Here is a 135402-nt window from a genome sequence, read left to right as displayed (position 1 = left end):
AGTTTCCTTTGTACAAAATCAATGGTGTTCAGCATTTTAGCCCAAAACCGTCCAAGGCATTTGCTGTTGTATTGTTTCTGCATTCAGAGCACTTAAAAAAAGTCTAACTTTTTGAGCAGCTCTTAAATGTCACTTCCCCTCACATACCAATCAAAACCAAGAAGGGGTGGGACTTCTGTTAACAACTTTAACAAAAACAATGGTAGAGGTCAGTGCAGAGGAGAGACAACCTGCACAAGTTTTTCAAGGTACAGTTTCAATGTGTTGAGCTGCTGCTAATGCTAAAACACCAATTGGTTTTACCCATAGACTTCATAAAATATGTACATAGTATCCGTGACGTCACCCATCTGTTTCTGAAGCGCTGTTTTGAGGCCAATCGTCGGCGGCAGCCATATTGCTGCTGTGGAGCCAGTGTGACGTAAAGAGACGGGCTTTGAGCCTCCTAGCCAACAGCTACAGTGTTCCCGCAGTCAGCTGTGCCTCTCATTGGAAGACTCGTAATCTCAATATCTTCAAATTTGTCGAGTGTCCCCCCCCCTCGTACAGTGTGAGCTGATCGAGGAATGAGCTATCCAGACTACACTCGTCTTTTGTGCCAGGCTGTAAACATGTTTATTTCTGCTGTAAAGATCGTCTTTTTTGAATTGGTGTGTATGTGGTTTCCGGTACTTCCGGAGCTAGCCTAAAGCGGATCCTCGATGAACTCCAGTTTTAGCACTTCCGCATTGGACTCATGTTTTTAGACTGGAGGTTGCCGCTTGGTTTTACCTATACTTTTTATAATGGCATTGAATGAAAGCAAATATGAAGCATTCAGAGCATTTTGAAACACACCTAATGGTCTCTACGAATGAAAGCTGAAGCGCTGTGAGACAACTTTTCTGATCTAGCAACACTAAGTATCAGTTAGAACTGACATTCACAGACACAGGCCCTGATTCTGATAAGACTAAAATTGGAAACTGCCTCTGGATAGGAAAAAAATTCAATTTTAGTTTAGGATTTTCGGGTTGGCCAAACCGATTTTCAGGAGAACCTGTAACACCCCTGCCTTGCTCATGATCGTCAGAACCTAATGTCAAAAATGGTGTCATCCATGACCCCGGATGGGATAAACAGTAAAGATAATGGATGGACGGATGATTCCCTTCATCACCCCATTTCTGGTTTGATTGTAGAGAAGAAATAAGACAAGTGAGTCGTCATTTAAATTTGGATTGTCAAGTGGCAGCTGCTGGTGGTAAGGAATTGCTCAAGGGGTTAAAGACTGCTGCCGTTAACACCTCAGCATGCTCGCACTGCACCCAGCACTCGCCACTGATGAGTTTTTTTTTTTCATCCTTTTTGAGATAGTGATGACTTCCCGGGGCTCCGATGAGAGCATGTGGATGCCCATCAATGCCAGAGATCACGCTGCTCCTGTAATGAGGAAAACCATAATGGCAAATCTTGGTTGGAGCATGCTTTGGTTGTGATATCTGCACTGGAGGGCGTGCAGTGGGTGCTTCAGCTGGCCAGAAGGCTTTCCTCATTATCTGGATGTGAGTGCCATGAGGGTGGGATAGAGATAGAGGGTGTGGAGTCGCATTAATCATACTGTCACACTTGTACAGGTCCACTCATGAGACAGGGGTTCACAACCTCACATGCTAATACTCTGAGTGTGGCAACTACTGTACCTACCATAAGACTATGCTAATCTATATTTTCCTACCTTGCTGGCAGATCACTTTTAATAATGTTTGGGGATATGCTGCGCTGTAATGATAGCCGTATTTTACAGCTTGGGCACAGCGGTGCTTCCCTGCACCTGCACCTGATCTCTGTGTGGGAGGAATCCTGCTATTTCTCCTCAGTGAGCCATCGCTGGTGCACAGTGCCTGCTGAGAGTCTCACTATGGTAATGTTCACATATCACTGTCTGTGTATTCATTTCCCCTTATTATGCTCACAGGGAATAAATGTAATGATTTGCATGGATATAGCTTTGAGAAAACACTGAGATGAAAGTCCCTCCCGCCCACTATGGAAAGCAAACTTTAATCAGGGGCAGGAGGGAAATAGCGCCATGCCTTCTCCATGCCTTCTGGCATTACTGGGGCAGGAGCATACAGGGGTGCATCGTTTAAAATCTCACCCACAGCTTGTTGAACAAATAGAGGGGGTTAAAGTCCTGGGGGACCTGCTTCTTCTCTACTCCCTACAGATTGTCCACCATGCAGTCTAACTCACTGTGATGGTCCCACCCACTAAAAGCAGTTTTATCACGCTTCTAAATCATCCCTTTTTCATTAAAGATGAGCAGTGGAGCAGCTGATTGACAGTCAACACAAACTAAATTGCTTCAGTTAGCATCCCAAGGTAGATTGATTTTTCGGCTGCGTTGCTTTTGCACGTAGAATAAATGAAAAATTCAGATGAAGCCGTGGCCTGGGATTGAGTACAGGAACAAATGATACATCTCTCTCAGGGTCTCTTCCTCAGAGGTAATTCAATTCACTTTTTAATTGATTGACACCGGACACTGTGGTGTTCACGGTTCATGCAAGCAGGCGGCAATAATGAAGGAATAACCTGCAGTCCGTTTCCTGAAAATAAACTGTTACTCTGTGGTTGCTTGGTAGGGACTGAGCCCCCACAAACTTGCTATTTCCTTGTTTCCATCCTATTTCCATTTTTATCTCTTTTTATCTCTGGTTCCACCAAATCTGGGAAAAAAATTTGCCCAAGCTAAAATCTGCTTCACAACTTTTTTTATCTGTTCACAAACAATGTCCATCTTCTGTCTGGGGCTGGGGTGGCAGTTTTTTGTCATATTGTACAAATAAAAAAGCTGTTTGATTAGGCTGACAACTTCTAAAAAGTTGTGAACAAAGGCCACAAGCTACATAAACCAAAACAATGATCTGATAGACACAGCTCAACGTGTCTGAGGACGTAACTTAGCACTGAACTTATCACTGCAGACTGGCCTCACAAGTTTACTCAAACCACAAATGTGTCTGTAAAAAAAAGTTTTGTTTGATTTTTTGCTAGAGAGGACAGAAGCAACCTGTCATCTTTATGCTTCGATTGTCTTTGACATTCTAACTTTTTGCTACCTTTGAGGATATTCAAGCGTTTTTAAACCCTCAAGCACATCTGTCTCTGATTTCAGAATGGAAGAAGAGTAGCTCTCTTTTGTTTTGTGTCTTATTCTGCAGAAGAAAATGTGTCTCTTTTCTGGGTTTGTTGACTGTTTCTGTTTCATGATAGTTGTGGAATCGTTTTTTTTTTTGGGACTGTCTCTTTCCTCTGACCACCTGCCTGAGCTTCAAAGTTAAAACAATTAAACTTCAGTTACGCAAAGCTTGCTGGGAACAAATGTAATACTTGTGGGTTAAATTGTACTGAAGAGGAGAATGCTTGACCTCAAAGCTGAAATAAAAAGTGATTTAAAAGAGGCACTTGACCAATTTTACATGTCAAAGTCACTCTGCTAGTTGTGTGTAGCACTCAGTGCTATTCCTAGATTAGAATGTTAATTATTGGATGGTTCAGAATAACCCTGGAGGAGTTCAATTACTTTTTTTCTTTTTATGTGCAATGCCATCCACTGTACATATTCTTTTTTGTTACTATATACACCTTTTTTAAAGGTTTAAGTTGGGCAGTTGACTGTGTAGTTTCTGGGAAATAGAAAGTTTAAACTGACTTCTTAAGCTCAAAATTTTTTTAGCCACTCAATAGGCCTCACTCAATATAATGATTTTGGTTGAAACCACAAATCTCTAACTGAAAATCACAGAAATTCTCATCCCAGGTGGTCTAACACGTGCTTTGTAACCCCGTTTAGACACACAGGGTATTCTTTCAATCTCATACAGATGCAAAAGGAGGTATTTATTATTCAAATAGATGCAATGGACATAATATTATTATTATTATTATTATTATTATTATTATTATTATTATTAATAATAATAATAATAATAATAATAACTTTATTTATATAGCACCTTTAAAAACAAATGTTTACAAAGTGCTTTGACAAACAAAGCATAGTTCAAATAGCAGACTAAACAATTTGACAGAGAGGGAGGAAAAAATTTTAACATGTTTGTCTTCCTCCGTTGCCCCCTTTAGTAATAAAACAGTCTGTTTGGTTTGGCTAAGCAAAGTAAAACATGGTTAAGGCAATGACAAAAACACAATGGGTTGGTCTTAACAATTCCAAAATTACTTTTTCATTCACATGGGACTTGAAGCAGTTTCTCATGACATTCAGGAATCCAAAGTAACATAGCAAACAATCATTTAAGTCAAACGATGTATGATACTTAGTTAGAATATATGCACGGTAAACATTTATTTTGCACAGTAGATGTTTTTTATTGCACAGAAAAAATATATATATTACACTGTACAATGTAACTTGCATAATGCATAATGCACTGTATAAATATATATTGCACAGCAGATAATGTATGTTGCAGAGTACAAAATGTATATTGCACAGTAAAAAGTATAAAGTAAAAAGACATGATATGGTACAACTAAATATTGCACAGTTCAAACTGTATATGACACAGTAGAAGATATACATTCCACAGGAAAAAAATGCATAAGTAGAAATATAATTATTGAACAAAGAGAAGCAGAGCTCCCATTTGAACACCCATTACTGCTGTTAATGGGTAGGCATTGAAATTAGCTGACAGCCTGGTGTGTCTCATACTGAGGCTGCAGTAGGCCTCATGCATCTGTGTGTTACGCCAAGTCTGTATTTAACAACTTGGGAATAAGAACAGGCTGGGAATCCTGGGCTGTTAGATAAGGCAATTGTTAGGAATGGGAGTTTAGCAGACAAGGGGGTCTGAATACAAATATGTGATGATGTATCCTGGGAGGTGTAGGATTCTGATGCACTGATATCAGACAGCTACCAGTTTGAACTGACACCACAATCAATCGTAGAAATAAGAAGAGAATGCTTGATATATACTTTGCCTCAGTTAAGTATTTTATATTTTCAAGAAACAGTTTGCATGATAGAACAGCAAGTATCAGACAGAGATGATTACAGCCAATGAAGAGAGGCAAGTATAGATTTTTTCCTCTTGAGAGTAAGCAGCTACTAACTTCCGTCAGTCATGAACATGTGGTGTGATTTCTAAACCACTAAGCAGGCAGCTTCAAGTACACCACATGTGTTTATTTTACAAAACATGAAGCAGCAGAGTGACAGTCACAGGTACTCACAGCGACCTCTATTTTATAGGTGACCACAGATATGGCAGGTGTCAGCCGGCCTGCATGACAATGACTGCAGCAGCACAGGGGGACCAAAACATGCGGCAGAAACGACAAACAAAGCCTACGAAGCTGCCATCAAATGATAGCAACTAATTAGAGAGTTTTCTCTTCTGCTGAAGGGGCTGTCTTATGATTAAGAGAGCCCGATGAATATGCATTGGATATGAGCAAAGGGATGGCTGGATCTAGGTCAGGCTGCTGGTGGATGATGAGTTGCTTGTGAAGTGAAGCGAGAAGACGTTCGGCAACACCACGCTGTTCAAAGGAACCCTCGAGAGGCACATACTGTAGATGTGAAAGTACCTAAACTTTTCCACGTTACGTCTTGAGCAAATTTACAGGCTCTTGGCCTTCAAAGAGAGGCGGCTCCTGAAGCTGAGAGGGCCTTAAATGACTTCTCTGGGGAGCATTTCTGTCTGTTACAGCCTGGCATTTAAGCAACTGGATGCATTGATTGGTTCATCCTCTCACTCTGCAAACATAATGTGAATCAGATGCTATTTCAAAGGGGGGGGATGTATGTTGCCAGAGCATGGAGTTGGTCTCCCTTTTGATGTAGCTCGTCTAGAAAATACTGTATATACACTTGGAAGTTCATAAAGAGTAATGGGTGGAGAGTGAATCAAAAATGAGCAAAAATTCAGCCACTTTGTATTCAGTATCACAGTCATCCTCCTGTGGTCTCCATGGCACAGAGAGTCCAGGGTTTGTTAATGATCACTCAAGTTCTTCTGCGACCATTTCTCTCTCCACGATGATCACAACGTAAATTACAACTCCTGACAAATTAAACAGCTCATGATTTTTGGCTTACATCACCAACATTAATAATACAAATAAGCTGACTAGCTGGATTTGGAGTTAAATTTTGCTCTGGGTATAACTTGGGGGAGAATATGACCTGTCTTGTTACATCCAGCCCACCACACAGCTGAGTCCTCCCAGCTGTCACAGATGCCTAACCAACAGATCAGTCAGAGGATATTAGAAAAGCCCCCCAATATTATTATGTCTTATTAAAATGTGCAGGCTTTGTTTCCTTACACCTTGCAAACACATTTGGGAATTTTGAAGGGTGATATGACTCCAGCGTGCATGACAGCCCTCAATAAAAGCAATGATTTTTTTCAGTTTTATTTTCTTTTAGAGGGAAAATGATTGAATGAATAACAATGTGCTACGTGTGCAGCATTTGAAAGCAGCAACACAAAGAGAAAAATTTGTGCTCCGGAGCTTTTCAAAGCACACTTACATAACTCTGACTATACCTACAACTGCATTTCTCAACCTATTATCCAAAGAAAGTTTCTGTTATTCACAACCACAGGATCTCATGTGTAAGTTGTGCAGCAGAAACATACAAGTGACAGTCTCAAATACCTCTGCTGTGCTCTGTAATAAGGAATGCCTCCTCTTTTACGGGACAGTGAATCTCTCTCTCTCAACATAATGAACTCCCAGACAGGGAAGTGGCAAAGCTTCACCACCGTAAAACACGGCTGTTTCCTATCACCGCCACTACAAACAGCCACACTACACAGTTTTAGTGATGGTGAAGGAGAGCGGCGGCTGACATCACATTTCCTGCTGCTCAATCAGTGTAACGGATGAGTCTCTGCTGCAGACAGGGATGCTGATACACACACATGCAAACTGGTTACACACACACAGACACACACACACGCACACACACACATACACACACACATACACACCAAGGAGTGTTTCCTGTGATTCCCTCGATACTCTGTCTCACAGGAGATGCATGTGCTAACATTTTAAGATTCACCTCCCTGCTCTACCCCCATGTCTTATAACTGTATAATTGCACAGTGCATTGCAGCAGCAGCAGCAGCAGCAGCAGCAGCAGCAGCAGCAGCACACAGCCGAGTTCGATTGTCAGTTTGTTCTCTGTGCTGTTGTGTAAGTATGACAGAAGATACACACACACTGATCGCCTCATCATCACCTCAAGCTTATCGCATTGGAAGGATTCAACACTCCCTTCTGCCTTCTTTCTAGAGAAACCACTGCGATGAGAAACTGATCTGATTGTCTGTATTCGAAAATGACAAATGTGTTCCCAGCCCGGCACAGGGGTATTGTTGATTTATGATATGAAAAGTGGAGAGTGGAGCTATTCTCGGGCAAAGATATTAATGTACAGATACTCAGGACTGTATTTTTTATCACCTTTTGTAACACTATTTAATTGCTGTTTAAGTGTTTTCTTCTCTATCTTGTGAATTAAGCAGAGCACAAGTTGCAATTGCAGAACAGACATGACCAATCAGTGCTGATCAGCCCTGCAACCTTTGAGTTTCTGAAACAAAATACATCTTTACCCCAAGAGCAGGGACTTATTCATATCTGATATCATGCAGAAGAACTTGAAAAGTTTGCTGATACACTGGTAAAATTCCCAAATTCCACATCAGGCTCTTGGTCTACAAGCTTTTATGGCTGAACTACAATGTCAGCAAAAAAGTTACAGCAAGCTGAGAGAGAAAAATAAACACAGAGGAAGTTTTTATCAGCTGTAAAAAGTGTCGAAAAGATGTCTGACAGAGTAGCAGATACAAGAAAAGTTGCATGACAAAGTGAGAAAAAGTAATGGCAGTGCGCTTGCAAACACAAAAATAAAAACACAGTGTAAAACAACAGTCATAAAATCTGCAAAAAGACAAAAACATTTTGCATCAGCACATTTTAGCACAACCAGAGCCTCACACACAAAATGTAAAAGGTCCCGCTAGGTCACTGTTTTCCTACTTATCTTCTACTGCTGTTTTTTTTTTTAAAGCCAATAGACTCCAAATCTGCGCCTTCACTTGAACCCTGTCAGTGTTATAGCACTATTTATTCTCAGGGGGAAAGGAGAAAATAATTTCATTCATTCAGTAACCAGCTGTTTCATGTTTGGAGCTCAACAACCATTGCCACAGATGAAATATTAGTTCTTCAAAAGTGTCTGCTTTTGAATATAGACTGAAAGCAGGAAACAGTGTAGAATAGGGCAAACAAGAGAACTAAGGTCCAGTTTTTCTTCTATAATACATCCAGAACATGATGATTCACATTTGTCCCAATAGATGTTTGATATGCTTTGAGGCTGCACAGAAAATTGAATAATTAAAACTTTTTGTTGCATGGTCTTTATTCTACACTCGTTTGAAAACAGGAAGTGGAGCAGCATGCAGATGCACATTCTGTATGTGTTCTCCCTCCCTCTCAGAAGATGCTTCTCTATGCAACATAACCTTCATAGTTAGCATTTAAATCATATTCAATTAAACGGATGATTGCCACAGCAGAAAAATACAGCATTACAAGAAGAAGCCCTGCATTTTAATGATGCTTGGGGCTGCATTTCTTGTAATGAGAGATCTCCAGTGATCACCCAAACTTGCAGCAGCAATGTGCAGCTTTAAAGTCACAAGTCTTTAGCTCATTGTTTAGGTTACAATATGTTTGAGAGCAAAAGAAGATTAAGGCCATATGTGAAAAGTTAGTGTTGAGATACAGTCAGAATCCTTAAAACATAATCTTGGGATGTAAATCAGATTAAAGGTGCAAAAAAAACTAATTGACCATAGCAAACAAAATCTAAATTTGGTGGTGTGACATAAGCTCAGAAAGTCTGACTTACTTGGATATCAAAGCTAATTTTTAAACATGGCCTCTTTAAGTCTCACTTCTCTAGATTTAAATAAAATATGTTTCATTTGCATAATACAGACATTGCCAAAGCATCTGCTGATATTCAGATTAAAAGTTAAAGGAGCAAAAGAAAAACAAACCAAATAAGCATCATCCTTAGTTCTGCTTGTGTTAATGAAACAGTGTTTTGTGTTTGTTTCTCTGTGTGTGTGTATCGACATGTTTGTGTATGAAAGCATTAAACAAAGCTCTTATCATTATCAGCTCTGTACTCTCTGAAAGTTTGTGTAGACCAGAGCTAAAATGCAATGTAAATATTAGACTTTAATTTGTCAGGTGGCCAGAAGCACGACTGCTAATGAATGTTAATGTTGCTGTGTGTCTGCTGGATGGTCAGTTCTTTGGTTAGCTAAAAAATCCCCCCTCCTCTTCAGCTCTTCCTGTGACAATTACCCCTCCTTTCTGGCTCTCCCTGGCCTGCTCACCTGCTGCCTGAGTGGGAGGAGCTCCAGGGCTCATAAAGGACAGCCAGCTCACCTGTGCAAGCCCTTTTGTGAGAACAATGGAGCTGGCTGCTTGTTGTATCTCCTACATCTCAAAAACTGAGCAACTGTGTCTTTGAGCTGAGTTTTCCTTTATTTAAAGTGTGTAGTTTCTTAGTTTGCCTTATTTACAGTTGTTAAGTTTGTTGGAATGAATAACTATCATAGCTTATGATACCTTTTGTTTGATCATTTCCAACAGACTAACCAGCTGGATCAGTTACAATAAATATGCCTTGGACTTGAAAGCTCATCTCATCGTCCTCTGTTCTTGCAGACAGCCCATTGAGTTGGTCCCCCACGTTATACCAGCACCCCTTATCCAAACTATTTTTCACTTATTGTAGCCTATGCGATATCCAGCATGGACTTGAATCTTCACAGGTATTTGCCTGTTCCTTCCTGTTTCCCGTCTGACTGTCTAACCCTAACCCATGTGACAATGCAATGCTGTGTGGTCTTTATTTAGTGTACGATTTAAATCTGATCTTTCCCAGAATACACTGAAGCTGAACACAGCCCCAGCCTGCCAAATGAACCCGACAGAAGTCCCAGAAGAAGAGCAGAGAGGAGCAACACAGTCTGTTGAATAATGGATTAAAATGTAGACTTGGCCCTAATCAACATCCTGTCAAAAACTGCATTATTCCAACTGCTGTGACATTGCTAGTTACCAGAATACAATGTGACCGGATCACTGGGGGAACAATCGGCTACAGAGTGCTGCTGAGGTCATGAATGCTGACTACCACAACACTGCAGTTAAAAACTCAGGAAAAGTCATTCAGGCATTGCATTAAAGTTTTGTTAATGAGTGAGTTTGTAAACCTCAAACCATCAGAAGCCTTAAGAAGGCATGTACACACACATTTGATTTACTTTGTCTTGCCATGATATTGATTTAATCTAAGTTACTTTCCCAAATCTCAATTTATTTTTCTCGTTGTCTCTGGGTAACAAAGCTGGTTTTCTCCATGACGGAACCTTTTTCTTGGCTTGTCACTGTGATATGGTAGACTAGACATGTCATGCTGCCATTGTCCTTAATGAGATCAGTTGAGCATATTTCCATGTTGTTTTGCGATTTCCCAACATCTGACTTTAAGGAAAGTTCGAGAAAACAACTAAAATTGACAGCAAAGTGGAGTAATTACTATGTGCGAATGCGATTTAGCTCAGAGCTTCTAAACATGTTTAAATCATAAACTGTATACAATATGGAGGTAGTATCCGTGATGTCACCCATCTGTTTCCGAAGCACTGTTTTGAGGCCAATCGTCGGCGGGAGCCATACTGCTGCTGTCGAGCGATTGTGACGTAAAGAGGCAGTCTTTGAGCCTCCTAGCCAACAGCTACAGCGTTCCCGCCTGTCAATCAAGGCAGCTGAGCCTCTCATTGGAAGACTAGTTATCTCAATATCTTCGAACTTGCCGCGTTTGAAAAAAATTCACCCCACCTACAGCGTGTGCCGATCGAGAAATGAGCTATCCAGACTACACTTGTCTTTTGTACCAGGCTGTAAACATGTTTATTTCTGCTGTAAAGATCGTCTTTTTTGAATTTGTGTGTATGTGGTTTCTGGTACTTCCGGAGCCAGCCTCAAGTGTATCCTCGATGAACTGCAGTTTTTAGCACTTCCGCATTGGACTCATATTTTTAGACCGTAAATTGCTGCTTGGCTTAAATATAAGGTGTCTTTTAAATTGCGGAACCCCCCAGATATCATTTTTCACCAGTAGCGGCAATATAATGACGGTGACTGACTCTGACAAAGTGTAGTGTGCATTTAGTAACATTAAGTTTATGAGTGGAGCTGTGCTTTTATGCTCTATAGTGTTGAACAATCAGCTAGCCCATTAAGCTAACCTCCATAGTCTGCTTTTTGTAGCTAGCACATCAGCTAGCTTCTCCGGAAGGTGCTTGTGTTGCTGTGATTACTCACCACTTCTACTTCTGTAGCTAACCAGTCATTGTTATTGGAGTTGTACTCACTAGTTACAGTATGCAGGTGTGGGGATGACAGACAGTGGGTTTAAAATGTTATTTTGAGTTGACATAGGCCCACTCTGAGGGGAAAATTGGCTGATGCTTATTGCTCATGAAGAATAGCCTATTTGAAGTGATACCTGTCTTATTTGTTGGTGAAATATGAAACCACAGAGCTTAACGTGGCACAAAGACAAGAATCAGGGTGATGTTTCTCTGTGTTCATCGCAATGACTCGAAATGATGATCTTTCCAGTTGTTGCCAGCTTGTTTTTCCTTTATTTTGCAGTTTTTTATTGTTCATACGACGATAATATAAAGTTTTTATCTGAAGTTTGGCAAAAAAGAGTTTTTCCTGAATTCTTGAATTTCTAGATGGTCTAGCTCAGGGGCATCAAACTAATTTCAGTTCAGGGGCCACATACAGCCTAAGTTGATCTAAAGTGGGCCGGACCAGTAAAATCATAGCATAATAACCTATAAGTAACAACTCTAAATGTTTCCCTTTGTTTTAGTGCAAAAGAAGGACAAGTACATTCTGAAAATGTTCACATTTAATGAACTATCTCTCTACAAAAACAGCTGTTGTATTTTTTGCCATGATGAGTCTCATAGTTATTTTACTCTTTAAGCCCTGAGACCTGCTGCAAACACACCAAACACAAAGGTTACCCATTCACCTGTCACTGAGTGTAATGTTGACATCAAAAGTAGTAGTTACTTTTGTTGAAACATTTCAGTTAATGTCTTCTCTGTAATTTCTTAACTTCACAAAGTTGTTCCGTGGGCTGGATTGGAACCTCTGGCAGGACGGTTTTGGCCCGCGGGCCACATGTTTGGCACCCCTGGTCTAGCTGGTAGGCTAAATACATTAATTCTAACAATAAGTCATATTTAAAGCAAGGTTGATGTTGCAAACATCAGTACGAATGTACTGGATTTAAATGTTTCCTCTGATTTGTTGTGGACATTATGAAAATACTGCACAGTATCTAAGTTAATGTACTTAAGTCTCTGGTTTTGCTCTTGTTGCTAAAGGCTTTTCTTCGCTGCTGAATGATCATCTGGCTTCCAACCCCCGCTGATGCTGAAACTGGCTTCTGATGCCGAGCTGGTCTGGGAGGTACGACTTCTCGCACACACCTGCAAACACATGCACACACACTCACACCCTGCAGAGAGAGTTCATACAGTCATAATTACACTTCTTCTCCAGCTATAGGAAGTGGGGAGGCTGCGGGTGGGGAACAGTGGAAAGGTTCACAGCAGGTGGTGGGGAACAGTAGCACTGAATGGAGCTAGAAATCAACCAACCAAGGGCCACCATGGGGCCTAATTACAGAGTGAACATGACTAATGATGAAGCTGCGCTCTGGTAGTGCTGTGTCCGAAGTGTACAGACCTCAACGCCTTCTCAATCCCAGGTGTAGAAATGTAGCTATACTAGTGTGTTTCAGCCCTCCCACAAGATTTACTAATCAGATATGTTGCTTCGAGCGTGATGGAAAGTCTCTTTGTGGAATATAGGAATATAATTTTGTAGAATATATTTGCTACAGTAGGATTTTCATGGGGTCATAGATTTACATTTGTTTAAACTTTAAACCATTGATTTGGAGGGGCTTTTATGCAGTGGCTGTGTGATGACAGGTAGTTTATTTCCCACTGTTAACTGGGGAATGTTTTGGGTACATGTGGAGTGATTTACAGTGATATCTTAAAGAGCATTTGCAAGAGAGAGGCAATCATTCTGTGCAGTGATCCTGTCCTCTGAGATTTCCCAGGAGCTGCCTGCTGTGACAGATGGGGGTTACCTGCCTTACACATACAAACACACACTACACACACACAAACACATGCTACATGAATGTCCATATATATCCATGGCTGTTTAGATATGAATTATCTGTTTGAGGGGTAGAATTTCTCCACATTTCACTGGGTCGCTCAATCAGGAAAATAATGAAATGGAAATGAGGCTCCCCAGAGAGAGAGCACAGGCTTCCATACTGGCTGCCCAAGTTTGAGGAGCTGTCCAGATGCTGAATGAGCATCAAGCAGTCTTTCAATTAGTAATGGGAGTCAGTGGCTCTGGAGGAACTAATATAACTAGGAGAGAATAAACCATTCATCCGTTGCGTGTGACATGAAAGTTCACCTTCCTTTTTTTGTGTTGTCAACTTTCGGCAGTAATTTTACATCTGGCTGCTTTTTCAATCCGTAACAGCAACTAACCCTCGGATGGTTCTTCTCAACCGGAGTTCACATATTTCTCCAAAAAGACAGTCATATGTAATATTCACGTCCCTTGGTGCTTATTTATTTTTCGGTTAGAGGCTCTTACAACTCATTTGGAGCAGAATAACGATCCGTCCAGCCGCAGATCAATAGCTTGAATCTGCAACGAGTGTCAGTCGCAGCCTCACATGTGGGAGAATGCAGACAGGAGGGGTGGAGTTCACAGCTTTGACTTTTCAAACGCAGCTCTGGCAGAAGAGCTCATTCTTTGCAGGGAAACAGCGGAGTTGGCGCTGATGCGTCCTGGCATGTGATTCCCACTTTGGTCAAATCAATCTCCCCCGCTGTTGCAGCCTCCCATTAAACTTTCCATGCTGTTGCCCGTCCAATGGACAGCACTTAGGAGGTTTGTGTGGACCGTATCAGCTCCTGCTTGCACGCCCGCTGCGCTCCAGCTCTCCTCCATCGTCGGCTCTCCAGGTTCAGAGGGACTCGCGCGGCCCGGGGAGCTGGCTCGGGTCTCCTTCACACATGGAGGGAGACGTTATGGACAAAGTTGAGGCCACGGCACCGGTCTGTGACTTCGACCCTATCAGTGGTAGTATCCCCGCGACCAAAGTGGAGATCACCGTGTCTTGCAGGTAAGTCCACTCCGGTGCTGATGCTGCTGTCTCTGCGTCACGGTTTGTGGAGCTTCGCGCGCTTTGATTGCGTTGAGCAACTTTAATCTGTAACGTGTAACTTCACATTTTGATAAGGGAGACATTTCCTAACAGTCGCCTATAGTGATAATGAAAGAAAGGGAGTTTAACACTTTAAATGATAAAAATTAAGAAAATGTAACAGATAAAACCAGTGCAGAGATCCCACTCTGCGATTAAAGTCCTACACCAACAAGACCTCTTTGTCAAATGTTATAATTTTTGATACTTTTTGTGAGAATTCTGAATACAAAAATACTATTTAAACAGAAATGGAAGAGGACAGCCCACAATAACGAAAGTTGTATTTATGTGCTTGTATTTGTGATTTTTTACGCTTTGATGTTTATTTCGGCAAATTCCCATCTCAGCTGGAGAGTCTCACGGGGTCCACAGTGCTGTGTTTGTGTTTTACGCTCGCTTGTCGCGTGCCACAGGCGATATCGACCGTCTTGGAGTTGGTTGGCGTGCCTGAGAGGTTTCCCCCTGAGGCAGCGTGACATGTGAAGCTGTGTTACCGCTTGACAGCTTCTGAAATGACATCACTTTGAATGAGAAACGAGAGAAAACTATCACCGTTAAATACTCCCGCACTAGTTGTCCATTATATAACAGACACTCTGTCCCCATCTCCAAAACCTCCCCAAATACAATGAAGATGGCAAGTGCCTCAGCTGGAAGGGTGGGGCTGCGCTGGATGCAGGTTGAGTCTCTGTCTGCTGTATGCAGCTGTGAAATACTGTATAGGGGGTTTATGTAGGTCGACCATTACACTTGATACACATTTAATTAACATGTCTCATGGAAATTGGTGTTAAACCTTGGTTTCAGGGCTCCCTGTGCTGTGCTTCATTTCACCATAACCCACAGTGTTTAGCTCCTTGTACCCCCTAGCTGCATCTGTGTAATATGTATGTTAATGCATAGCTATGCAAATGATGTGTTGCCGTGTGCACTGTTGTTGCAACAGTTCCCAGAGAGATTTGAAAATGAATGTAAAGTAAAGCCTCAGGTGAGAGAGATTTATTTACCAAACACTCTGCTGCCACTGTTGTCTTCACTCCTCTGTCATTATCCTTCACAAACATTGCTTTATCCATTTTAAAATTGTGAAATTGTTCAAGAAACCCATTTTCACCATTGTCATGTTGTGATTACAACAAATTAAAAATATTGATTAATTTACTAAATTTCAAAACAGATTTGTTAACCTTAGCGTGCACAGGTTGAAGGGATGGTGCAGCTTTTCAAGGAGGGTGGGCGAGGTTAGAAGATGAGCAGCATTACCCCTTAAATAGATCTATTGTCAGATCTGGTGTTATGTAACAGCAATTATTAATTTTGCTAAAATGTGCCTGGTGCCTGTGGCTGGGGTTCATGAGTAAAAGGTTGACAGATGGAGTTTCTGTTGTGTAAATTTGATAGTTGTGGGGCATTTGAAGTGAGGAGCAGATGGACTTATGTGGTTTCCCCTTTGTTCACACAGAATTATTATTTTTTTCCATCAGACCTTCAAACTTTAAGCCATGCTCTGTGTCGATGCCTCTAGCTGTGTCGATCTGCAGCTCCCTGGTCTGTCATTAATGTCTCTCCAAACAATGAATTGCTCCAGGACACAGTTTGATAGAAAAGAGAAACTCATTCCTGCTCTCAACAGACCTTGAAACACTGTCTGAAAAGATTGCTACAGTCGCCCATGTCTGACCTCTGTGAAGTGCACCAAAGATCAAAAACTGGACCGCTAAAAAGTTGTGAACATAATAGACAGAAATAAACAGCCGAGCATGTAGCAATTTCTTTCACTGATCAGCTATTGTGTATTTGGAGCATCCAACAGAAGCAAAAAAAGAAACAATTGGTGTTACATTGTGGCAGGCACAAGCTCCACAACGCTCTGTAATTGATTTGGTAAGCCTGAAAGCTCTGAGGTTGCAGCGCACATGAAGCTGAATCGCGCTGTGCCGCCCTACAGGCATTCTCATAACCCTGCGCCAATATTGCAGGGAGCTCCCTGACAAACTGGAGGGACTCAAGCAGATAACCGTGTATCAAAACAAATGCATATTGCTGTGATGGCACATTGTTCCCCATCTATGGCTCTGATTGTTTTCTGCTCACAGGTCAGCCAGTGAGCTGTGTTCAGAGTTTGTGCGTGTAAGCTGTGAGGGCTACACTCACACTCGGCACTAAGTTGTCCCTTGGAACTCAAGTGGCCTCTATATGCTGACATCTGCTCTTCAGAGCAAGCCAGTGAGTACAGTTCAGTGGGTTAGGGCCAATGGTCCCATGGTGGCCATGATTCCAGCTCTTACACTGCACTAATAAAGAGTGCACGTTAATTAATATTTTAGCAGCTCTTATGAATATTTCAGAAGTTATGTGGCTTCCTACATTGTGCTTAGATTATTGACAAAGTGTTAAATGTGAATCCTGCTGGATTATAAAATGTGCCTTTTCTATATCTCACCTTACCAGACCGTCTCAGAGTTTCCATGTTCAATGACTTCTGGGAAACCAGGGCTTCCACAGTGAAGAACACTTTTGTTATTCAGTGATTGAAAAAATGTGCACATTGACAAAAATGACCCATTCCCAACAGACATAGGGATGTACAATCATTGAATAGATTAGTTTACAGTGTTTCTCGTGGGTTCATCATAGTAGAAATCCATGAACAGGATGTAAATAATGATTTGTCAATGCAGTGTGAACTGTGTGTGCCTCAGAATGAGGGAGCATTGTTGATAAAATTGACATTCCTGACAAAAGTATACAAATCTTATCAGAACAGAGCAGAGTAAAAGACGTTATTGCTCATGAAAGATTGCATTTTGGCATCTCATTTGTTAGATAGTTACTTTCTTGAGCAAAGAAGTGAAAGAAAGTAAAAGGATATAACGATGAGCCCAGATCTTTACACTGTATCACTGTGAGAGTATGATTTACACTGTAGTCCCACAAAGGAACGTACAAGGACACAGATTGGATTTTATTTTGCTGCTACTTGATAACAGAGCAACAGAGAGCGCATTATTGAAATTTATAGATACTAAGCAAGGTGTCAAAACATGCCACATGAATGTTGTTATAAGTGAAATCAGCTGACAGAGCCACCCTCCTTTTCAGCTGCGATCAGCCTCCCACCTGGCAGCTTGAACATCGGAACTTTATCAGCCCCCATCACCCCGTTTCACCAGGATGAATTCAGTGCATCTGGTGCCCCTCCGGAGCTCGCTGTAACCATTCATCTGATGTGATAGACCGGTTAGAGTAGCACTGCATCCAATCGATGCATTCCATAGCTGGGGGTTCTGAAGCTACCAGGTCCCTCTGCTCCCGAGGGATTCGTTACCTGCTGAAAATCACAAGAGGTCACATGACTGCCAGCATCCTGTGACAAACGCTGGCTGTAGAGGATCCCTGGGTGAATGAGGGCTCTGATTGCTGTTCCCCCGGGTCACTCTGAAAACTTGAGGCATGCTTCTTGATCTGAGCTCTTCCTGTGGCAATCATTGCAACCGAGGGGGGAGGCTTAATGAAATCATCAGGACGATTAGGATGTGTGGCAGCACTGCTCGATCTGTCAAAAACAATTGCTTCAGCAGAGCAATTTGGATTCAAGCTGTGCAACAACCTATTGTTTATTTGAGGGCTTTAATCCAGCTGTTGTTGTAGTGTTAATAGCAGTTGTAGCTCTTGATGTCATTCAGTCTTTGTTACCTATTTAATCAAATCCTGTGCCCCTTTTTTTTTAGGTTTTAACATCCTTTTGTTTTGCGCTGGGAGAATTCAAACTGGGCTAGTTTTCATTGTGCAAGAGCATAAAATATTCATAAAAGATCTCTGGAGTGAGAGAGAAATTTCAATTTGCAGTGTTTCTGCCGTGAAGCTCTTTTCATATCGTGTTCTGGGTTAAGACTGACCTGGGGCGAGCTTGCAGCTTTTATCTTGCAGGATGGCTTATGTGTGTGAGTGATGTGTCGCATCTGTTTTGGGAATCCAGGCTGAGAGACACAAGGGTGCCGAGAGGAGGCAGTTTCTTTTTTTATTTCCTCCAATTTTGGGGATGTTAAGATTGCAGCAGCGGAGCCTCACAGGTCGACGAAGCAGATAATTATGCATGAACCCCTGACACAGTGAAAATGAGTTTAGATCCCAGGCACTTGGCTCATGGTGGTGTCGGTGTTATTAATATATTCTCATTTGGGATCCATGGCAGCAGAGGGGGATCCCATGGAAACACAGTTGTGCTGCCATGTAGGTGGATTATAACGCTCTGCATGTTGCCCGTGTCATCTGAAAGTGTTGATTGGAAAGACAGGAAAAGTAAGGAGTGTAGTGTAGCTATTAGAAAGTAAAGCAGTCCCCTCTGGGCTCAAAAGTATCAAGCTGCCTTTGTCACTATTTTCAGAGGACCTTGAGGGTCAGCAGAGTATGCTATCGGATTTATGTGTTGGGGGACATTTGACCCGATGTCACAGCTTGTCTCGGAAATGTGAAAGCTGGTGGCAGATTTGTAAAAAGCGTGACAGGTTGCTCTGTAAAAATCTCTTCACACTAGTTGCATACAGTATGTTGAAGGTCTCTCACTCGTTGACAGTCATAGCTGTGGGCCTTGACAAACTACTTATTGTCAGCACACTGTCTTATCTGAATTAGAAACGTTTCTGTTAGATAAATTAAATTGGATATGTGAAACTTTAGCCAAAAGGGACATTTTTTCACTGTGGGTGAGAATTTGTGTTTGCCTTTGCTACCAAGCTGTGTGTGGAGTTTAAAAATGTACAAGTATAAATAATATTAGTTCCCACTGTAAGGAAACAGATGTTAACTCTTGAAAGTAAACTCAGCTGTCCGTTAGTCTAGTTTGTTTTCAGTCCATTCTTCTTTTGTATGATAGATAACTAGTGCAGTGTAACATTGTGCATGTGACATCTATGGAGCCAACAAAAGGAGCCTAAAGAAATAAACAAGGTTAAATAACCAATACTAATCTAACTTAACTCCACTCTTATTTAAAAGCTGATTGTGAAAATAAGTTTACAGGACCTTTTAGAATTTGCCTTTAAACTCATCAAACCTCACACTTCAGATTTGGTGTCTGGTTCCAAACTTTAGCTCAATAACTGACTGCTCTCTACTCCTATAAAAGCTGGATTTACATTTGGAACACAGACCATGTTGTGTTATTACTGTACTTGTATCGATTGTGGGGTAATGCTTGTGTCCAGAATGGATTAGGGAAACCACAATGTAGAGGAAAAAGTGGAAGATATTGGAAAACAAATTCTCGACATTGACCAGGCGGTGGCTCCTTTGTAGGCCTTTGCAAACTAGTTATCCATAACATCCCTCTTTAAGGTGTGCAAAGAGGTTTACTTTCATCCTTGTGCAAGCGTTATGTTTTTAGAGAAGCATTTTACCAATCAGCTTAGAAAACAGGTCTAAAAATGCCACTGTTATCTGTCTCCATTCAAGATGTGCATGTTTAGTTGACTAATGCCTTCCACACACCAGAAGACTTTAAACAATCTTTAAAAAGACTTTTAAGAATAACACTTGATACCCTCTTACCTCTAAGAATAATGAGCCTACCAGTCACAGTTTTTAGTCACAGACTGAGATTTTGCAGATGAAGATCTTGCATGGTCACTAACCGTGAGACTGGAAGACTAATTGTTAAACCCTTAATTGTGTTATGGGTTCATCAGGCTGTGAACTGCGTAGGACATTTATTAATTATAGATGTTCCAACGACTTATTTCCAATCTGTTTCAACAGAAGAAAACACACAGAAATAGTCCAAATATGGCACATTTACCAAGAAGAAACACCACCAAGTCTGTGGGTAAACAATGTTGAGTTGGTTTCCCGAGAGTGGTTAACATCAGCAGCTACCAGGTTATGCATCACTCTGGTCGAGAATGTGTATGTATCTAGATCAAAATGCTGCAGAGCCATGTCGCCCTATGAGATGTCACCTCATCTGTGTTTGTTTACATCTGGGTAGCAGAGTATTCCATGTTTTATTGTTTAGAATAAAAGTGCACATCCCTAGTATTAAAAGTCCGGTGAAAAGTTTTCTGTGTGCTATAAGATAATCATACTTCTGAGTATTTACAGTGCAAGTTGGTCTCTGTTAGTTCTTAACAGTGTACAACCACCTACTAGCTGCTATCTGTTGTTTCCTATTGAGACTCAACATGAGGCAATCACCAATTAGAAAGCTCAATTTTTCTATTCCACCCTTAATGATACATTCCTCTAACCCCCACTAACATCAATCAGTGTGTTATTCTCTGTGCTTTGTTATGAAGTCCACCATTGAAATTTCCCCAGCTCTCTCCCCTCTGCACTTGAATGAATTTACCCTTTTCTATCTGTGCTTAATGATCAGTTATTGTCATGTCAAAGCCACAGTATGTATACGTTTAGAATTGTTCTACTGAGCCTTCCAAGTGTACAATATAAAGTGCTCTCTATCTACAGTCTGTGAAGTACATGGTTAATGTGTCCCTGCAAAGATATGTGCAGCATGGGGTTCGTCATGAATCGAGAGATGATGGGAAATTGGCGTGAATTCACAGATGGTGAAGTGCAAAGTGCTCTGCCAGGGTTATAACGGCCATACTGTATAGTATCAGTGGGTGCGTCCCCCCCAGCTTCTCATGAGAAAAAAAAACACCTTTCTCTGCACAAACCTCGAGCTGTTACATCAAGCAATTAGCACTGGAGTTATTCCCTTGTCGGATGTTAGTCACACACCAAAAGCCGATGTGAAACAAGAAGTCAAAGCCTATCTCCATTCTTATTTATTATACTGCCAGAGGAGCAGTTTTATGACTGAGATTCTGTCGGTGCCCATGAGACGGCCCCCTGGGGAGTACTCTGCTGCAGGTACTGTGGACCTGGAGAGATCCCAGGTTGAACAGAAACTGAATAATTAAACAGATGGATGTGAAGAAGACACCTGGTGCCATCAAAGTGAAGGTCAGCAGATGTGTCTTCATGTTACTAATAAAGGGACAGGATTGCATGTAGAGAGAAGCGGATGGGATCTTATAAGATTGTTATCATCTCTGAGCTCAGTCATGCAATGAGGTAACATATTTTGTCAGTTGTCTTAATTTGTTTGTTTAATGTTGCTGTAATGTTGCTTCTTGAAAGCATGTATCAGATGACCTCTCCGTAATGCATATACTTAACAGAGTTTTCATGAATTACAAAAAAATGCCTCTAGGATAAATGAATTGTTCAGTGTGAATAATGGGATTCTTCCAGTCTGCAAAGGGTCATCACTACTTTACGGCAGCATATATCCCCTGTTTGTTTCCTTCGCTCTTTGGCCCCTGAACAGCTGCTTAAGGGTATTTTAGACAAAACGTTGCCCTGCTGACCCTTTGGTGTGTGAGTGGAAAGTGAATGTCTGCCCTCTGTCAAAATACAGAGGGGCCATAGGAAGGGGGAGTAAGTAAAGTGAATCAGTAGCCTTGAAAATTCAAAACACCCTTCACTTTCTCCCCCCAGCCTCCCATTGTTTCTAATGTCATACAGAGACTTTCCTTCCTCTGACCCAGCTGAGAACTTGACTTTCAAGCTTGCATTTGTCGTGTCCTCTTAAGAACCAATGAGGTGGCAGCTCATACTGGAATTGGCCAGCATGCTCCGAGACTATTTAAAAACCCCCTTCCTACTGAATTAGATGCTATTTCTCCTAGGTGCCAATTATGATTTCAACAACTCTAAGAAAGTGCTGGAGAATTAAGGGGCTGCCTGACAATAAGGCTCTGCGGGTGCAGGAATTAATTCCCACGAATCTAAGTTTAATGATCAGCCACATGGACCGGGGAGCTGCTAAAATATCTCCAGGGAGCAGACCAAGTGGCTGCAGATACTCCTAATATGTTCCTTTAAATAAGAGTTTGGCAGCCAGCCACATTTAGAGGTCAAGGCTTGGTCACACTTGGCTTTAGTGGAAACATTTATCAATATTTTAGCCGAATGAAATGCTTTTTTGACATGCTCAGAAAGCAAGAGATATTTCCATTTAGAGCACATGCTTTGATGGGGTAATACTTACTCAGCATGTGCAGATGTTCCTGGTACTGCTTTATTTATTTAAGTGTGCAACCAATTACTGCAAGCTTAATTCACTGATGATTTAACTTCTTAGTTATTACTTTGCTTGGGATGATTACACAGAAAAAGAAAGCTGTTAAAATATTTTAATTGATTTCTCAAGTGAAATGAAATGTAACTTCTTGTTTTGTTTGTTTTAGGTTTTGTATTACACTCAAGACTTGTGCGCATCATGTGGTAGAATATGCAATGCACCAGTGACAAGAGGAGATTATTGCATTCACAGTTTTAATGAAGGTGGGAGATCAAGAGGAATAGGGAAACATACTTTTTTTGTGCCATTTTTTTTCAAGTATTTCAAATTACACGGTCATAATGACAGAGAATGAAACAGGGCCAGTGTGTGAAACTTTGGTTGGAAAGTGGCTTGCTCTAATTACTTTTTTCCTACTTTCAATAAAACTTAGTTGGCATCAGTTTCCAGGATAATGATCTTCTGTTATCCCACTGAGATTTGACATGTGAAGGAGTTAACTTTAGAAATAGGCAGCAACACTTGAGTGAAGGCAGAGGAATTATCTGGGATGTTATTAACCAACCTGTGACACTGTGGTGTGTTCACTGGCACATACACACACACTGTACACTTTTACATTCCAAAACTGGAACTTTATGCACACCTTAGGGGAAAAGGCTAAGATTGAGTGAAAAGGGATGCATATATGTTAATGTTCTATGCCTACCAATTCTTACTAAAATCACTTTTGTTTACACTAAAAAACAAAGAACAGTTCTGACTCTTCAATTGTCTTTTTTCCCCCTCCTGTGCATGCAGTAATGTATTTTTGTGTGCTCATGTTTTCATCCAGACGCTGGGCCTTCAAACTAATCATCCTTACTGGACTAATGTCACAAGTCCATATGTTCATAGTAGAACTGATGTCACTAATACTGTTCCAAATATGCTGTTTGCAGGCAGAATCCTTGGTCTTCTCACTTGAAATACAGTGTATGGGTCATCAAGTGACTTTGTCATAAATTAATTTAGCTCTTGGGTTGTTTCTGGTACATTTTACACTTCTCAAATGTTTGTTGAATCGGCATTGTGGCACTCGCTTTTTTTTTGTTCAAATGTTGGCTGTGGCAACTGCAGTTTTGTATTTCTTCAATACATCTTTGTTGCAATGAAGAACTTTCAGGTAACTTAAGAGATTCATTGTGGTAAACCTCTTGGAATACTTGCTGCACATATTTTACAATCTGCATACGTGTGTCCTGTCCTCCTCTGATACAGTGAAAACATCTACACTGGAGACGCAATCTTTGCTCTTTCGTCAGCTTGTTGCGTCTGCGCTTGTTCCTTTGTTCTGTATGTAATAGTAAATCACATATTGCCACCTTCTGTTTGAAATTGTAAGCTTGTTACCAAGTAAATGAAAGCAACATTTCAGTTGTTTTAACCTGATGAAATTCCCATCCTAATCAGCCCATATTTTATCAGACATACAGTATAATGTGCATACCTAACATCTATATCCATTCTCCTTGGAATAGAGTAAGAGTGAAAGAACCAAAGTGAGTTTCAGCAAATCAAATGAAGGCTTCTTTTTTGGAGTAACACTGAAACAAAAGAGAAACAGTGAGTCTTTTTTGTGCTGCACTCTCTCTTCTGGGCTGAGAAATGGGATTAGGTGATGGACAAGCTAATTGTCAGAGGATAATAGATGCCAAACAGTAAAAGGTGAATACAAAGAGGCAGTTAGTCATGGATGAGTTTGTTATCTCCACTGATAATCACACAGGCAATGTGTCAACTGTTGTCAGGTCAGCCTAAGGCTAACACCCAACAAAGCTACATCTATAACCCCCCCTCCCATATGTGTCTGTGACAGAGGATTTTGTGTCCAGGAATGCCATATTACGCGTACATGAATGATGCCCCGTTGCTTTGATTCAGCCCTGAAATCTCATCTATATTCATTGAAATCCTGAGGTGCCCTAAAGGGACAGGGATTGTTCTGAACTGCAAGCTGGTTATTTATCGATTCTGCTCACTATCAGGAAGCAGGATATAGACATATTTATAGGCTTTAGCACCATACTGATATGCAAATGAGATCATTGCAACCATCTGGAAAAAGTCTCTCATCTGAAATGTTGAATGGAGGGATTGATGTATGCACAAACTTTTGTTTTAAAGGTTATATCTTGTTTTTTTGTGGATCCCGTACAGCGACAGAAAGAGATACTCAAGGCATCGAGTTGTCAGAGAAATCAGAAATGTATCCATTTCCCAGGAAAAACACACCGAATCAAGCTTGGAATGGCTAAAAATAATGTTTGAATGAATATTAATGCTGATTGCGTCTAGAATGAGTCAATGGGCCAATCAGAGCGCTGTGCTGCTTGAAAAGGTGTTTGATGAAGATCAGAGAGAGAGAGAGAGAGAACTGGATAGCCCCTCCACAGTGAGCAATGCTGCGCTTATTTTAAGGTTTGGAGGATTGTAAGTCTCCTGATATGCAATAGTTGCCTGATTTCTTTGACTGGTTCAAACTGAGGGGGGCTGAATGGGACCTAGTCTAATTATCTTGACATGTGTACTCATGGGGATCTGATGTATGCACATACTGTATGTAACACCCTTTGCAGTGACACCAGGATGCTACATGAGATTTGTATCTCACCAAGCCCCTGGCTAAATATGAACCTGTTTTATGTATTGAGAAACACATTGTTGTGAGTGGTAGACTCATAGTGTATGTGCTCCGTGTTGTGGCTTGTTGCTTTTTGCCCTGAGGACAGAGTCAAACAACATGACTCCTCACCTCCTCATTCTGCAGCACTGCTAAGCTGTGATAGAGCTCGATGTGTTAAATGTCACAGTTTCCAGTGTGTTGTCATCCACATATTAAGAGAACTCTAATCTTCCATCCAGTATTACAAATGCTGATGCTGTAGTCACACATTAAAACACCAGAAAGTTCATTCAACGTAAACATTTATAATCATATGTATCAGAGTTAGAGATAAGACAACCAGTTGATTGCATTATTGGTTTTTTTGCAAATGAGTGTGGTCATTTCTAGCTTTCTAATTGAAAATGAGCCTGAGTAACATCCTCAGTAATAATCCACACTAACTTTTAACAGTTAGTCAGAGTCAGTGAGCTCGCAAACAATACAAGGGAAGTGGGAAATCCTGATCTGAGCTGCAATTCCAAAGTGTGGGACTCACAAATGACACAAAGATAGTGCACAGATTGGCATGAAGAGTCATTGTAGAAAAATGCTTAAATGGAAAATGAAAAGATTGATTCTGAATTTGTGTCAGTTTCTTCATTGTGTCTCTGTTTTTAATACTACCACTTTTCCAAAGCTGCTGCAGAGCAAAAAGCATGAAAATGAATGAGACATGAAATAACAAAATCGCCCTTGCAAACACTAACATGATAGTGTTTTTTGGCTCGCAGCTGACAGTGTGAATATTTGCCCGGTAATGGAATTATCTCTTAATGACATCAACAAAAAGATGTTCTTCTTTGTGGTTGAGCTTTTTATTTCTCCAATTTATTTTCCAGCAGTATCTATGAATCTAAAAAAAATCAACAAATGTAATTAAATTTGGTGAAAAACCAGGGTGTAGGCTGAGGTGATGAGTGTTTCATTTTGAGGGGGACGTTTTTTTGCTGTTTCAACCTGAACTGTGCTGAGACACTCATTTTGAAGATCTATCATGTGCATGTATTGAATGCCTTTTTTTTTTCTTTTACTGGTATGATAAAAATGCAACATTTACTCTTACTGAATATGATAAGGGTAAAGAAATATGCAGCCTCAGTGAGGGAAAGTTTGGGATGGTGCCTTTACTTTCATGGGTGCCTCTGCCTCGAGGTCCTCTTCGTCCTTTCATTGAACTCCACTGTGCTGACTTTACTGCACATTGGAAACAAAACTCAAGGACACTGTGGTTCATTTAAAGTTCTATGTTTGCGGATTACCATGCCATTATCTTTTAGCTCTTTGTATGGCCTATTCTGAAATGAAGCTTCTACATATGTATGAAATAGAAAGAGGCTTCCCGACCGTTACACAGCACTAATTTCAAGTGAAATGTATTCTGCCTTTAGAAAAACATTCTACTCTCTTGATACTGACGTACAACTGTTCTCTTCTGTTATAGGAACCTCTTGGACCGAGACACTTTCTCCAAATCTGATCCATGTGAGTTCTCAGTTTTTATATGATGCTAATTTAGCTTTTGTGGTTTATAATACAGTTCATGGACACCTCTTCTCCATGGTGAAGCTTTAGGGCCTATGTCCAGTATGGGCGTATTTTGCTCTCGCAGCACCCACGACTTCAATTTCAAAGTGCTTCTCAACAGCACTTACAGTTGCTAAGTTACCAAAGATGTCCGCAGCACTTCTGCTGCCCTAAGTGGAGACAGTTGAGCCTCTTTCAAAATGCTCTCTTTGGTTTTTATTCAATAGAATTTTACAAAGAAAACATTTTTTTTCATGAAAAATCGTGTTGTGGCATAAGTAGTTACAGCTGACCTCAAAATTATTCCCTTGAAAAAAGGGATGCTTTTAGTTTCTTCTTCGTACAGACCACTTCCTTTGTTGTTGACGAAGAGCACAGTGAGTTCAGCAACAAAAAATAGTATGAACTGCACTGGGTTTGTCTTGAAAATAGGTGCTGCCAATGCAGAAAACACTGTTAGTGTACACAGGCCCTTTTAACTTTTGCTGAGCTTAGCTTTGATTCAGTTTACTCTGCTTTTTTAAATTGTTCCTTCAATAACTGCATATCATTTGCACAGTAATGTGACAACATTTCCTCCCTGAGAGCTACAGAAAGTTCCTTAATGCGTGCAAGGTGTACACACCAGCCTTTGAATACCAATAGGTGTCATTTGGTGAGACACATTGGGTATCTCCATAAAGGCATTTTCTTTGATACTCCCTGAAGAATAGAGGCAGGAGGAGACTTTTAACATAATAGGGAGGAGGTTCAAGCCCTTTGTGTAAATAAGCTACTGGGAAAATATCACACTGGCACTGTTTTGTATTCCCCTGAAGATGAAGCTCAGGATATATGACAGGTCACGTCCTGCCGTTCTCCCGCCTCAGCTTCATTTAAAATCAAAAAGGAATCAGGAGAATCTCACGGTCAAGAAATTGTGTTTTGATTGCATGGCTTAAATAGTGCTCTATGAATCCTCAATCTTGCTTTAAAGCTTTGTTATTTCATGTGGACATCATGCCCAGAATTTAATGCGGCATCATGTAGCAAGACTTTCACTCTGCTGTCAAGGCAGGGAGGATAATTAATGATAAATGTCAGCAAAGAAGGAACAAAACAAACAGAATTCAGAAGCAGGATTCTTGATTGAGATGGTTCAGTAACAATGTGTTCCTCGTCTCTCTCGTCTCTTCTCAGTGGTGGTGTTGTACACGCAGGGTGTGGAGTGTAAACAATGGAGAGAGGTAAGTGATCACAGCCGTAATTCTGTCAACAAAACTCCATCAGTCTGTCTCCTCATCATGACAGCTCATACTATGTTTAAACCCCAACATCCCTAACCCCTCCTTCTCCATCTCAAGGTAAATGCTGTGAGGGCTAATCATTGACATTGATTGACCCTGTGAATATCCATACGCTGTCCAGCACTGTGTTCAGTGTGACTGATGGGCTGATTAAGGTGACAACTACTTGTATCGATAAAGATTTGCCTATGTGACACAGTCCCCTCTGGCTGTTGACAACTCGGCTTTAATTAGGCCAGAGAGCGAGGTCAAATAGAGAAAGGCGGAGATTGTGGCAAGCCAAAGAGGTCCTCTGGGATTACTATTGTACCCCTGTACTCTCAATAGATGGACATACAGAAAAATGTTACATTAAATATTTAAGATGAGTCCTTAACTGAAAAATTAATTCCCCTTTTGATAGAGCTTCTTCTTAAGCGCGGAGTCAAAGATTGAAGCGAGAAGAGTCAGAAATAAACAACACGATCAATACTTTTCATACATGCTGCCTAACAAGAAGACTGATAGTTTTTCACTCTCAAATCCTGTGGGGTTTAATAGGAATGCTCTGTTTATTGACTCCTCAGAGACCTGGGTGTCATGCTGGCACTCCGTGGTGTGACACATCAGATTAAGAAATTGAAAAACACTCTCCACTCTCCGCCTCCACGATGCAAAGGCTACGATCATAATCTTAGAAGAGAGGACAGTTTAACGTGAAGGTTTCAGCCTCACAACACAGGTAGATTACATGAATTTAAAAAATGAATGAGGAAAGATAAATCTTACTTTTAAATGGTAAAGCAACACACATACACACAGTGACCTGCTGTACTTTTGAGGACCGTCACTGGTATATTGTGTTTCCTCACCACAGCCTGCTCAAAACTCAAACCTAAAAACAAGTCCAAAGTTAAAGTACCATCATTTTTGTAAGACAAATGTATGCTTTTTCTTGACACTCAAAGAGTAAAACAATACTACTTACGTGTATAATGCATTCAAAGCCAGACGATGCTTAGCTTAGCATAAAACCTGAAACAGATAGCCGTCAGTATTAACAGATCAAGTGTTAGCCCATCAGCTAGGGATGGGTCATGGTTTTCAAATATTCAAATGTTAATGTATTAAAACAATCAAATAGTTAATGTTACTTTTTTTCTAGTCTTAAAATATTTCTCTCATTAAAAGAATGTACTAATATCATTCAATAAGTTATATTGAGTGGTATGGCTCTGGTCTTGGAGCTCCCTGTCTTTCCACATACCTACTAGGAATGGCAAAGCCTGAGGTAGGGAGAGCACACCTCCCCTCTTTGTCATTTGCAGGGAGAGCAGCAGCAGCAAAGACAGCCAAGGGTACCAAACAGAGCAGGCATCAGTGACAATACCTATGTCTTTGGTAAAATCAGGCACAGCAAGGAGGAGGAGGTGCTGGGTTGGAAGTGGGTTGCAAAGCAGTTTGCAGGGTAAGCAGCAAGAAAAGGCATGCTAAGGCAGCTTAAATAGAATGCCTAATTTATCATTTGCCAATTAGATGTGTGTAATGCTGGCTGACTTTGTGGACTGCCTGAACTAACACTAAGGTAAATGTTTTCAATTGTTTTTACTGGTCCCTGGTTGTAATCCAGTCAAACCACAAGACAGTGGCTGTAGCACATCTGAAAGTCATTTGCTAAGTGCCATTAAATGTCACTTGAAGAAAAAAGCATTAGTACATGTTGCTGGTAAAGTGGGCGCAGCGCATTAATATTTAAAACTGAGAAAAGCCGTCAAAGAGTTCTGTGTGGCCCTTCTTTGAAAAGATAAAACAAAGAGGTAATCAAGTGCAAACTTTGTTGGGTAAAACTAGCATATCAAGACAATATCCATACATATGACAAGGCAGAAACTTTTGTGTCACAGTTCTCTCTCTCTTTATGTCTGCTTGTAGGCGCACTGTGGGGCGTGCCCTTCCTAACCGCCTAAAGCTCCTCTGCTGATGCAACATGTTTCATATTTTTTTCCTCAATTAAACCAAAGAGTAAAATCAAGAAGTCAGAGCTTTATTGGGGTTATTTGTCAGACTAATTCTTGGCCCAGAGCAGTAACATCCTAAAATCTCTTCTTGCTACCTGTCAGCTGTTCAGTGGCTACGTTTACATGAGACTTTTAATTCCTCTTTAATTCAGAATAAAAATTAAATCCTCTTTAAAAAGATTAAAAATGACCATGTAAACACCTAATTCCGAATGAAAATGACCATTCCAAATTAAACTTAAATATGAATTAAGTGGCTGGTTTATTCTGATTTTGAATCTGAATTGAATAATTCCTCGATCATCTATACGTTCATTCCGCTTTAAATAAATTCCGGTCATTCTGCGTATGCTCGTTCCCTTGTCCTGTCGCGATGACGCGTATATATATTCCGCGCTGGCGGGCACATATTCCAGGCTGAGGTAGAGCAGCTGTTGCACTAACCGGCTTTGATTCTCCACAGTACGGTTTTCCGCCTTCCTTCTCCGGTCCTCTATCTCTCTTCTCCTCCTAAGCTGACGAAAGTGAAGCAGTATGTTTGTGTCGAGCTGCTTATTCAAAACTATAATCAAAATCAAAGCGAAAATTGTACTTACTGTGTGGTCTTCCATGTTGTAACCAAAAATGAAAGAAGCAGGAACTGGAGTCTGTTTTCTTCCGGTAAACGTAAATACGTCACGCCCGCCCCTGTCCAATCAGAACCCTTTCCAACCCCCAGACCTTAAACGGAATTGAATAAAGACGAAGACGTGTTTTCCATGTAAACCTCAATTCGGAATGACTATTTCCATGTAAACACGAAGGAGAAAACTTTAATTCCGAATTATTTAATTCTGAATAATTAATTCAGAATTAAAAAAACATCATGTAACCGTGGCCAGTGACAGTAAAACTGTAGTGTATTTCTGTAAATATGTTCTCATATGAAGAATTTAGGACAAATCAACATGTCCTGCTTGCAAACCGTATACTCACTCTCTAGAGAGTTTAAAACTTTGAGAAACTTGTCTTCACAAAGACTGAAGAACAATATTGCACATAAACGTAGAGCCTTGAAATAAATATTGAGAATTATGTGTTGTTTTTGAAACCATGTTTCTTTGGTCATGTCTGTTTGCATTGCGGTTACTTGTTATGTATCTGTGATTGCCATATCTACTAACTGGACTGCACAATGAATTGTTCACATATCTCCCACCAGAGGTAATTAGCACTAGTGATTGACTTAATAATGAATCTGTTGGATGTTTGATCAATTGTTCATTGGATTTCTGATTAAGTGACTGTGCTGAGTGTTTTATTGCTTGTCTTTCTTGCAGTGGTAATCACTCAAAGAAAGTACAACTTGAGCTTGATCCCAGCTTGTTATTTCTACTCATGCATCTTCTAGGAGAGGTCAGCTGGCCTTTACTCAACACAGATCCTACTTCTGTGGCAGCAGCAACACAGTTTAATTCCTTTACTAGAGCCAGAGAGTAGCACACAGATGAAAATTCATATGTTGACAAGCATTAAGTGCGCTTCACTGGCAGGTTGAGCCTCCTACACCTGTCACCTCTGCTTACACTGCCCCACCTCGAGCTGACACACTGTGGGTGCAGCTTGAATGTATCTTCTTGAAAGAGATACAGGCCTGTGTTTCCGGTGCAGTTGACAGCTGGTTTTGTGAGCTGCAGAGTCAAGCTGTGCAGTATTGATAAAGCTAAGCGCCTCTTTTGCCCCTCTGTCATGTTGGGATTTCTTGTTCCTCAGAGACTGGGAATGGTTGATGGGATCACCTTTCACTGCTCCACCAACCGTCTGTAATTCAGTTAATCTTCAGTTGGACAAACTCTCCCTACCGACAGCTTATACATCAAATGCTCATAGATAAACTGGGTTTTGATTCTAGGTAGATGCCTTCATCAGCTCCTCTTCAGACTCTGACTGGTGCCCTCTTGTTGAATATGTTAAAGTGTGGCTGCTGTCAGTCTGTCATACACGCAGTATAAAGTCATAATCTTAAACTCTTTCTTCATGTATTACTGCCACTGCATGACAGGTTTTCCTCATTCTACTGCTTTCACTTTACTGAGCGTCTGACACAATATAACCTCTTTAAATTCAGAACTCTCCTACCTCCCCTCTTCCAGTCAAACTTCTAGACGTTCATCTTTTTAACCAGGATGAGTTTTCTGACATTGACACTCCCAATATATTTTAGTTAGGGTTATTGGAGGGGAAGAAGTGCACACTACAAGGTGAGATACGCTGAGATCAATCACAACAGGGTCTCTTTTTGGGATGGGTGACAGTTAATTGTGGTTCTTTGCATCTTTGGCTTTGCAGGCTGACAGTGTACTTGCCTAGGTAGGAGTAATGTGTGCATTGGGAGATCTGTTATTTCCTCGGGTGGCTGTTCTTTGCTCTTGTACTGATTCTTCCTTTGTTTAGTTTGGTCTGAGACCAAATTGAATAAGCCATCACTCCCCTCCTGCTGCCACATCCAGCTTGTGTCATTGAAATAGACTCCTGCCCGCTCCGTGGAGCTTTCATCTCCTTTGCATATGCTAGAAGGCAGCTAACACACTTTCTGACGTGGATGAAGAAGGAAGAGCTACGCAGCAGTTAAACTTTTATGGGCTTAGACACACTTTTATGTCGAATGTAAGGTTACACTCCAGCAAAACCTTCCCAGACTATCACATGTAACATAGAGTCGCGCTCAGCTGTATGTACATTAGTCCTCGGTGTCCTTGGGTTTAAACACAACTCTAAGCAGCTCTACTGTAATGCCCCGCTTTGAGTCTTACCCCCACCTGATGTAATCACAAAGGTGTGAGCCTGTAATCCTGCTGTTTCATCTCCTCATTAAGCCCTCACACTGCTATTATTAATTCCCTGTGTCAGTTTATGGTAACCCTTTCCACTGCAGATCCTTTATTAATGCAGCTCAGCATCACTGCTCTGACTTTGAATTATTCATTTTGGATACAATTAACGTGCCTGTGCTTGTGCTGGGGGCTGCAACACTTTCTGTGTCTGTTGATTTGTTTATCAGCACATCATCTCATCACAGGGGCTCACTCTATAACACTGATAAATCACTTTTTAGTGTCTGTACTGGCAGTTTCCCATTTTCCTCTTAACACCAGGGAACAGGAGATAGCTCGCCATCTTCCCATCAGTTGTGACAGTTCCTTTCTCTAAAGAAAAATGTGAGAGCTAATAGTTTTCTTTGCCTTTTCCGCTCCTTCTCCACACCCTCAGCCTCTTGTTTTGAAGTGGCTCAGAGAGCAACTGTGGCGTAAATGTGGTATTAATTAAATTAGTGTAATTGGACTCAATAAACTGCTTTCCTCTGGCTTGCTCAACCCCGGCACCAGAAAAAAGTGCAGAAGAAGAGCTGACACTGTGATCACTGACTCCTGTTAATCAAATCTGAGCTTATCCAAAGTCGTGAGTTCACACAGTTGCCGGGGGGAGATGGAGGGGGTGGGTTGAGGTAATAGAGCAGTAGATGTAGTTTCTGTGTGACTGCATGATGTGCTGTCTCAGTGCTCTGCACTCACATCTTCCTCATCTGATTTTTCTCTCTCTCTCTCTCTTGGTGCTGATCTAGTTTGGGAGAACAGAAGTGATAGACAACACGCTAAACCCAGACTTTGTCAGGAAGTACATCCTGGACTACTTCTTTGAGGAGAAGCAGAACCTGCGCTTTGACGTGTGAGTTATCCATTTGATCTGGTTCTCTGAGTACACACACACCACATTCACCCTCCCTCAACCCTATCCTCCATTTCTTCTCTTTGTTCCCTTCACAAAAATTTAAATCTTCTCCCTCATGCACACTCACTCTCCTCATCTATCTTTTCACCCCCCCTGCTTCTTTCCTGTCTCTCATTTTCTCTCACCTTTCTTCTCTACTCTCTCCCTCATCACCAGCTCGGCTCTCTCCTGAGGAATTATTCATTGCCGTAGTCGCTCAATAGTCATTTGTGGAAGGGAGATTGGTATAAGGGTGATAAATATTTCATATAAAGTTTTATCTTTAATCTCCCTGCTGCTAAGCAGAGCAAATGTCTGAAGAACCAAGTCCCATAAAAACGCACAAAGACCTCTTGTCCTCCTCTTCTATCACACATTACTGTCTTCCTTCTCTTGAAAAGGCCAGACTAGTGAGAGGGTCAGGAAGGTGCAGCTTCATTTTTGAGATCTCAGAGAACAGTGTGGGGATCATTTTCTCCACACTCTTCCCTGTTTCCTCAGGGAGAACAGATATGCTTCCAAAAAACTTGCCCCTTTATTCGTCTCCCTTCAAGCATGCGGTCTCTAGTGGACTAGCTTTCTCAGAGCTGCAAGTCTCTGAGGATTTCTCGACACTTAATGAATTCATTTGGCGTATTACTATAATACAACACTGGAACAGCAGCAGAGGAAGTGCATCCCCTCACAATTAGTCTTACTCATTTACATCTCTTCTTTATTACGGAGGTGGGAGCCAGGGCATTCTGAGGTTTAATTACTTTTACATTGAGTTTGACAGGCAGGCGCTTCAGAGTTTCCCCGCTTTGGTTGATGGTTTCAACTTGATCCCTGTGGCAAAGGATGGAAATTACATTAGTAAACTGTAGAATGAGTTCCTTAATTAACCGTCATTATTGCTTACACTTTTTTTTTCTTTACTGGTCTTTCCTTTTTCCCTCCACAACGACCCAGGTGTGTGATTGACAGGCAGAGCATGTCAACGCAGCAGCTGTGTATCTCTTTATGAGCTTCTGTAATAATAAGACCATACAATCATTTCGTCATGTCTTTAACCCGCTGACTTGTGGTTTCTTTGTGATTTCAGATATGACATTGACTCGAAAAGTCCAGATCTTGCAAAGCATGTAAGTAAAGAACCTTTTATCGTAACTTTTTGAGTTCAACATCACATTTTCTCATACAATTCATTTAAATTGTTACAAGTGCATGCCTCCAACATAAAGGTTGTATGCAAACCAACATTAATGGCATCTAAATGCTCAAATGAAATGAATAAATTATACTTGTCCGTTGTTGTTTAAAATACAACTGCTTGGCTTTGTAAATGAGGTATTTTATTCCTCCAGAGCTGAAATAATCAGAGCTTCATTTCCATCTCGCATCTCCTTCTTACCTTTTAAATTAGATGAGAAATGAAGCATTGCACATCATTATCAAAGCCTCTCAACACATTTCCCCGTATGCTCTCTAAAGCTGTTTGCAGTTTGTAATGGTCATTTGCAAGACAGGAGGCATTTTTCAGAGAAGTGCACAGTTACTTAAATGGCTCATTTTTAGAGGAAGACAGCTCTTTATTGTCGAATAAACATTGAGGTTAGCAGTACCATACACAATATGCAGACACATGGAGACATTATTTGCAGTGCTTGGTTTGCATACTACCACATTTTCATCATCAGTAATTCTTCTGTCACTCTGAAGCTTTTATTGTTGTGTTTCTGCATTGTGCAGCATGCTTTGGAAACTGTGAAACTCTTTCTTCTACATTCCTTTCCTTTTTTTTGTGCTTGTTTGCTCTCCTTTTCTATCCCCCCTCTGAGACTCTGTGACTCTTCACCCTTTCCTGTTACCATTCTGTCTAACTGCTCTTTCACATATCTACTTTTGCTCTTCTTTCTTGCACTGTGTTGATGACAGTCTGGTATTTGAGTCGTGTGCCTTCTGTTCCATGATATGCTCTGTTGTGTCACTGCTGCTGCCTGGTATCTCTCTCTTCCTCTTCCTCCTTCTCCACCCTGGAAGCCAACCGACTTTAACGTACGTGTCTGCCTCAGATGTCCTTATTTATAACTGTACTATTTACATAGCATTACTGCACTTCTTACCAACTCTCCTTGTTACCCCCCTGTGATCCACTGGAACGCCCCATCTTTGCCCCAACATTCATCTCTATATCCCAACTTATGCTCCCCCCTGTGGCAGGACTTCCTGGGACAGGTCTACTGCACTCTGGGCGAGATTGTAGGCTCACCTGCTAGTCGCCTGGAGAAACCTCTAGGGTGAGTTTTCATTGACTTTGTTCATTTTCTTATCATTTTACTGGCAAGGAGAAAAGCCATTCAGAGGTAGAGGGAGGCCTTTCTCCACTTAGCCTCTTAGGAAGACAAATAGAGCAGTTCTAACTATGCAAACACAAATTTTCAGATAGTATCAGATAATGAAAACTTAGTGCCGCCTCTCAGCTCATTCAAATGTGACGTTTCTCCTGCAAGATTTCACACGTCCTAGCAAAGATGAGGTGATGATGGATATGTCTGCCTTCTAGAGCCATCTGTATCCTACATTACACTGCAAGATTAGACCCGCGTGCTTGGATGGGGATGGGTAATTGAACACGACCAGGGGCTTCCTCAACACAATTACAGTCATTAGGGAGGCGATCTTGCACGGAGAGTGGGTTTGAGTCAGCATGGGACACATGGCACTATCAGCTCCGCCTTGACGTAAATTGGGAAATATGAAGCCCTGAAGCTGCTGGCACCCAGAGACCTGTTCATATCCCTTTGAGTTATGTGTGTCTTTCGGCGAGGACAAGGGAGGTTTTTTTGACAAACTATGAAGCTTGTGTTTGTTTGTGTAAGACTGTGAAGTGCAGATTTTGTGAAGTACAAGGCGGAGTTAGCCCCAGCAGTGGGGGGCTTGTGTGAACAACAGGGCTTTGGTGTCGACCATGAACCCTGTCAGGGACTGGTGGCTGTGGATTACAGAGCTCGTTGCCCTTCAGTGCTGAATAAGAGGATGAGCAGGATCAAGAGACATTGTGCTGTAAACTAGGCTTTACTCTGCACATCACAGACAGCAGGAGGCTCAGGAGCCCCCAGACATGATGGACCAAAGTATTGATTCTACAGCTTCAGCAGGGCACCTTCATCCCCACTGAGAGTCTACTCTGATGCAACACCCAATTTAGCTGCAGCTGTAGAGGGTGATGACCATGTTAGAGCTGGACTGACAGAAAACAGTTCATTAGGTTTAGAAAAGAGCAATTATGAACATATTTGTATGTGTTGCTGCTAAATTTTCCCAGTATTCAGACACACAGGAAAAATAGAGGTTTCTTCTTATTCTCTGTTCCTGAGGACATTCAGTTAAAAGAGCAGTTTAGTTCACCCCTGTCTTTCAGAAAAGCTAAACTGTATCCATGGGTAATGGAGTTTCTCACCCCTCCTGTGATAGACGATAGCTCAGATTTTGTTTAATGGCTCTGTGCTCCATTTCCACATCATGCACCCCAACACTGACGGTGTCTCCCTGCACCGGAGCTTTAAAGAACAGCTCCAGCAGAGACTGAGGAAATCTGTTAGTTATGCTTAAACAAGTCTTCCCGGGGCACACTGCATCCAATGACCAGCTAAAGAAGCACATCAGCACCCCTCTCCCTATTTCCTGCACTTCATCTCCCATTTACTCTCCCTCCTTCCATCTACCAGATCCTTTTTTTTTCTAGCTTGACCCCCTTTTTTCCTTGTTGTGTTTCTGTTTTTGTTCTTCTCCCAAACCTCTTTCTCCCTCTTGTGTTCTGCCTGCCTTTAGCTTTTCCTCCATTCAGCAAACACACAAGCACACACAAATGTAATGCCATTGTTGTGAGGGTACATTGTCTCACATTAACTATAATCACTACACGCCCACTAAACCCTTAACTAATAAATAACCAATGCACTCCAACCTCTACCTAATGGCCAATTTTTGTTGTTTCATTATTTCACCCTACTTGTGCTGGTGAGCCACAGATATCAAAATGTGCACAGATTTGTGCTCCACATTGTGTCTAATACTTAGCTTTAACCTGTGAGCAAATTACAAACAATAAGAGTACAGCAGATTGTTAGCTTTGTCAAGTCTATTTAAGAGAACATTTTATTGTCTTTGATCATGTTCAACGGCATCTCTTCAAAAGAGAAAACACGAGTATACAGGATCTCAAGTTGCCTCTAGAATCTATAATGGTACATGGTCAGGCCCCAGATTATTTAGTTGAACTACTTCACCCTCACCAGCCAACCTGTTCCCTCAGATCTGAAACCTTGCATTTACCAACAGTTCCCCACACTCACTTAAAAACCTGTTGTGACAGAGACTTCCAGGTTGTAGCCCCAAAGCTGTGGAATGATCTGCCCACATCCTTACACTCTACAGAATCAAAAAGCTGCTTTTAAAAAGCTGTTAGAAACACACCTCTTTGGACAGGCATTTGGTTAACTGTCTGTACAAGTCTAATTGTGTTGTTTTATTGATCTCTGTTTCAAGGAATCTGTGTCATTGCTTTCATCTGTGCCTCTTGAGACTATCTTGCCACTCATTTTTTAAGGCTAGGTTTTCTATCAGGATTTTCTTATACAGCGCAAAAATCACTAGGAGACACACGATGGGTTACACTGACACCAGACACAGGCATTGAAGTATTTCATTACACTTGTTTTCAGCTACAGGACCAACGTTTTTGTTAAAAACTCAGAAGTCAACACATTTATTCCCTCTCATGCTTCAAGCCACTGCTGAGTTATTCATTACAACAAGCCAAGATACCCATCTTCTGCTATCTTGTGCTTGGTCTACATAAAAATAAGAATAGTCACTGAAAACAAAAGGATGTAAGGGACTAAGAATACCTTACAGATACTTTCAATCAAACATACTGGGTGTCGATCAATTAACACATTGCCACAGCAACAGTATTTCTCAGTAGAGGTTAGTCTTAAAACTATACCAATATGAAAAGTTGACTTTATGAGGACTGAATTTTGGGGTATTTGTCATGTTGTGGGATTCCTTATACCCACATTGTAATGAATAACGCATCCACATACATACACACATGCTCTTACACACTTTTTATTTTCATAATAACAGAAATACAATCTGCTACTTATACTTGGCTAAATCATTTACCTCAATGCTTCCTGAATTCCTATGCCATATGAACACAGGGACAAATTTAATTTTCTGGCCCTCTTGTCAGAGCAAATTTCCACTGACGTGTTTCTTGGGAAAAATAACTGTTCAAATGAGATGTATGGCTTTTCCCACATGATTTTATTAAGACAGAAACATTTTCCAGTGGGTGGAATGAGAGTTATGAAGCACTGAAGTGACATTGTTGCAAACCCATTCTGTGTGTAATCTGGTTTTAATGAGAGGCATGTATCAAAGTTATCGGTAGCTGAGGAAATGCAAAGCTAGATGATTGACTGATGCAGGTGAATGGCATCTTTTGCTAAAAAACCTTTCAGCTGCGACTCAACTCTCAAGGTTGTGATTACGTGAGTAGCCTGTGGGAAGGAATCACAGTATGTGTGTGGTTAACATCATAATAGAGTTCATTTAACAAATGACAGTAACCTTTTATGTTGGTACGGTAAATTATACCTCACACTAGAGCATTTGAATACAGCACAACATTAGCATGTTAAACCCATTAGCCTACCGTGACTGTGCCCTACTGCTGCATGCTTGGATCAGGAAATATACCAGAAGCAAAATTACAATGACTGACGTGGGTGTGCTGGCTGCTCCTGTGGGATCTGAGGGATTCGTGGAAATATAGAAATAATGTGAAAAAACATGCTCGCTGTTTCCTCACCTGTGGGAGGAACCATCAAAAGGCACAATCTTTCCCATGCAGAGTTGTAATTGTATAGGTAGTTAAGAAGAAAATTTCACATTTCAGGATGCAACTTCACTTAGCTCACTAACAGATCACCTCCTGTTTCCAACAATCATTTTAGAGACCTCCAGCCATGCCATTAGCTAAAGACATCTGCAGTCTAACACTGGGTCCTCGCACTAAAAATGACTTTGTTTAAAGAAGTTGTGAAGTTAAAGGGTAGTTTGAGCTGATAAAATATGCAGCAGATGTTGAAACACGAGATGTTTTCATAAGATCTTTTCACAAAGTGTTTTAACTCGTCGTTTTAGGTCAGTAGAGCCTGAACAACAGTGCTGCTTTAGATGCCAGACTTCAAAGGCCAAGCAAAAGTTACATTTAAAGAAGCCAAGGGGTTGAAGCCAGAGATGAAAAAATACGGTGCTGAAGTGTTGTTGAAGTGATAATTTTATTTTGAATCTGGCTTGCTATGATTAAAACTTAATCTGATAAAACATTCCAGATTTGATGAAAGCAGAGCCAACATTTGATTTAAATCACAGTAGCTTGATTTGATGAACGTCTGCCTCAATATCACGGCTTTGCTTTAAATAACGTGTTCTCTGTGTGTGTATTTATCGCTTACTGTCTTCCCAGCCTACATTCACGTCCAACCATCTTTTTGATGATAATGATGAATGATTACAACCACTTTTGTGATTGCTATCAAGAAATATATAAATGTTTGGGACTGCCACTTTTTGTTTAAATGTTTTACTGATGTTGAATCTGCCAGAAAAGTAAAACAAACTCCATCTCAAACTGTTAGTGCTCCACATGGTCCCAAACTGGTGCTGCTCATTCAGCTCATGTCACTCATGATTTAATTGACAGGGTCATCTCTGTGCCAAATCAAGTCAAAGTCCATGATTTTTACTTTCTGAGTTAGGTATTTGAGTATAGATTCAAATCATGATTATTTTCCTTATTTAATTGTTGTGCCTGGAGACATTTCTCCAAGGATCCTTTTGAACCCCATAATTGACCTTACTCTAAGATTGAATAGCAACACTGTCATAATTCAATCCATCATGCTGCACTTGCAACTCTACTGGGGTAAGCTGGAGGAGTTTTGCTTACTTGTTCATTATACCTTATCTTGCTTATTACCTGGCTACAGTCTGAAGACACAAATGAGTTAATTGATAGATTATTTCATTGATATACAGTATAAAAATTATTTATCTATACAGCTTTGAAAACAGACTGACCTGTCACTTCTAAGGGAAGTGGAAGTCCCATGGGACAACTTTTGTAACCTAGCAAGCACCAGTGAGAAGCACTCTGAAATCTAGGCTGTGGAAGCTGTCAAAAAACACTGTCTGTCAGCTTGATTGTCTCTTAAACAGAAGGTTGGAGGTTTGATCCCAAGTCCTGCTGGCCACATGTCAAAGTGTCTTTGGGAAAGATACTTAATCCCAAACTGCCCATGGTGGCTGTGCCTGCAGGGAGGGAATGGGATTAGTTAATACTAATGGGTGCTTTACATCGGAGCCTGTGCCATCAGTGGAGTGTGAAAGTAATCAGAGGCTCTGGCTTCACTTTTCCCTGGTAGAGATGGTTGGGGCTCAGTTGCTCCCTAGGCTGCTGTCACTGTGCCTGTGAAAGTCTTTGCCACAGTGTCTACGGGCAGAGGAGAAATGTGTCAGAAGCCCTTCCTGCAGATTGAGTTGATATGTGATCAGGTTGGACCTATTCTTTCATCAGTTGTTGAGAATTACTCACTGATGTTGTGTATCTGTAAGAGTCAGGTATTTAACACACAGCCTTGTAACTAGAGAGAAAGCAGGGTAATAATTAATGAAATAGAACTTTTGTGGAAAACTTTATCACCTGGAGCTACATTTTTGTGCTAATGTTAGCTGACTTGCCTGGAAGCTTACGTGTTTTAATGAGAATCCTATAAAAAAGGTTTTGACTATAAATCTAATGGCCACATAACTTGAATGATTTAGCACAAAAAGACAGAGGCTAGAGTTGGCAAAAGTTCTTACCATTTTATTCATTTATAAAACATGTTTTTGCTCTTGGCAGGGCTTTTTCAAACAATCAGTTACGACTTCACAAAAACTGAGATGAAACACAGTTTCTTTGATGAATCTGTTTCATATACCCTAATTCATAACCGCTAGAATTAATTATAAAAAATTGAAGCATAAACTTATCAAGTATATCTATACAATTTCATGGATATAAGATATCAAATTGCAGTGCAAAGAACCAGAGCTGTATGACTCACCAGAAGTTTACTCAGAGAAAACTGAGGCAGAGGGCATCACTTGTCTCATCTCGACTTCATAGGCTCACAATTCTTTTAAAGTTGTTGGTTAATGTAGTTGGCTGGCTGACTTGGGGCTACACAGCCACAGTTCCTCTGAGATGAAAAATAGGACTTGCTGCATCAGATTTAAATATGAGTGGGAGTGAGAAGAGAGAAGTTCATTTTTTGGTGAAACAAAAAATCCTTAATCTGAGTACTGCTGATACTGTAAATCCAGAAAGCGATGCAGGTGTTCCTTCGTCTGTTTGGCTTTGTGTTTTTCCCGCATCAATTAACCAGGAGGTTAAGTGTTTTAAAAGGCTTAAAATAACCAGCATCTCCTGCCTCAGGACATCACACACAATTAAAGCACTCTGCTGCCTCTCTAAATGCCAATTTAGGCTCTAAGACTGAACACTAACAAGAGCCCCCTCTAACAATGAGTATTCCGGCTACCACCAACTGTGCTGATGTACAAGACCCCTGTTTCTCCCATTGAAAGTGGGATTTATAAGGTACTATTTTGTGATGTAAAAGGCTAAGATCCTCTCCCCTTCACAGCCCTGCTCTTGTGAGGCATAGCTTTTTTCACTTAACCTTCTAACATCCAGTTGTATTTCTTTGCTCATGATTCTCCAAGGACTTGTGTGTCACAAAAATAATCTTGAGGTCTTCCCTTTTTTCTGTGATTAAAAAAGCTGCTCATTCTATACATACTGAGGCTATTGAAGGTCTTAGGGCGCCATCTCACACTTGTCACAAAGGGTCACATACCGCAGCGCCGGGAAGATAGTTTTTTTGTCATTTGTGCATTTCATGTCCAGTGCCATCATTGTGTTAGGAGCATTATATTTGTACCTATCTATGTGTCCAGTGGTGTGTTGGATTGTGCGCATTGGGGGCACATTGCTATCCTCAGCCTGCAGAAAGCAACTGCAACATAGACAGATAAAAAATGTGTTTATAGTCAATATTTTCCGCTACTTGGGGGTTATTACTTTAATCAGACAATGAGAAACAATATGATTGGAGGGCTCACAATCTGCAGTGTATCTGCTTCTTAGACACACAGACCTGCAGCAGTGCCTCTGACTTACTCCTCAGTTAAATATCTGTGCATTTTGTAAAATACAATCAAGTGGAGTTGTTCAGTGGCTGGAGGACTGCAAGATGGCACACTGTTATTATTCCTCTGATGTGAAGACAGTTTGAAGTTGCACTGCAGTGGATGTAACTGAGGCATACACAAGCTTTGCAGCATTTGCAGTTTACTGAGTGTGGTTTGCATGTACATGAGCGTAGTAGAGGGAGAGATGGTAATGAGCCTGAGTGACCTGAGCCCTGTCTGTTTTTTAAAAATAGGGTAAAATCCACCATGTCTAATGCAATGAGCAAGGTGCAATGGGAGATGACTGATTTATGCTCTATCCAAGAATACACCTATGAATAATTATGAGTCTTATTGCAACCCTTTTTTTTTGCTTTGCACCGGACTTAGTGAACAGGTCACGTGCTGTTTAACCAGCAAGGATATGCAAACCTTCAATTCAGTGCACCATCAACACTATAGTTTCTTTAAGCAGGGCTCTAAGCTCAGTTGATAATAAGACAACATATTCTTTTCTCCACACTAATAAAGACCTCAGGTGCAAGGGCAGGCAAGGGCAGTGTTGGTTTTGACTCTGCGGAGAAGATAGGCTAATTTGTTTTGCACTCAGAGCAGAAAGTGTTCATTTCATTTATGGCTGGGTCCTGTCTTCCGCTACTTCAAAGGTGAGAAACCCCCTGAAAGCCTTTTAGAGAAGCACTCTCCTGCCCCTGTTAAACACTCCCATGTCATTAATCTATTCAGCAGCTAAAAACGATCTGTGGGCGCACAGATTGCAATCTATAGTCAGCAGTAACCACCTTAGAGGAGGTCAGTGCAGATCAGTGCTACATGATATGAATTCCATTACATCCAGGAGAGGGGGTTAAAGGTGCTGCGGCATTGTGACACTGCAGAGAAGTAAGAAGAGGAGAATCAGCTGTGATTGGATGTCAAGCAGCCACATAAAATGCTACTTAGGTTGCATGTGGAATAACAAAAAGAATTGGGCATCTCTTTCAGCTTCTGACAGAGAGGGATGTTCTGTTCTTGCCCGGGGGGAAATTGAAACGGGCTTGTTATGTCCTACGGAGAAGAGCTTCTCTTGTTGGCAGGGGGAACATGGGGAGTGGAACACACTGGCTGTCATGACTTTGAACAGTTTTTTCCCTGTAAGCCCAAAAAGAAAGAAAGTTTCTTTCTGATTGACAGCCTCTCCTAATCCTCTCATTCACTGTCAAAACAAGCAATTTTTAACCTGCAGGTGGTTGATGAGTGCCTCATTTATTTGAAATAACAAGAAATTAAACATTATTATAGTGATTAACGCCTGCTTCAAATTTATGTAATCAAAACTTGAACTCTCGTTACATCACTACATGCAGAATTGAAAAACAAAACAAGATTTCAGATTTTGTTTTCACACAAACAGCAAACATTTTTTCTCCTGAATAATAGGATTATTTTGCTTCATTGAGATGTTGATCATTTTCATCACACATCACTGAGAGCTCTGAAGAATGAAAAGCACAAAGTAACAACAAATCTGCAACAAGAAGGTGAAAAGGCTGACACGTCGGGGACAATGTGGTTTCATACCTTGCACCTCGTTTCCAATAATACAAAAACAAACTCATTCTTTACTCTTGGTTGTTTTGTACACCCATCTGACATTTTCTTTGGCACATTTTTTGCCCTATTTTCGTGCTTTGTGCTCATTCTAACAAAGCTTCAAAGAGCTTAGCACAGGTTGCCTGTAGCTACCTGCTTTAAACACTAACACCAGCACCGGTCTGTAGCAGCTCTCTCCTGCCTCACCAAGGACTACACTCTGGTATTCTTGTGTCCTTTTGAATTAGCTGATCCACTTTTCATATGTTTTTTTTAATCCTGGCTAGGTTAAGGATTCTGGGTGCTTATCTGTGTATAAAGATCAAGGGGATTAAAGGTATAATCCCATTTGAACCCACATACAGTTTTGTCAACCTTGTCTAATTCTGTTCAACTATGCTCTACCCACTGCCCTGAACGTTTATAGTGGCACAAAGCCAGATTATGTGTCTGCCCCCGTCTCTGTCGGTCGTTGACTCAACTTAAAACTGTTAAATTTGTTCTGTTGCCCTTTCTGCTCTTGTCATCCAGAGAAATTCATTGGATTCACAAACTTGAGTGACCAAATTCTTTCTTTTGTTCAATAAAAACTATCCTATTTCTTGTCTTATTGCACTCTAGCTTTCAGATACTGGGTTTTAATCTGCCTATCCCTTGCTGTGAAATTGCAATAAAACAACCTTCTAAGCATAACACTGCAGTCATTTTGTCTGCTTGGAAAATATGTAGACGCACCCTGCAGCAGCTGCAGTGTGAAAAAATAATTTCTTTCTTTTTGGACCCTCCCCCACCTCTTATATGCATGACACGTCGCAGCATTGTTAAATATCAAGACCATTCCTCATCCTAATGACCTCATGTGAACAGCATCAACAATTGCTTCCTTCTTTCTTTTCTGACTTTAATCTCAATAACTACCGACCCCCACACCTCGACACTGATAGGTAATGGAGAATACAGGCACTGTGGATCACCCTTTGACGACAGCTTCTGCCTCTAGATGGGAAATTACAGTGGCCACTCATTGGGTTGGAGTATGAATAATATAATATGTCAGGCACAATGATCTTTGATGCTTGTTTTTTGGTGGACTAAATGCCTCTCTTGAATAGAGATAAACTCATTCTCATTGGTATTCTGCAGCACAGCTAAATCAGAAACTTTGGCAAAATAATTGTAGTGATGCTGAAATATGCTGCTTGATCTCTTTTCATTCAGTTGATCAAAGTGGAGATCTGTCAATACCATAGGATCTATAACAACACCGATGACATGACAAGCCAAAACATTTTGAGTTCCAACTACTGACTGGTTGGTAGGTCATAGAACCTGCCTCCGCCATATTAACAGATGGAACATGGGCTAAACTTTAAAACTAAAGTACACATCAATATTTATTTATATTTCTCAAACATGGTTTTTGCCATATTTGTTATCATGCATATATGTCCAGCAGCCTGTTGCACCAGCTGTGCGTAAACTCAAATGTAGCCTAGTTTGCACGTAATTTCTCTTTTAGGATGAAGTGAACCTCACGTCTCTGTGGTGGAACCAAACAATGACACAAATTAAGTTACAAACTATCTAGTTTCAACTTATGGTTTAGTAATGACTTTACACTCTAACTTAGGACACAACTTGCGCACTGCTGGTGCAACAGGCTGCAGGTGTTCATTTTTCTGAAAAAGTTATTTTTCAGTTTATGACTTGATGCTATAAAAACTAGGAGAAGTTCTAGACTGTACTCTTTGTTATATAATTAACAAAGACTCAATATCAAGATAAGATAAATCTTAGTAATATCTTAATCGTTGGTGAGCAGAGCACTTTGCTGCATTTAGCAAGGAGTGTCAAATGCTTTAGTGGCAACGAAAAACTTTCTTTAACAGGCAGGAGGAGAACCAGACTCATGTTGAACAGCCATCTGCTGCAACTGTGCAGCCACAAGAGACAGCGTGTATACATTTGCAGCTGATGTTTGCTGTTTTATTGGCACATTAGATGTGTGTTTGGTTAGTGGGTGGCACTGGACAATGATATCTTGGCTCCTCAAGGTAATCCCTTCTGGTTCCAAACATTTTATTTTTTATCATTTAGATTTTATTTCCATTTTTTCAATTTAAGCACAAACAAAAGACAGAGGAAACACAAAAAAACAAAAATGAATACAAAACAAAATCATCATTATTGCCAGGCTTGTAATATATGCAGTTTCCTTTAAGTTCCACAGTCATAGGTTTGTACAGTAAAATAGAGCTTAGTAATGTTTTCAACAATAAGAAGGGGAGCAGCCACCACACACATCCTTTATTCCAAAAAATATAGTGTCCATTTTTCCCACCTTGTAATGTACAAATCTTTTCTTAATCTTAGCAGGAAAGTCATTTTTTTTCCATCTCATGAATTTCTTTGATGATTTCAAACCAATTTTGTACTGTGGGTGGATCTGCCTGTAACCATTTGCGGGTGATTGCTTTTTTAGCAGTGATAATAAATATTTTTAAGATAAATTTGGTGTCCCCTGTTAAGTCATCTGGTAGGTCACCCAAGTAAAGAAAAACAAAAGTGAATGGAATTGACAATCCCAGAATTTGTTTCATAATATTTGAAATATTTAACCAAAATTGTAATAATTTTGAACAGTTCCAAAAAATATGGTGGTGATCCGCTCCTTCACTCCCACAGTTCCTCAAACATGAATGACTTCAAGATGCAGAATAGTTACCCATTTTAGGAGTAATGAAATAACGTACAAGATTCTTACAACCAAATTCATGCCAATACACAGAACAAGAAGTGGAAAAGGTGTTTTGACATATGTTTTCTCACTGCTGTTCAGTTATTTTCTCATTGCATTCTTTTTCCCATCTCTCTTTAACATGGTGTGTGGTACTTCCTCTTCCTTCTCCAATGCCCTGGTAGAGTTTTGAAATGAGTGATTTAGAGGTACCACTGTATGTCTGCACGACTAACTGTATTGTTTTATTAGTTTCTGTAATTGTTTCCCTTTTCCTAAATTCTTTCAGGATATACTGTCGTAACTGTAAATATAAAAAAAAAACCCTAACTTTTCTAAGCTGTATTTTCCTCTTAGTGTTTGAAAACTCTCTATCGTTTTCTTCTCAAATATCTTACAGTAATCAGTGATACCTCTACACAACCAATATTTAAATCTAGAATCAATTCAGTTTGGTTTAAATTCTGTTTCATATGCCACCCATCTTTGTTGTTTTACTTGGGTGGTTCCAAACATTTTCACTAGTACAACATGTCAGTGCCCATAGTGGGGGGTAATTATCTTCATTTTTGTTTAATAGGAGGAGAGGGAAATGCTTCATTTTTAAGTACAGTCACAGGTCGACACAGTTGTAACTTGTCACTGATTCTCAGTCTCAGTCCTAATTAGTCACACTTCTTTCATGAGTTTAACTTCTGTCTCTACTTTTTTGTTGTCTTTTAATTTTTGTTTGATCCACTGGAATGGTAAAGGTCATAGCCTCCCTGCTCTGATGCTCATTAGCCAGTAAATATGAGGCCCAGTGAGGTTTTCAGGTAGCAGCAGTGTACATCATGGACTGACATTGGATTGGTCAGGACCATATGGCAAGGTGTGAGTTAGGTGCCGAGGGAAGCCTGTAAGTGACAGAATGAATTATGGGGAAATGTGAATTGTGTAAAGAATCATAGCTACTTACCATGTGGTTAGTGCAGTCACTTCTCACCTGTGTCGCTGAGCTACAGGAAGCCGTAATGCCTTTATTATATCACATTAATCATCCACTGCAGCACTGCAAGCCACAAAGGATAACAGGCTGTCGTCAGTCTTTTCAGAATGAGACCACCTCATCAGAACTCTTTTCCACTGTCTGCGCTACATTTGCTGAATTACTGCTTCTGCAAAATTGTCTGTCCTCTTGTATTGTTCCTCTTAACAGTAGGTTGCATTAAATCATAAAGATATTAAGTAACAGAATTGCAAGGGTTGACATTTCTATTCTCCAAATCAGCTCAAGGTTAATAAAGCAATCAATAGTTCAGGCTGGTTCAGACCTATTCAGAGTGTGAAGTGTCCCACAGTCCCCTCAAAAAGTCAAGCTAGATTTAGTTTTGAACTTTTGACCAATAATGTGAAACATTTTAATATTTTACTCTAAAATTTTTGGATGATTATTCAAGAGAGTAAATGACAGTTATGCGTATAAGTCTCTTTTTTTTCTAGATTGCTTTTATTTAATCGGACAGCTCGACAGAGACAGGGAATGTGTGGCGAGCGAGAGAGGGTTGGCATGCACCACATACTGCTTGGACTGAGAGTTGATCCTACGACCAGTGTGACTAGAGCTATAACTTTTAGAACCTGGGCGGCTGCTCTACCAACTGAGCTAAAGCTGCACCCTTTGTTCAACATGTCTAAATAAGTATATGGCAATGAATCATCAGCATAGAATAATGCTTTCACTATTTTTACAGTTTGAGTGAGCAATAGCCCACTTGTGTGGTCAAAAATCCAACACATTGCATGCTACTTGAGTTCACTTTAGTTACAAAAGGTTTCAATGGATTAAAAGTTGAAGGTGTATTCAAAATCCTCCCATCTAATAATTTTGCTTGAACAGTATGTTGCATGTCAATTGTTGTGTTATTACTTGTCTGAACAAAGAGAAATGGTGAGGAATCATTAAAAACATATCCAATGGGTCAAAGTGCCCTTGTCCACTTCCCCTTGGCTGCTCCAATCCTGTGAAAAGACAAAGCGGCAACCTCCGGTCTCAAAGTATGAAGCCCATGCGGGAGTGTTATAAACTGCAATACATCGAGAATCCGCTTGAGGCTGGCTGCAGAAACACCGGAAACCAGATAGACATTAATGGGAAAAAGACAATCTTTGCAGCATTAATAAACATGTTTACAGCCTGGTTCAAAAAACGGCTTGGCCCTACGTAGCTAATCTCTCTATCGGCACACACTGTACAGGGGGTGAATTTTTTTCTAACGTGACGGTTCAGAAGATATTAAGATTCCAAGTTTTTGCCCAAATAAAGACATGACTGACGTGACTCCCAGTCGGGACCACATAGCTGTTGGCTAAGAGGCTCACACTACGTCACACTCTACCTGGTTGAGTTCCGCATTTCCAATATGGCTGCCGCCGCCTTCAAAACAGCGCTCAGGAACAGATGGGTGATGTTACAGATACTACGTCCATATTGTATACAGTCTATGGAAAAGACAAAGCATTTGACTTTGGCAGCTTTGAAGTAATTCATCCTAACCTTCCCAACTGTGTAACATAGCTACCAAATAAATAAAGTCATTAGTTGAAGCAAAAAGCACAAATGGGAAAGACCGATTAACACGTAATATATTATGTTACATGTAAATATCCTGTATGTATATGCTTGGTGATGTTACCTGGCACATTAATGCTGTGTAAATCATGTAGCCATAAGTTGGCTAGCTGAGAATTGGGACTGTGAAACATTGCAAAATATCCTGCAGGTGGTGTAATTTGAATATTTAGATGACTGTGCAGTACCAAAAGCATTGCTGAAGACAAATATGAAACATAATTACACGACCAGCGGATTAAAGCCTGTCAGCTCCTCACAGCAGTCAGACTGTAGACCTTGCAGATAGTCGAGCATGGAGGACCACAGCAGTGCATTTCACATAATTTCATCATCAAAGCGTTTCCCCACTAAGGAACCAGCCGCCAATGATTGCTGAGCGAATGAGGCCTCTTGATGCTGGACACTTCATATCACCAGCTCTCACATTTCAGTCACTGAAGCTGCAGAAAAATGTCAGTGTCGGCAATGAACAGGAACCCGCAAATGAATCACAGGAACTGTATTTATTCATTCAGTGCGTGCTTGCTCTTCAAGTTAACGAGTCATTGTCAGAGAAAATGCCACACTCAATAATGCATGTCTGATTTCAAAGTCCATTGCCCTTTTGGTAGCGGCTCTCGTCTGAGCGGCAGAGATCAGAGCAGGGCAGTGCATCTTAACGTGTCTGGAGCTGAGATTTTGACAATCATTGGATCTCATTGCTCAGTTTAAAGGGAATAGAGATCCTTTTTTTTTTACATGAGGTAGATAATGTGACCTGTGGAGTATGCAGGGTTTACTGGCCTCATTGGTTAGGGGTTTACAGGCTCTTCAAATTGCAAGTCTACAACCTGGAGTGAAACATCAATAATTCAAGGACGGTTAATTTGCCTTGAGATTGGTCTCCATGGAGCTTAGAGATTGAAAATGAAGGGTGTGATGGCTCCTTGTCACATTTTGCCTGTCTAAAGGCTGAGACAATGGTAGTTCCCTTGCACACACACCGGTGAATGTGTAGCCTTTGCAGCTGGCCACTTTTGGTTAGTGGATTTACTGTATATTAAGATATTGATCAAAGTTTGCACATAAGTTGCCACGGCTGTTTTTATTGATCGTTGCACTGTATGTATTAGAGACCTGGAAAACCTGAGTGAGGCAAGTAAAGGTTAATGGAAACACCCAGCAGCACCATATCTCTTAAAACACAGTAAACACTTCCTGCTCATACAGATAAGAATTAATAAACCCTCTATCTCTTAATAGGTCCCCTGGCTTTCCCAGCACTGTTACAGGTCTTTAGATTATCTTTGTAAATAATGAGAACTTCAGCTGCTGTAGTCAAAGGCTCCCTCCTTTTACTTGTCTGGAATCCTACATCACTTCTATTTTGATCAACTTTCACAGCTTGACTAAGATCTACAGCAGGTCTGACCTTCTAATGATAGGCCCCTGGCTAAGGCCTCAGCAGGACTCTGATGTAATCTCTCCCTCTTTATCCGTAAAAATGACAAGAGCATCCACATTGTATGATTGGAAAGTAGATACGCCGTCTTGCTCGAAGTTTGATTGAAAGGACTCTACATTCTTCTCACAGCTTCTTCGGATGCTGACAAGATTGGATATAGAAGAACGCATTTTGTTCCGCTTCGGTAAATACAACCAAGTTACATCAAGGACAAACTTTAGTGTGACAATTTCTCTATTTTTGTTAGCACCATCGTGCTGCCATTCGACAGAGGAGGTGAGGCACAGAAACGCAGTCACACAGGGAACCTTCTATGTGCTACCGTGTCTTGATCATCTGCTGGAGCGGGAATCTGCGGTAAACAACTGCAGACCCGCAGAGCTTTTAACTCCCAGTGTGGTGCTCCCAAACATGGATCAGAAGACTTTTGTGTCTCAGCAGTTTATTTCCACATTGCAAAGAAAAACTCAAGAGTCGATATTTATAACTTGGATTTGATTTAGTTACAGTGGTGCACAAGAAATGTGATCGGCAGAGCTGTGGAAGCATCACTTAAATGTCACTTTGCAATTCATAAAGCAGAAATAAAGCTGTATTTAAAGGTAACATTTCTGTACTGACAGCTTAAAAAGGAAACTGCGACTGCAGGAAATAGCCCTGTGAACACTTATCTTTGTAATTACTATTATTCAAGTGTTGTAATGTGCCCTTGTCGAAATGACATATAGGAAGTGAGACATCAAAACAGTGGAGTAAAAGTAAAGACCTTCTCCTTGGGTGTTCTTTAGCACTCCTCAAAATGACAACTGCACTTTGTAATATTGGTTAAACTGCTGCCAAATAACTGAACTGCAAACTTCACATTATCAATCACTGAGAAATTTAGAGCAGGGTTGTGTATAGGAGATTGCCACATTGCATGATTTGTGGCTCTTGCAAAATGCATAATATGATCTCTCAATACTCCCTCTCTAAAGCGACAATCTACTGTGCTGTGTTTTTGAGAACATTTATTTTGCTGAAAGAGTGAAGGATATCTAATTGTTTTCACAGTGGCATACCTGGGAAGAAATGTGGGACCATTATCCTGTCAGCCGAGGAGCTAGGGAACTGCAGAGTAAGTCTAAAAAGTTTGAATTGCTATAACATTGGTGTGATCTGCTCTTAATGTGCATTTAATGGTAAATGTTTAGCAATGATGTAGTTTGAATTGGTTGCTTTGACAGACCTATTAGAGTTTAATTGCACATATTCACAGAAGCTGATAGATTTCTGCATGTTTCTGTAAATTTGTTACAACACTGAGAGGAAATGGTGCATGGAGTCTCAGTCATATAGTGCATGTTTAGCAACGACCTCATGCCTGCTAAAGTGAGGCGGGTTGTTTAATAGGCTTTACTTCCATAAAATATATTGCATCATAACTATCCTCATTACAGCAGCAGTATAAGATACACTGTATGTCACTGTGCAACTGTGTTTGTCATTTAGAAATAGTGTACATAGTGAAAATGCCATGAGTTTGAACAGTCATTTAATGAGCTCCCCTTCATTCCAATCAGTGAACCCGGCATTTCCTCCCATGTGTGTTGTGTTAATCCATGAGTCTGCATTAATAACCTGTGTCCACTAAAGCCCATTGGCTTTCTCTCCACACTGCTAAATGAAGATAGTGAATAATCACATTACACTGCCTCCACTGGAGCAGGAGCAAGACTTATTGACCAGAACAACCCTCCTCCCTCAGAGGGCTATAAAGCAAGCCATTGAGCTGCAACTATTGTGCAAATGTTTTATTGCATCCTAATGCATGTAAGCATCTGATGATTAAGCTTTACAACTTTCAGAGCATGTTTAGTGAAAAGCACCTGGTTAAACAAAAGTTGTATTTTTTACTGAGTGCGTTTTTTATTCCCTGAATTTTAATCAGCAGTTGCCGATTATAGGGTGACAGCAAGCCATGCTGATAATAAAACTGCCATGTTAACCATTACTGATTTGGTCCTTGCTGGATTGAAGTGTCAGCACTCACAGTCATTGAAGGGCTGCTGTGAGTCATCAGGTGCATTGGATCTGCAATGATAGGAGTAAGCATTATCACTGCAAAGCACTAGTTCAAGAAGCACTTTGTAATATATATGCAAATGATCGTTACAGGTAGAAATGACCATTTACTTTGCCCCAGACTCGATTAGAGAGACACAGACTGAGCGGGTCACTTCAGACATGTCCTGTTTACATATTATCTGACCCTGAATATTAAAATGCCTCAGATGAGAGTACAGAACAGAAAACTGAGAGAAAAAGGCATGTTATTGCTGTCTAACAGTCTGAAGACCCTGCTGTCAGAACAAGTCCCCCACCTGTGAATTAAAGCATTTTGGATTTGCTAGCATCCATCTGGACAGTGTTTATTCTCTAATCCACCTGTGACCAATAAATGGAGGCAGCAGAGTTGCTACTTCGCCTGAGGTAAACACTGCAACTCTTGTTTGGGGAAACTGAAATCAGGAGAGAGGGAATCGATGGAGGGAAGTTCTGCAGGGACTGTTAGCTGAGAGGCAGGCTGGCTCTCACCTTGGTGAAGGATTTGCCAGGTATCATTAGACAGAGCAACAACCTCTGCATGGATCAAAGGCTTCCTCTTGGCTGTCGTTATCTCTGGCACAGAGGACATGCTGAGCAGCGGTGTGCTCTCTCTCTGATCCACCTTGCAGTCCAGCCACAACTTTGGATGATTTAAATCTAGGTAAACCACACAGCACCGTTAATATGACAGCAGTTTACCACGGAGAGTTTTCCTATTTGCTCAGATTATAGCCTTTTGCTCCTACAACCACCAATAAGACCTGTTACTGTTGGTATTTTATTTTGTTTCAGTTTATCGCTGTGATCTGAGAACGCAGTGTAGCGTTGTCACCATATTTATCAAACCATTTCCTTTTTTGTGCTTCTTTAAAATGTTCCTCACATTGACAAAAAGTCCTTCACCTAAGGCTCACAAAATGGATGGAGTGTTACGTGAGGCATACAAATGATTTGGGCTCCATATTATCCTCTGGCTCTGAATCCATTTGGTTCTGCACAACAGTGTGCCACCCTGAGGATGTCATAAGCTTATGTAACCAGTGCTCAAGTATTGTCTGCATTGCCTCGTGTTCCTTTGAAAGACCTACAGTCCCACTTTCTAACAGTGACAGTAAGAATTCCTCTGCCACTTACCCCATGCAGTGATATCTTGGCAGAGCAGAGAAACGGAAAGGATGCACACACCACACTCAGTATTCCCCTGCTGCTCTTAAACCTTGGTGGCTGGAATGAGTGCTCTGCCTTTTTTACCCACTTAATGAGAGAACACTGCAAGTCACCGAAGTGGGTATGTGTTATCTGTGCCTAATGAAGGCTTAAGCCACCACGTTGCAATGATAGTGTAATTGTAGAGGCTGTGTCGGGCTAAGGAGGACAGTTTTAAGGCGCTGCTATTTTATCAGGGCTTGGTTAACTGACCTAAGCAAACTCCCTAACATAATATGATGTTTTTTTTCTTTTAAAACCACAAAATGAGCCACAGTGGGAGGCTGGGAAATTAGGTGTTGTTGTGAAAAGCTGTCAGGGGAGAGCTTAACACACTTCAGGTATAAACTGCACAGTAGAAAGCTATACAATTAGCCTGAAATGTATCTCAGTACACAAATTAGAAAAATCTTTCCTTTATAAATATCTTTGCTAACCACATTGTAGAATTAGCAGAAACACAGATGATAAGAGACAATGACAAGAGGGAATGCATTAAGAGTCTCTATACAACAATCCTGCTTTATTGAGCCTCTACTGACTGTTGCAATCAGCTTTGAATATTGTCAATTCAGAAGAAAATTTTAATTAGAAACAGCAGTCATTATAAAATAACTCTATTTCAAGGGAGCAATCTGAGAGTTGTTTCAGCATACTGTATATTTATTCCTCAGATAAATAAATGCTCTGTGTCTTGTTTGTGTCTGAGACGTAAAGTGATGTGATGGGTCGGTGAGAGGCTGGTCAAAGGCAGAGTGCACAACACTGATTTGGGTCAGAGCAATCGATAGAGGCCCTGGCCAGCACAACGCTGATTCAGATCTAATAGCTGCCCTTCCAAACCCCAAGACCTGGGAGACGAACAGAAGAACAGCTTCTCTTTTTGGAGGCTCTGAACGTCTTTTGGTGTCCCAACTGGCTACTTATGATATGCTGATTGAAGACTGCACTTGCATAAGCAGTGCGATGCAGGGCGAAAGGGCTTCACCAAAGTTTCACAGCGTTCATGCAGCACTGAGGTAAAGGCTGCCAATAATGAAGCACAATTTGAAGAGTTTCTTCCGATGCAGAGTTTTACCTGTCCACTCTTTGCCCTCTATGCAGCCTCATTGTTATACTATGCAGACTAATACCTTGACCACAGGGAAAATATCTGGAACAAAGAGCATTATGGGGGGTGTTCATTGTCCTTGTAATGGCAGCACACATTGAAATGCTGCCTAAATGAGTATAATTATGGTAATACCAGCCTTTGTAATGTATCATTAGCCGCACTCACACCCTCCACATCCTTTTTGTACACAGCCTCCCCTCCTCCCCTCTGATGGAGGGTTTTAGAATCCATTTCTGCTCCTCTGTATGGTCCCTTGTACTGTCACTACGAGTATATTCAGCACAACAAGGTATTTTCAATTTTAATATCCCTTAGCCCATCCACCGCTGTTATGCAGGAGTTACATAATAAAGAAATGCATTTTCAGTTTTTGGGAGCCAGTGGCTTGTTTCACCCTGCTCTTATTAGGATTCACTCAGCACTTTGCCTTTATTTGGTGCTTCAGTGCTTTTATATCTTGGCAAACAGCATGTATAAACAAACAACAGAAGGCAAACAGAGGCAGGAGCATGGATTCACAATGTCCTCTGCTTTTTTTGTCTTTTCATTTGTCTTCTTTTTGGTTTTTTTCCCCCTCTGTCTGTAGGATTATGCCACCATGCAATTCTGTGCCAACAAACTGGATAAAAAGGACTTTTTTGGAAAGTCAGACCCCTTCATGGTCTTCTACAGAAGCAATGAGGATGGCACGTAAGTTTATCTGCTGCTTCTGCTCTTTCATTCAAGCTTTTCAAAGACAAAGGCGGAGACGTGGACATCAAAGATGAAGGCATCCAAGGTCGAGAGCATTAGATTGAGATCCCTTGAACTCAGCAGCATAAAGATAAATTATTGCATACATGGCTCGCAAAGCCAAGCATGTTGTGAAGATTCTACTGTAGGGCTTTTTCTCTGAAGACGTGTTTAGTATTTTAAATCCCTGTGAACCTGCGTCTTCAGGTTCACCATCTGCCACAAGACTGAAGTGGTGAAGAACACGCTGAACCCTGTGTGGCAGCCCTTCTCCATCCCTGTCAGAGCGCTCTGCAATGGCGACTATGACAGGTAGGATGATGTACAATAAATTGTTCTGCACACCCACACTGACACTTACTCTGATAGTGTGATTTTTCTCTGGAAAGCAAAGCCATGCAGAGTTTCAATATGTGGTGTATATTTTTTCAGAATGGGTTTGGTGCATCAAACTTGGACACCATTGATTTTTTTTCACTGTTATTTCATCTTCTGCAGACATGCTCCTATCTCTACCTTTATGCCACCCTGCCTGAATGTTTATTGATTTGCCCACAACCAGCAGAAGCATTTCAAAGCATTCTAAGTGTTTCCAGAGGCATCTCCTATCTTATCTAAATCAAGCAAAAGGCTTGCAGGAAACCTGAGGAGCAAGAAGAGTTGTAGCAAAAAGTAAAAAAAAAGGTGAAAAAAGTAGTCAAAGCAGGAAGAATAGCTGTACCTGCTGTTCTGGAGATATTGAGAAGCCTCGCTATATGTGTGTGTGTGTGTGTGTGTGTGTGTGTGTTTAGACCCAGATAGCAATGTGAGTGTGTAAGAGTTGTCAAAGAACATGTCAAAGCTTGCCCTCTCCTCCACGCTGGGTGTCAGCGAAGGTTCTTCACTTCGATCCCATCTCTGCTCACCTGCATGGAGAAGCTAATTGGGTCAGCCAGATGGAGAGGAAGCTTGAAAGACGCTTGACTCCCTTTGAGGATTTTGATGGCAAGAGGAATTTATGCCAATTTAGGGTCCCCTGACGATTCGCCCAAGATATCTGAAGTTTGCTGTACTGTGTTTTTCTACTAGCTCTTTTCGAAGATTTACACAGCAGAGCCACTGCCGTTTCTTATTTTTTGGATTAACCACTTCTCAGCATATCAAATTTTAAATTATGTTTGAATTATAAACGCTTTTTAATAATTTCAGCTGGCCTGGATATGACCCACAGTATTGGCAGTGATTCTGAGACTGTGAATTTCTTTGACTCAGGCATCTGTCAAAAACACAGCCTCTTTCTTCTTTATGCATTATGCGGATTTGATTGAGCCACAGGGCTTTTGCTTTTGTTCTTAAATGTTTTTGGGTCGAGTCAATTAAATTTATATAGGCCACAATTTTCCTCAAGGGGCTTCACTAACTCTGCAGTACACAAACCGCTCTCTCCTCAGAGCTGTGACTCAAGTCAGGGAAAAATTAAAGGAAGCTTGAGAAGAGTAACACAGGTGAGACAAACGTACTGTAGATTTATGTGCACTAAAAAGACAGAATTAAAAGCGGTGAAGTCACAGTGAGAAAAACAGATTATAAATATATGATAGATAGTTGCAGACATGTGAAGTATAGGAATTTGGACCTGTAAACCTTACACCAAACGTATGTACAAAACTCAAAGACACCATTCAAAGTCTGAAGAGACAAGAGGCTGAGTCTCTCAAGAGATGAAGATCAAGATGAGGGGTGTTCATTTCTGTGAGTCACTGATCTGAACGGGTTACTGATGTTAACGTTAAAGATCTGAGTGTGCTGCATTGGTAAAAAAAAGTCATACAAACCAGTTTATGGGTGGGTTTCAATATTTTGATCTTGTTGATGAGGTTTTACTTTGCTATTTCTGCAAACTGTGCTTGGCATCTTTGCTGGCTGATTGGGTAGCGTTGCTTAGCTCACGGCTTGAGAACAGCAACGCCTGTGAATGGCTCCACCTCAGCCATCAAGTCATGTGCACTTAACATGAAGGATGGAACATTTTTCCAAAAGTCTGCTCAATCTGTACGCTTTGTAGAAAAGTGATTGGGTACATCAGCTGCAAGACATATTTCACCTGATGAGACCCCACGACCAAACCTATGATTCAATGCCTGCATTAAAAAGCAGCACGAGCAGCCCCCAGTATTTAACTTTTTCCAGCCACAATTTTGAGAAGTCTGGGATTTTCAAAACATCTACAGTTGGTTTTATTACTATGGTTTTAGACATTATGGCTTTGTGACATGGTTTATCCACTAAATCTGAGTTACAAGATACCAAGCAGACAGCATTGAACCAACTGTGAAAGAGAGGATTCTCAAATTAATAGCTTAGTTAAATAATCTATGCCTACATATCATGTTCAATCCATTCTTGAGAAACACAGAAGCAGTGAGAGAAGCAATGTCTTCAACTGCTGTCAGTGCAATTTTAACACAACGGCATTTTTCTTCTGTCTAACGCTCTGTCATACACTTTTTGTTCAATCTAACAAAACAAACTTAGTTGCCAGCACAGCTTTGCAAAGCCAATGACGGTAGATGTAAAGAAAAGTCAAGATTCCTGTGTTAGATATAACAGGTTTTCATATTTCTCCTGTAAACTACGTGTCATGGTAAGACACCTGAGCATGGGTGTGTGATGAAGACTTCAGTTTATTGATTGTTACTTTAGTTTGTACAGTTAATTTAGTCTCGTGTCTCTTGGAAAAGTAATTAACAAAAAGACAGATTGTTTCTCAGTTATATTTAGTAAAAACTCATTTAGGATTTAATTATCAAATTGCATCAAACTGAACCAAACCCAGTCTTATTGAACCAAACTGAACTGCACTGAATCATATTTCATTTTAATGAATCATCCTTGAATCATACCCAGCAAGGTTCAAATCGACTCGCATCGTCTTGTTATGGAGAGATTTATACCCTTAATCAAGACAAAACATCCGAAAGGAAATTGAGAGACAAAGTTAACTCAGAAAATCCTCATGTTTCATTCTTTATATTTACTCTGTGCCCATGTTTTACAGCTAAATCTAACAATCGTGTTCACTCTGTCTCCTCAGGCTCGTCTTTTGGCCACATGTGAATCTGTAAATCTCTTGTAATTATTTGGCTTTAACAGAGATCAGGAGGTGATATCTCTCCCAGTTCAATCTAACATGCAGTGTGTGCAGGAAGCAAGACAAAATTGTTCTGGGATCTAATTCTCTCTATCTCCACCAGGGGATTTAATGTGTCTCAGTGCTGCTCATGACTCCGAACACTAGTTGTGAGAAAATGACATTAGAGAAAATTGATGTTGACTGACACATCACTGGGGAGTCAACTGCCACACTGGCCCTGAGTGTCAAAACATATTTGTTTTTATATTTTCTGGCGTTTTAGAGTACCAGGATGATTTGAATGTTCTCTCACTCCTACACTGAGCATCTGAATATTTAACTGGGTTGTTTGTTTTCTCAGTATGAAGAGAAAACTGCTGGTTTCAGGGCAGATTCGCAGTTCATTTCTCGCTTAATCAATGTCTGCACAACACAGATTGTTTGTAAGGAGGTGAAATACATTCAGTGCAGACAGAATGAGTTCAGGTCAGGATACCAGGATCCCTCCATCACCTTGCCTCCTCCTAGACCCTCTGACAGATGATTGACAGCTGCTGACAGGGGGGAAGCCACTGATCTTTCAATCAGATCAAGAAGAAAAGACAAAGCACTTTGCTCTTGCTCTCACAGTGAATTCTCTCAGGCATGTTTATTTGGTTTCTCGCCTTCTTATTTCTGGAGCTTACAAAATACGTTCCATCTCAAGAGGTTGGTTTTCTATCTTTGGCGTATGCGGGGGAAATATTTTTCCCCAACTGTTGGCAAATCTATAAACCTTCTCTCTCTTCTGTGAGAAATAGAAACGTAGTGTTAAACAGTTCAATAAAATCCTTGATGACAAAGCCTTTTGAATGCTGATTGGTTGCAAGCACAGTTAAATTATTTGTATTTGTTTTAATAAAATAACTGACTCATCCAAGTGTTTGATACACTCCAGCTTCAAAGATGTTACTCAATTGTTTCATTTATTGGATCCTCAGAAGGTTGTTTTCCAAAGTTGCATCCAAAGCAAACTGATCAGTTCAGACTTCACGTACACCAAATGAGCTTTGATAACTTGTGTTAATTGTGTTTTTTAAACGGTCTCTGTCAACTCTTTGTAGTTCCTCACATGTTTTATTGCACTCCCACAAACACTTGTCTCTTTTTTTTACAGGACAATCAAGGTGGAGGTCTATGACTGGGACAGAGATGGAAGGTAACGAATGCCCCCACAGAAAGTTTTACTACTTTCCTTATTCATGTCATTTTATAAATGTATTAAATGCCTTGCCCTCTGTCCATGAGTTTTTTTAAATGTAATCACTCCATAATTTACATTTTCATCAACACATTATCCATCATTTGTACTTGCTTGTATTCATTAATAAAAAGACTCCATCTGTACCTCAGTAGCTGCGGTTTAATTCCTCCTGCTTCTTTCATCTCCCACCTCTCAGGGTTGCACCTGCGGTGACTGAATGAGAAGTGTATGATGCAATTTCTGTCTCTTTTCTTCAGCCACGATTTCATTGGAGAATTCACAACCAGCTACAAAGAGCTGTGTCGAGGTCAGAGCCAGCTGAACGTCTATGAGGTTAGTGGAGATGAAAATGGTCTTTCCTGGTATCTGGCCCGGTGGTTTTTCCTTGGAGCAAAGGATCTTAGAAAAAAACCCACACATTTTGAAGATTCACATTTTTATTTGTCTAATAGCTTAACTATTTTCAAGATCACAACACTGTGCCTATATTTAGTCTTCAAAAAAGTTATTCTAAATCTTTTTAAGCAGAGTTATTTACCTTCACATCCTCTTTGATCTATTTAAAGTAGAACTAGATTAAATGTGAACATAACCTCCTTTGTGTCAAACTGCCTCAGTTTTCTATGAAATTACATTTTAAACCAAACCGATTACATCTGGTAAAACCATACATCCTAGTTTCATCGCAAGTGGTCTACTCTACCATGACTGTGGTTGCATTAACTTTCATCTCTGAATGTGCAGACAGTGACCACATGTGATCGGATCTCCCTTTCTTACTCTAAATGCAAACAAACATTTATCAATAATCTTTTTTAGCCTCAAAACCATAAACTGAAGAAAGACTGATGCAGATTCACAGGAGACATAAGCTGCATTCACACATAGACAGAACCCCAAAGAACTTTAAAAAGTCTCGGGCTGAGTTTGCGAACACTAACAGCAAAAATTTTCATCTCGACTTCACCCAGAAGGCGGGGTCCTGTCAGCCCTCTAGTAAAAACCCTGAATAAGTCAGGGTAAGTTTAACAGGAAATACTTTGGGATTTTCACTTCTAGCGTTTGGCTGAGGATATGATGATGTTCATACCAAGTGACCTATGTAAACCTGGTAGAACAACACCAAAAAGGATGAATGAAGTATTAAAGATTAAAAAGAGATTTATTTCAACATGAGTACAGTGAAAACAGCATCCCTCTTCATAGTGTCATCATAGTGCACTGTGTTGCTTCATCCACCATCATGTTTCAAATATTACACCGCAGTTTGCTTTTGATGTCATGTCCTGCCTCTCGAGATCAATCTCCCACCCCAACCTCCTCTGTCTGGTATGGAAGACATCATGCTGTGAGGGGCATGTAGGAATGAGAAACTCTGGGAAATTTTGTGAAAGAGGCTATAGGGAGTGAGAAGGTGTTCTAATGTGGACAAGCAAAAGAGAGGGAGGGAGTGGCTTTATGTGGACCGAAGTGAGGATGTGATTTTAAACGTTTTTCAAAGATAAGTCTTACTCTACAGTTCTGTCATTGACTCAGTTGCAACTGGGGATGTCGGTTTACAACAGCACACAGAAAGATGTATCTGCATTTTACATTAATTTCCCCTCAATAAAACATTTTTATTCACACTGCACTGCATCTTAATAATAAGAACTACTTGTATGCTGCACTTCAAACATGTCCAGAAGCTGTCTTGCCTTCCTTACTGTACACCCTGCCAAAGGAATGTGCCCAAATTCAACCCAGACCATCTTCAAATACTGAGTGATCAGATCTGGACACATCCCCAATACATTGTGGGTGTGTCACACCTGTTCTAATTGCTGCCCACTTCTGATCAGATGTGATTGGAGTTAAGAGAAGCACCTTTGAAACAAATTGAGATTCCTGCTAAAAAACAAAGAGGAACCAAAGCTTCATTTCTAGGTTCCAAAGTGAGAAACTTGGAGGATTTCTAAGAGCAAATCTGTGTGCCTTTGTTCTCTGCAAAGTGTAATAGTGGACTGCTGCTTCTGGGGCCAAAGTTGTGGCTATTTGTGGTTAACAGCTAGTTTCCCCTGCCCCTCCAAACCCCACACGACATAAGCCATCTGAGAGGTTAAGTGTTGCAGCAGACTGCTTGAGGAGGGTGTTTTCAGTGTGTGGAATACAAATAAGAACACTGCAGAAGTGTGCTGATTAGAGTTCTTTTCGGATGGTCCTTGGGGGGTCAGATTGGGGATTACAGTAAGGATCTGGGAGGCTTTCTCTTTGCCCCTGCTCATTAAAACACTTGCCATGTTACATTAGCTACTGAATTAGTCATGGAGGTGACTTAAGGAAAGAACAGGGCCACTGAGGAGGGAGAGAAGGAGAGGATGGTGGCTAGATGTGGATAGGTAAGGAGAGACGGAGTGACATGCAGAGTTGCCCTTTCACTCTGCTGACATGGGCAGAAGAAGGTGCATCTATTACCCTTCACCAAACCTTTCTATATTTTAATCTGAAATGAAACCCAGCAGTTCCTTCAGGTCACCGTCCTTGAATCAGTTTCACATTGCTACTGACACCAACTTTCCACAGTTAATGAAATAAATAATTTGAGTAAATCACTGAGCTACTCTGTGCAGAATCCTGTAAACTTAACCTGACATGCACGGGGCTTAAAAACATACTCGCAATTCAGGGTTGTGTCTCTGTGACGTAAGCTGAACCTTTCATAGACAGAGGGATGACCTGTGCTTAAAGCATCATCTGCGTTGGAGGAGTTGAGGTGCAGCATAAGTGACCAGAGAGGCAGAATAGGAAAAGAGCCTGCAGGAGGGAGGAGAAAGAAAGAGAGTTGGTACCCTTTTGAATTATTATATATATATCATACAGCACAGTTTCCTCCAGGCCTGTGCTTTGTGTTTGTGTGCAGACCTGTGGGATAAGCATTAAAGATAGCTGACCTTGTTTTTGTTGCATACATGTATTGGCTGTAGGCTCTAAATGTAACATTGATTTAAAGTATAGGGTATTATGGTCATTCATAACCAGCACCTTTATTTGCACATTATTCTTCCCCTCTCTATGAAATTCATTCTAAATGTGGTTATCTTTTCGTCATAACAAGTAAATAGTTGGGGCGGAGATATATGTTCCACTTTCCCCCAGCTTAATAATGTGCATCTCAAATGTACAGCACAGTGTGGGTGCTTATAAAAATCCCCCTGAATAATCTATTTCATGCTGCGGGGAATGATCAATGCTATCTCATTCTCACCTACTGCCGTTATTGGATTCAGTCCCCATGCTCCATTACCCTCACACACATGGAGGAGGAGGACAAAGATGGTTTTATTACTTGCCCAAGGGTGGATGAAAAGAATTGTGCTGTAAGTTTACATTATCATTATCCCCTTTTTTTATATTCCGCCCTCATACCAGGTGCTGAACGCCAAGAAGAAAATAAAGAAGAAGAGATACATCAACTCTGGGACGGTGAGTCTGAGTTCTGAGATAAGAGCAAACCCTCCCTATGCACTTATACTCCTGCCCTCCAGTGCTTTAGTATTCTTCAGAAACTTTCCTCTAAGTGGATTGCATGAGACACTTCGACTCTGTTAAATGTTTTGTTCTGTTCACAGTCTTGGGGCTTCTGACCCAGACAGTGAGCGAGTAGATTGGAAAACATTCTCATGACCTCAGTCAGGATCAATAACCAAGTCCGTAGAAATGCATACAGGGACTCTTGTCTGTTGCTGCTTTCAAATCGAACTCAGCAACCTATGGCTACCACATGGGAAGTCATGTATAGGGTGTGCCTCAAGTACACAATCCTTGGACACTACTGCTAGGTAACAGCAACGTAAATGCTGTGACACTATAAAGTGAACAACAGAGAGATAAATGAGCCTTTAACATGTATCAACTTTTCTAACAATATTGCCTTTAAGCAGCAGGTAGCAACATAAATATTGTAATGGAAAAAAACCTTCCACCTCTCCATCTGCTACCTCGTATCACTCCACTAAGCCCCTCCCTCAAATTGACGCACCAAACATGCACGGACATTTTGCTGGGCCTGAGTCAGAAACTAAGGGCTGCCAATTGTTGTCGCTGCAAGCTGTCTGTTCCCCTCAGCTAGTCATGTCAGACTTGGAAACATTTAGAACAGCCTCAGAAACACTGACAGCTGATAAACCTGCATTTGAGAAAAGTTAAACAGTAGCAACTTACTGTGCTGTTCAGCTATTGTGCTGCATGTCCCAGCAAGAGAGAGAGATGCTGCTGAGTATAATAAGTACATTCTGTCGCTGACATTGTATTTTCAGATACTACCTGTACTATATTTAATGTTACATAGCTTTTGGTGTGAATGAGCCTTGTAGACAACCTCTGGATGTGTGTAGTTGTCACAAGTCAGGTAGAAGTTAGATGATGCTAGTCTGTACAGAGGCGCTGTGATTGGCTCGTCACCTGCAAGCATGTGCAAGCGTTAAGAATAGAAAAAAAGGTGCAGGCACCCAAACACAGATCAGACATCAGACAACTTTTCAGTTGAATATTGATAGTGGCATACAGTGATCAAAATCTGTTATTTTAACCATATTCTGATGAAAACGTGCTGCCTGTTGTTGCCACAGAAAAAAAATTAACTTCCATTGCCTCTGCCTTTTCTTTAAAACATGAGCTAGTACGTCAAAAACCTTGAACCAGGAGCTTTTGTAATATTTCCATGTATGGGGTCAGAAAACCAGCAAGACATTCATGCAGACTTGACTTAACTAATCCACCGTGTGTTGTGTCAGTGAAGAAAAGTGATCAACACTTATAAATCAGGCACTATTTCATCATTATGAGAATGCTTTGGCTGCTCTTATTGGTCCTGATTCTGTAAATTAAATCTGGAGCGAGTTATCCATCTCACTGATCATCCACTAGTGCACAGCCACACTGATGTTTTCTCAGTGATTGTAGCACAAATACGCCATTCAGTCCTCAAACTCATTCTGCATGTAAAAGTAATTTTGTGGGTGGTTAGTTCAGGGGTCAGCGTTAATTTGTAGATTGGTACATTTTGCTTTCCTTAATTAAAAAGCACGAGATAACCTGTTTTTTTTATCCCACAGGTGTCCTTGTTGTCATTCAATGTGGAGTCAGAGCACACCTTCCTGGATTACATTAAAGGAGGGTGAGTTGAATGTTTTTTCAATCATTATTTTGTTGCTATTTATATTCACACAGTTTATCTAAATACTTCCTTTATGGCCTGCTCCTCAGGGCAATGACGCAGAAAACCCAAACAAAAGTAATTTAATTCTCTCTCCTTTCAGAAAATGTGTTTTGTAATAGAACTTGGATGTTTGAGCTTCACTTTGTAGAGTGATGTATACAAGTTTGACACAAGAAGGCTGTTCTTGTACAAGTCTGCAGAGGTGGCAAATTGTCTGTAGAATAAAGATAAATCTGAGTTTAAGAGATCGCTGTGTACCATAATACAGGACCAGCAACTGAGTATAATAGGAACATGGACATTTTTGGTAGCGTAAAATGAGCTGAACATAAGAATTGTTTTTTTTCAGAAAAGAGCTCTTTATAAGTACTTTCTCATAAGCTGCCCCGCTGCCTTGCTATGCTTGTAGCCTGTAGTAGATGAAACAAACACTATCTGTTTGTTGTTGTTGTTGTTTTTACAAATTTGGTGTGGAGTATGAGGAGAATGGATATCAGTTGGTGTAACTCTGCAGCCTCACCTCTAAGAAGCGTACTCCTACACACTGCTGCTTTAAGATGTGTCCCAATTTTGTGGCAGCACAGTGTAACTTAGACTTTTCAATTAATAAGGAGAAGTTTTGTATCAGGTAGTTTAACCACTGATATTAGAAAATATCTGAGTTATTACATCCATATTTTACAATGAACAACAAGGACTAAGTTATCAAGCAGCACAACATCTGGCTAACTGTATATGATACATTTAGATGCTGGTCACATACATGTCTAGTATGTGCTTGTGGTCTGCATATTTTCTATCAAATCCACAAAAAATGACCAATTCAAGTTGACAGAGGTAAAGAATGAGCCATTATCATTATCGTAATAACAAGCCTCCAACTTGTAAATATTACTAATATCAACAGTCATTTGTAGACTTGTTGTTTCTGGTAATTTGGGTTTTTATGGAACCTTTTTTATGTATCATGTGGAACTTAGTTGTATAAAACATAAAAACCAACCACTTATGGATGCCTTGCAATACAAAAGGCGAATACTTTCAGCTTATGTAAGGAGGTTTAGCTGGTTAGAAAACAGCATTAGTTTAGTTCTGATCTAGATGACCTACAAAAGCAAACAAGTACATTAGGAACCACACTGATCATTTCTATCTGGTATTATTTAATGCCTGTAATCACTGCCACAGGGTAGGTGTCAAGCAAAGTGAATAACAGTACCCTGCAGAAACAGCCTTTGTTGACTTTTTCCACTGAAAGGATTCACAGTCAGTGACAGGTTTGACTGTTAAAAAACAGTAGGATGATATTCTTCATTAGAGAATAATAGTTTCACATGAACAGGACCAAATCAGCAAAGAGAGAGGCAGTACCACTTTGTCAACTGGGATTGCCAAAATCGGCACAAACTATATGTTTCTTATGATAGCTTTCATGAAATTTAACCCAGTTGTATTTAATATGATGTGTATTTGTTATACACAGAAATGTTTTTCTCATAAGAGAAGCTCAGAGGTCGTCTTCTCCTCAATAACACTGTTTATTTCTTGAAGAGGTTTTAACCCCGTCACCCTCAACAGAATTCCCTAAAGACAGTCCAGTAGGAAAAGATATTGCTGTTTTACAAAGCTCTTATTGCTACTTGTGTTTATTTTCAAAGATACCGTTGCTGTCTTGACCAAAGCAACTACAACTTGAACCTTTGCCTTATTTTGCTGTATTTTTACATTTGCAGTGCAGTTTCAGTTGTTTACCAACTTGCTTCCATGCACTGTTAAGATCTTTGTTTTAGGTTATCAGAAATTCTTGTGTGCCTTTCAACTCCTTATGATGGTACCGCATAAAAAATGTATGGGAAAAATAACGTAAAGGTTGTATTATCCGTTCTGTATTCTATTGCTGAATATAAGAATGCCACTGGGGTTCACTGAAACCTTTACAAGCAGCTTAGTTGAAGTAGCAGGACAGATAAAATGTATATATGGAGACAGTGAGAGAAATAAAATAAAGTTCAGCAAACTTTTTTCTGCAGTTTCACTTTCTGTTTGTGCAATAACATAATATCAGCCAATACAGGGAGTTAACTGGATTTCTTGAACTTACTACAGCATACAGTGAATTTCAACGAGTGTTGCGGGCATTGTAAATGTGTCATTCCTCTGACTTATACATGGAAATAAGGAAGAGGATCCGTGCTCTGACATTCAATAGAGAAGATTTAAACACAATATTTGATTCTCTGGACTCTGTCCTCTGCAGTAAAAGCAAACGTCCACATTTCCTTTCACCGTTATTGACTCTTGTTAATGACTGGCTGGAAATATTATCTCATATGAGAAGGTCTGCTCCTTAAGGAGAGGATCTTGTCCATATCCATTCAACAGATTGACTGAATATGAATGACTGTGATAAAATATGGAGGAGATCTGAGAGCTTAATTAAAGGCGGCCAACCTGTCACATATGGAAATGTTTCTCAGTGGATCAGTGGCTGCCCTGGTTTTACTTCTCTGCTGCTTTGCCACTGACGGCTGAGTGTCCCAGATCTGTCCCGCTGCTCTCTCTCCAGCTCACCAAACGGACACACACATGCGTACTCACTCACATGCACTCAAGGGGTTTGTTTTTATAACTATGCTACCTGTCTGCACCTGATATAATTTTTTCTTGAGACGCTTTAGAAAAAACCAAGGGTAAAAGACAAAAAACAAACCAAAATAAGTTTAAAATATACCTGACTTTAACATACATACATAGTAAATATGGGGTGGGACAAAATTTTGTTACGGAAAAATATTGTCATCCTGATTTGTGTGATTCAATTATTGATACTTTAATTGAAAAAATAAGGTGCTATTAACTTAACTCACTGTGTCAATATTTAATGATTCCCCTTTTGAAACCAATGACATGAGCAAGGGTTGCATTCCTACGTTCAACAAACTAGACTCACACTGGTACTCATGTTGAAGAAGTTTTACTGAAGGCTAGAGGGGAATGATAGCTGATTGGGAAAAAAACCTGGCTGTAGTGATTTATGCTACAGGTACATAAAAGAAAGTTGGTTAGCTTTTAGCTAAGCATAAAATCCTCTAAACTAGTTGATTGAAACTGTCAAGCTCTAAAATATGTATTCATTTTTAAATGGGCCTTTTTTCTTTGTATCATATCGTACCGTATTGTATCGTATTGTATCATACCGTATTGTGTTGTATCGTATCGTATCGTATCGTATCGTATTGTGTTGTATCGTATCGTATCGTATCGTATCGTATTGTGTTGTATCTTATCGTATCGTATCGTATCGTATTGTGTTGTATCGTATCGTATCGTATCGTATCGTATTGTGTTGTATCGTATCGTATCGTATTGTGTTGTATCGTATCGTATCGTATCGTATTGTGTTGTATCGTATCGTATTGTGTTGTATCTTATCGTATCGTATCGTATCGTATTGTGTTGTATCGTATCATATCGTATCGTATCGTATCGTATTGTGTTGTATCGTATCGTATCGTATTGTGTTGTATCGTATCTTATCGTATCGTATCGTATTGTGTTGTATCTTATCTTATCGTATCGTATCGTATTGTGTTGTATCTTATCTTATCGTATCGTATCGTATCGTATTGTGTTGTATTGTATCGTATCGTATTGTGTTGTATCTTATCGTATCGTATTGTGTTGTATCGTATCGTATCGTATCGTATTGTATCGTATCGTATTGTGTTGTATCGTATCGTATCGTATTGTGTTGTATCTTATCTTATCGTATCGTATCGTATTGTGTTGTATCTTATCGTATCGTATTGTGTTGTATCTTATCGTATCGTATTGTGTTGTATCGTATCGTATCGTATCGTATTGTATCGTATCGTATTGTGTTGTATCGTATCGTATCGTATCGTATCGTATTGTATCGTATCGTATTGTGTTGTATTGTATCGTATTGTATCGTATTGTATCGTATCGTATCGTATCGTATTGTATCGTATCGTATCGTATCGTATCGTATCGTATCGTATCGTATCGTATTGTATCGTATCGTATCGTATCGTAGGTCACGCCCCTCATAGAGATGCACTATTTCTTTTTTTGTATTGTTTATGTTCCCCTGTCATAATTTCATATTTATAAGAACCCAGATAAACACTCTTCCAAGCTCTTAGTAACCTAAATAGGAGCAGTGGGACTTGCTGATACCAAGACGTACTCCCTGCCTCTGTTATGGCTTGAGTTATTTTTAGCAGGAAAGGAATCTCGGAGATTTTAGTGAGAGACATTGTACTATTCTTGAATGTTAGGGATCAGAGATTTAGAGTTATATCTGTCTGTGGTCAGTCTGCACCCAAAGAGAGTAAAAAAAGCCAGACAGCAGGTCTGCAAATATTTTGAGACTGAGTTTTTTCATACACGAGAACAGATAAATATCCATCTTAAATCAAATTTCATGAAGTGAAAATTCAGAACAATATCACAACATGAAGCGTAGTGTTGACTGCTCATTACAGATGGCTAAATCATATTTTCCAATTACAAGGAGAAAGTTATGACACTAACCCAGTGATCAAAGATTTCACTGGCAAACCATCTGCCCACATTTCTTGCAGAAAGTTTGAAGCAGAGCTGCAGAGTGCTGAGAAAAACACTTCTACTGTTATATTTACAGCCGACAAAATCCAGCACCAGAAGAAAACATTTCATAAAGATGGAGCTCTGTCGAGCCCATATAACGCTTATTGGCTACCTGCTTTGTGATTCCACTGAATTAAAAGTTATATTACATTATAAAACTGCAGGAGTTATAGAGCAGAAGGTGAGCCTTCTGTTCAAATGTTAACTAGTAAAAAACCTGCACATAAACTCTCCGCCTGAGAAAAACACGACCCAGGGGAACGTCTTGATCAAGTGGGTGAAATCAGAAAAAGGTATATTCATACAGCATATTAATTGTTTTGATGTTACTTAAAAGTTCAACCTACTTTACAAATATTTAAGTGTAATTCTAAAAGAGCTGCTAGACCCGTGTAATGTAACTGAAGCCTCAGTCAAAGCTGCACACATGTTACTTTTGTCTTTATCTGTTGTTAAAGCTGCATTTCACCAGAATCTTGTCGCTCATAAGCGGATTGGGATTTAACTTTTAATAAAACCATCGCTGTGAAGCTTGAAATAGCTTTATAGCCTTCATGCTTAAAAACTATTCACAGAAAACTATTTGGTACAGAAAAGAAAGATTATCACTTCAATTAACGTGACCGAGCACAGGGAGTGAAACATTATGTGGAGTGGTACTTCATCTTTTTGTTACAGACATTTAGTGATGTTAAAAGCTCATCAGTTCTTTTGTATGATTTCAGTTAGGTCCCTGAGAGAGGGCTCGATGATAAAAACTATTACTTTAAAAATCACTCAGGGTTCATGGAGGTATAAAAATAAATCTGAAAATTATCAAAAAAAACATCATTCCATTATTGGTGTTCTCATTTGTTTCAGCTATAAGTCTTTTGAAATCTTCAGAAAAGGCTTGCTGTAGTCTTTGTGCCTTGTGTTGTCAACGTCTACCCAATACTTTATAAGAGAACTGCTCTTAACAATGGAAGTCCTTATGTCCCAGAAAAACCTGTAGAGATAAGATTTGTCAGAAACATACCTTGGAAACTATGGAGGTTAGATTTTGTACCAAAGTGTATCTCAGGTCAGAGAACAGAAAATTAACATGTTTTTTGGGTGGGTTCATTAGACTCTGCTTGTGTCAAACTTAATTTGAGGATGATATATGTTGATTTAAAAATTCCATGTTTAGGTGATGTAGGCCTCATTAACTACATCTAATTATGTTATTGAGTCGGCCAACATCAACAGCACCTGAACTCTGGAGAGCTCCCTACAGGGATTCAAAAATCCTCTCACACTTATTTTATTTTATCATGAATTCATTTTTACACTTTTGTTGCATGTATTAGATGAATTTATTTCCTGATTTTTTCCACTTCCTCATAACCTCTCTATGGGCTGCATTTTTATTGATTTCCCTGTGAGCTTATTGTTTTAGATTACCTTGTTAAATACAGTATCACATATTTCATTGAATTAGTTTCATTTAGTTTTTCTTTTCCCCAGACAAATACAAGCTGGAGCATTTAGTCATGTATTAGAAGACTATAAAGATTGTATCAGATTTATGATTCTGTGGCTTTCCTCATCTCCATGTGATGTCCATTATGATGTATATTCTAGATATACAAGGCTAAAACGTTATTTGTGCACGGCTGCTATTCAATATGTCTCCATGATCTATTCAAGGTAAGGTAGCTAAGAGGTTTATGACGCAGCTGGAAAGATATGATTTCATGTCCATTCCCCTCAATCAAAAGCAAAATAAAAGATATTGCATTCAACAGATTGTCTGCTAGGAGCAGATTGCATGACAGACTGATGGAGAAAATAAACAAGATTACTAGTGCTGGCAGTGGAGGGATGAAATAATGAGTGAGCTGCCTGTCCATGATGGGTGAGATTAACTGTATCCATGGAAGAAGAAACAGCAGACTTATAGTGTTAGATCAAAGAGACTTCAGGGGAAGTATCCACTGTTCTGGTCAATTTCACTGAAAAAAACTTTGCAATTTTTGAGTCAGTTAAGACTATTTTCTGCTGAACATTTTGGTAGGTTTCATCTATAACCCAAATATTTGCTGTCTCAATTGAATTTAAGAAGAAAACCCCAACTACCCATCCTTAAAGGTGACATATCATACAAAATCGACTTTTTAATGGTTCTGTACCTGAAATATGTGTCCCTGGCATGTCTACAAACCCCACGAAAATGAAAAAAATCCATTCTGCCCCTGTTTTGATTTCTCCACCTTTCTGTAAATGTGTGCTGAAACAAGCCGTTTCAGTTTTCAGTGTTTTTCATACGTCACAACGACATCCGGTCTGTAACGGAAGTCAGAGCTCGGAGCTTGTTCAGCCCATAGACTGTTTAAATTACAACTCAACCTCTCCTCCATTTTTCATTACCTGCACACGTGTGTGCTAACAAGGAGCTTAGGAGGGAGGCATGCTAGTTGTAGGCTGTCTTAATAACCACAAAGGTCGGTTTTACTCCCCACGTCTGCAGATTTGAAGATCTAGTGGATGATTTTTATTTTTCATGGAAAAGTGCTAGGGCTAGTTAGCATAGCCACATAGCTACATGTTCGTAGCTGTGTACCAAGACACACGTCGACATACTGATAAATAAAACAACAAGAAACACTAAATCTGTGACCAATCCTTCAGAAAGGTCCTGCTGCAGGCGCCTCTCCGTCAGGATCAGATTCTGGATCAAATTCAGAGGGTTGAAGTAACGTGGGTCTGTGAGCAGCCGTGTATATTCGGCTAACATGTAAACATTAGATCAACGTGCTGGACAGCCGAGGCCACTTCCACTTCCTGAGGGGGCGTGGTCAGAGAGCTCATTCTCATTTAAAGGCACAGACACAGAAAACAGTCTGTTCTGAGCAGGGCTGAAAAAGAGGGGTTTACAGGCATGCCAAAATCTGATTTCAAAGTGTTTTTTGAGCAATAAACTTTAAAGACATGTTTTGGGGACCTCTTAGACCAATATACTTTGATGAAAAAGAGCGTAATATGTCACCTTTAACCCCTCCACTGAGGACAAGAAAAACCTCATTAAATACAAATGATTTGTCCACTGGGACAGTCAAACATGTAATGGGTGCTGGGAATGGGCCTGTGTAGATTAAATGCATGTTTCCTTTATAGTTATGAGAGGAGTGCTGTATAATTGGCTAAAACAAGAGGCTTCAGTTCTCACCATAGTAGAAAAACAACAAACTTTGCACAGTTTTGATCAGATTTGTTCCTCTTTTCAACGAATCGATGATAAAAAACCCATTTTTTTGTCCCAACATCCCAATGTTTTTTCCCTCCTGATAATTTGCATAGCCCACCACATAGCCGCAATCCAAACTGCACTGACACTCAACAGACCCAGTTTCTGTATTTGCAAGCTCCAAGTGTTGACAGCACTGATACCCTTACCCATCACTTGGACCCTAATAGCCCCCATACTCCAACCGTGGAATTATATGACCAGCAAGAGCCATCACATCAACAGGGCTTATCAAGTGGGCACAGGTGCTTTGTCAAGTCCACAACACCTTGGGGACTCAATAGTTAGCTCCAGCGTCTGGGGAACCACACCTTTCCATGCTAGCTCTCACTGCCCATCATATCCATATGAAAAACAGAGAAGAGTTAAAGAAGAGAGATGTTAAAGAGGGTGGGAAAGGGCCTGTTTGGGCTGGAACTCAGTCTGCAAGGGAAGGCCGTAAGGCTTTCATGACTACTGATTTTTAAAAACAGTTGTCGAAGAAAAATGTAGAAAGAAGGGCTCTAGCAACAGCTCAAACATTCCACTGTGACAAGGCACGCTATGTAAAGTAAAAAAGTTGACTGTTGCCTACAGGGCCGACTAGTTGAATAGTTGGTGGAACCCTCAGTTGGCTGTACACTCCACCATTCCTACTTGCCAATTTCTATACGGGAAGAGAGATGTTAGAAAGAAGAAAGGGTGACAGAGCCAGGGTTAGAAGCGTGCTTGGGTAGAACTCAACCTGATTGGGGTTGGCTGTACACTCTAGTCTCCCTAACACCCCAATTTTCAGGAAAAGGAAAGATGATTGAAAGAAGACAAGGTCGAGAATCCTGTTTGGGGAAGAACTCACTGACTGGCATCGGCTATGGCTCTACCTCCCTCCATTCCCCCATTTTCACAAAGAAAGATAACTGAGAAGAGAGAGAAAAATAAATCAACAGCTTTGTGTTACTTTTATTTTTAGTCCAAAGTGACGTTTGTCCTCACCCAGATCCACTAACTTGTTGTAACAGCTCTATTTGACATCTCTTTAACTGTCTTTCACAAACTCTGTCCACACACTCCCACTTCTCCCAGTAATGAAATACTGTTGTTGATCATGCTATGAACTCTCTCCATCCCACTTCCACAGGAATATCCATAACTTTATATCCTCAGTGTTCAGTTCCTGCTAAAGAGATTATCTAACCAATGTCAGATATTAATCCCTCTGGTCAAGCAAAATGTTTTTGAATCAGAGTTGAATTTTTTTTCCAGAATTTTGCTTCCACTTAATGGAATCCCTTTTTCAATCTTCAGAAACAAAATTTGCAATTTATGACTCTTGGCACAGAGCACAGCCAGTGTCTTTCCAATGGATCACTTAGTTTTGATTTGGCATCTGTACCTCTGTAGATGGGTGAAAAGAGATGAATAATGATCAACTCATTCAAATGTATAAAAAGCAACTGGAAAAATAGAAAAAAGCAGAAGCTGAATGCCTGCCAGAAACGCCTTCATAGACAAGATGATAAATACAAGCAGAGCATGAGCAAGCGGTATAAATCTGATCTGAGACCCAAATTGGATATTTTAGATCCCCTCTATTGATTCCTCTTCTTTTATGTGTGTTTTCTTTACTGCTTCTGTTCTGGCAGGTGATAACTAACATGTTGCATTTTAGATGACTTTTTGAAGTGCAGGATAAGAAAGCAGTTTCTTCCCCAGACACACCATCACATCCTGTGTAGCTTCACACTGAGTTCTTTTTTCATACATTTTCATTAACTTTCAATTGGAGCAGAGATATAGTCAAATATAGGCTAATTAAAGTCCAAAAGCCACACACTGCTCTGAGTCTTAGAGGCTAATGAAAGATTTATATTCTTTTCTTCAGATGTTGAATTTTTTCTTTTTAAATTAAATCTGCAGAGAGATCAGCCATGTAATGGCTTCTGTGGAGCCTCTATTGTGTGGAGAGCTTATTAAGGTTTAATAGTTTCATCCCACAATATCCTGTTGTCCTGAAAAAGGAGAAATTGATAGTGTATATTTTACTTAGCGGTCAGACTGCAATATTTGTGAAGGAGCACATCTTTCTCTTTTTTTGTCTTTTTCTTTCTCTTGTCTTTGATATCCACCGATTCTTGAACGAGGTAGATATTTCTCACCTGTGACAGTCATTGTTCTCATAGGTTATATGTGACTACATGCGTAGTGGGATCTAATTTGTCAAACCTGCAAAATGGAAGAAAGAGATGGTTTTTAATACTGAAACAGTCCAGTCACTATTCTGCTATGTTTTGTACTGCTTTGATTTTTCACTCGTTGGTCCTGTTCATGATGACTTGATAGAGGTGAGCCCTTCGTTAAATTTATGGATTCAAATCTATTCAGTTGAATTTATTTATAACAGTTGTATTCATTTCTGTCTGGGGAAACTCTTAAACTAGAAACAAGAACTTCTTTTATGGCTACTTTTACTGACATATTAGATATCCAAGGACGTTATTTCCACTGGGGATAGGTAGTGCATGTCCCCCTCACTTTTCAAATTCTCACTGTAATCCCTGTGACTTGAGTAGTTTCAGATGAATTTTTATACAAACTTTGCTCTGAACATGACTCCCTTTTTTCAGTCACCACAGTCTCAATGAGAGAAGATCTAAGATATTTATCTGTGTTGCCCTCAGTTATTACCACATGTTCAGAGAAAATGAGCAGCAAGCAAACAGCAGCAAGTGCCTGCTGGACGTTTTTCCCTTATGTTTTGCCTTAAAGGCAGCTCTCACTTTTAACAGGAGCTGTATGCAGTCTTAAAATAAATACCAGAAGACATTACACAGAGCTAAAAGAAGTCATTGTTTCACTTTTGTGAGTAAATAATATGTGGTCTGTATTTTATATTTAGGCTTACAGTTCATACTGCAGTGTGTAGTAATTAGCAGCATTTATCAGAACAGACTTGGCAGAAATGGAATGTTCTATTTGTTATTATGTTTAAATTTGTGTATAATCAACTGAATATGAAATAAATTTTGGTTAGTTAACTTAAAGGTGACATATTACGCTCTTTTCATCAATAGATATTGGTCTAAGAGGTCCCCAAAACATGTCTTTAAAGTTTATGCTCAAAAAAACACTTTGAAATCAGATTTTGGCATGCCTGAAAAACCCTCTTCTTCAGCCCTGTTCAGAACGGTCTGTTTTCCCTCTGACCACGCCCCCTCAGGAAGTGGATGTGGCCTCGGCTGTCCAGCACGTTGATCTAATGTTTACATGTTAGCCGAATATACACGGCTGCTCACAGACCTACGTTACTTCAAACCTCTGAATTTGATCCAGAATCTGATCCTGACAGAGGCGCCTGCAGCAGGACCTTTCTGAAGGATTGGTCACAGATTTAGTGTTTCTTGTTGTTTTATTTGTCAGCATGTCAACGTGTGTCTTGGTACACAGCTACTAACATGTAGCTATGTGGCTATGCTAACTAGCGCTAGCACTTTTCCATTAAAAATTAAAAATCACCCACTAGATCTTCAAATCTGCAGACGTGGGGAGTAAAACCGACCTTTGTGTTTATTAAGACAGCCTACAACTAGCATGCCTCCCTCCTAAGCTCCTTGTTAGCACAAATTTGCGCAGGTAATGAAAAACGGAGGAGGGGTTGAGTTGTATTTTATACAGTCTATGGGCTGAACAAGCTCCGAGCTCTGACTTCGTGACAGACCGGATATTGTTGTGACGTAACAAAAACACGGAAGTCTGAAACGGCTCGTTTCACACACATTTACAGAAAGGTGGAGAAATCAAAACAGGGGCAGAATGGATTTTTTTTCATTTTCGGGGGGTTTGTAGACATGCCAGGGACACATATTTCAGGTAGAGAACCATTAAAAAGTAGATTTTGCATGATATGTCACCTTTAAAGTGAGCAGGCCCCTTTCCATGGAGGTTTCCATCTTGAATTAACCAGTAACACATTTTTATATTTAGGGACTGGCTGTGCAAAATGCCTTGGTTGGAATACATAGAAGAAGAGAGTGGTTGCTGTATGCAAAATAATTTTATTGATAGACTTTTGATGATAAAAACCTGACAAATGGAGGATGATAGTTACCATGCATCACAGGAGCTTCTTGTCCTTGAAGGCCCTCAAAGGTCTCCTCACCGACGGGAAGAGCAAGGGAGCATTTCAGGCTGGAATCTGACTGCTAAATGTTCCCATTTACACACACTGAACCTTTAAAAGATGCCAGGCTTGAGCAGTACTCAAAGATAAGCCAGCAAAGCAGCATGTTTTCAAAGAAAAATGAAAGTAACAGGCTGACTTATTGTGCACCATTGATAAAGAAGATTTCACAGAACTATGTTTGCTTACAATAAAAAAAACATTTTATAATGAATCCTTCCCATGCACAAATTTACACACTTGCCCAAAGACACATGTGCACGCACAAACCCACAAACACATAAACACACAAAACTCAAATGATGTACTCTTATGTCTGCCAGCACTTCATTTAACAAGAGAAGTGCCAATCTGCTCATTGATGTTGCCTTTGTTGGCTATTTTCCAGCACATGCTGATGAGATTGTATGTGTGCTGTACCTGCTTTCTTTGTCACATCGTTTTACATTACATACAATATCCCATCCAGCCCAGATTGCAGAGACTGCAGGGATTTCACATTACAAAGACTCCTGACATATGGTGTTTGTCTAACAGAGAGGGGAAGTCAATGTGACACAGATAGGTTTGTGCCTATTTTAAACTATTGCAGTAATTCAAGGTGAAACACAAACTGGTGGAACAGCTGTCATTCGAGCTGAGGAAAACTTGAGAGAAGTGAGATTAGTGAGTTATTTGTTATATAAAAGACAGAGTGATACTCACAAAGACAAGCTGCACTGTGTGATATGAAGAAATTGAGGAGGCTATTTGAAGGCAGGTGTCAGATTTATGAACTGATAAAATGTAGGAAATAGTGCTGGTCTATTAATTTGTTCACAGAGCAATAGATCGCCAAAAGAGTCAGAAAAATGAAAGATGTCTGAAAACTGACCTGTTCGATAGGACTTTTAGATTTGAGGATTGCAGGGGAAAGATAATAACCTCAGACCAGTTACCAGCTACTGGTTCTTTGCCAGAGGACCTGCAAAACAGACAATACTGCAGCATCAGTCAAAAGCAATCTGTATTGATTTTGAAGTCTAAAAAGAATTTGTGAGCTCAGCTCTTAAACAAATCCCAACTGTGCTTTATAAGTGAAATATGAAAAAAAAAAAGGGCCAGCCACTGAGCTGAGTACAGACATACGTGGGATGGAAGATGTAATACTGACCCCACAGCTCCCAGTGTGTGTCTGTGCTTTTTGCCTGTTTGTTTCGCTGCACTGTTCTCTGATGGAAAGAGGCACCACTGAGAATAACATGATCTCTGAACTTGTCCATCCTCATGTAAAAGTACTTTACAGAGTGAGATTGAATGACACTAGCCGCAGCTGTTGGACCAAAGACAAGATATTACCAAAGATATGACAAAAAAGTCAGGGGTCATATTTTTAATGTCTAAAAACAATATGTATGCTGCAGTGATAAATATTTGAAGAACATTGATATGTTTAAAAGAAACATGTGCCCAGAAAGCTCACAATCCTTTCACTTGACGGGTAAACTGATAATGGATGATTTTGCCTCTACTGCAAATATGCAAATACCTTCAAACCTCCAAACAGCAACTTTCGTAGTTTTAAGGTTTAGAAAAACTGTATTAAGAGCAAATACAATATATTCGTCTAAATTTGGGGGTGTTACTATATATTAGGGGTCTAAATCAACTGTTTCATCATGATACAATATCATGTTGATTATCTGGACAACAATACAATGTTTGCTGACATCTTAAAGTCTGCCATAGTCCAATTTTGATTTCATTCAGTTCAGGGACCTACAATCAATTTCAGACCATTCTTCATACTGGTCTCACACTTACAATTACATTTCACCTATAGCCAAACACCAGAGCAGTTTTTATAGGTTTTAGTGATTTTAGAACTGAAATTTTTTGAAAATTTTAATGAAAAAAAACATCTTTTTAATGAAAAAAAACAGTGCCAAATGTTTCATGTTTAAATGAAAATGTTTTTAATCATCAAAAATTAAGTGCCCCCTGATTACATTAACACCATCAACAAGAAACATGAGGTTTCTGTAAATAGCCAGCCATGTTTAGTTTGAAACAGAGGCTTTGAGCAGGTAATGACACCTGTGTTAATGCTAATGTTAGCATGGCATCAATACCATGTTTCTTTTCCTGGTGCCCGGACAGGTCTGTCGTGTTTCCTGTTTATTTAATCTCGTAAGGAAATTGTTTGCATATCCCATGTGTCTTGTCTGTTGACCCGTCTTGTCTCTTAAATCTTAAATTGTGAAACAGTCAAGTGGTACAAATTTCAAAATACAAGTGGATCTTAAAGACGATGATGTAGACCGATGTTCAAGCTTTGTTTCCATAGATTCGATGGGATCATTGGTCAGCAAATCAACGGATTGTCAGTGAAAAAATAATGAATATAATTTTGGTTATCCAATGATAAACTTACTTGAAGGCTACAATCATGGATATAGTGAAAACAGAATTTCTGGGGATGTCACTCCATCTTTAGAAAGACTTGACCAACAGTTCCACACCCAAAGATATTCAACATATGAATGAAAACAGGAACAGCATTAATTTACCCTATTTTTCCTTTCCTGGGTTGAATTCAGTGTTATAACAAGTGTTTAGTTTTATGACAGAAAGGGTTTTTATATAGAGTTTGTAAATCCTGCAAATGTGAAACTGGTCATGCTACCTCTACTCACTGCAGAGTCGAGCTAAGCTAATGCTTGAGGATGAACCTCCCAGTAATGCTCTGACGACCTGACTGTAATTGGCGGTTTGACTGACAGTTTCTCTTGTCCTGCGCTCTGCCTTCACTCGAACTCACCATCTTGCTTTTCTAGCATAACAGTGAAAACGAACTAGAAATCAGCAGAGACGTCCAAATTGAGGCACCGTGCCATTGTAACAATTCCCTTTTGTCAGCTGAGCGGGCCAGCTCAATGCTGATTAATGAGCTGGGGTCAGAGTCTCCCCAGGAGGAAACCGCCATTATCTTGGATACTGGGCATGTGGGAATTTTTGAATGGAGCTGAAGTCAGGAGAGGCAATCAGTGTTAATCACAATGAAAGAGCACACACTTTGATCTGAAGCTCTCCCCTCCCTATGCTCTTCGCTTCTCTCGAGGGAAACAGAAAAATCCAGCAGAGACTGGTTAGGCCATGTTTAGCTTCTTTTCAAGGTTTTGGCGACCATTAAGGGCTCATGAATAAAACATCTCCCATAGTTTTTGGAAGGAATGCAAGGATGCTTTTTCAGATAGATGGTTGGAATAGAAACCATCATGAAAAATTGGGGTTATTGTCTTGGGAAAAACAATATCATCTTCAGCTTCTTAGCTTCTTGGGTTAAGTCATTATGCAAGCTACAGCAACTCATCTTGTGGTCATGGAGAATTTTTGAGAGAAAATTGTAATCTTAATCTTGAAATGAATGATTTTCTACTAGATTTTTTCAAAACAAATCAAAACGCAACTGAGAATGCAGTTTGACCACAGGGAATGGATCCCTCTGTTTCTTAATACTGACTAATAAAGCCAAGATGAGATGTTGCACAGATAATAAAACTGAATTATCCCCACTGTTCTGGGTTTTGTTTTGTCTCACCTTTTCTCAGATGAGAGACGGAGAGAACAGTAAAACCTGGGAGAGCCTCATTAAACTGCAGCATCGAGCTTTCCTACTTCTCTTTTGTTAACAGTGTCCTCTCCCTCATTCATCTGTTTCAGGACTCAGATTCACTTCACAGTGGCCATTGATTTCACGGCATCAAATGGTGAGTGTTTTGCCTACCATCCCCTCGCTCTGCTTCCATTTGTCCTCTGATGTATGACCATGGAGTTTTCCATGAATCAAAGATAGACCAGAGTTTTCTGCTTGCCTGTTAATATTCTTCCTCGTTCCTTGTTCAACTTTTCTCCTCATACAGAGTCAAGCGCAGGTTATATTTTTAAGAGAGTGTTATAGAAAAGACATAGTGAAGCAGAAAATGAATCCAAAAGAGGTTATACAACAAAACAAAAATCAAACAAGGTTATCAATTCAAGGGCACAACACAATCAATAACTGTAGTATAATAAGCAGACATTGTGTAATATTCATACATTACACACAATTCAAGAGTTTTGAAAATAGACTTTTAATTATTTGAAGTCTGATGTAAATTAAATGGGGAAAAAAGAAAAGAAATTAAAGTATAACAAGCCCTGGACCCTTTATAACCCTCCACATGTGATCATTCATTGTTTATCTTAAGCAAGTATGAATCTATTTATAGGCTTTGTTGAAATTGTCAGTGGAGATGTGTGCATTAGTATGTGCTATCTATGTAAGTTAGTTTATTCAACCACTCAACATCTTTTCGTATTTTGAATCCAGCGTATTTATTATAATCTGCGTAAAATGAATTGTTATTACAAATTAAACAACCAAACTATCCAAATTCCTGTTTTGGACTGGAACGTGACACTTACTCAAATAAAGTAATTTGTTGTTTATTGTTCTGAATCAGACCATTCCCCAAAGTGCCTCCTTTTATTTATTTTTTTACTTTATGCATATTTTAATCTTTATTTGGGAAGTACTCTTGAGGACAGACCTGACAAAGTTTGTATTTTTTACCTTTAACAAATATGCATCATGATGCTGTTACTTCAGCAAACTTAAGACCTGCTCATTTTAAGCAAATCACAGGATAATAGGTTTCTTGTATGGGCTCGTCCCACTGAATTAAGTCGAAATGAGTGCTCTGTGTAACAGTAACAAAGGTGTGATGTCTTTGACGTTGTAGTTGTAAACACCACATGGTAAAAGAAGTTTTGTCTGGAAGTCGTATAATGCTGACCTCTGGCTACAGCAGAATCCTGTAATATTTGGATCAGTTCCTGGAGGCATACAGTATATTGCATAGCTTTGTCAGGCGAGATAATGCTTGCTGAAGGGTTCTGAGATAGAACATATTTTGATGCCTCTCTTTCAATTCTTTAACTTGAGGAAAATTGTCATTTTTATTCTTGATCCAAAAGTTTCAAAGATGTCACTTCAACAAAAAACAAACAAACAAAAGAGTCTCACTATTAAAGTCCAGTCCAGCTTATAACTCTCACAATAACACCAAGCTCCATCTCGGATTCAGACCACCCAATTTAGTCTTGGTTTACGCATGTTTCTCTGGCTGCAGCTGTCAGTTTGCTCTCGGTCTTAAGGTTTGCATCACTGAATCTGTCTCCTCTTGTCTTGAAAGGAAATCCATCCCAGTCCACTTCACTGCACTACATGAACCCGTACCAGATGAATGCCTATGCCATGGCCCTGAAGGCTGTGGGAGAGATCATCCAGGACTACGACAGTGATAAGATGTTCCCTGCCCTGGGATTTGGTGCTAAGCTACCCCCTGATGGGAGGGTCTCTCATGAGTTCCCTCTGGTGAGTACACTGTTTTTGTTTTTTAATCAGGATCAGAATTTTTATACAAGTTGATCTGAATCTGTTAAAATGATTGTTTTCATCCCCGTGGAGCTCATCTTTAGGTCTCAGAGCTCAATGTGTGGTTATGCTCTCTGCAACATGTATGGATAAGTATATTTTCATGTGCAGTATGGGTGTCTGCATCTTGAGATGTCTGCTTCTACACCTCTGACATGCATAATTCAGAATGAAGTCCACTCACCTTCTATAGTGCAAATCAGCTTCTGTGAGGCTGAAGGATTCTTAAATCAATTTGGCTTCTCTCCGTCAGCTAATGTGCTCCGGCTGCTGCATAGTACAGCCTAATGAGGAGTCTGTCTACAGGGTAACGTCTGCATCACTCCATGTTTCCACTGAAATTAGCAAATTAAGATTCATCTCAGCGTATAATTGAAGCTTCATTCTTCTTCACGCTTTGGTCATAAAAATGAGTTTAAATGTAAACTTAGAATCCAGATTGAAATATTCGTCATCCCTGTTCTTTTGGATATTTCTCTTTAAGATAGGGAAACTAATCTTTCAAGCAAAGTTTGATAACATATGTTCACTTTTGATTATGATTTCAAAATGCCATTCAGTCCTTATAGAGTAACTACAAATAACTACCCCATATATCACATATTTGGATCACCATATTTACATTTGTAGCCACAGCTGGGTGTTGCCAGGTGGTCTATTGTCACAGAGAACACCTGCTAATATAATTGCTGCACTGTATGTGGAAAGTGAATCTAGTTATAACTAATCAGTCTGATTTGTTACTTATCTATAATTATCCAATCTAGAAACAAAGAAGTGTGTCTGGCCTTGCTAAATTTAAATGGTAAGCAGTCTTCAAATCTTTTATTTTATGTGTACTACTTAAACTCTGCCTCTTCAGAAACAGAAAGTAGGTGTTGGATTTGTTTTAGACACATGAGTTACTTAGATACACATGTAAATAAAACCCTTCTGGATTTGATTTTCAATAAAGACTGGCAGCCTTTCTCTGCCTGAAGGCTTTAGCCTACTCATACACTTCATTCACATTCATCACTTAAAGTCTTTTTTTTTCACCCATTAAGAAATTCTACAGGAGTACAGTGTCTTGGGTCAGATGTCATGATATACCACTGCTTTCCTTCCTTTCATCTTTCATCCCTTTTTCCACATCTGCTTAATGCATGATGGTAGTTTTCTCCTAATTAGTGCGCATCAATCATAAAACTCTCTTGATATATAGTGGGATCATTGAGTTCACTGTTGAGTGTTATAATTCTCACTTGATATTCATAAAACACAGCACAGCTCACTGTACAGTCCAATATATTTGTTATGGGAACTACTTAATACACAAATCCAGTCTTTGTGTTTGGCTTGGCTAAAAAAGTATCTGATTTAAATCTGTATTGACTGCAAAGAGATTGAATTGATTTTGTTGACTTGTGAGACACAAGCTGGTTCCCAGGTAATATATGTGAACGTCGAAGTGTCCAACACAAGTATCAGTTGCGGAAATATGTTTATTGCTGATTAATGGGGGATCATTTTTCCCTTAGCAGCTATGAGGTAGCAGTGCTCTAACTGGTTGTGAATTCACTGTGATATCACTACTGGGTGTAGTGAAGGCTGCAACACAGCACACTTCAGATCTGAACCAAGACTAATGCTTGGTGGTCAGAGATGCAACAGATGAATGTGAAATTGTCACAATGCTTTTAAGACTGTGGACTCTCAAAATGTACTTCAACATGTTGTGCTGTGACTGAAACAGTAACCGTTTACATCAGCTATCCATTGTTCCATTCCTTTATTATTCCATTCAGTATACCATTAGAGTTTATATCATATCAAATACGTGTTTTTTTCATTTTTTTCTCAGAATGGGAACATCGAGAACCCCTACTGTAACGGCATGGAGGGGATCCTTGAAGCTTACCATCAAAGCCTTAAGACAGTTCAGCTCTATGGACCCACCAACTTTGCTCCCGTTGTTAATCACGTGGCGAGGTAAAAACACATGCAACTGTCATAGTGAACATAGCTGAGCACATCTGTGGAGGTCACTTTGTAAATCATATTGCCTTCTTACACACAGCACTGTGAGATGTGTAAGACCAAGAGTGATGGTTTCTCTGAGAATGTGGCAGATGAAATGAAGGCGATGAAAACAATCGGATACCAGTCTAATATATATTTATATTGTAATCAGGCATGTTCAGGTGCTATATTGCCTTTAAGACATCTTGTGAGAGGAAGAGTTCAAGGTCTGATGTCTTCATATGTATGTTTGTGTAGATTTGTATGTGTGCAGACATGAAAACTTGCACTGATGACTATCTACAGTGTTTCCAGCAAACACTACTTAACACCAATACTTAAAATTTTATATTTTGTCTCACAACATATCTGTATATTTTTTTTAAATTCAAGAAATATTTCATCTCAGACATTAATTTCAGCATTCGTTTAGACAATAATTATGATGTACAGTTGTGTTTGCATTACTTAATGTACTACTTGTATATCTATTCAAGTCATATAGCCTTTTAGCCATGTGCCGAAGAGTCACGCTGCTCAGTAAAGAAGCTTCACTGTGAATGATGCATCACATGTTTAATTTGCCATTACAAACTTTGTTTAGAAGAAAAAACAAAGTGCATAAGTTGAATTTGAGGGCTTTATCTAAAGGTACAAACGTGGGTGTAACGCACTGAATACACAGCAGACACGTTGTTAATGAGCTTCATAAGATTAAAACAGCAGTGAAATTATAATAAGGCGCAGGTGTACACTGTCTAACCCCGACCTGTGAATTATTATTGGATGCAACAAACTCATTCTGGGACTTTGTTCCCAGTAATGATGATTCATGACTTTGCTTGTACTTAATAGTGATGACTCACCCTTGGTATCAGGTTTGTACACTACGGTGTTGAACTCAAACTTAAAATTAGATTCCCTGCATGATTAACCTCAGTTAACAACTACTCCTTAAGGAAACACTTTATTGAAAACCATGCACCAAGAAATCAGAAACTCTTTATGCACTGCTCAAAATGATTTGTATTACATCATTTTGTTGTTAAAAGCATTGAAAGGGATATTTTTTAGATACATATACATGTTTATCGTTGTTTGAAAACATCAGCCCTATTTTAGGGTACTAACTGTGTTCTACCACAAGCATCCACTGAAGACGTTACAGTCCTTCGCAATAACATTTCTGAACATGCACTCACTAGAAGATGTAGTTCCTCAACAATGGTATGATATTGATCACTACGAGATACAGAGCTGTCTGAAATCATGGACACAGCATACCTTGCTCTAATGAGGAGAGGGACCACCCAGCTTGTTGTCAGCGCACATTTCAAAAGCCAACAAGCTGGGTGGTCCGGTAATGCATTAGTGCCCATTTGCATATAAACCTTACACATCTGGGGAGGCACCATTAACGCTGAATGCTATTTTAAGATTTTGGAACAACATATGCTGCCATCCAGACAAAGCCTTTTCTAGAGAAGACCTTAAATATTTCAGCAAGACAATGCATAACTGCATTTTGCACATATTACAACAGCAGTAGAAGACTCTGGGTTCTAAACTGGGCTGCCTGCAGTCATGACATATCACCAAGTGAAAACGTAGCGCATCATGACACAAGCACTATGACAAAAGACATAGTCATCAACATTTTACACATCATTCTAACTCTTATGGAGTTGAGGTTGTAAATAGGAAAGCTCTGTTGAAAACCTAAAATTGTTATTTTCATCTTCTTTTTCTTTTCTTTTCCACTGACTTGTGCAGCAACAGCTAAAACAGAAAAGTATTCTTGCCCCCCCCAAAAAAGAGGAAACATACAGTCATTCCTGCTATCTTGAATTCATGCACTGACATCCAAGAACAGAAAATGAGATGGAAAAGGTTTCAGATAAAAGAAGTCCCCTGTAGACCTTTTGCATGATCTCAAGGAATGAAATGATTAAAAAATAAAACTCTTGTAAGGAATCTATGCCCGATAAATAATGTCATATTATGGCTTTGAGTATTCCGGGTTGAATGTTATTTGACATTTTATTCATTTATTAAAGTCTACTCTGCCTGCCCAGAGGGTGCCGTTTAACTAAGGATGCAGTAAAACTCAAGTGCTGCAAATTATTCACAAAGATGTTGAAGCCCACATGAGTATTCAGAATAGGTGAACTAGGTCATCCATTACAACAGTATTAAAAAGATCATACCGACTCTCAACATGAACGGAAACAGATCTCTACATAATATACAGAGAATAACATGCTAGTCCTTTTTAGTGTTTACATTTACTGTAGGCTCTGCATGCAGTGGAAGCAGAGCTGACTCAGTAATGAGAGCAGACAATAGCCAGAGGTGTTGATGCAGAGCACATGTTGTAGATGTAAAGTATGGTATTGAATTCTTAATATGTATAATGTTCTGGTTCTATATTTACATCTTTCTTTTAAATCTTTGTCTCAGGTAATGCTGGTTAATATACTGCATTGGTTTAAGTGGTATAGCTTTTACCCTGCTAATACGGTCAAATGCCTTTAGTGAGCATGGCCCACATTGTTGTCTCACAGGTAAGGAAGATAAATATCTCTTTGGTCTCCTACACACCTGTCTCTGCTCTTTAATCAATGACAGGCCAGACTCTTTGATTGTAATGCCAACCCCTCACAGCCAAATTTAAAAAACTAAAAGTGAGATTAAAGGCTGATCTCTGACCTGTCCTTGGCTCCCACGATTACCTGTCATGTTTTTTTTCCTTGCTCGCTCATCAAGTCGGGTCAGACGAGTGCTAGGCAATCAATAATGCTCTGAAAGAATAAGACTGCAGCACTTGCATAAACAGTTCAATAAATTATTCATCGAGCAGCAAGTGATGGGCAATTGAAACTAGGCCACACTCTCTCTGGTGTCTCTGATGGGTTTCGTAATGGTGCATGGATAGACCTCTGAGACACTAACAGCTATACAGCACATTTTACTTCTTTACACATCTATATAAAGCTTTTGTGTCACCCACTGGGCAGAGGGGGACTTTGTTTTCAAAGAACATGTCTTTTAATGTCTTCATCTTGTCTCTGACACAGAGGCTGCTGCCCTGCTGCTCTTAAATCTTCTGTCTGGTTTGTTCAAAACAATCTCTGAGTTTTCTGTAGTCAGTAAACTCGTGTCTGTTTTCATTTTACCTTCACTTTGTCAAGACCTGTGTGTCTTCGTGCTGATGATTCCTTTTGTTTCAGGTATGCAGCAGCAGTGCAGGATGGATCTCAATACTTTGTCCTTCTTATCATCACTGATGGCGTCATATCAGACATGGCTCAGACCAAGGAAGCCATAGTGAACGTAAGTGCTGCTTTAAAACTACCCAGAGGATGTCCATCTCTCTCTTTCTCTCTCTCCGTTCCCTTTTACTCTGCAGGGCTCTAACACTGCAAGTGCTTTTAGTCAGCTGTGGCACTTCTACTAGTCTTTCTGGGGTCTATAAACCAGAGCCAGAAGATTTGAGGATTTATGTGATGTTTTCTGCTCCACTTGTTTCTCCCCGTGTGCTGGGGTACACTGTTTGTCCAGTATTTTTCCTTTTTATTGAGTCCCTCAGGAGGCTAAGAGACTCAGCTGAGATCTACTCTCAGGTCAACAGGTTCACTTTATTAGAGCTCACCATCTGTCCCACCTTTTTCAGATTTTAAGTCAATGCTTGTGTTTCTCTTTTACCCTTGCTGCTTTCTGCATATTCACTTGAGCTTATTTAAATGTGTAATGTGACTGCACTGTTACGTGAATCTCAGCAAGAGTGGCCCTAATCATCATCACAGCAGCACGGAGCTCTGACCCACAGCAGACTGGGTTTAAAGGGAATTTGCGACTGTTAATCAAACCATTCGAACAGCCACACCTTCCTTTTAAGATCTTGTCTGCTGCTCTGCACTGCTCACACCAAACCGGCTGTGTCCTGCTGACCACCTGGCTGCTCTTTCATCTACCCTCAGACCAAATGACCTGCCTCTCCCAGCATTTAGCCCTTGCCCTGGAAAAATATGTCCCAACTTATGAGTAACAGGGAAAACACATTTCTGTCTCATATTTGTACCCTATGATGCAGGTATGTATTGCCCTCAAATAACTGAAAAGAAAATAGCAGATATCTGTTGGTAAGGCTGCATTTACGGACTCTGTAATGTTTATTCTGCTTTCCTCCCAAACCAGCACTGCTGTATCCTCAGTGAGTAATATGTCCACCCATAAACAGGACAGCCTGAGGGCCCATTTTTCTTTGATGTGTTTATATTAAGCTCCAATTTATGTAAGGATTTTAAATTATTTAAATGATCTATCTAAGACTTGGAAGGCAAAACTATAAATAAATTGTTCCCCGGGTGTCGGGTTCAGTTTGCTGTTTCAGTTTGTTGTCCGAAGAAAAGGCTGTCTCAACCTCCAACTAAATAAAAGCCATGAATATTTTGTAATTAAGAGACACTTAAAGAGAAGAAAGTTTCAATTCCCTGGCACCTGCTGACTAAATTATTATCTGCTATATCCTTATGCAGTAGTTATTATCATTTTTTTTGTGAAGTCTCAAGCAGGCCGACAGGTTTTGAGGTATGCTATCAGTACATTTTTGTCTTAAAATGACAGCAACTTCTCTCTCATTGTTCTCACCTTTGATCTTTGCAGTCCCAGTCATTGCAAACTTTTTGCTGCAGAGCCAAACTTTGTTTTGAACCCAAAGAAGCCAGAGATATTTGTCAACTTATCTCTTTTTACATCAGTATATGTGGATAACATACATTTTGAGCAATCTTTAATTAAAATATATCTCTCTTTTTTTCCCTCATAAATGTACTAAGACGACTCTTCAGTGCTGTCACATTATTTTATCAAATCAAATGTCATATCAAATTGAACATGGACTGCTCATCTTAAAATCTGCACCAGGGTTTAGGTTGTAGATAGCTATCTAAGCGATATAACAGTATTATGAATGTCTGGGTGTCAGACGGCATATCTTACATCATACTTTCTCAATGGGATGAGTGTGTAAGTTTTTCATGTTAACATTTTTATCATCCTCTTGAACTATGCAATAATGCTGATGTTGATAATGTGTAAAAATGTCAGTCCCAATCCTACATTAGCATGCATATTGGTAGCATATTGGCTCTTTGTTAGTTATTGAGAAGCACTTATTAAAGGCTTATTCTTTATGACCATATTTCATAACTAACAGGACATCAACTAAGAGTTTTCCTCGATACTCTTGTTGTTCCTGCTTACTGACTGTGTATAAGAAAATATGTGTACATAATTAATAATCTATACATGTTTATTTAGCATTGTGGTGCCATTACCTTGTAGGGTCCATTCATGCAGTAGAATGGAGGTAATTTAAAATGGTATATAAATAGATGTAGAATAAAGTTGCAGAATAAAGCACACATAAGGGATTTTTGATGACTTTTTAAGTCTACTAAATCTTTGAGTCCTATTGAGGATTTCATATAAATCCCTCTTGTGCAAAATTTATCCCACATGTCTTCTACTGATGAAATTACATCATGTTACATAAGATAAAGCTGCTTTATATTCTGTGACTTTTAATGGGAACTAAAAAGAGAAATTAGGTTCAAATATTAAAATTCATTAACTAAACATTGTGGTTGCTAATTTAGTCCCAATCCTCTTTCCTTTCTGTTAATGAGACCAATGGGGCAAAAAAAAAAGCTCGTCTTTAAAAACCAATTAACTGTTATTATGAGAACAATTATCTGCCACCAGTGTTCGTGTATTTGTGGGCCTACACAAAAGGAAGCATGTGCTCACACACATTGATGGATCAAGACTCCCAGAGTGACTTTATGTTACAGTCAAAGTAACAAATGATGTAGGCTGAATAATTTAGCTCTGGATACAAGATCTGATCTGGTATTTATAGGAGTTTGCATTTGGAGTCTTTTGCTGCTGGAAAAAGGGCCAGCAGAATGCATGAGTTTAGTGTGTGAGCCAGAGGTCATGAGGAATGAGCCTGGTGGAGGGAAAGATAACATGAGAGGGGAGATGGGTGCAGAATAATGATAGAGAACATGGAGAGGGTGGTTCTCTTCTGTCGATTTGCTCCTATCTGTGACAGGCCCTCCCCCTCAGGAGGTTTTTCCAGGAAGCTGACCTACTTTTACCCCTGTAAATGCACTTCTACTTCAAGCATATATCATTCATTCATGCCAGAGCTTTCACATTTCTTACATCAGGACTGTGTTTCGGATTCGTGATGGAGGAAGCCACTAACTGTCTGCAAGACATAGCTTGGTTTATACTTCTGCGTCCAATTTGCACCATAGGTTTGTGTAGCTCTGTACCTACGCAGAAGACTAACACATAGCATATTGTGCACCTCTGCAAAAATGCAACTATGCATCGATGCAATGCAGACCAAAAACCCTGTGATTGGTCCGCGGGGTAGAATAGTAATTTCCTGCATTTAGAACATTTCTGGATTCGCCGCCTACATGGAATCAACAGCTGTACAGGACATCTCCTCTGACATCTCCTTTCTTTTCTTCTTTGAAGTACTTGCAGTATGATCAACATCTGCTCAACATTTATCAGCACTAGCGTAATACACTCAGATTCAGTCACCATGGTTATATGTGCACAAAAAGCAGAGAATGTAGCAGAACCTGAAACTGTCGCTATGAGGAACATAGTTATGAAACAGATTGAAATAACTGCTGATGACTTTTTTCAACCAAAAATTTGCCAAATCCAAACAAGCAGGCTCTAGGATGGAATACAATTTGAAATACAGCCTTTCTAGTCTGACATATACATTATAAGACACCATGAATGATCAATGTTCATGACCGAGTTACATGTTGTAAAGTAATTGTGTTTTATGAATTAAGTATTTGACTTTGTGAATGCCGTCTTCACTGTTTGTTTGTTTTTTGCTTCTTTTTGTGTGACCCAGAACATTTATAAACGTTGTTTTTCTGGTCACTTGGTGTTCCGCATTTCAGAAAGCCAGTACACAGGCACAGTGATGGTACAGTATTGAGCTAAAATATTCTGCTGTATGCTGGCTTTTGTAACAACCCTTGGGCCCCTGGGTTGAATAATGTTTTTCATATTGTCTCTCAGTCCCTGGAGAACCCGGACTATGCGACATAATATGAAGTGAAACACACCCAAGCAACTCTGATGACTCTGTGTGTCTTATATGTTTACGTTATTTCATCTTGTCTATTATTGTAATCCAGCGTCTCTTGAGGACTGTGCTTGTAGATAAATACTGAGTTTACAGAATGAGGAAATACAAATAACTGAAAGTAAAACCTGATGACAAACTCAGATGTCAAGATTTTAAGTGCAAAAAATGTAAGTGCTCTTCTAAGCATGTGTGATAACTGACTGTTCTTGTTGTTTATGACAGGCTGCTAAACTCCCCATGTCTATCATCATCGTTGGAGTTGGCCAAGCTGAGTTTGATGGTGAGGACATCATTAAGTTTTTCAGGGAACACAGTTTTTTTGTCTGTTTGCATCAGGGATTTGTTGGATTAGTTGCTTGCCAGTTATTGTACATCTTTGGAAACATATTCATACGCAATGATTCATGAAACATCTTTTCTCCTTAGCCATGGTTGAGCTTGATGGTGATGACATCAGGATTTCCTCACGGGGGAAGTTGGCAGAGAGAGACATTGTACAGGTGAGACATTTTTTTATGTTTAATCTCACTTTGGTCTTGCTCTACACAAGTACAAAGCCAATGCACATATTCTTTCAGCATGTACCCACGTTACATTTTCTTACACATTTTTGATGCTTAAAAAGTGATCCAAGTGAAGATAACTTTTTAAAAAACCTCAAAGGAGTATTTGCTGTATATGAGGAGGGAATTAAAATGAGTCCAGTAGAGTCTGCAAGGTTGGGGATCAGTACTCTAACGTCCTTGCCTTTGTCTTCTGCCTGGATGACATTGGATGACATTGCACCTGACCCATGTGACGAATGGGTCAATGGGGTGTCAGCTCTATGTAGCTCTACTGCCTGCCTGGGCCCTATGGGCTAAAGCCTATACATCAGACATGTTTTTGGGAGCATGAAACTTCCCTCCCCAGGGGAATTCAAAGGGTTGTCCCAGACACAGGAGGAAGGATGCAGACTACATCCTAGCCTTGAGACACTGTACTTGTGTTATTTAGACTTGGAGGAGGTTGTTGGTGGTGTCCCCAGGACAGCTTGTGGGAGATCCTTTGGGAATGTGTAACCAAAGCAAGGATTTCTATACAAAAAGGATATCTCTTTGGTATGTTTTTCATTGTGATCCTTTGATCAATTAGTTAAGTTTTGTATTTCTTTCCAGGTTTACAATAGGTTACGCTGTGATAATTAGGATGTTAAGCGGAGTATGTTTTATTTTTTGATATATGGTGGAAACCAAAATTAGGAATTTAGTATCTCATGAGTAAGGTGAAATTGAGAGTGAGATTAATTTTCTATTCTGCTGTCCAATTCAAAATGACTGAGGAGATGCACTTCCTAAAATGTCCTCAATTGATGATGATATCTTTTTGTTGGATAATTATAAAAAAACTTGAGTTTTGCTTAAAAACAAGAACTTTGTTGTAGTGATTCTGCAAAACAGTTGGACACTTAGTGTCCATATCACGTAAATAAAATACAATCAAATGGATAGATGTATGGATGGAGGAGGATGGATAAACCGATGGATAGATGGGTGGCTAGATGGATGGAAGGCTGGATGGATGGAGGAACGGATGGATGGAAAGGGAGGGTTGATGGATGGATGATGGGATAACAGATGATGGATAAATGGATGGATAGCTAGATGGCTGGATGGATGGAATGACGATTTGATATATGGATAGATAAAGGTTGCCAGATGACTTGATGGCAGATAGATGAGTGAGTGAATGGATGAAGGGATGATTGATTAATGGATGCATGGATGTCATTTAAAAAATGCAATAGTGTAAGACAATAGCATCTTTTAATTAAATAATACTGTAAATTGAAACTTGTGTATGAACCGTAACATAATCTGCATATTGTTCAATCCACTTTCTTTAAATCAGGTTTAAAGGGCCTCTAGTAATTGATACATGCATGATTTATTCTATTCATTAAGTAATGCATTTCTTTCCCTTGTCACAACAGTTTGTCCCATTCAGAGACTACATGGACCGCACAGGCAACCATGTGCTTAGCATGGCGCGCCTGGCTAAAGATGTTCTGGCTGAGATCCCTGACCAGCTGATCTTGTACATGAAGAGCAGAGCGATTAAACCCAACACTGTCCCACCAGCCTACTCAGTCGACAACCTTCCCCAGACCAACCCCGTCTGAGCCCCAAACACAGCCCTACGCCGAGGCGGGGCAGGACTGGTGTGAACAACCACATCTTTTGGGAAAATGGAAATAGCTTTGAGGTCCTTGGATGATAATTCAGCTAAATAAAAAGATGATGAGACTGCATTTGTTTTGGCGCAATGGGACTATTTTTGGGCAAACCTGCGGGATGATCAGGAAGTTTTATTTTCTCTCTGAGTGCTGGATAATAAAAGCGAGCCTGGTGTAAGAGGAGGTTTTAGTTGTTTGCTGTCAAACCTGTCGAAATGGTGATGTAATGGATAGCAAGTGAACCCGTAGAGAGAGCCTGATTGGAGGCATACATATATTAGAATGTGCCAGTGTGTATCATGTTTGTGATACCTTTTGGAATCGGTATGTGTTAAACTAGGGCATCGTGAGTATACAGATTTATTTATTTATGTTTTTATTTATTTATTGCAAAAATAATTCATTTCTTCAAGGGGGGCTATGAGGGTTGGATTAAAGTCATATTTCCCCTGTAGTTTTCCTTGCTATTTTGTGACAGGTGTAATAAAAAAATCCCATTTCTACTTTGATAAGGACTGTAATATAAAAGCATGTAATAAAACCTAATAAGCAGTTCAAAAGTCATTTCCAGTGATAGATAATTTTTTGATTGCAAGCTGTTACATAAAGGACCTGCTGTGCGCTGGTGCCGTACTAATTTTCCAGCATCAGGTCTAATATATGTTTCTCGTATTTATATTTACAGAATGCACTAATTACTTTCCAAATGAAAGCACAAAGGTTGTTACTTTATTAAGTTGGAAACCATTATTCTGAGAGAATCAACCACAATGAAGATAATGGAAAAGACCGCACATTATGTTCTCTGCTTGGTTCTAACATTGTCTTCCACCTTCATTTAAATACAAGATTATAACAGGAAGAATGTTTGAAAGAAAATTATTATACTAATAGAATTAATTTGAATAATATATATACAACAATTTGTGTGTTTACAGAAAATAGATTAATAATTCAAAGCACATGCTTGTTTTTCCTTTTAGTGCAGAGAGGTAGATAATACTGCATAAGCCTTGCCGCTGTATCTCATTAGTCATATTGCGGTTCATGTTTCTTTCCATTATAGTTGTTGTGGTAGCGGTTCATTGTGTGGGATTTTTCTCTTAACCTTTAGAGGACCCTACAAATAAACTTTGGAAAGACTGATGTCAGTTACCACCCTCCTCTTTTTCCTCTTGAACATGTGTTCTCCCAAAATGAAAACAGAGCAATCACAAATCTTTTAACTGACGTACATTGAAAGCAAACTCTGATTGCACAAAACTGAAGCAGTTGCGGCTACCTTTTTTAGCGTATGTAGTTTCTGTTTGTTTGTTATCTGTGTTTTATTTTTTCAAATTATGTGAGTGCTCCCGGGAAAAAGGATGTTTCACATTATGCACAGCTGTCCATTTTTTACTTTGTTTACAAAACGTTGGGATACCATTTAATACTGAAGGTACAGTTTTAATTTTTTGTTTTAATTAAGCCAACTGTTGGTATCCAGATAAGTTCTTAGTGTTTTTTTAATTTTTATTATTACTTTGTACACTTTTTTTAAAGGCAGTTACAGCCATTTTGACCCAGGTGTGTACATCTGTATTTAACTCTTTATAAAGGCCATCATTTTCATTTGAAACTACTCAGTCACTCACTAACTCGATCCAAATGTGCCTAGTATATGGAAACATATCCAAATTCAGTTACCCAGGTGTTATTCTGCCAGCAGCAGCAGGTCATATTAAAGATGTACACACAGAAACGTAAAGTGTCACAAGATTTGGACTCTAACAGCTGCAGTGGTTGATCGCTGTCTCTACCAGTGTCTGTACTTTTTATACGTCATTAATCTTTGAAATAATGAAAGTGAACAGTGTTGCTAAGCCTTGTTGTACAATATTCAAAGTCAAGACTTGTTTACAACTCAACTGCGGCTATTTATATTGCCTCAAGGAAAAAGTAAACATTCATGGATTTCATTAAGAAGTGGTTTTCTCTCTGATCTGGCATGTGTGTGTGCATTTTGTTAGTCTTATTTTGTACTTACAGCGTTTCATTGAATGACACAGCAGGACTAATGTTTACAAAGATTTGTCATGTTGTTCTCTGAGAATGTGAAACCCTGATATTTTACATGGTGCTTTGCTTTTAGGGCAAAGTGTTTACATATTTCATGTTGCTTAAAGCTCTTTGTTAGCCATCCAATGTTTACCCGCTAGCATTGCTTCAGAGAGAAGAAAGTCTGATGATAGTGCAGAGTCTTAGTCCAGAGGCAGAGAACTCCCTCTGTTACAGGCCCAGATCCATATTTGGCCTTTTATTTTACTTTTAAATGTTTCATTCGTGATGACATTTCTCTCTCAGAAGACAAAGCACATTTTTAGCTGTTGCCAAATTCACTTGTTTACTAGAAGTGAAATGAGGCCGCCAAGTTTCTTTATTTGACACATAAATACCAGAATACCTCTGAAAAAGCCATTTAAACCAAAAGGAAATAATGAATATACATTTGTTATGAAATATATATAAATAATCATTATGAATTAATACCTCCACTATGTCATTAACCACTTTAAAAGCATTGTTTCCCTTTTTACTTTTAAAAGCAATGGAAAGTCAACTGTTACTGAAGCTTAATTAGGAAGAGTCCTTTATTTGGCTGGCATGTTAAGCCGGCGTCAAAATGCAGCTCATCTACAGTGAGTATGACTCTAAATGTGTAAAGAGAGAAAATTAAAAAGTTAAGTTTTGTTGGGGCTGAATTTTTGTTCATTTTCCATACATATTTATGTAATTAATCATAATCAGTGAAATGGCTCAGAGAACATCACTTTTTTCCCTGGAGGCCTGTTTTCTGTGAGATTTCCTCCACAGGGAAATTAAAATCTACCCCCCTCAGTTAAGAACAAATAATGAAATAAAATGAGCACAGTGTTGACTCTTATGCAATTTTGAAACATGAAATTAGTATGAAATATATTTTGCAGTCTTAAAGATGTCTTTCCAACTGTATTTTTTGTCACTGTAGAAATGACTTTATCTATTCCTTTATTTAAACTTAATTTGAGGCTGAACTCTATTTATGTACATAAACCCCATATACTAGAATAATCTGTGCCAAGACGTGTTCAACATTCGTTGACCTTGGCCTCTCTTGACAATGTGCATGTTTGTGCCAAATGGCAGGAAGTTTGGTATTCTGCCTTCATTTCACCTAATGAGTAAACCAGCCATGTGCTTTGTTCGATACTTGGGATGTTATTTGGAGATGTTTGAAGAAAACAGTCACCTCTAGCATGTTTCATGCCTGGTTTTCTTTTCATTCTGTTCCTATGAGACACTTACTGTATGAGTTCTTCTCTCCACAACTCCTGTTTTATCCCAGGTTGTTTACATACCTCTCTTGGTCTCTGACTTGCATGCTGAAAAATTTCCAAACCAGGTGTTGGACATGATTGTCGTTATACTGTGGTTTGTGAAATGCTTTGTAATGGATTGCCTTAACTGAAGATTAATAAATATTGAATACTTGGCAGAATGCAATTTCTTTGAGTGTTTCAAGATGAAATATTTGAGATGGGCAGTAAATGTGATCAATTAACTTCAATAGCATACGTCGATAAATCACAGCTGTGGTGAGGAGGTTTTAACTGGCTAATTTACAAACTGAAATTAATATTGACCCCTCTATATGAGCTACAAATGCTTAGGGGACTATCAGGAAGAGGGCTTATAATTGCTAGTGTCTAAACCCCTGCCCCTGGGGAGCTGACAAATTAAATAAATTACATCTCACTGCAGAAACACTTTAGGTTTACAGTTTCCAAAGCACTGGTTAACAGTAAGTGATACATGATGATGCTTCTGGATCTCATTAAAGGACAATGCATGGTGAACAGGTTGTCATAGCTGATTTAAACCCTGACAAGGTGAGCAGGTCTTGTCTTACCCTAAACTGGTTCCAGTATGCCCTGAAAATACGCCCACTATACATTATCCCACTAATTACCCAGCTACAAACTAAAGACATTAACACGTTATTAGCAAGTATTTTATTGATTCAAAAATGTATACAGCTAAATAAAATGTTCCTCAGATTACATGGGTTGGAGCGGTCCATGGCAATAGTATAATCTTATTAGCCTACTTGCTAGACCAATTAGCTCTTTAACATTTTTATAAAGTCTAAACAGTGGCGTTTGTCGTATTTAGCTTGAACTGTTGCATAGAATGACTGCAGCGCCTGATCAAGGTTTTCTTCCCCATGACTTTTAGAGTCGGTTGACATCCTCTTTTCACTCTTCCAGTTACTTCAACACTGCCAGAGCCCATGACTCTCTCATTGTTTTTTCCCCTCCTCACTTCTTCTTTTCTTTGCAGGGGACTGGTCAGTCATTGAAGACCAATCAGAATCAAGTATTTTAAAAAGGTGGGTAATAATGGACATGTAGTTGGATTGTTGACATTAAGGATGTTGATCTTTTTTGTTGGTTTTATAGACTTAAAGTCAGCCTGTAAATGGACTCTGTAGTGTAAAAACAGTGGGATTCCCCTCTAAGCTCAGTTGTCTTTACTTCAGTTTGCTACTTCCTTTGTCAAATAAATTCAGCTGTCACTGTGTGGTCGTTAATTTAAAAAAACTGCTGTCATGAGATTTTATTACTGTGTTTTTTTTTCTTTTTTAACAAGATGGTTGATTTGTGTCTACACATCTATCCCACTGAGAGACACTGGAGTCCAATCAGCGCCAAGCGCTGTCCTCTCACGGAACCTGCTCCTTTAGAAGTGTGTTTTTCTCTCCCTAATGAGATGCACTGCTGACGAGGCAACATGTCCACCTGGAGAGAAGGAGACAGCAGCTGTAGCCATAAATTAGCAGCTTGGGAGAGAGCCAACACCTCCCTGTCCCACCCACCAACTGCTCGAACAATAAGCACCGGGGTGGCAGTCAGGAAGAAAATCAACTCCTAATGACATAGAATTATTCCCTACTTATATATAACATTTCACATGTGCAATATGCAAAAATCATTCATGAGAGAATTCTGCTGAGAACTAATTACAACAATTACTCTGAGGCTCCGGCAGCGCTACACAATATCAAGCCAAAAGAGAGTTGGAAAACAGTCTCATGGCAAAGATTCTCCAAGAAATAGTGTCAAGTGTCAAAACCTTGATCAGCAAAATCCCCCTCTGTCCCCCTCCAATGAGACTAAATAAACACCTTTTTTTAATCTGTATTAAAACCTAGGTTTAAAAAATGTGTCAATGTAATTTTCCAGCAGCCAAATACCTGATCTATAGATCACAGTTCTGGCGGCTAAGCAGGATGGTGGCACACACAAATTGGTTGACGGATTGGTTGCCAATATGGGGTGAGGTAACCTCATGGGATCCTGTTCACAGGTAGCCTACAACTCCATTCCACCTGTTGTGCTGAGCTAAGCTGACTGTGCTACATATTTTTCTCATAAATATGTACTGTAAGTGGAACTCCCAACAAGAACTGACCTAAGTTTGCCCCCCCCCCCCTAAAATACAGTATGTTACTCAATTACTCAAGTTGGTAAATTTGACAGTTGGCACCTGAAGTATCTCAAATATGAGACATTTTGCTGTGGGTAGTTGTAAATACAATGAAGTCTGGCTTTCTGTAATTTACGTTGTAGAAAACATTTGAACTTTATCTTCAATTTATAACTGAATAAAACACAACTTATATTCCAGCATCGGAATTATTTGTAACTTCTTGCAACACTTTTTGCCGATTAATGAAAACAGTTTCTTTAACGACACAAAGTTCATGTGCAGCATTTGTAACTAAATCAGGTCCACATTCAGTGTGATCAGCATCCACCAAACACCCCTTTGCACTGTGTTGATTTTTTATCTGTCCAACAGGGCGAGGTAGGAGATGTGCACAGACTACTCCTTCTCTAATCGGAGATCAGGGCAGACTGCTGTCTCAGTATTGACCTGGAAACCAACCAGAAACCAGATCTTTTCCAGGTGTGTCACAGCTCTGCTAGTGCTGCCCAATTAAAACAGAATTTAGGTTTTTCCTGCAGGAATGTGGGCTGTTTGATGTCAGGTGGGTGGATCAATTTCCAGTAATTTATGCAGCTCAGATCAACTGGAAATATATGACAAATTTCAGATTTTGAGTTTAAAGGACAGATCATTATCATAACTACCACCATAGCTCCCTCTAACAGCATATACTTCTCATACCTTTCTGCTGTGCTGTTCAAAATGAGCTCCACTCACCTCGGGGCTGCAACTCAGGTCTCACTCAGCAGCATGAACACACCTACCTACACAATTCCCTAGCTGCACTTGTATTGGCTATAAATCTTCATTAGGCTCCCAGTAAAGACACATATTAGAGGAATGAGTGAGTTAAAGGAGCACCGTGATACAGCCAGGGAGGAGCAGTGGGTGGTTTCATATTACTGCCTCTATAAGATAATGTGTGGGAGATTAGTCAGCTGGGATAGCTGTTCATATAGAAAAGAATCATGATCAATCATGTTGATTATTGTATCAGAGTCACTAAAAAGAAAAACAAATTAGCTTGATTATTTTGACTTGTTTATTCAATATTGAAGTTTAAAGTAACAGCGAAGATACAGAATAGCCCGGAGTACATCCCACCTAGAAATATTGCACCCCTCTTAGGCATGAAAACTGCCATAAATTAGTCACCAGGCAGAGTTACACTGACCATGCAGATAAGATGAAATCAGCACATAAGGCATGGAGAAGTACCGGGTACCTAAATATGATAGCTCTGTCTTCCCAGAGGGGAGTCCAGCATGCTGAATATCATCACATTTTGGCACAGTGAGCCTTATTTACTGTTTGCTGCATGCAGGAACAGCCTGCTCCAAATAAAAATGCGTTCTCATTATGGGCAAAAACAACTCAGAAATTGAAAATGTCAGGGATAATTTGGAGATTTTATGTGATTCTGCATGGCAGCAGAAAACAGGAGGGTAAATAAGTGACTCTGAACCAAGTGAACTGAATGCAGATTTTATTGACTGTAAACTGAACACACCAATGATGAAACTATTTAAGCATACTGAAAGGGGTGGACGAGGTCACTGATTAATGCTGATTAAGATTAAGATGCCAACCAATCAAACAGTGAATGAATGGATGGGTGTTGACTACAAAACGTTCTTACCTTCTGATTATAAGTGTTTTGAATAAATTAAAATTCTGCCAATAATACATTTTAAACTGTCCCTGAACCAAACCATTTTGATATAATGAAAAACAAACCTTTACATATTGTTGACTCGTGTCAAAACTGATTCATTTTTAAACTGTGTTTGTGTGAAACTGACAAATACTTATGTCAGGTGTCTTGTACTATTCTTGTTTAGTTTTGAATGGAATTGAGTTCACCATTCAGTAATAATTTCCTGTTGTATTTATTCTTTCACATCTCCTTTTGTTGTGTAAATGTGCTCGTCCTTGTGTTTTCACTTGTGTCTTGCTGGTCTGTGTGTGTTTACCCAATGCATATTTCACTTCCACCCTTTTTTCCTTAACCGCATCTTTAAGTTTGCAGCTGGAACTTCTGTGTACAAACCCAAACAGTAGAACCATCAGAAAACCTCTCTGACACTGGAAAGGGTTCAGAAAGACTTGTTAAATCGACCATGGAGAAATTTATGATAGATTTTATCATCAACTTCCGAAATACCTTGGTGAGTTCATTACTTTATACATCATAGTGATTATGGTAATATTAGAATCATTCCACTTTCTCTGCTACAATACCAGTCATACTAATAATATCATTGCTATACCTGTTACTGGTAATAATACACTTTTTTGCTGTTATTATTGTAATTGAAGAATAACCCTGTATTATTTGTTGTCACTCTGTCTCTACCCATCCATCCCCTATCACACTTCCTCTGCCAATCCAGTAGCAGATTGCTGTTCACCACAAGTCTGGGTCTGCTAAAGGTTTCTGCCTGTTTAAAGGAAGTTTTCAGTTTCTATTTCCAAGCGCTTGTTCATGTTGGATTAATGCTGGGTCTACATTTTATATAAGACAATGATACTGAATTCTTTGAAAATGTTGGCGCGTCCTCTCCCCACCTCTTCTGCAGACGATACTCCTACTATATATATATGTAACTGGTTATTATCTGAATAGATCTTTCAGTTTCACAATCCTATTTAATTACTTACTATGTTACTGCTGTTAAAAATGTGTGTCTGTAAATAATAGTCATGTTAATAATTTAAGACCAGAGTTTACTTTTCAGAAGCTTGTCACTGCAGTTTTTAGACTGTTTACACACGGCACCAGGCCACACTTTTGTTAGATGTTTTATGAAAGAGTTATTTTTCTATACAACTATTTAATGTATGTTGGGCTGTTCCTTGTGCTCCCTGATTTAATATGTGGCCAAAATGGTATTCAGTCAGGATTGTACAGTTCTTTTGAGGTTTTTTATGTCTTTATCAGGAGAGAAGGGGGACGTTTGAAGGAGCTAAAAAAAGACAAAGAAAAGAGTGCTGCTTTTGTCTAAACAAAAGTCAAGTTTGACTTCAGTATATACAAGGAATAATTGTATGTAAATTGAAGTGTGAAGAATGTTTTTTTTGCAACCCTCTGAAAAAAAAGAGAATGATACTGTAAGAGTATGAAGAATAATTAATTGGTTGACTCTAGTGCATGTCATCCTGTCTCTCTCTTTTCCTCAAATGTCCTGTTCTTGTATGATGGAAAAAGGCTGGGAAAATCATTCATTGAGAAGTATGAGGAGAGGCAAAGATTGAAGATCTTACTGGTTGCACTTCTTCGCAAAATGATAAAGAAAAGAAAAAGAAAAATAAGAAACCCTCCCCTGTACTGATTTTCCTACAATGTCTTGGAAATTGAAGACAGCCCCACCGACTCATTCTCATGCACATCAAATAAAATGTCTGTTACATCTCTGAGTGCTGATGCCTGAACCATTCAAGCATTGGGAACCATTCCCTGGTTGATGTGTGCCATTTAGCAGAAAACTGAAAATGAAACTGAAACCCTGCTCTACCACCCACCCATGCATAGAAAAAAAAATTGACAATTTGACATTTAAAATAAGTGAAAGCATGGGGTATTTTGGTACAGTTTGCAGAAACTGCTCTTTGCATGTGTTCACTGCACTCCTTGGTTACTTCTTCAGTGATTTGGAACCAGAAGTGTAATCTCTGTGGCTGGAGGGAAAAGAGAAGAGCTGGTAGTCAAAGTGAAAATAACGGAGGGAATGAGTAATGAAGGAGAGGAGTGGTGACTTTTAGAAGAGAGAGTGGCATCAGATGGAAAGAAAAGCTGGCATGGCAGGTGGAGGGAGGACAGAAAGAGATGGTGGGAGGCTGGAGCGAGGAGAAAAGCAGATTAGAGAGAGAACAGGCTGAGGAGAAAGAGCGGAGCGAGGAGGAGAGACAGCATGAGGAGTACAGTAGGAGAGAGGAGGGGGGGGACGGAGGAAAACCGTCTTCTGAGTCATCCACAAGAAGCGAGCCGACAGAGACTCCCTCCTCGGGTCTTTTGGGATATTAACAAAGAGCGGGTGATGAATGACTGCTCCTTGGATGAAGAGAAAATAGAGAAAAAAAGCTCTTGCACGGCTGCCTGATTGAGGCTCTTTGATGTGAGGAATGTGATGAATGAGTTGTAGAGTACACAACAACGCTGTCGCATCTTGTGATGCTCAAAAGCTTGATGTATGCAGAAATCTCAAAAAAAGCCTTTAATGATGGGTTCCAGTACAAGACCAAGCATTGTGGGAAACTCCCAATTTTTAATGATGGTTTATGGGAAAAATAATCATGAAATTCTTTGAAATCCAAAGATCTGCTATAATTCTCACAACAATTGCCTTCATTTTTCCCTCTGCCCCCCAAATTCATTCTTTCTCTATCTTTTCTCCAGATGTTTTGTGACTGCATTGCTCATCCCTCTTTCTCCTGCTTGTGCATTTGTTCCCCAAGAGGACACACAAACACATACATCACTATAACTGTGTGTGCATTTCCCCTCACATTGGCTGAGGCAGAAATAGCTGTAGACTGTGAGCAAAAAGATAACAGCCACTGCTGCTGTGTGGGTGCGACAGAGCTCATCTTAGTCGAGAGAGAAACCACTACAAAGTGCAGAGAACCAGTGGCTTTCTTTTTTGTCTTTCCATCCCGCTGAACGGCTTCTGCTGCTCTTCTGATTTCACCTGCACAGAGCTTACAGCAGCTGTTCAGCTTCCAGAAAGTCGAAAGTCTTTGAAGCACCCTTAAAAACCACCAGACTCTGCTTTTTGAGATGTATAAGTGGAAATGAAATAAGGAACAGAATTTTTTCTGAGGCCTGAGTTTGATGGTAGCTTGGTTTCAGGTTGGTTTTCCTTTCAAGATAGTCCCAGTTCCAACCTTTTTCAAGTGCATCAGTCTGTAAGGCTGGTACATTTGGTTCAATTGGTGCAGTGAAGAAGTGATGCTTCACCTGAGTGAGGGCTCTGTCTGCATCATGGATGAACCATGATGAACCACCAAACCAAACCCTGTGGAAAATGTGTATATTTGGAATATTTTCAAGCATTCCTCTCTCGGCTAAAAGATAGATCTGAAATTTTGCCCCTGGCTACAATAATTTCAGAATGATTTCTATTCAGGGGAGGTAATAAAGTCCACTGGGTGCTGTCCATGGTGCTGAAAAAGGCCACATAACAAGGATTTTTTTAAATATATAAAAGTAGTTTCCCAAACGTAAGCACTTGTGTTTTATTTTTTAATTCAGGTATTACCTCAGGCTTTACCATTAAATATTCTATTGTAAGAAAAAAACCTGCAATTTATGACTAGAAGTACAGAAAAACTAGGAGTATTAGAACGTTCACATCTGACAGCAGAATAGCCTATTTGTTGTTGCTTGTATTGATTCTGAATCAGTGTTGTTATATGTTAAAGCAATTTTTGCGTCATTATCTGTAATTTGATAGTTTAATCATTCAGTAATTTATTTAGAGCTAGATGCCACTAACTTTTTTGTTCTTAATCCTGATCCAAACCCTAATACTAATCCAAGCCCTTACCCTAACCCTAATTCAAACCCTAACACTAATTCAAACACTAACGCTTATTCATTATCATAACCCTAACCCTAACACTTATCAAAAGCTGCGGCTCTGAGAGCTGATGCTTTATAGTGAATCAGAAGAGTCGGCTCGCATCGAGAGAGAGACGGCTACTGTTTTTTTTCCTTTCGCTGCTTAGCTCTCACAGTGCTCAGCCCCAGCTCTGCTCACAGCAGAACATTGTTTTGATTGGTCAGCATGGCGGCCATCCGAGAGATGCTTGAGATGGTTCTGGTTCTGTTTGCTTGAGTTGGTTCTGGTTCTGTTTGCTTGAATTTGGTTCTGGTTCTGTTTGCTTGAGATGGTTCTGGTTCTGTTTGCTTGAGTTTGGTTCTGGTTCTGTTTGCTTGAGTTGGTTCTGGTTCTGTTTGCTTGAGTTTGGTTCTGGTTCTGTTTGCTTGAGTTTGGTTCTGGTTCTGTTTGCTTGAGTTGGTTCTGGTTCTGTTTGCTTGAGTTTGGTTCTGGTTCTGTTTGCTTGAGTTGGTTCTGGTTCTGAATGCTTGGGTTTAGATCTGGTTCTGTTTGCTTGAGTTTGGTTCTGGTTTGGCTCTAACCCTAACTCTGATCATAACCCTAACCCCTAACCCTAACCCTAATTGTATCCCCAACCCTAACCCTTAACCTAATCCTGACCCTAATCCTGACCCTAACCCTAATCATAACCCTAACCCTAACCCCAATCATAACCCTAACCCTAATCCTAACCCTAAACCCTAACTCTAACACTAGCCCTTTTCATAACCCTAACCCTAACCCTAATCCTAGCCTTAAAACTAAACCCTAACCCTAATCCTAAACCTGAGCCTAACCCTAAACCCTAACACTAACCCTAATCATAACACTAACCCTTAACCCAAACCCCAGTGATAACCCTAACCCTAACCGTAACCCTGATCCTAACACTAACCCTAATCATAACACTAACCCTTAACCCAAACCCCAGTGATAACCCTAACCCCAATCATAACCCTAACACTAATCTTAACCTGTACCCTAACCCTAACCCCAGTCATAACCCTAACCCTTATCATAACCCTAACCCTAATCTTAAAACTAACACTAACCCTAAACCCTAACCCTGATCCTAACCCTAATCTTTACCCTAACCCTAATCATAACCCTAACCCTAATAATAACCCTAACCCTAACCCTAACCTTAATCTTAAACCTAACCCTAACACTAGCCCTAATCATAACCCTAACCCTAACCCTAACCCTAACTCTAAACCTAAACCATAACACTAAACCTAATCCTAATCCTAAACCTAACCCTAAACCCTAACACTAACCCTAATCATAACACTAACCCTAAACCCTAACCCCGGTCATAACTCTAACCCTAAGCGTAACCTTAACCCTTACCCTAACCCTGATCCTTACCCTAACCCTAACCCTAATAATAACCCTAACCCTAACACTAATCATAACCCTAACCCTAACCCTAACCCTAATCATAACCCTAACCCTAACCCTAATCTTAACCCTAACCCTAAACTCTAACCTTAACCCTAATCCTAACCCTAAAACTTAAAACAAACCCTAATCCTAACCCTAACCCTAACCCCAATCATAACCCTAACCCTAACCCTAATCTTAATCCTAACCCTAACCCCAACCCGAATAATAACACTAACCCTAATCATAACCCTAACCCTGTTAATAACCTTAACCCTAATCATAACCCTAACCCAGTAACCCTAATCTTAACCCTAACCCTAAACCGTGACCCTAACCCTAAACCTATTCATAATCTTGACCCTAACCCTAACAGTAACCCTTACCCTAACCGTAATCCTAACCCTAACCCTAACCCTAACACTAGCCCTTATCATAACCTTAACCCTAACCCTAACCCTAACCCCAATCATAACCCTAACCCTAACCCTAACCCTAATCTTAACCCTAAACCTAACCCCAACCCGAATAATAACACTAACCCTAATCCTTACCCTAACCCTATTCAAAACCTTAACCCTAATCATAACCCTAACCCAGTAACCCTAACCCTAATCTTAACCCTAACCCTAACACTAGCCCTTATCATAACCTTAACCCTAACCCTTACCCTAACCCTTACCCTAACCCTAATCCTAACCCTAAACCTAACCCTAACACTAGCCCTTATCATAACCTTAACCCTAACCCTTACCCTAACCCTAACCGTAATCCTAACCCTAATCCTAACCCCTTAACCTAACCCTAACACTAGCCCTTATCATAACCTTAACCCTAACCCTTACCCTAACCCTAACCTTAATCCTAACCCTAATCCTAACCCTAATCTTAACCCTAACCCTAACCCTAACACTAGCCCTTATCATAACCTTAACCCTAACCCTTACCCTAATCCTAACCTTAACCCTAACCCTAACCCTAACCCCAATCATAACCCTAACCCTAACCCTAACCCTAATCTTAACCCTAACCCTAACCCCAACCCGAATAATAACACTAACCCTAAACCATAACCCTAATCATAACCCTAAAGGCTGATTTATACTTCTGCGTCGCCCTACGCAGCAGGGGCTGACGCGGACATGAGCCCCTCATACTTGTGCGTCGGTGTGTCTGTGTCGCGCAGCAATTCTCCGCCGAAACGCCTGAGGGCAGTGCGGTCTCTCTGATAGCCGGTCGCCTGCTTCCGGTCCCGCTACGATCTCTGTTTACTTTTCCACATCGATTCAGAGCGTGTTATGTTAATCTACAACTGATACATGTTGCTGTTTATCATACAGACATGATTACATGAAGAATAGAGAGGAGGAGATGAAATACACGGCCGATGTGTGGCCGATGTCTGGGACCCCTGAAGTGCTGTGAATGCGGGAAAGACAAAGCCGTCGAGCGGACCAATCACAGAGCTTGCGGTCCGCGTCGGCTCTACGCGTAGTTACATTTTGGAGGAGGTGCACGTCAGCTACGTGCGTAGGCCTCTGCGTAGGTACGGGAGCTACGCGGACCTACGGCGTAGGCTACGCCGTCGATTCGACGCAGAAGTATAAATCAGCCTTAACCCTAACCCCAATCATAACCCTAACCCTAATCTTAACCCTTACCCTAAACCCTAACCCCAACCCTAATAATAACACTAACCCTAACCCCTAACCCCAACCCTATCTTAACCCTATCCCTGACCCTAACACTAATCATAATCTTAACCCTAACCCTAATCATAATCTTAACCTTAACGATAACCCTAATGTTAACCATAACCCTAATCATAACACTAACCCTTATCCTAACCCTAACCCTAATCATTACCCTAACCCTAATCTTACCTTAACCCTAACCCTAATCATAAGCCCATTCATAACCTTAACCCTAACCCCAATTGTAACCCTAACCATAATCAAAACCCTTACCCTCATCATAACCCTAACCCTAATCATAACCCTGACCCTAATAATAACCCTAACCCCAACCCTTATCATAACCCTGAACCTTAACCTAATCTTAACCCTGACCCTAACCCTAATCATAACCTTAACCGTAACCCTAATCTTAACCTTAAAGCTAATCCTAACCCTAGTCTTAACCCTAACCCTAACCTTAAACCTAATCATTACCCTAACCCTAATCTTAGCCCTAACACTAACCCTAATCATAACCCTAAACCAAATATTAACCCTAACCTGAATCCAAACCCTCAGCTTAAACACAATTCACATTATGAGACATTCAAATAAGATAAAATCTCAACCTAACTAAATGACAGCAGCAGTGATAAAGGTGTTAAGCTGACAGGTCTTCCACTTGTATTAACAAATGGACAGGGAGGTATACAAAGGTACACACTAGGTTCACTAGCAAGAAAATAAACAGACTGCTTTATTCTGTCTGCTGAACTTGTCCTAAATAACACAAAGAAGTAACCTTTACACTTGTCACTCCTGACATGCAAAAAGTCATTACAGCTCAGTAATTCTGTTTGAAGTTGACATAATGTCTTGAAGTTGAAGATGTGGATAGGGAATGTGCAGACGAAACCATTGTGCCTATATAATAGGGGTGAGATGGGCCTTGAGGAGAGACTCCACGTTTTTTCAAGATAAGTTCAGAATTATGTTCCTTTGTTCAGTCAATAATATGTTACTTATCACAGTTATAACTTAGAGAGAACGAAAGAAAACAAAATAACATGTATTTCAGGCCCATTACACTGGCAACAAGCACAGTACATGTCTATTATATAAGATAAAGTGATCTTAACTAAAATGTTGTCAAATCTTTTTTGGGGATAAGCCAAACTTTTAATGTTATCATGAGATCTATTGTGTTAGTGCTTAAAGCTCAAGCTAAAATGAATTATTTTAGCATGTTTTTTGTATTTTGAATACAAGTTTAACTTATTCTTAATATGTAATATCCTCAGATCTGGTGCCTTGTCTGTGTTTCCCCTCAGAGGAAAGTGAGATTAAAACCTAAATTTGAAGCTGTCACAATAAGCACTAACCTTCAGCAACAGGGCAGAGCTCAGTCTCACACCAAACTAACCACAGTGACAGCAAGTGCTGCACTGTGAGTACTTCAAACCTCGTTAGTGGAGGAGCAGAGGAGCTTAGATCTGACCATCCAGAATCAGAATCAGAATCAGAATCAGCTTTATTCGCCAAGTATGCTTGAACACACAAGGGATTTGACTTTAGTAAACTGTGCTCTCTTTGTACAAGGCATAAGAATAGGAATAAGAATAAGAACTACAATAAAAAAATCCCTCCCAAATGCACTGTCTGGTAAAGTCACTGTTTATCCTCCATCATTAAATTCTGTTTAATGTTTTTATCAACAGTATATCTATAAAGGCTATGATAGTACAGTTTGCCCAACAAAAAGTACAGCCACCAGTGTTTCATTTAAAGGTTGAAGGGCACACCTGATTATATACAGTGTTTTTTAATGACAATGAAAAGTGCAGCACAGCTCGATCTTCAAGTAATACACTGAAGTACGGAAATGACAAAATATAACCTTGACAATACGACCTTCGAGTGATGTGATGAATTCTATTCTTATGTAACTGTGATGAAATAAATCTCAAGACAGCATCAGATAGAGCTCCATCCATTATGACTAATGTTTCACTCTCTTCAGTGGTGACAGTGAGCAGTTAAACAGTGATGTAACTTCCAGACTCTCATCCCAAAGAAATTACAAGTAAATCAGGTGCTGTTGAGTATGTAAAAAACAGTGCAGGGACAGTGAATCTTTGACTGGCTGGAGAGACACAGAATTGAAAATCTGCCGATGGTATGCCACAAGCAGTATGTGCTGATTTCTAGACTGTCGTGCCAGCCCTCTTAGTGGTATTTCACTCTACGGTATAATTTATTTCCTAATGGTGAAAGTTATTGGATTGCTCGATGTCTCTTTCAAATGGAAGGCCACTTGAAGGTACTTGAAAATTAAAACCAGTGTTGTTGCATTATGACATTACTACTTTTAATGTGTACTGAAAGTATAATTGTATGATACCTCCATGGTGATATAAAGGTAATTTCATTACCATATTCCATTACTAGAGGAAATACTTTGTGTTGATGACCTGTTGTCATTTACGCAGCATTAACTGTTTTACTGGCATATTTATGACTAGCATAAACCCGGTATGTATTGATTTGACCTGATGTAGTTATACCGTTAGATCTGCACTTGTGGATTATACACAAGCAGCAACCTCCGGTCTCAAACTATGAAGCCTATGCGGAAGTGTTATAAACTGCAATACATCAAGAATCTGCTTGAGACTGGCTGCAGAAACATTGGAAACCACATAGACATGAATGGGAAAAAGACGATCTTTGCACCATTAATAAACATGTTTACAGCCTGGTTCAAAAAACGGCTTGGCCCTACCTAGCTAATTTCTCTATCGGCACACACTGTACTGGGGGTGAATTTTTTTCGGTTCAGAAGATTTTAAGATTACGAGTTTTTGCCCAAATAAGGACATGACTGATTTGACTCCCGGTCGGGAACACATAGCTATTGGCTAGGAGGCTCAAACTCCGCCCCTTTACATCACACTCTTTTGGTTGAGTTCTGCATTTCCAATATGGCTACCGCCGTCGATTTGCTTCAAAACAGCACTCAGGAACAGATGAGTGACGTCACGGATACTACGTCCATATTTTATACAGTCTATGGTTATACAGCAATGAAATGTATTTCTTTTACATGCAGCGTCCATGCCATTCATAAACATACGGGTTAAAAAAGATCTAATGCTACATTAATAGCAACAAGTTGGCATCAAACTAGCACTCTGCAAAGTCAATAGTTCTGTATCTGTTTTCTTTATATGCATTTTAATAAAATGAGGGAGAAAAGCTGTTAGAAAGTTGCATCATCAACTCAGCTCAAGTCCCCAAATATCCCAGAATGCCTTGTGCAGGTGAAGCGTGCACAATGAATGGGGGTTTATTATCTGCTGCCTCGTGCTGCGTGCAGTCTGTCTGTACCTTGAAAGTGGCCCTCCACTTTCAGGCGACACCTGCAGTTACAAAGTGATTTACGCCTTTGGAAGATGGCATGGAGCACCAGTTTGTCCTATCAATTAAATCATGCACCCCATGTGCAGAAGCTTTAGTTCTCGAAGTGGGCGCAGGTTCAATTCCAACTTGAGGTTGTTTGCTACATGCCATTCCCCACTCTCTCTTCCTAATTTACTACTTCTCCAAATCTCCTATCTTGCTCTCAACAAGCGCATAAAAGCCCAAAAATGAACTTAAGAAGATGAATAGCACATGACTGAGGCACACCAGCTTAGTGATCAGCACATTGGGCCGAACTACCAGGACACTAGCAATCAAGCCCTGGGCTCCTAATGGCATACCATTGACCATCTTTTGATCACCTGAAAGCTTGGTGTGCCAGCTTGAGGTTTGCATTCTTTTTTAAAACTTAGTGGGTCTTCAGGGATGATGAAATTGTAGACTCTAGTTATAGTTTAAAAATGCCTCCAAAGCTAATGCTGGAATCAATCTGAAATACACAGCCCTCTGAAACACCCCAAGCCATACTGTGAACCTGGATGACTTGTGTTACTAAAATGCTGTACACATGGCCAAAAAATGATTTCTGTGGGTATAATTATAAAGTACCAGATATATAATGAGTCCCCCATCCTTAATAGAAATATGTACTTGAGGGTATGAACTGCAATAGTTACATCTTTCGAGGAGCAGATTTACTTTTAGAAATAAAGGCTTGGGTTTGCAGGTAGCAGCGTCCTCATGATTTCCACTTTGAAGTAATGGTGTGTGTGAGGAATCCATTACTTTAGCCCTATAACCTGCTGTGATGCTTGTGGGGGTATGTGACACTCCATTTCCTTTCATTTCCTGCCCTCACTTCCAGGCCTTCATTCTCTCACTGTCTATTATATATAAAAAAGAAAATAATGCATTTTTCCTCCCAAATTATGAGTCTCCCTTTTTAGGTCAAAAACATGTTTTTCGCTTTTGCATTACAAATGCACTGCCTTAAAATAGCACGAGGTGCTGCAGAGGGGGGAAAAGCAGGCTGATATAAAGTATGCAGGGAACTTAATGCAAATTCAATCTGGGGCGTTGTCTTGTTCTGATTACAATTCAGGCAATCTCTGGAGTCCATCCCCCTCTGCTGTCAGGAGAGATTACAGCCGACTATAATCTGAGCTACAGAGTCAGAGCACTAAAGGAATCCATTGTTTGGTTCCTTTAGTCCTGGGGTCTGATTACCTGGAGCCCTTCAGAGCTGTTTTTTATTCCTGGTCCTGCGTATAAAGGAAGAGCATCTCACCTGCTTAAACCTCTGTTCACATATCATCAGGTGAGGAATGTCAGTCCTTTAAACCTACCCACTCAAAGTCATGTACATAACAAAGTTTTATGGTAGTTGTACTTAAAATTATTATTGTTGTATGTCAAATTTACCCAATTATAATTAATTGACAAACATAGTCTTTTTAATTCTACAGCATTTCCTTATACAGTTTTTAGTTACATCGTAACTTGAAGCTTCAGTGAGTAGTTTTCATCTGGTTATGATACAATCTGAAATGAAAACTGATGCCTCTTCATGACCTACAGAAGCAAATATGACCATCAGGGAGAGGATTTATTAATTCAATATGAATTTTTTATGCATGAAACCAGTGCCACAGAGTAGATGTCAGACGAGGAGAGTTACAGCATTCTGCAGAGACAGCCTTTTTTCCATTTTCCAAAACCAGGATTCACAGTGAGCGATATGTTTGACAGTTGAAGAAAGCAGGTGGAGATTTTGTTTTTGTTTTCTTTACAAGTAAATCCGCAAAGTGATAAGATACTTTGTCTGCAGTGGCGCCAAAATCGACCACAAACTGAAAGTTTCTTACAGAAGCTTTAAGTATTTAAAAGCACTAATTGATCATTAAAGTATATTTTTTCATTCAAGTTTTGGGATAATTGAAAACGTGAACTATTATTATGTCAATTCTAAAAATGTTTCTTTTGTCTGTGGGTGACTGTGACAGCAGATCTCACCATTTTACCTTTTTTTAATCAAATAATCAGATCATTAATGCAGAAAAAAACAGGTGATCAGTGACAGAGCAGCTGCAACCCTTTAACACCAGTCACACATCAATAAATCATGTATAATGGTCTTCCTAAGCAAAGGACATTTTTATCTTTATATTGATACCATGCGCACATTTTTCTTATTAAACCTGTCCCCTTTCACTTCAAGATTTTCAATGCAGGACTTTGAATTCTAATGAGATCTTTTACAGGGTGTTATGGTGCTTACTTTAGTAACTAATGTGAATACTTCCTCTGCCACTATCCTCCATCAGCATTCTCCCACATGCAGTTTCCTCCGAGCCCATGACTGATTGTTAATCCCTGATCTTCTTCCTCCCACATGCAGGGAAATTCCACGCAGGAGCTGCTCATTCTTCCTTTATGAGCACAGGAGGAGACTCTTGTTGGCAGCCCATGTCAACCTGGCAACCCACTGATGGGAACTTTATGACGTGTCAGCGTGACACCTCTGAGGTCTCTGAACTTCACACAGAGCTGACTTCTCACAAGGCACAGTTTCAAAGTGCAGCCTAATGGGACGTGTGAAGATCAGGGCCAGCTGGATCGATTGTGTTGTTTGTTTGGAGCGATTATGCTGCTCACTCTGTTCCAGAGAGGTGCTGAGATATACAACAGCAAATGAGTGAGTCATAGTTAGCCCTTAGCAAGGCTATTAAAGCTTTCGGAACACACTGTATTACAATTAAATAACTTTTTTTGTGTTTACTTTGGTCTCTAGAGTTAACTATGGTGTTAAATGAGTGGATGGCGATGAGGTTCTTTGTGGTTGTTGCTTGGCTATGGAAAGCCTTTAGAGCATTTATTCGATATCAGTCACCCTTACCAGTTCATTCTTTGGCAGCACTAGTTCGCTAGTTAAACATTGAAAGCCTTTCTAGTTAACTAGCACAGGGCAAAATATCTTACTTTTGAACGAGTAAGGCCAAAATATCCAGTAGTTACACTAGTAGGAAACATTTTGACCTTAGTAGTTAGTTCACTGGTGAGGCTGAAATGATTTACTGCTTGAAGAAATAAAAGTCAAAATGCTCACCAGTCTTACTAGTTACACTAAATGATAATGAGGAGGTAAGGGAGGGAGGAGGCATTAAAGTACTAGGTTATATGTTGGCCAGAAGGATTTAGTTCACTAGCTGGTATCGGTTTTGAACTTGCTGGTTTAACAGTGAGGTCAAAAATACCCCAACTACCCAGTGAGCATTTCTCGTCGAATAGACGTCAAAAAACAACAATGGCCACCGCTGAAAATACGCTGAAAACTGGTCTACGTTTCTTTCCCCAACCTCTAGTAGCTGTTCATTAAAAATACGTGTTTCAATAAGATTTTAACGGGCAGCCTGTTTCTGTCACAAGACTCATCATATGTGCAAACAAGTAAGAATGGCGTTCAAGTTGCATCATATAAAGGTTAAAATTTTTATATAAAGTGAGCAGTGCATCATAGTCACCACTGAAAAAAGGAAGTGCATGAGCTTGGATTAAAACCCACAACTGCCTTTGAGTTTTGCACACTTGGCTGTCAGCTAACAGGGTCTCTGTTAGTTATTAGTTGGACATGCATCAACGTCAGCATCTAGGGGTTGTTCTGCTGTTGAAGTCAGAGCTGCACATGTGCAGTCTTCTTTTAACTTCTACTATAAAAAATGTTTAAAACTGCTCTTTTTCCAATGTTTGTTAAACTTCCTGTTGACATCACATCGCTGTATTTGATTTTGTATGAATAATAAAATGTGTTCAAATTACATCTCTGCATGGACACATTTCAACTACTGTGGACAGTTGCTCTGGAGATGTACTGTCACAATAATAATCCTCCTGTTAACCTCTAATATATTCAATTGATAAACATTACAAATCAATGATAGGTTTTTTGACATGTTGATGTCATGCCTATATTAAGCCATTAAAAAACTAGTTGAAATTAGGTGCTGGATGTTCTCCATGTTTTAACCAAATGTCAACAGTGAATTCCTGGTTAGTGCTCATTGGATATAGTTTATTTTAAACTGTTTTATAGTTTTATATATTGGTGGACATTTTTTTTGCCATTACTAGCATCATCAGCCTTGCTGCTTAACTAGTAATGTCTCTCACCAGTATACCTACAGGATATTTTGGACCTTGGTAGTTAAGATCCTGTCAGAGCCTGATAGTTAACTTGTAACGCTTTCAGCATTCATCGAGTAAATGGGCGCTGTCAAAGACTGGACTAGCACAGGAAACTGTTGCTTAATATCACGGATGTTGAATTAAGGCTCTGACAGCCTTCCATGTGGGGCATCAGAAACCATGCTGACCTCCATCCTGCCTTTCTGTGGGGGCTAAACTGAGTGGCAGCTGGTAACAGTTTGGTGTTGTGTGCAAGGTTAGGCACTGTACTCATGTAAACATATTCTGTACAAACTTGAGACACTTAAGCTGAGAAGTCTTACATTGACTTTAACTTGTAGAACATAGCAGACTTCAGGAAGGATACTGCATGCATCTGCCCATTTCTCTCATATCACATTTTAATTATTTGGAGAGACAATCTAACCTTGGGGAGACACAGGAATTACCAATAGGTGAGTAATTACTAGTCAGCATATTGTTACTGACCATAATGTATTCAGTTGATCTTATTCTTTAAAGACAAGATGTAGAAACATGAAACCTCCAATTAAATGACAAACAAGGCATATAGTACGTGTCTACGTTTTTAACAACCTACTGCCATCTCATGGAGGAACATTAGCACTGCAACAGGAAACAGCTTGGAAGTCCAATCTCTGCTTCAGTATTTGAAGTTCTTCAGTTATCTGGCTTAGAAAAGTTAACGTTATACAGAAGACACAGCTCATTTATATGCAAATAGAAGAACATTTATTAAGGAAGTAATTCACACAAAAAGGCTTGTGTTCAACAGAAATACTGGTTGGGTGTATTCCAGCTAAAAACTATGTTTATGCTACTTCCCACGAAATGAATCCCTCAGAAGTGAAAGTTTCGAATCTTAAACAAACCATGCTGCTTTTTTCATTAACAATAAATATGACGGTAAATACAGTGTGCAGTTACTCACAACAAAAAGTGCATATGAGCACTGAGAGAAAAGGTTATCTATACGTCAAATGTACCAATTACCTGTACACTTCTGTAGCAGCCGAGCTGCATACAACAATGAAGCAAACTTAAAAATGAATAATAGCAGCTACTCTTAAAAGTTGGTAGAACAGAGCATGAGATCAATGAAACACACAACCTTCATGATAATACAGGTAGATTTTTAAAACACATATACAAGTAAATTAAGACATGTAGACCCCAAATAATTATACTCGAGTTGTTATTTGTCAAGCTGCTTAAACAAACATCTGTGTTAAAATGACAGCGCTGCTCAGCTTTGTTTCACGTCACAACAAAAACCTTCCACAGCTGCTTAAGAGTATACATGAACAATTACTATTCTTACTTTATTTTACACACACACACGCACACACTTCTCAAACTTGGATAGGCATACAGTTTAGACAATCACAGAAAGTTTAAATAGTACTTTAACAATAATTAACTACAAGGCAGATCTGTCATATGGCACAAATGATTTGCTTTGAAGCTTTTTCTCTCTCTATTTCAGCATTTAGGCTAAAACTGAATCTACAATTCGGTATTTGAAAGTATTTAACAAAGTACTATTAGTTTTATTTTCAACTACAGAAGGTTCAAGGCCAAAAAAAGTGACCAGTGTTTCAAGAAAGTTGGCTCTGTGGGCAAAAAGTAGAGTGTAGAAATAGTCCTTAGCTTTGGCTATCGTGACAAACCATTATTTACAGACCAGAAATACAAAACTCTGTAAACCATTCCTCTGCCCCCGGCAGGCTGTCTAAACCGTTATCACTGATAATCAAGATTTTTTTCTTATCCGGGGCTGCTACGATGAAAGATGGGGTAAAGGTTTGCCAATCACCTCAAGTCAAATCCAAAAGCCGGCTTTATAAATTCAAGGCCATCCACACAAAACAGAGGCACCAAAAACAATATTTATAAATCAGGAAAGTACTGATGAGAAAATACTATGCAACGTCAGCCATAAAGTGCTTCTCTCTACACATGAAGACAAAAAAGGCCTCCACTGAGTGGCAAAAATGTCAGGTCACATTATGTTTCTGAGACGTCATCTTCATTAATCAAAGGACAGAGACGAAACTGTTTCACAAAGTTTTTCTGTAGGAGGCCACATGCCTGAAAGTCCTCCTCTGAGAAGAGAAGATTCCCTAAAACCCTGTTTTCAAGCTCCTCGAGGTACTCCTCCTGCACCTTAATCGCAGAGCTTGATGATGTACACGAACTGTCATCCAAGCCTTTTTGCAGTAGTGTCACGTTGTCGCTTTGATCGCTTCCATGTCCATTGTGCTGACCCGTGCAATAAAAATTTGACATGATGCCGTCATCCTGATCAATTCCTTGTGCACTGTGCTGACACATGCTGTCAGTGTCTGACAAACTGTGGTTACTTTCAGCATTTTCATGTCTTTTAGGCTGGTGTCTGTAGTTTTCATTTATCACAGTCTCGCTGATTATTTTGGCATTAGTTTTGAAAGGCTTTCTCCAGGTCCTGGCAGGCTTCAGGCAGGCATCTGTGTGTTTCAGGAGCTCCACTGGAGCAAAGTTAATATGGGTGAGTTCACTGAGAGGCTCCGTCTCTGCAGAAATCAGCTCCTCAGACACTGTCTCAATGATGTTCAGGCTCCACATGTCTCCTGCCCCTGTTATGTGTTTGTTAGCTGTGAGTTCCTTGGTCAGGTCTATGCTGATACATTCAGATTCCTTTTCACTACTTTCAGTGTTCAGCCCGTCCTCAGAATCATCTTCCTCCAGGCTCTCTGCCTCCCAAGCATCTTTGCAGGACTTCATGGATCCCCTTACAGGAGACTCAAATATCACACCTTTAGGAGCAAGAGGTCTGAAATGTCTGCGTTGAAGGGTGGTATATGCTGACGAGCTAAGAGTGCTCTCTGGCTGTCTTGACATGTAGCGTTGGACAGACTCAGGCACCAGGATTTCATGGCGCTTCTTTCTGGGCAGTAAGGCTGAGATGCTTTCAGGTACATAGTTTCCTACAATGGGGACAATAGAAGTAGGTTTTAACGCTGAGACAAAGTCCTCCAGCTCCTGGTAAGAGGAGTGGTCAGAGTAGGGCACCACATGAATGTTGGGGTGACATGAGACCAGCACCCTGCTGGTGGGTATGATGGCTAAAGTAGGTTGTTCTTTGTTCCACTGTTGTACAGCAGCAGACACGATTGCTGACTGATCCACCACACGGATACGACCAGCTCCGATTCCAGTCGTAAAGACATCAGGCAGCTCCAGAGCTTTCAGGGTCTCCATCCTCTCAAAGCTCACTTCAATCCAGGTTTTGAACTCCATGGCAAGCTCCAGAAGAAGGGACTCCTTACCCAAAGTATAAAGGCCTGCAAGGGAATGTGAAAGGGTATGAGGGCCTGTGTATCAGCTGTTTCTGTTGAGTACAGGGAGCATTAGCTTGGCCTCAGCAGTAAGCCAAAGAAAGTGTTGCTTTATGTAGAGAAAGAACAAGAAATCAATTCTCAGACTTCATAATACATTTGGCAAATTGTTAAAAAACAAACACCCAATTCCAAATCAGATGAAGCTGTAACTTTTTTTGCTACTTAATTTCTTACAATACTGACAGACGATTACCACCTTCTGAGATGAGGTAAGTGTACATGTGGTATATTTTGTAATTTTCTAAATATTACCTATGACAACATTGTGGTTTGGGTGGCTGCGGATGATTTCTTTGATCTGCTGAGTAGCTCGCTGTCTGGTGGGGAGGGTGCGGTTTGGGTCACAGTTAGTGTTGTCCAGGTAAAGGATATCTATAGTGGTGTTGGTCCTCAAGCATGGCTCACGCAGCATGGAGGGAGTATATCTGAAGTCGCCTGAAAGAAAGTGTAATTGCTAAAGCTTAAGTCAAATGTTAATAAAACTATACAAACAAAAAACAGTTTTATAAATATTTTAAACATCCAGTAACCATCAGATGATGTGTTCAGTTTGTGACACTGACCAGTGTACAGTATCGAGCCAAAGTAGCCCTCGAAGAGAAACATGACTGATCCTGGACAGTGGTTGGCGTCTATCAGTGTGACTGTCAGCCTCTCCTTGCTGATGTCATCTAGTGGCAGCAGGTGCGGCTCCCCCACCTCTAAAGGATGGATCCACTGTTCTTTGACCTGAGCAGAAAGACAAAATATTAGCTGATGTTAACTAAGAGGATATTAAAAAAAGAAAACAAAAGGATGCTACAGCAATGTATAGGGGTGTCCCAAATCACTTTAGCACTGATTAACTTGATATTCTATGAAACATACAGTATTTTAAGTTAAACCTCAAAATCACTGACAAAATCTGACTTTTTCACAAAAATACTTATTCTATATCTGCCTATTTAACATCCAGGTGAAGATCCAGTCAGGTGACAAATTAAGAAAAGAAATCTTGCATAAATCAGTGAAGAATCTGAGAATTTCTATTCTTACATGTAAGGAGTTTCTATATGTTAAACGTAAAAATATAGTAATCATTAGCTTCTACCTTTCAAGTCATTAGGTTTCTGTTTAAAACTACAAGAAAGAAATAGGAAAAACTATGGATTTTGAATGACATATAGGCATATACAAGACATACCTGAACTCCATCATCACAGAAACATCAAAGCTAAACGGTTTGAAAGAACAGTGCTTTTAATTATTTGGCTTTTCAGACAGTTATAGAAACTGCACTATATACAACGGTAACTTTCCTGGAAGAGAAACAGCCTTCAACATCTTGGTTGGTTGGTGTTTCTGACTTCTAGTCGGGGAGACGTACCTACACAGGTATAGCAACCAGTGGTGGACAGTGATAGAGTAAATTGACTTGAGTACTGTACTCAAGTACATTTTTTGAGTATCTGTACTTTACTTGAGTATTATTTTTTGGCGATACTTATTACTTTTACTCCACTACATTTCTATCATTGCTCTAGTTACTCACTACTTTTACCTTGAAGTCAGCTCATGAGTTTCCTTCTCTTTTCTGAAATCTGATCCCACAGACAGTAAAATGTGTTTGTGTAATTCTGTTTGTCTCAGTGGTTTAGCCGTACCTGTATGTCTCCACGGTTGAACGTGGAGCAAACACAGAGCAAATTTCACTCAGATCAGGCAGTTCATGTAGAGGTGGTAATGATGGCCATAATTCTCCACCTGAGCACCCATTGCCATATCTTCAACCCGTGTTAGAGGTTTTTGAAATGAAGAATGATACCTATCATTTGAAATGTTCTCCCTGTTTCCCACTCTGCCCAAACACACAAACATTCACAGTCCAACCTGAGAAAGCGTGTTGAGCTACATGACATTTGTTTCAATCCAGATGAACATTTCAAACCAAGTTGTCTGTGCTTGGAGTAACTTAGTTGTTGTTTTTATTGCATTGTATAGTTTTTAGAGATTTCAAGTCATGCTTTTTTAATATACATGATGTAACAGAATGTATTCCTGTGTATTCTTGACTGCATTTATGTATTGTGAAAATACAACGTTTAGAGATTTTTTAAGAGGTACTTTGTATACTTAAGTATTTTTAAAAGCAAGTACTCCAGTACTTTAACTCAAGTACTAATTTTACGGAACAACTTTCACTTGTACTGGAGTAATATTTGACCCTAAAGTATATTTACTTTGACTTAAGTAAATGAAGCTGTGTACTTTGTCCACCACTGATGGGACCGTTCAGGACATTTCCGTCCTCCCCCTCACCTGCAGTTTGAGTCTGAGCAGAGTAGCCGTGGTCGGAGAGCAGTAGATGACCCGGTCGGTCCAGGTGGAGCTTAAACCCACCGTGTGGTCGCTGTGCATATGGGACAGGAAAAACAACCGTGTACCTGGACACTTCCGAACCTGCCAAAAGTCTACAGCCAACGGGGTGTGAGGTATGGCTTTCCCATTGCATGACATGGTCAAAGGTTTCTGTGGATATCCTGTTTCCACGTGTATTAATAATCTTACTTTGATTCACTTCTAATATTTGAAGACTAAAGAACACGCCCCTTAGCGTTGTAGCGCATGTAAAAGGCACTGCAGTATAAATAAGGTCGCATACCAATGGACCACCGACATAAACAGTTTGGCTAGCCGTAGTTCACTTAGCATCGTTCGGCTACACACTCGTTGTTCTTCGTGACTTCATTATTTTGCGTGTTGAAACTCTCCTGTCATATAGTTGACTTCACAAGCAGCTGGCATATGTAACCTTTTCCTGGTTACAGTGCTAAATATAAACATTCGCCGCGCCATTTCTGTTTTCAATTTACAGCTCAGCCTGTTCCTGTCGCTCTTCTTCTGTGCTGAGTTTAGAGTTTAGCTTTCCTCGTGGATTTTGCATTATGCTGCCACCTGCTGGGTGGAGGTGGTAAGTCCCATGTTTGGGCAGACTACAAAATGTTTTTTCCTCTGCCAGCCATAAAACATATCCCAATATTAAATGGAGTAAAGGACATCATTTAAAATGAAACCATGGGTATTAACCCTCCTGTTTTGTTCGTTTCTCAGTAACAGCAATAATGTTCCTGGGTTAATTTCACCCAGGGCATATTTAATTATCCAAAAGTGTCATAACCCCCAAAAAATCCCAATAAACATTTTTTAAAATCTCATTATCAACTCCATTACTAACCATTTCAATACATATTTAGTGCACTGGTGTTCTTTAATTCTCACAGATCATGGTTCAATGTGGATAACTCAATCGTTTTTCATGAATATTTATGTTAAAACTTATGTTAAAAAAAGTATAATTGGTAGGTCTCCCTTGCAGAGAATCTTGATATATTTTGCTCCTCCCCTGCTGAGTGTCCACTTAATGTGGGTGGATGTGGGATGTTTGTCCACAGGATCAGAGAAGGTGGGGTGAAATATGTCACACAGGTGCAAAGAAACAATTAGTATTTGACACTTCTGACTCCTTTTAGCCTCCACTTTGACTGCCGGGTCAAATTGACCCACGAACAGTATCTGTGTAATATAAACATGCGGGGGGGAATTTGTGAAATGAACCATTTTTATTTTATATGTTGATGAACTTTGATATTTTTTATTTGGGAATTTTGAAATGGGTCAATCTAACCCAGAACATAACAGGAGGGTTTAGGACATTTCCACCAGAATAAATAAACACCTATTAATGATATTTGGAAAAAATTCCAGGAGAACATTTTAAAAAAATAAATAATGCAACACAGTGTACACAGTAGAACAGAATTATGATTTTAAACAGTTGAAGCTATTTAACTGTCAGTTATATTTTTTCTGCTAGATATTATTGTTTTTGTCTATGAAACCTTTTTTTGAAGTGACCTTCCTTTTTGCTTGCCAGAGGGGCTTTAAGGACCACAAATCAGCAGTAGACCAATGCAATATACAATAAGTGTACAATATACTGCATGATTTTAAACATATGAATTGTAAAACAAGAGAGCAAAAGAAAAAACAAGAAGGATAACAAGACAGTGACAAATCTCTATAGGAATCTGAAGTAATAAACAACATTTACTACAAAAAGATTGCAAATGTGCTGATTTGACGAGGTTTATCTGGTAGAATAGAATAGAATAGAATAGAATGTACTTTATTAATCCCGAAGGGAAATTCAGGAATGTATGGTATGTCATTTAGGAACATGTTTTTTTTTTCAGATGTCTATAAATCTCTTGTGTCTTTTTTGAGTCTCATACAGACAAATGCAAAAACCAAGATTCCTCAAAATTAGGTTGCTAAATTACAAATGAATGAACAGTGTAAATAATTTCCCTGAAATTGACCGAACCTTGCTCTACTCTCCAGCAGATGGTGCCAAGAGAAAAAGTACAGTTGTAATGAGTCGATGTGAACAGAAAACGTGATTAAAGAACAGGGAGAATGAGTCATTAGGAAATGTTTTTGAAAGAAGCTAGTTTTAGGAAACAGTCTGAAAAAATAGATTAGGGTGCTTAATATGTTTCTTTTAGTCTCCATATGTAATCAAAATGAAAAACAATTCTACTTTTAGTGTATTTCCCAAGCCTCTCTTGACACTGATATTTTTGTATCATACACAAGTTGACCTGAAATACCTCAGATCTTTTTCATATTTCTGTTATGTAACAGAAATGAAAAAAATAGAAAAAAACAGTGCAAAAGAGTACAATCGTATGAAATAGTGTCTTTCTGGTTGTGATATTAGATGATGGGATGCTTGATCTCTGAAACTGATTCATCTGACTGAATACTGTACAAAAATAGCTTATAATCCTGGATATACATATGACCTTAACATCCCATCCTATTATCTGTAATATTTTCAAATTACATATCTTCCTAAATATAGCATATGAGGGGTGTATCTATAAATCGGGGTGTTTCTATGGTGCTCATTGCCCCCCCCCGTTACATTTACACGCTGCTCACTTTCAGGATTATACCTGGGATTGCCGCACATTCCTCTCTTATCACACAGCATGCGTTTTTTCCTCGTACCCAGAAGCACATTAATCATACCCTGCTTTGCAGTCAATTATGTAGTGCACACACACACACACACAAACACACACACACACACACACACACACACACAACCCCTGTGAAAACTTTATGCAGGAGATGTCATACATTGTAGTGGTGATTAACTAACAGGAGTTAGTAGGTCTCAGTCAGGGAAATCAGTGGAGTTCCTGTTTCTATTAACATCTTCTGCTCTGTGATAAATTACACAGCTGGGTTCTCTTTAGATTATTGCACATTGCACAGGGCAACTTTATGCAGTCATAATTGAAAAAGGGATTACGTGCAGATCTGCTCCAAGTTTTTAGAATATATGACACATGTAAACACTTTCATATATGACACATCAGTGGCTGCAGCTAACATCAGCACCAATGAAATGGTGAGCATCATAGTACAGAATTGAGAACTGCAGGAAGTTTACCAGAGACAACCGTAAGCTAAAGCAGTTAATGAAAATCACTGAATTTGTAGCACTCAATTACCAACCTTTATCTGAGGTAGGATGTGAACTCCACACATTCACAATCTGATCCAACTACAGACTTCAGACATTGGTTCAGCTTAAGTTGACAGCCCAGTTGCTGGATTAAGACAAACATGAAAAACTAATTATTGCATGCACAGGAGTCATCCAATTTGAAGTAAAGACAAAATATATGATGATACGAGTTACGACTGTTATTAATTTTTTGAGCGTTAAAACAAAATCATAATGGATTAGTATAGAGTGCATTTATATTCTATACACAATGTATGTACTGACTATATATATAGTGTATATATTTATATACTTTTATCTTTGCTCTTAGATGTTCTTACCCTTAGGTGTTGAATATACACATCTTAAAACAAAAGGAATGATCTTAAGAGAATATATTATTGGCTATCTGTATCGGCTCAAAAAAATCCATATCATTCATCCCTAATAGTTACACCTGGATGCGGTAAAACAGATATAGTACAGTGCAGCAGCTTGAGTACAGTTTTGATGCTGTCAATAAATGAGGCTTTACTTTACAAATGATGTGAGGATGTACACACCAAAGAAAAACAACATGTATGTTGCACACACACATACACTGAGTTCCTCCTATCAGCAACTCTTCCATGAAAGATTTAACACCTTCTGTGACACCTAAGATGTGAGCCCTGTCTAAAGTTTTCCCTTTTAGCTCCACATTTTCAAAACAAAACCAGGGTGCACTCTTCTCTGCTCTACAATGACAGAATATCAAGAGAGAAACACTGTGATGCGAGTTTAAACAACACCACATTTTCATGCATCGGCCCAAATGTTGCTGAGGTCGGGAGGATGACTTGTCTTTGCTGTCATGTTGTTATACAAAGAAGAAAAAACAAAGTGCTGTCAGACAGCAGCCGTGATGCTGCAAAGGCAGATGGTTGCACAGTCTGTGCTCTGCCACCACTGCTCTTAAATGCAGTGTTCAAGCCAGGCTGAACACTTTTACTGACCTCAATATGAGACCTCACCACCCTTTTTTTAAGCTACTGGACATGACTTGGAGTTATTTGCCCCTTGAGGGTAATTTATTTTTGTCGTTCCAAACTTTAGCGTTGATAGCTCAATAAAATTTGGGAGTGACCAAATAGTCAGGTCTGAGGTTCACTCTCTCTTATTCCCAGCATCACTGTGTATTGATCCAGTTTAAATTATGAGCGATGTGACCTATCCTTATTTCCTCCATTCATCTGAGTCAACACATTTGTACAGTAGAAGGTGGCAGCTTTATTCCTCACACCCCCCTGGGATGATGCAGTGGTTCTGTACACACACTTCTGCAGAGATATTTATGGACATGTGTGAGAAGCCCAAGACGTCCCCCAGGGGCATGTGAGCCAAAACGAGCCGGTGAAAATGCATTTTCTCATTTTGGCATGCATCCTCACTTAATCCTTCTGTCTCTCTGTGTTTATCTCTCTGTCATTCTTCTGTTTCCCCCTTTCTCTCTCTACCTCTCTTTCTCTGCGTAGATGTGTCTTTGTTTATTTATCTGACTTGATTTATTTCCACTCTGTCAGCCCCATTCAGGTTTTCTTGATGTCTCTTTTTGTGCTCTTGCTGTTTGTCATTTTGACTCCCTGGTACAAACACACACAAACACACTCAAAGCACAGCCATGTGATTACTGTGAACCCTCATTACAGTCAGTCCTGGTAACCACCCTCTTACCCACAATTCTGTAACACCTATCGTATCCTAGCTTCAATAAAGTGAGAGCAATGAGAGAGTATATTCCCTCACTCATCTGATTAGATTTTCTCAGTTCATTAGACTTTCCACAGTGGGCTGAACAGTGCGGCATGCAGTCAGCCTGCAGACAATCCCTCCCCGACCGGTGGAGGGTGCAGTTTTTAAGGGCTGCATTATGCATAGGAATGTGCTCATAGCTGGCTGTCACGGCATCACTGCATACTGAGAGAACGATGACTCTAATTGTCTTCCTGGGGGGCTTCAAGTCTTTTTGAATCTCTCCTGCTAGGCTGAGACAAGGGGGAAATCCAGCCCACGAGGACCTCAAGCTCTTTGAGACAGTGCCATCCTAATAAGCATCATAAGAGCCAAGCAGGGCTGAAGACAGCCATTAATTATCTATATCTATGGACTTATAAGACAAGCCTTGGTACATTTATCAACCGTTACAGTTGCAGATTGAAGGTAGATCCTAAGCCTGGCAGAACATGTGCCTATCATTTCATTATCAACTGATGGTGTCATAAATTCTAAAAACAGACATAAACTGAGATAAATAACCATCATTTGTGGATGGTAGGAGTCTATCACAGTGATTTAAGCAATATTTAGTACATTGGCACTGCAAATGTCTGTTTAATGTTGTGTTAAATAGGCAAATTTTACTCTGGCACATGGGCATAACTAACATTTCTTCACTGTTCAGTTTGTGAAAGCTGTCATGTGATAAACAAAAGCAGTTATCAAGATCAGTCTGACACCATGATTTAGTTTTTCAGAGGCAGAAGTTTTTCTCCCTGTTGTCCCTCACTTCACTATCTCTGACAACAAGCTGACAACTCCTTACAAATGTTCTGTTGAGAACATCCAGCAGTGTAGCAATTCAAGAGTGAGGATACATTTGATCACCAGATGATCAGCGTTGTTCATTTGCTGCCCTGATGACATATTTTAAATTAATTTCATGTCAGCTGAGTCAACTCTCCCTCTCATGTCAAGGCCAGAGTTCACTAAAGTGGTTTGGTATTTAGATGAAATTGCCCCATGGTTACAAAGGAGAGATAAAATGGTAAATGGACTTGTACTTATATAGCGCTTTTCTAGTCTTTCTGACCACTCAAAGCACTTTTACACTACTTGTCACATTCACCCATTCAAACCCATTCACTCACTGATGTTAGACGCTGCTATTTAGTAAGGGACCATCAGTATTAGCTGATCTCATTCGTTCACATTCACACACCTCTGAACAACAGAGGGAGCAATAGCAATAGCGGGAGTTCAGTGTCTTGCTCAAGAACACTTCAGCATGTGACTGCCGGAGTTGGGATCGAACCACCAACCTTCCGATTGAAAGACGACCGACTCTACCCACTGAGCCACAGCCAACACAAAGTGGCTCTTTTTAGAAACTGATCTCTCTCTGTAACAAAGAACGTACACTGTGGTAGCATTACCAAGATGGCCCAGAGATTGGGGGCTGGCAAAATGAAAATCTGCAGTAAAAGCACCAGAAAGAGAAACACTCCAATTCAGGCATGAAAAAATTGATTTTTGAGTAGTTTTAAGTCTGCTAGCCAGAAGCTGGAGTGGGAGTGCAAACTGGGTGAATGTGGTAAAGAAAAAAGCTGTGTTACAGCAAAGCAAGAACCCTTCTGCTCAGGGCCAGTCTTCATGTGAAGCTGTTATGTCAAAGAATATAAGTGTCTAAATGAAGTTCAAAGACCCCTGGTCAGAGTTAATTTAATCATAACTGATCAAATGTACACTTTCAGATGTCACAGATATATAGAAGTGGTTAGTTGTTGATAGTACCCTGTACACTAAACCGTAATGAAAGACATGATGAATAATTTATGTAAAGGCCCCGCAGTAACTACACTCATGGGGCTGCAATATGCTTTAGTATATCAGTGTGCATGACAAATGATGCTGATGACTTAGCAAAGTGCTCCCCATGTGCACAGCACATGTATGGATCAGGGTGGTAAGGACGTGCGTTTACTGCAGAGGAACTGTTCTCTGTTTTGGAGCTCTGTTACAGCACTCATGAGGCTGCAAGAAAACTTCACTGCAGCTTCTCTCTTTATCGTTTCACACATTCCCTGTAATATCACCCGATGGGAATAGGTAGGAGAGATGCTCTATTGTTATTGTGTGTGACTGCGGAGGTGCTGTGTGTGTGTGTATGTGTTCTGATAGTGCATTGCTGCCAGCAGCCTTGAAGGGGTTGGCACTGAGGAGCTGCAGAAAAATGTGGGTAACCTTGTTTCAGCCTATAACAGTCTGGCTGGTAAAGGGAGACCAATGTCAGCATAGCACTTTTCCCCACTGATTATGAGACACCAGAGCATACACACACACACACACACACACACACACACACACACACACACACACACACACACACACACACACACACACACACACACACACACACACACACACACAGCAGGCCTGTAGTCCAGTCCGGCTGTATTAAGTTGATGTGAGCAGCTCCAGTGAGTCTACAGTTTATTCACAGGGCAAACCAGCAGGTTGCTGCAGATCCAGGTATCAGCATGTCAGCAGGACTGTGGTTAACCATCCTCATTAGCCAGCTCATTATCATTACGATGTGGCAATACGGCCGTTCTACAGCAGATATCCCCATGTTCCTACAGATTGATTTGCAGTAAATCAAATGGTACCTGACCTCACAGAGGAGTAAGACAATCAATACACTGTCTCTGCTGCATTAGTTTACTATATCAAAGCAGCTACAAGATCATTTATATTTAATGAAAGAACATTTAACTGGGAATGCACATAGTGTTTAATTGGTCACTGTTGAGGCTCAGGGGTCTCACAGCTCTTTATTACACACATCCTACCCCTGCCAAATGGTCAGCTTCACCTTTGCCTGCAGGGTTTGCAATCACTTACAGCAAAGTTTCTGAAGTCAGTAAATATCAGATATGAGATCAGGACCACTCACTTTGATTACAGTTTAAACCCTCTCTCCACCACAGTAACAGGCAGCTCAGTGAACTTGCCCAGACAGACGAACACAGAACAAGTAAGTCAGTGATGGTTCCAGTTAGGGGAGGTTTCATGTTCTTGTCTCAGTAGGACAATAGATTGGAAAATAACTTAAGTAGTCTCCTTAGTCAAAGAGTCAATGTTGGCAGTCGTCACCACATTAGCGCGACAACTCTTTATTCTTCTTGGTGGGTACGTGACTGTTTTTTTTATGGTGATACAAGTTGGCCGAGGCCAAATAAAATGAGTGATGGAACAGAAACAAAAGATGGTAGCTCTGGATTTCCTCTTAGTTGGCTTCCTGGCTAACCCACTTTTTGTTATGCTTTAGTTATTCATTTACAAAATTTTGGATTCAAAGAGTTCAACAGAAAATGGTTAGAATTATTCATGCAGCTCCAGTTGGGCTGACATAAAAGACACTTTCATGGCATCTCTCCTCGTCTTTTTTCCCAGGATGCTGTTATTCTTGCCCTGTTTTTTTTTTGTTCTTCAGATGCCTGTGTTGTGTATTCCAACTGCAACCCTTTTCATCTTATCTTACAGGTTTTTTTGGGGGGGTTCTTAGACCTACATTTTCTTTTAAATACTCCCTCACCCTAATACATTTGAATTTTATCTCAATAGTTAGCCACAATTAATAAGATGAAAACACACGCAGGGCAATGTACTGCATTTATCCAGAAATACAGTGTTTACCTCTCTGTATCGATCCCTAGTGTTTTTAAAATATGCACAAACACAGCTTGACACCGTGGGATAATATCAAAGAGGAACTCACAGCACATAGAAAATATTATCTGTAAACCCACCATTCTTTGAATACTAAGTCACATAAAGTAGAAGAATGTTTTTTTCTGAGTGTAAAATCACAATATATGGACCATCATATTTAATTGTTATTGTAGCTTGATTATGTCTCTGATAAACTTGTCAATAATTCTAGTAAAAGAGCCCAGAATTTAGGTAATTTGCATAGATTTTGGAACAGCCAGCTGTGCTCACAAAAAAATACAGGCTCAGGTAAACACCCCAGAGTGCTTCCACCACAGAACAGCAAGTAAATGAAAAATGCTCTTTTATCTTTCATCTCGCTCCCTCTCCCTATGTCCCAGCCAGATGCCAATATTTAATGCTTATGGATGGCCTGCTCAGCATCAATTACAGCCGGTGTAAACTGAGGTGATTTGGTGCACATGTTGGGGACCCTGGAGGACTGAGACAGCTGAAGCAACAGTTTTAAAGGTCATGCAGGAAGGCCTTCATCTGGACGGGCCAAGGAAGGTAGATTAAATTGTACTGTAGCTCCGATGTAAAATTAGTTAAGATGTATGACTCCAGTAGTCCTGTTAGCCTGCAGAGTCAGATAGAAGTCATAGAGGATCCAGGATATTGGGTGCATGTGTATCATTTCAGCAAGAGAAGACTGCAACATGTTCTGTCTTTGTGAGTTCAGTCCTTGTTGACGCAGTTTGCAGAGATCATTGACTGTATATTAATATGGACAGCGTAATTGTAAAAAAGTAAAGCCAAAATGCCATCTCTATGATCGCTGACATTAATCGCTGATGACATAATTCGTGCCAAAGCATGTGCTGAAGGGATCCGATTGGTGAAGCTGTGGGATTGACTTCACATCCCTCCGGCTAACCATAATACAAATTTACTTAGGGATAAAATTGCAAAGATACCTCAAATCCCTTGAACTTCTTTGAAAATTGACACTTGCTCATAAGTCAGCATGATAAGACCTAACTGCTGTGTAAGAAAGCATGTTTGAGTAAAATGTATTTGATGTTTATTTTGATTTTCTAGTTGGACCCATGTTTCATTTGTTATAATGGAGCAGGTGGGCTTTATGACCTATACTGTGGCCAGTTTCCAGGGGGGCTGTAAATGTTCTACTTTCATAATGTCAGTGGCAGAGATGCAGTGATTTGACTCTACAGTTATTTATAAAGCTCTAATTAGCGGTGGTGTTGTCCTGGACTGAACCGTATTGAAATTTGTTCCCTATTTGTTTAATTTTTATTGTCACTGACCAATGCCACATACCACAGAATTTACAGTCTGAGCTAGTTTGCAACGCCCGTCTGCTGTTCAGTCCTCCCCTATATAAAACAGGAGTGAATAAATCATTAAAAACATCATTAAATACAACACAATTCGATACCAAACTCTAAAAGACTGTAAGGAAAAACTCCTTTCTGACACAATGTCAACAAAACCTGAGTATAATGAACTCCATAAACAAAGTTTGTTATTGCAGGCTCTTGCAATAGATTGCATTAGACTGAATATCTAATAAGCTGGTAAATCTGTCTGTTTTGCAAATCAGCTGAAATAACCAATTTGACTCCGCGGTGAAGCTGATTTCTGAACCTTGGATAAATAAGAAGACTGCAGACGTTCTTTCTGGAGTCTAAATAGACAGAGCTGCACATTTACAAAGGAGTGATTCCCAATAATGAAGCTAAACAGAAGGCCCTCATTTGTCTTCATTACATTTTGTCAGGTTAAATAGGTTTAAAGGACTTAATACAGGTTAAAATCTATTAAGGCGGAGCAGAATTTAAGCCTGTGATTGCATGACAGCAGACCACTCAAGTTAAATGAGAAGTGAAGCCTCCCACACGTGTTCAGTAACCCCAAGTTAACAGTTCAGAAGGGTGGGAACCCCTTGAATTGATGAGTTTGTTTTCTATGTTAGGGTTTAAATATGATAAATGAAAGGGCCCAGAATAACAAGTACCTTGTGCAAAAAGGATGAGTCACAGATGAAGCAATATCGATTACACGCATAAAAAACTCTATAAAAGGCAATGAGGAAAGGCATATTTCAAAGCCCCCATGAGACCTGAAAAAAGGTGTTTGAAAGTGTTATGGAAAAAGCAAGTGAGCGCTCATATCTGATTTTTATTTTTATTCTTAAGTGGGGGTGCAAAATTAGAATATTCCGAAGCAACTAATTTCCAGCTTCGTTTTAATGGAAAATAAAGTCCCAGTCTAAAGGTAAGAAAAGCATTCAGGAAACAGTCAAAACTGAGAATAAATGATTGAACACAGCTGATCACGGGATCATACAGTCTTGAAGTAAACAATGTCACACTAGTTTACAGAGTGTGGCTAATGAAAGTGAAGCTACTTCCACAAAACTTGGGTCCTCCTTGCAGATTGATGTCCACATGCCTATGCTGGTTATGCAATGCTCCAGATTAGTGCTGATGTGCCAGTTTAACCAGACACAGCCAGCAAATTGATCTTCATTTTCCAGATAAAAATACTGCCGAACCGTGCAGACTATGAGACCCTATCCGTCATCTGGTCTTGTTAACATAAGGGTAGTGGAGCATTATAGTATTATAGCAGTTGCCGTTAACCAGAGCTCTAGTGACAAGTGATAAATGTTCAATCACCTTTTTAAAGCAAGCAGATTATAATTACACAACAATCTGACCCACAGCAACAAACTCATTCATTTGGGGCCATGTCGTTTGTCTGCCCGACTCTAAATTTAACATCCAATCGACTCCTGAGGGGTATATCGTTATTTATTAAACCCTTATTTAAGCTCCTTGAGATATTATTCTTATTCCCAACACAGACCTAGTCAAGACAAGACAACAAGACAACAGCAACCAAACATCACAAATACAGACAGGATATTTAATATCCTAACAAGGCGAAACATAAATACAAAAATTATAATTTTTCCAATTTCCAACAACCCCCTACCCTCTCCAGATTCTCTCCCCTGCCTTTGTTCAAGTATTGTTGAATCCCCTGGAGGAATCAAGCGACACAGCTAGTTTCTGTTGTAGCCCTAAGGGTAAGCAGCACTGTTTACTTGACACGTAAGTGGAGAAGTCAGTGGGCAGTGCTTATAAATGAAGTAATACCAATAACAAATTCTGTGCAGAAACGATGATGACCGGTTGGAAAATCTGAAAGTATCTGGCTCTTTAGTTTCTAAATGCCCCACTATGTTAACCAGTGAGCCATTAACTGAGTCTGTCTGCTGTTTGGTGCAGGGCAGGTAGTGTAATGTGGGATTTTACTGAAAAAAGCTGCAGCTGAAATGATGCTGTCAAGGTGAAAACCAAAACAGTGGGCAGTGAGATTGATTGCTAATAAAGTATTTCACAAAGCACTGCTCCTGCCTTACATTCACTCAGCTCAGGCACAGAGGCATCCTTACTCTAGTTCACATGGTCAGAGCCATGTCTTTTTTTCCCCCTTTTTTGTGTGTCTTACACAAAGGGAAGTTTCAATATTTTCCTCCGCTGAGATGGAAGATTCATCTCTCTCCAGCTCACCTTTTCACACTCTGTGTCAGTTTGATGGTCTTTTAAGTTTCCTCTTGTACAGGGTGTGAAATATTAATACCATCAGAAGACCCTAGAGAGCTGAGGTCTTACACAGAGCTGCAAGTGTTAACAAAAGATGTTTGCCACTCACTGCGACTGCAGCAGAAGTGGCAAGATAACAGAAATAGCAGCTGCTTTTTGGCTCATTTTATTTGAGCTAACGGTGCACTTGCTTTTAAGTTTTATAAAGTTATTTCCCAATGTTGACAGGTTATGATAAATTAATTGACTGCTTTGATTTTGCATCTGTCAAATCTGAAACAGTCTGCAGATTGATGACAGCAGAATTTGGGCGGATCATTTACCTCAGTGTCAGCAGAAGAAACTGCTCAGTTCTTCGTAAACAGCTTTTTCTCTGACAGACATTAAGCAAGAGAGACAAAGAGACAAAAATATCATGAATACATTTTCTGAGATTATTCCCTTTTCCAGTGTGC

At 39.8% G+C, this 135402-nt stretch overlaps 2 protein-coding genes across 3 annotated transcripts; one reads left to right on the top strand and one right to left on the bottom strand.

Moving 5' to 3' along the window:
- Nucleotides 1–13868: 13868 nt before the first annotated feature.
- Nucleotides 13869–97076, top strand: cpne5a (copine Va). 2 transcript variants are annotated; one of them, XM_034696720.1, is made up of 21 exons: nt 13869–14365; nt 26687–26727; nt 27949–27995; nt 33654–33757; nt 34884–34923; nt 35822–35836; nt 36002–36078; nt 52532–52595; nt 56473–56576; nt 56826–56930; nt 60887–60928; nt 61231–61306; nt 64382–64435; nt 66067–66128; nt 81929–81975; nt 83443–83624; nt 85528–85655; nt 88916–89018; nt 93103–93160; nt 93307–93380; nt 94853–97076. In XM_034696720.1, exons 1-21 carry the CDS (start codon nt 14256–14258, stop codon nt 95039–95041), a joined length of 1722 nt encoding a protein of 573 aa, XP_034552611.1. In that variant the 5' UTR covers nt 13869–14255; the 3' UTR covers nt 95042–97076. The 2 variants fall into 2 exon arrangements, with proteins under 2 accessions (XP_034552611.1, XP_034552612.1); XM_034696721.1 differs by lacking the exon at nt 35822–35836.
- Nucleotides 97077–117615: 20539 nt separating this feature from the next.
- dclre1b (DNA cross-link repair 1B) lies at nt 117616–123195 on the bottom strand. Its single transcript, XM_034696191.1, has 4 exons — nt 122585–123195; nt 120850–121015; nt 120539–120721; nt 117616–120229 (listed from the first exon to the last, which is right to left on the bottom strand). Exons 1-4 carry the CDS (start codon nt 122780–122782, stop codon nt 118914–118916), a joined length of 1863 nt encoding a protein of 620 aa, XP_034552082.1. The 5' UTR covers nt 122783–123195; the 3' UTR covers nt 117616–118913.
- Nucleotides 123196–135402: the final 12207 nt, after the last annotated feature.

This window comes from Notolabrus celidotus, chromosome 11, assembly GCF_009762535.1.
Source record: "Notolabrus celidotus isolate fNotCel1 chromosome 11, fNotCel1.pri, whole genome shotgun sequence".
NCBI classification, from domain to species: Eukaryota; Metazoa; Chordata; class Actinopteri; order Labriformes; family Labridae; genus Notolabrus; species Notolabrus celidotus.
The sequence above is the reverse complement of the archived record's forward strand: the minus strand, read 5'-3'. Positions and strand labels throughout refer to the sequence as shown.

Excerpts from the sequence above, each read along its gene's own strand:
- cpne5a (XM_034696720.1), top strand. The coding sequence starts at position 14,256 with ATGGAGGGAGACGTTATGGACAAAGTTGAGGCCACGGCACCGGTCTGT. Across the intron at positions 89,019-93,102 it reads CCAAGGAAGCCATAGTGAAC|GCTGCTAAACTCCCCATGTC; the intron begins GTAAGTGCTGCT and ends TGTTTATGACAG. Across the intron at positions 93,381-94,852 it reads CAGAGAGAGACATTGTACAG|TTTGTCCCATTCAGAGACTA; the intron begins GTGAGACATTTT and ends TTGTCACAACAG.
- dclre1b (XM_034696191.1), bottom strand. The coding sequence starts at position 122,782 with ATGTCATGCAATGGGAAAGCCATACCTCACACCCCGTTGGCTGTAGAC. Across the intron at positions 120,722-120,849 it reads TGGCTCGATACTGTACACTG|GCGACTTCAGATATACTCCC; the intron begins GTCAGTGTCACA and ends ACTTTCTTTCAG. Across the intron at positions 120,230-120,538 it reads AAACCACAATGTTGTCATAG|GCCTTTATACTTTGGGTAAG; the intron begins GTAATATTTAGA and ends ATTCCCTTGCAG.